The sequence below is a fragment of the Cricetulus griseus genome, chromosome 3, assembly GCF_003668045.3.
Source record: "Cricetulus griseus strain 17A/GY chromosome 3, alternate assembly CriGri-PICRH-1.0, whole genome shotgun sequence".
Taxonomy (NCBI): Eukaryota; Metazoa; Chordata; class Mammalia; order Rodentia; family Cricetidae; genus Cricetulus; species Cricetulus griseus.
In genome coordinates this window covers 212852112-212996290 of record NC_048596.1, presented here as the reverse complement: position 1 = coordinate 212996290, position 144179 = coordinate 212852112, and the positions used below count along the sequence as shown (strand labels likewise).

Here is a 144179-nt window from a genome sequence, read left to right as displayed (position 1 = left end):
GCCTCTGCCTCCCGAGTGCTGGGATTAAAGGTGTGCACCACCAATGCCCCGCGTGAGCTTTTCTATTGTTCGAGTAGTTGTATCTTTTCTAGAATGTCCTGCCTTTAGAGTGAGACTGTTTGGCCCTTTCAGATTGACAGCTTAGTAGTACTCATTGAAGTACCTCCATGTCTTTTTGTGGCCTATAGTTCCTTTCTTTTTAGCATTGAATACTTCCATCATTTAGATTTGTCAGTTTATCCTTTCACCCTCTTAAATGCAACTTGGTTGTTTTCAAGTGTGGGGGTTATGAATAAAGCTGCTGAGAAAAATCTGTGTCTAGGTTTCTTTGAGCAAATTCCAGATAGCAGGACTATGGATTATATGGGAAAGTTTGTTTGTCTGTTTGTTTGTTTTTCAATTCAACTTCTTTGTGGATCCCTTTAAGGGGCTGGGTTAACTCTTACGAGATTTGTTTCTATGTCTGTGTGTACAAGTGTATGCTCATGAATGCGGTTGCCTGCAGAAGCCAGAAAAAGATGTCAGACACCTGGGGCTGAAACTACACTTTTGTGAGTCACTCAGTGTGGTTACAGGGAACCAAATTCAGGTCCTCTGCAAGAGCAGAAAACTCTCTCAACTGCTGAAACACCTCTCCTGCTCTCACTATGGGTTTTTAAATTAACTCTGAGTTTCACAAACATTAGCTCCAGGTATCACTTGTAGTGATTGCTGAGGTATTTGCAGAGACCTTGACCTGTGCCCTAGAGGCTGTACTTTAGTGATTTTATACCATTGCCTTCCCAGATGTCACCCAGGAATGTGAGATACCATTGCTGCCTGCCCCTGGCCACAGAGTCTGAAGAGGGACCATGTCCTGGTTACTTTTCTGCTGTTGCAACAAAATACCATGACCAAAAGCAACTTACACAAGGAAGAGTTTATTTTGGCTTGTGGTTCCAGAGGTAGAGTCCATAATGGCTGAGGGGCACGGCCACAGGGAGCCAGAGAAGAAAACTAAGAGATCATATCTCAACTGCACACAGGAAGCAGAGAGTAACCTGGAAGTGGGCAAGATTATGAATTTTCAGAGCCTACCCTCAGCCACACACTTCCTTCAGCAAAGCTCAACATACTAATTCTAAAAGTTCCATAGCCTCCCCTTATAGCTGGAGACCACAAACTGGGGACCAAGTATTCAAATATAGGAGCCTTTGAGGGGTGGGAATAGCCAAGGCTTTTCATTCAAACTTCAACAGGCTGAGTGGGGAAACCTGTTCTGGCTTACACTTCCATGTGTAGCACAATTTGTCATTCTAGTCCTCAGGCTGTGCTATAAGGAGGCTTGGCACCCCGATGGTGGAGTCTGAACTGGACAGACCTCAAACTCCATGCCTCTCTGGATAAGGGGAAGCCTTCACACATTTGCTTGGAGATGAAACTGCCAAGTTTATAATTATTCAGTGCGAATAAACTTTTGTTTCTATTGCTTCTGTGTATTTCTAGAGTGGGATGAATTTTGAGAGGCTAAGTACAGTCCATTCTGCAAAGGGCTCCTAGCACATGTATTTGGGGAGGAATTGAAAGCAGTAGGACATGCATAAATGCATGTATGTGTATTAACTATATATGCTCATATAGCCATAAATGTAAGCTGTTCTCTGTATTTGCTAGTTCTGAATCCTCTGAGGTAACCATCTACAAACCAGAATTCTTACAGGACTGTTGGTGTAGCTCAGTGGTATAGTAGTTGTCTAGCATGTCCAAGATTGAATCCCAGCCCTAAAATAAAAGCCTTTGAAAAAATAAATTGTATCTCTGCTAACTGTGAACAGGCTTTCTTTTCCTTGTCACCATTGTCTAAATCCTACAATAATTATTTAGATAGATTTTAGGTTCTATTAGTTATTCAGACCAATTTAGAGATGTTTGGAAGTCAGCAGATGTGTGCACATTATGTGCAGATACTATCAGATTATATATAAGGGACTTGAGCATCTCCCGACTGTTGTGTCTCATGAGATCTGGGCTGTTGTCCCCTGTGGATGCAGAGGAACAACTACTGGGATGAAAGATGGGAAATTCTCATTTGAGAGAGCCAGGCACAGCCAGATGATGGCTAAGCCAGGCCCTTCCTAATGCTGAGGATTGGCAAAGCTACAGTTACAAGGAAGAAATATACTCAGTAGCTCTGATTCATTGCACAGCCAGGCTCCAATGTGAAGCCAGGCTTCACTTCCATCAGGTGATGTGTTCCCAACATGCTTCTGCCACTAAGCAAACACTGGCTGAAGGTCCAAACACAACCAAAGCCATTTCTCCTTCACCCTCTTTTTGGTGGAAACAGGATTAAGAGAAAGCCAGTCTCCCCAAATGTGAAAACTGCTTTCCAATAGTTTGGTTTTTGAAATAATTTCCATGAAAAATCACCCCACTGATATTAGGTCTGCAGTCTTAATGATGGAGTAGTGTCCTTATAATCATGGTGCCTGTCTGGAATGCAGCAGTATAAGTAGGGCTGGTGTCTGGCTGCTCCTTAGTTGGCCTTCAGGGAAAGGCTAGCCACAAGATGTCCCTACCCCTCTGTGTGCCCTCAGGAATTTGCAAATGAGACTGTCAAAACAAGAGCAGCAATAGCAACTTCATTCTGAGGCAGCCAGGCTTTGGAAGGTTGACCATACTCCTTAGAGAACAGCCCTGGCTAAGCAGCCCAGCAGAGGTCCTGCCACATCTGTAAACATAGACTGAAAGGGCAAAACAATCTTAAATGGTATAGAAGGTTTTAGGCTGGATGAAGGACCAAGTCCTCCTCTAGGGGATGCATTGTGGAGTTTGTGGCTGTTCTTATACTCCAAAGCATTGACTTTGATGATGATAGCTCCCATGGGGATTTACAGAAAAGTGACCCCTGGCTGTCAGAGCAGGGCATCTGCAAGGCTGGGTGAGAGCGGAGGGTTGAGAATCACCCATCTCCTTTGGTACCATCTTTCGCTTTGTTGCTCACTGTGGCACATACCACACCAGCCTTCAAGCTTCAGGGGACTCTCCTCTGCTTCCTTTCTCCCCAAGAGAGCACTGGAATTATAGATGCATACTATTTACTGCCTGAAGCCTTTACCTGAGTCCTGGGGATTTGAGTTCAGATCTCCGCACTTGTATGGCAAGTGATCACCCCACTGAGCCATCATCTTGGAGCCTAATATATAAAGCATTTTTGACATTTGTTTTCCCAAGTGCTGTTGGTGATTGTCATACAGTGTCTTACTGGGCTGGAGGGATGATGGCTCAGCAGTTAAGAGCACAGACTTCTCTCTTCAGAAGACTAGATTCAGTTCCCAGCATGGAAGGGCACCTGTGTTCTTGTTTGCATACCCTCACACAGAAACATGATTACACTTAATTAATTCTCTTCTTTTTGAATTTTTTATTTGAATTAGAAACAAGATTGTTTTACTTGTCAATTCCAATTCCCCCCCCCCCCGCCCCCCCTTAACTAATACCCTACCTATCCCATACCCTTTCTGCTCCCCAGGGAGGGTGAGGCCTTCCATATGGGATCTTCCAAGTCATATCCTTTGGGATAGGGCCTAGGCCCATCCCATGTGTCTAAGCTTAGGGAGTATACCTCTATGTGGGATGGGCTCCCAAAGTCCATTACTATGCTAGGGATAAGTACTGATCTACTACAAGGGGCCCCATAGATTTCCGAGGTCTCCTCACAGACACCCATATTTGTGGGGTCTGGATCAGTCCCATGCTGGTTTCCCAGCTATCAGTCTGGGGACCAAGAGCTCTCCCTTGTTCAGGTCAGCTGTTTCTGGATTATACTTAATTAAAAATAAAAAAATTTTAAAGAAATGCAATGTTACAAAAAAACAGAAATCTTAAAAAGAGGGTTGTGTGGAGATTGACGGGTTTGATCATTTTAGGGTACTGTTAAAGCAAGTATCAGGGTGTTTCCTACAGCGTCAGGTTCAATGTCCTGGCATGGAGTGAACTTAGTCGGTGGCTATGGTGAAGGTATGAGCCACACACTCCCACCTTCCTAGTGTGTGATTGCTCTGTTACTGCAGCTGGAAAATGGGCCATCGAAGCACCCCAAGCATGCCTGGATCTGAGTGGGAGATAGCTCTAGAAGAGCATACTTTCGTGTTTCATTAGCAGCCCCTGCCAGAGTCCCCATACATGAAGCTGGCATGGTTGGGTCCACGTACAAGGTTGCCATTTTTGTAGCACTGAGGATCTCTTGTGGCCAGGTACTGTGACACTACTGGCAGTTCCTGATAGAATGGCTTTAGAGTAGCACCTGCCTGGGGTGACAGGTTGTTTTGGCAGATTCTGTCGTAGCCTGGTTCTACAGTGAAAAATCCAATTCATTGTTTCTGTAAGCCATTAATACGGCTGTACTGGCCTTAACTAGCGACAGATTCAGTTGTTTGCACTTGAATGCTGACTGATTTTTCTCTATTTACATATTGTGTTGTCATAGCAACGTTGTTGAAGGAAATGTGAAAGTACTGTGAGGTGCAGACTGGTGCCATCTAAAGGCTGGTCTGTGAACTGCAAGTGGACTCTAACAATCTCAGGGACTTGCAGATACTAGTTTCATGAAATGAGCCCATGCTAATTAAAATATAAAGTAAAACAAAAATCATTAAAATAAAGTACAACTCTACACACATCAAGGACACATTAAATAAACTGAGCTATCCACCAAGAAGAAAGGAAAGAGAAGTAAGTTATAGATATGAACAAATTTCCCCTGTAAAACAGCTGTTTTAAATGAACAAAAGCAATAGCAGTGGCTCTTTCACGGCCCTAAATGGGATATCTTTGTCAATCAAAACTTTCCCTTTATGACTCAGGGATCTATGCAGATGAGGAGGCAGCAAGACTGAAAACCAGGCGTGGAGAACAATTCCAAGGAAATAGCATCTTCCAGACACCGTAGAGCTGATGCCCATTTGAACTCAGAGACTGTAGCATTATACACAAGACCTGTATGAGTGCAACCTAGACATAATCCCAGCACAGAGAAAGAGTGGTAGACATAAAGCCCTGCCCTTAACCAAGAATCTATTTGTAATCTGTACCTGCTGGGAAAGGGAAAATTGGTTTTCTCCAAGTGTCACTGGGTATACAAACCACACTCCAGGGCAGGCCCCATGCCCAGGAGAGGTTGGCCAACATAAAATGGACTCTGATTGTGTGTGTGTGTGTGTGTGTGTGTGTGTGTGTGTGTGTGTGTGCTCTTTTTGTTTTGGCTTATTATTATTTTTTTGTTTGTTTCATGTTTTTTTTTGAGAGAGAGAGAGAGAGAGAGAGAGAGAGAGAGAGCATGAAGTTGGGTGACTCTCTAAGCAGGGAGAACCCGGGAGGAGTGCAGTGAGGGGAAAGATTATGATCAAAGATACATCGTATGAAAGAATTTTAAAGAAAACATGTTATGCTGGCTCTTGGTTTCTTTTTTTAATTTGTTTTTATTTTATATGCATAAAATAAGTTCCAGGTCCCCTGGAATTGGAATTACAGACAGTTGTAAGCTGCCATGTGGGTGCTGGGAATTGAACCCAGGTCCTCTGAAAGAGCAGTCAGTACTCTTAACCACTGAGCCATCTCTCCAGCCTGGCTCTTGGTTTCTTGCACTTGATAAAAGGAATACCCTGAGAGGTTTTTATAAACTGAGTCAATCTTTAATAAAGTGTGGATTTGAGGCTGAGACTTCTGACAGGTCTGTTTCAGAATTGCCATGCATAATAATGCAATAGGTTCACCCTGTTTGTGCTTCGTGACTTAGTATTTGTACATATGAGATAACCGAACCACAGAAAAGTTTCTGCAAATTGACCCACTCCCACCCAGTTCAGCTCTAGGCATGTGCAGCCACATGGCATATTTGTTCTTAAACAGTTAGCCTAAACATGGTGACACACACCTTTAACCTAAGTACTTGGAGGGCAGTGGCAGGAGCATCTCTTTTGTGAGTTCCAGACCAGCCATGACCACAGAGTGAGGCTTTGTCTCAAAGAAAATACGGTTAGTTGTCATTAGAAATCTCGTGCTGTTAAAATTCTTAGGTTGACACTCTAGAATCATTTTTTTAGATTTGAAAGCAACTATTCAGTCAACATAGAGCTGATTTGATTCTATGCCTTCTGTAGTTTGAGTGTGCAATATCTCTGCATAAGCTCCTGTGTTTGGCCATGTGATCCTCTGCTGTTAGTGCTAATTGGAAAGTTTACGAAAACTTTGGGTCATGGAGACTGATGGAAAAAGTGGGTCCCTGGGGACATGGCTGAGGCTTCATAGCCCTGCCTCCCCACCACACACACATACACACACACTGCCTCCTGTGTGTGATCCGGTGTGACTAACCAGCTTTCTGCCTCTGCTGCCATGCTTTTTCTGCCATGATGGACTATATCCTCCAGGAACTGTAAACCATGATAAATCCTTTGACCTTAAGTTGTCTTTGTCAGGGTGTGTTATCTCACCCACAGTAAAGAAACCAAGACCATGTCTTTTACCAAGGTCTTCCATGATAGCTTTGTAGGCAGGACATGGTGGGGAGTGCAGTGACAAAGGTAAACAGTTTTGGTTGATGCCAGGGGTGTGAGCCCTCCTTTGGAATGTTGGTGGGCCACAAATGAGGGACATGTTGGTCATGAGTATTGAAAAGGCTCCTGGTGAAGCCTCACGCCATCTGTGTTATTTTTGCCTTTGCAGAAGTGTGTTGGTAAGCCTTGATTGTAGGTCACCATTTTAAAAAGTTTACAGAAAACTTTTCAGTGCTGAAGATGGAGGCATGGGATTGATATAAATGAAAGGTGGCAGATATCCAAAGCTTTTTTTTTGGGGGGGGGGAATCAGTCTTCAGGATGTCAGTGTGAAATAGTCCTTTCTCTGTGTCACAGCCAGGAAGCCCCAATGCCAATCCAGATCCATGCCCATTTTTTTTTTCTAATGTGAAAACAATTCACTTAAAATATAATTCTCAAGTTTCAAAGACAACATGGAAGCTAGCAAGGCAAATTTTTTGTTATTTATGCTTCTATATCCAAAATAGATTTGGCTTGACTTAATCAAAAACAATAAAATTATAAGAACCATTTAAACAAAGCATCTTCTACAAGTAGCAGTTGAACGTAATGTGTGTGCCAGAAAATTAAGATAAGGATAATTGCTGTAACTTTAACTAAGATGAAAAAGCAGACAAAAGGAGAAATGTGGTGAGCTAAATGGATTTCATTATTTCAGAGAAGTTTTAAACCAGTTCATTAGGATAAAAAAATGTTTTAAAGCATTGTGATAAAAGCCATATCTTAATGTTCTTGATATCCCTTTATTTGGTAGTTGTATTTCAATGATTTCTTTGAAAGGTTATTTTTTTAATGAAAGGGCTTTATGCTCAAAACTGAAAATCCAATGATATAATATATCACACTGTCCAAAGGATGTCAGGTGGGAGCTGTAGGTTTCTGGGGATCTTATTTGATTACAGAATAGTCATGCCTCAAATGATTGGTGCTGGGCTATCAGTATGAATTCCTGTATCAGGGAAAGGCTTCAGTTAGAGAATGTCTGGCAGACATGTTCCTGTTGAATTCCTGGGTGTCAAAATGAAGTAGAAAACAGAATACCACCTGTGGTGACAAAATCCCAATGCTTTGTTTTGTTGTGACAGGCTCTCATGTATACGAGGCTGGACCTGAACTCACTAGGTAATCAAGGATAACCTTGAACTCCATATCCTGAGATCACAGGTGTATGCTACCATACATTTTGACTATGTTTTGGGGTCTTTTTTGTTTTTGTTTTTTGTTTTTGGTTTTGGTTTTTAAATGTGTATGCAGGGTGTTTTGCCTGCATGTATATCTGTACCCCACATATGCAAAGTGCCCTAGGAGGTCAGAAGAGAGTGTTGGGTTTAATGGGACAGGAGTTACAGAGGGTTATGAGCCACTGTGTGAGGACTGGGAATTGAAACCCAGTCCTCTGGAAAACCAACCAGTGCTCTTAACTAGTGAGCTATCTCCCCAGCCCCGTTAATGTGTTCTAAGAAACCAACACAAGCCTCAGTTCTCTTCACTGGTGGCATTGGAATTATCTAGATTAAGATGTTATATGAAAGTATGGTGGCACACACCTTTAATCACAGATGGAGTTTATGTTCCGCCTGGTCCCACAGCCGTTTAGTCCCAAATAAACACACAGAGGCTTCTTTTAATTATAAACTGAATTTTCCTCATCTGGTCACCCTGCCTATAGTTCCTGCCTGGCTACAGGCCCATCAGTGTTTTATTCATCAGCCAATAAGAAACATACATCCCCCATCATTACAGCACTCAGGAGGCAGAGGCAGGTGGATCTCTCTGTGAGTTCAAGGCCAGCCTGGTATACAGAACAAGTTCCAGGACAGGCAGCATTATGCAAAGAAACCCTGTCTTGAACCCCCAATCCCCACCCCACCCCCACAAAAAAGATGTACTTTCAGCTATTCTGCAATGGCCTTGTTAGAATAAAAGATGTGAGCAAATGTTCTTGGACTCCCCACAGAGGAAGAATCCCGTTTAGTTCCCTTTGCTTTCTTTCACTGGGGCAGCTCTATTCGAAATCCACTCACCATTTGTAATCTTCGTGAATGCAAGATTAATTATACCTACATTTTTCCATTAAAAAATTAATTTGGTTTGTCTTTGCCAATTTCACACATGTATAGAATGCAATCTGGTAACTCTATCCTCCTACCTCTTTCAGATTCATGACTTTTGATTTGGTTTTGTGAGCCATTTAATTTAAACAGAACCAGGCTGGGTGTACGTACGTATGACTGTCAGATTGAAACTATACATTGGGCCCTGGTGACATCAATAGTGCACATATTTTTTTTCTTTAATGAAAAGTTCCTTTTTAAGCTAATTTGTTTTCTAAATCCAGCTTTCAAATGGGACCTTTTATGTTCTTCTAACTCCATAAGAGTTTCCACATGTATTTTCACACTCGCTTAAAGACCATTTGTTCCATGCAATACTAGAAACAAGGTTGCAGCGCAAACCTGCCTTATGTCACACACCCAAGCATATCCTCCTTGATGCTGTCATCCTGGCAGTGGCATCCAGCAGACTGCCAGGTGACATCAGGAAACAGCTTTTTGGCAGGTTCTCAGATTTCAGGTGGTATGCTAAGAACACAGGAAGACACACGTTCTGCACGGCTGCAGGGTACATGTGTGAGTCTCCATAAGCAAAGGGGCTGCTGATGGCCTCTGGTCTACTTTCCATTCAGATTTCTCCATTGAGCATCTTGATGTGGAATTGAGATGAACCAGGCCTTGGGTCTGGAGCCAAGGTCCTGTCTGGAGATTTTAGAGGGTGAGATTTCCATCTAGCATGCTTTTGAACACAGCAGCAGGTGGGCCTCCAGGCATCACGTGACCCTTTTACTTTCTTGAGACCCTTAGGTGTAATTAATTTCCCACCCACCCCCCTTCCAATTTTGCTTACTTAAGTCCTGTCCCCCAGAACTTCAGAATGTGACTATGTTTAGAGTCAAGATCTATGAAGAGGTGGATAAGTAAGAATGAGGCTATAAAGTTGGATCCTGTTCCAGTGTGACTGGTATCTTCCTAAGAAGAGTGAAATGGGATGCAGATAACTTCAGAGGCAAAATTATATGAAGACAAAGGTAGAAGGCAGCCATCTCTGATCCAAGGAAAAAGGGAGCCAGGGCTATGTTGAGATATGGGAAGATATATTCCTGCAGTTCAAGCCCCACAGTTTGCTGTTCTGAGCAAAAGATAACAGGGGCTCAGGCCAGCCTCTCCTGCCACCCTTCTCTCCTCGACAGCACAGAGTTGACATAAGCAAAGTGTGTATTTCTTCTGGACAGTAAGATGATGTTTGTCCAGCATTCCCTTTGTTTCCAGCCTAGCTTCTATGCTTGCACAGTGCCTCAGGCTGGTGTTTTAATACAGCCCAGAGAAAACTATAAACCGTAGTTAGGCACTCTCTTCCATTGCCACTTTTCTTTGTCAGTTCCCAGGCTCCATTCTCCAGCTCAGACAACAAACACTGGCGTCCACATGATTCAACTGTCTCCCATCAGGGTGAGCCCCTGTTTTCATCCTGTCGGGTTTCGAGTTCTCAATAGTTTGAAAATGTCATTAAAAATTATATTCCCTCCAACTTTTCCATTTTCAGACTTTCCTAAGGTGTTAATTGGCTTTAAGACATCTCTGGCTAAATGTCTTCCAGTAATATAAAGTAATAGTAAAAATACATTTTTTTTTTCTCTCCATGTCCCTCCCAAGTTTTGCCCACTCTGAATTTCCCTCTCAATTCCTGTCTTTTAGATTAAGAGTCTGCTTGCTTTCTGGCTCCATGAAAGGTGCCATGGTGAGTTATTTAAAAATATATATATGAAATCTGGTTCTTGTATTTAAAGAATTTTTGGCATAACTGAAGACACATGTAAGAACTGCCTTTAAAATATACACAGAGCAAAAACTTCACAGATGAAGTTCTGCATAGACTCAGCCATACGTGCCTCCCTGCTGCTCCAGGCATCAGCCCCACTGCAACCTGTCCCTGATACACTCTGCCTGAGGTCTCCCCAACCCCCATTAACAGTGAACCCTTAACTCCCTCAGACCTCCTCCCTCCCTGCTTTAATAATCTCACTCCAGGTAGCTCTCCTGGGAATGTGCTTACAGCACTCATGCCCAAACCTCAGCAGGCCAATTGTGAAAGAGATTTCTGATGGTCTCCTGAATTTCTTTCCATTCTTCCTTTCCTTTCTTTCTTCCTCTTTTCCCCTTCCTTCCTTTTTAAAAATAGTCTTATTGTCCACCTCGGGTGCCTTTAAATTCACAGTCCTCCTGCTTCAGCGTCTCCCCCCCACCCCCCAAGTCATAGTGTGACAAGGGTGTGCCACTGTGATTGGTTCTCCTTAGTTTCCTAGTCAGAGATCTGGTTGGATTTGAGTATTTGTTCCTTGTTTGGTCTAGGGTCCAAGAATGGCTCTAAGGCACTAGCATGCCCTTGTGAAAACTGTTCTTGCTGTTGGTCAGCCCCTATAGAGGGTGAGAAACTGTTATTCTACTTGGGTGAGACAATAATAGCAAGGGCCCCTGTGGAGTCCAGCACATATGGCTAGTGCAGCCCTTGTGAGGCCAAACACTCTGTATTGTGTTAAGAGTTTGGAAGACCTTCTACTTGACTGTCTCTCTGTCTCTCTTTGCTGTGCCTATTTTTGATCCCTGCCTGACCTCTGAACCATCTTTTCTCTGCCACTTTCAGCCTCCTGATCGATGAGACTTAGAAGTGTTCTTAACTCGGCACTACAAGTTCTTTGCACCCTAGGTGGCTGACTTTCTCATAAGACTTCAATACTTTGCATATACCTAATTTACTTAATTTAAGGATTTCCCATGTCAGTATATCTTTGCTCGGCCCCGGAGGGACATTGGCCCAGTTCTGATTGCTTTGCTCTTAGACTGTGATACTATTCCTGGTGTAGGTGAGGCAGAGGACAAGCAGATGAAGTGAGACATCTCTGTAGGTCCCATGCTTTGTCTGGACAACCAATCTCTTACACGATTTCAGTGTTTAATACTTCCTCCTTTCCTGTGCCTCATTAGAGTCACTGAGTGCAGGAGCCACGCCCCCTCCCAAAGGTGGACAGAATCAGAGGAATGAGACAGTCACATTTGATCTCCGGCTTCCACACACATCACAAAATCACACATCCATTACACACGTAAACCCACCCCCACAGACACACACCTGGTCCCTGTGGTATGTACAGTGTTCTGGAGAGGGAGGTAGAGAGGAAATCATATTAAGTTCATACTAATTCTGTAAGGGCTAGGTACCTTTGGCAACACTCAACAAAAGAGCCCAAAACATCTGATTTTCTGAAACTTCTGTTGGATTAAGCAGAGGATTTATAAGTAAATAATAGGTGTGTGGTTCTGTGAAAGACATGTAAGGTGAAGGTTACAGATACTGCTAGAGAGATGGACAGGGAGACATAGTGGAAAGTGATATTTGAACCATAACCTGGACCACATGAAGATACAAGCCACACAGAGATCTGGAGAGGAAATTCCAAGCAGAGGGAAGACGGTGTAGAGTTCCTAAGCAGAAGCATGCTTGGAGCACTCAGTAGGAGGACCATTGTCTGGAGTCTTGCAGTAAAGAGTAGAGAGGTGGGAGTGCAGTAGGAGAAGTAATAGAATGGCCAGCAGCAAAGATGACTATGCTGGCCACACTGGGAGGAGAATGACTGCATCACAGGCTGTGAACACTGGCTTCCCTTTAAGTTTCAAGGTTGTTTTGACCACCAGGATTATAATAGACTAAAGAAGCATGGACACAAGTACTGAGGAGAATAACTGATACAAAATCCGTAAAGTTAGGATAACTTTTAATAGATAAATGACAGCCAACAGCAAGCCAGAGCGTGCCAAAAGCAGCAAGGCAAGAGAGCGCCCATGTGCCTTGTCTGTCCCTTTAAAACCTCTCCAGCATCACCCTGACATCACCTTGACCACACCCTGGTTGGTGTGGTCGGGCACACTTGTAGCTTGTGGTTATAGTGTCTCCCTACACACAAGTTGGGGGAGCAAGGAGTCTTGGAATCCTCTAGAGAGATGAGGGTGTTAGCTGTGGAAATGGAAAGAATGGTTTGAATTATGCATACATTTTGAAGTTTATTCCTGCTATGTAGGACTTCGTGCTGGGACAGAGCATATATGTAAAACACTCTCTAACCCAGGACACGCATGCAGATGGCACCCTCATGGTTGACATATACTTGCCACTAGCTCTGCAGGCAATGTCTAATATGTTCAACAGGAAAGCTAGGATTGCAAGCCAGGTGTCCTGTCTCCATTGTCCATCTCTTGTTTTATTATTGCTTTTACTGTTATCATTACGTTGTTTCTCTATGTGTGTAGCAAGGCATGCACATACCATGGCGCACATGTGGCATTTAGAGAACAGCTGTGAAGTTGATTTCTCCTTCCACCTTCGTGTGGGTTCCAGGGATTGAACCCCGGTTGTCAGGCTTACAGGGCAAGCTTTACATGCTGAGCCATCGGGCCAGCACAAGCCTCACTCATAGAGACTGTCTGAAAAGCACAAAAAGAGAAAGAGGTAAATTCTAGTTTGGACGACTTAGAGAGTTTTAATGAAAAGTAACATGATGTCTGGGTCTTTTAGGTATCTACAGAACCTGACAGTTTGAAAGGGGGTGGAGTGTCTCTTTAGAACAGTAGCTGCACTGAAAAGCTGCCTTAAATAATACATGAATAGCCACCTGCTGATCTGTTGAATGTTCCAAAGCTGAGCTGGACATATACCAGGATATATCTGTCTACAGTAGTTATTCAACCCCATTCTCTGCCATTCTCCCTCGAGGCTATAGCTTGCCTCTCTACCACCCCAACAGAGACTATACAGTGTAAGGCAAACAGACCATGTAATGAATGTCGAAGGCAGCTGATCCAGGTTCCAGCATTTACCTGGTGTGTGACTTTGGGCACTGTGTCCTATCTCTGAGCTTCTCCTATAAAGACTTCGTGAAATAGTTGTAAAGACCAACTGAGCCCCTATTTGTAATAGTCTTAATCTGGGGTAGGTGAGCAGTTTATCTATTAGTAGATGGTTGCTTGATCCTCCAAGTCATTCAAAAGCATACAGCGTCTGTTATGGTAAAGCATGAGGGTGACCGAGATGGGAGACAAACAACGCCAGGCAGACAGAAATTAAGTGAGAAATTTTGTTAGAAAGGGGAGGGAAGGGGGAAGGAAAGAGAAAAAAGGTGAAAAGACAGAGACAGAGAGAGGACAGAAGAAAAGAGAGAGAGAGGAAAAGTCCTGCCCGCCCCAGGGAAACAGTGGGAAGGAGAGTAGGAAAGAAAATGTAAGTGGGCTGTGTCTTTCTTTTAAAGGGGTCCTTTGCACCTGCATGCTGACCAGGGTATTGCCTGAGTGCATTCTGCCAAGTGACAGGGACAGGCCAGCATAATGCCTGTGTCCACTGCATTCTGCTTTCTAAGCTAGGACATTATAAACTCCATTTAGAAACACTTTCCTTACATGATAATAGTTAGGACAGGTCCTGTTTAAGATTTACTTTTTTTTTTAAGATTTTATTTATTTATTTTGTATACAACATTCTGCTTCCATATATATCTGCACATCAGAAGAGGGCACCAGATCTCATAACGGATGGTTGTGAGCCACCATGTGGTTGCTGGGAATTGAACTCAGGACCTCTGGAAGAGCAGTCAGTGCTCTTAACCTCTGAGCCATCTCTCCCAGCCCCGATTTACTTGTTTTTAACTTAACTCCTTTTGCCTTCAAAGTTAAATACAGTACCTTTCTGCCTTCCAAATCCATGGTCTGCCATTTGACTTTCACATTGTACTTGATTTACTAAGTTTTAAGCTGTTTTGTAATAATTCACATTTTTTTTTTTTTTTGCTGTTGTTGTTTTGTTTTGTTTTTGTTTTTCCAGACAGGGTTTCTCTGTATTGTTTTGGAGCCTGTCCTGGAACTCCCTCAGTAGACCAGGCTGGCTTCGAACTCCCAGAGATCCACCTGCCTCTGCCTCCCCAGTGCTGGTATTAAAGGCGTACACCACCAAAATGCCCGGCCAATAATTCATATTTTTATGTTGACTGTTTTTTCAGTCTTCATTTTTATCAGTAGCATGGCCCTAAGCTGTAGGGTATATTGTTTCTGAATTTCTCTGTGTAGGTCATTTGTTCCACCCATGATATTTCTTCTCTCATTCAGTGTTAGACTCCATCTCTAGAATCCAATGTCCACTCCATGTTCTGTTGGTTTCTGGACTCCCCGATCTTTTAATTTCATCAGCTTGAAAAGCATGACTCAGCTATTTCAGCAAGGAGAGAGTTGATGTTAAGTTGAATATAGATGTTGCTTCAGAAAATGCTGAATTATGCTGATAGAGCAGAGTGATCTCAATGTGATATTTAGCAATGTAGTTATACAAATAGTACCTTTGGTTACTACAGACAAGTAGAAATGCAGGATGAAATATAATAAGCAGAAGTTAAAACATACTGGGCTGAAAAGGAAGGAAAGAAAATCTCCATCTCCTAAAAAGTGAAAAAGAATGCCAAGGTGAAAATGACCATTGGATATAAGTATTTCAGAAACAAGTTCCAGACTTCCTGGACAGGACTCTAATACTTACATAGCAATAAGAAAATGAAGAGAAAGATCAACTAAAGTAGCTGGTCATCTAATAAAATGAGATGGGAGTAATGGGAGTAATGGGAGTAATAGTAAAGGGACTAAAAGCTCTCGGTATGCCATGTTCTGCACACCTTCATGGATTGACCTAACTGAAGTGACAAGGGAATGAAGAAAGGCTAGACAGAAAAGCTGGGAGCAGGTGGGCTCTGCTTACTCTCATGGAGGGCTCCAACTGTACCCCAGAACCTCAGTGCATTTATATGATATACAATATGATATACATCTGAATTGAGGAGGCAGGTTTATTGTATACAGCTGAATAAGTACAGCTTTAGCTAATCTCAGTGAGAGGTCCCTGTAGGGGAGCAGTCGCCTTAGGAACAGAGAAAGACCGTGCCATAGTTCCAGTCTCACCACCACGCTCCCCACCAGAGTCCTTGGGAAGGCTTTGCTATTTCCATACGTTTGAGGCTTTGAGGTCCTGCATATGGCTGTCCCCCTTTCAACAATAATGCATTCACTCAGGACTTGGTCTGCTCCCCATGTAGGTAGGGAACACCCAGAGAGATGCAGCCTAAACTCACACTATCCATGTTATGAGGATTCCTGGGCTTTATTAGTCAGGCTAAACTAGGCAATGCTGCAGTAACAACCCACAGACTTCAGTGGCACTTACCATAACTAATGTTTATTTCCTGTTGAAGCTGCATGTGCAAGACAGACTGTCTGGAGTTCTTGCCTGTCATAGCCACTCAGGGCTCTAGGCTGATGACAACTCCATCTCAGTACACCAGGGACTGAAGTTAAAGAACCATAATAAAACTTGCTTAGCTTTTAAACTTTCTGCAGGAGTGGCACTTAGGTTTAAAGAAGTCACAAGGCCACGCTAACTTCAAAGGGATAAAGCCCTAGCATATTTGTGAACAGTTCTAGTGACAGCTACATTAGTGTTATAAATCAACATAAACATTGTCAAGATTATTAATTAGAGAGAAAAACATATTCAAGAAGAATATAACTCTAAGTAGACAACTTACAATCCAAGGAGAAAGAGAAAGAAACTGAAGGAGCAATTAATTCCAAGACAGGATAAAATAATTAAGACCATTTATGTTTAGTAGGAATTCCAGATGGGGCTGGAGAAACTTAGAAAACAATAGTGGAAGAGAGAACATAGATGAGGTTTTTTTTTTTTTTTTAAGAATTGAAGATGAAAAGGGACACAAAGTCACAAGCAAGATTAAAAGAAGAGGAGAGGAAAGGAACTAAAAGAAAAGAAAGAAAAAGAAATCCACTATAGGCTCACTAAGGACAAACCACAGAACATCAGAGATGAGAAAATGAGAGAAATGGTTGGTGCCCACAAAGAAAGGATGTGAAGTCAGAAAGCCATGCAGTAATACCTTAAACAATCACAGGGAAAATGACTACCAGCCAGTTTTGGTTTTGGCTTTTTGTTTCTTTTGAATGGATAAGCATAAGCCATTTTCAGGTAAACAAATGTGGAATATTTACATCCATAGATTTGCTGAAAGAGATAGTAACATGTACTCCACATGAAATCCGTAATGAAAAATTAGCAAGCCAAACACATAAATGCTTAAAACCGGTGACACAGTAAAACCAGATAGAGTTAGTTCAGGTATAAAAGGCTGGTTCAATATTAAATCAATTTGTGTAATTCCCCACTCAACAGGCAAACAAGGAAAATCTTGTGAGTCTACAAATAGCCACATAAAATCCAATAGCTCTCTATGACATAAAAAACATCTTGTTGAGCATATATACAAGGCCATGGTTTGATCTTCAGCACTGAAAACTTGCAAGTAAGCAAACCCTAGCAAAGAAAACTCCCAGCACAGAGGTGAACCCCAGAAAGAGCCATGTAAGCCCCCTGCAGCCAACTGTTAAAATGCCATCCCTGTGAGGGGGACCCACCAACAGTGTCTGGCCTCACTCCTGTACTCAGTGTAACTTTCAATATGCTGTCCAGTGCAGTAGGCATGCCGCTTGGAAAGGAAGAAACAAAACTGTCTCTGGTTTCAGAAAACATTGCCTACCAGAAAATCCCCAAGAATGTAAAAAAGCCAAAGGCAAACCAAACCCTCTGAGGAGTTTCAAGGGAGTTCAACAGGGGCATTGGATGGAAGAGCAGACCCAGAATCCACTGCACTGCTCTGCTGACGACAGATGAACGGGAGGCCAAATGGAAACCACTACTATTTAAGATCTCCCACAGGAAAAGGGAATGCTTAAGGACAGACACTCGAAAGGCATACAGGATCTGTAAGCCTGAAAATATGCCAGTGAAGGAAATCAGACCTAATAATTGATGGAACATATTTTATTCATGAATTGGAAGACTCAGCAAAATAAAGCTGTCAGTTCTTGAACATCAGCCATCCAAGCTTAAAACAGTGACTGTTAAAATCACACTCAGGTTCTCTGTCAATATAAACAAGCCTGAGACTATTGTCACAAAAGAATGAGGTAGAAAGGAGCATCCTATGGGATTTTACAGCTTTCTGCAGAGCTGCAGTGATCAAGCCTAGGTGGTGGTATTGGTCAGGGACATATACAGGTATCGGTGACACAGAGCAGAGAATCTGGCAACACTTACATACCTGCAGACATACACACATGAACACAAACTAATGCATGCAAACACTCATGAACAGGGCAAGAGGATGTTCATTTAATTTTTGACACAGCTGCAAAGGTAATTCAATGAAGCAGGGGAAAAGGCTTTTTCCAATAAATGGCAGGGTAACAATGGTGTTATCCATCGCTCTGAAAGAAAATGTCATCCCAACTTAGATCTCTTGCTTTTTATGTAAATTAACTTTAAAGAAGGTCTTGTACTTAAAAGTTAGAATTATAACATTTTAGATAGAAAAGGAGTAGATAGGGCCTGGAGAGATGTCACGAAATGCTGAGAACTAATTAGAATTCTGATCCTGGCACCAACACAAGAAGCCAGGCCTCTGTCCATGCCTGTAATGTTAGCATTGCCAGGGCCAGAGACAGGAGGAACACTGGAGCTTGCAAAGTTCAAACCTGGCTGAGAAAATGCCTGTTCCAGGGTCAGAGAGAGCCTCTGCCTCAAAGCAACAGGCAGACAAGGACAGAGGAGGAAACCTGATGCTTTCTTCTGGGTTCCATGCTCATGCCAGAAAACATGCACTATACACAGATGCTCATACACTCACAAGGCCACATAGCATATAAATCAATACTCCAAAAGAACCTAAGCTGGATGTTAGCACACCTTTTTGTGCTTTGGATCTGGCCTGTCCTGTCCCCAGGTCACATAACACAGAAATTTATGTGTTAAATGCTTAGCCCCAAACCCATGGGCTGTTGGCAAATCATGGAACTTTGAAGAGTTCGTGCCTATTCATTGATGGTGTACCATTGAAGGGGACTGTGGGACCCTAGACTGCTCTTGCTCTTTCTTGCTTTTGCTCCTATCTGTGGGGTAAAGGGCCTTCATCCAACACATGCTCACATTGTGGTAATGTTCTGCCTCACCATGGGCCCCAAAGTTGTGAGCTACTGACCTATAGGTAGATAGATACCTCCAACACACAGGGCTAAAATAAACATTTCCCTTTTGAAGGTAATTACCTCAGGCATTTTGTTATGCAGACTGAAAGTTAATACACTATGTTGTTATTTTAAGATTTCTTAGGTGTGACACAGTGTGAGCTACAAAAGGAAAACCTGGTGAGGTAAGGCTAACTTTTTAAAATGCCCTCTTAAAAGGATGAGAAAACAAGCTTCAGACCAAGAGACCTTTTGTAAACTACGTATATAACGAAGGACCAGCATTTAGACTATATAAAGAACTCCCAAAACACGCTACTAATGTATGCCTGTGATCCTAGCACTCAGGAGGCTGAGGCAGGAGGATTGTTCTGAGTCTGAGGCCACTCTGGAATATATCATGAGTTCCAGGCTAGTTTAAACTACAGATAAGATCCCATCTCAAAGTAGACAAATAGGCAAGCAAAACACTACTTTTTAAAAAATCCAACTGGATGAAATATAGAGACATTTGACTAAGGAGTAGGTATCCATGATAAATAAGCATGTGATGGTTAGCATCATTAGACTTTAGAAAAATGCAAATTAAGATCCAATGTGTTGTCACAAAGATAAATAAAAAATACTGATACTGGCAAATTATGGTAAAGATTCAGAGAAATAGGACCACTCACCCACTTTGGATAGAAATGTTACACAGTCTGGAGGATAAATTTATAATTCCTTTAACAACTGAAAGTAGACCCATCAATTGTACTCCTTAGCATTTATCTCAGAAAAAGGAAAATTCCATTCACCTAGAAGCATGTGTAGACCAGCTTCACTTGAAGTAGCTGAAAGATAAAAGCTACCTCCATATCCTTCAATGGGTGAATGGATAGAAAATGCTACCACTATACCACACAATACCACTCAGCAATAGAGAGAAATACTGATGTATGTAACACCTTGGGTGATTGCAAATTGTACCATCCCATTTATATGTAACACTCCGGAGACTACTTAGAAGAGCTGGACTTTTCTTTCCATGTTGATGGCAATCATCCAAAAATGGCAACTCTCAATGTTCCTAAAATCCATTGGATTGTCTGCAAGAAGTGTGGCAAGTGCTGATGTCAGTGACCGTGTGGATTAAACTTTATTGTTAACTTGGCTGAATCAACATGTATCTAAATCCACAAAGCATACCTGAGGTGAGCCTGAGAAGAAATTTCCATTAACCATAGTGGAAAACATGCTTGAATGTGGGCATCACCATCCTAAAAGCTGGAGGTTCTGATGCAATACAAGTAGGAGAAAGCCTGCTAACACAGACTCACTGTGATGCCCACCCCTCCCATCCCCATCCCCCGACTCCCTACCCCCCACTCCCCCCCCCCCCCCCCCCGCTGCCATGATGTCAGCACTCCTGTTCTCTGTCATGTCCTCCTCACCATGATGAACTGAAACCTCTGGAATCATAAACCCAAGTCTATCCTCCCTCCCTCCCTGCCTCCCTCCATCTCTCCCTTTTTTTTTTTTTTTCCAACTTTTTAATTTGAATTAGAAACGGGATTGTTTTACATGACAATCCCATTTCCCTTCTCCCACCATCCTCCCCTACCACCCCCCCCCAACTAAAATGCAAATTAAGATCCAATGTGTTGTCACAAAGATAAATAAAAAATACTGATACTGGCAAATAAAAAATACTTATCTGTCACATATCTTTTCTGCTCCCCCTGGATGGTGAGGCCTTACATAGGGTGTCATCAGAGTCTATTGTATCCTTTGGGATAGGACCTAGGCCCACGCCCGTGTGTCTTGGCTCAGGGAGTATTCCTCTATATGGAATGGGCTCCCAAAGTCCACACCTATGCTAGGGATAAATACTGGGCTTCTACAGAAGGTCCCATAGATTTCTGAGGTTTCCTCATAGAAACCCATGTTCCTGGGGTCTGGATCATTCCCATGCTGGTATTCCAGCTATCAGACTGGGGAGCAAGAGTTCCCGGATGTTCAGGTCAGCTGCTTCTGTGTGTTTCACCAGCCTGGTCTGGACCTCTGTGCTCTTCACTGGTCCTTCTCTGCATCTGGGTTCCAGTTCAGATTGGTGATTAGTTATGCATGTCTGCTTCTACTTCCACCAGCTGCTGATTGAAGGCATATAAGTCAGTCATCAATCTCATAATCAGGGGAGGGCATTTAAGGCAGCCTTTCCTCTGTTGCTGGTGTCATCTTTGTAGATCTCCAGACATTTCCCTAGTGCCTGATTTCTCTGTAAACCAAAAATGCCTCCCTCTATTATGGTATCTCCATTCTTGTTATCGTGTATTCTTCCCCTGACTCATACTTTCTGATCCCTCATGTCCTCTGCATCCCTCTTCTTCTCCCCTTCTCATTCTCCTAGTTCCCTCCCCCCTCTTCCCGTGCTCCCAATTTGCTCAGCAGATCTTGAAACTCTCCCCTTCTTCAGGGGACCATGTATGTCTCTCTTGGGGACCTAAAAATATGGAATGCTTCACGAATTTGAGTGTCATCCTTGTGCAGGGGCCATGCTAATCTTCTCTGTATCATTCCAATTTTAGTATATGTGTTGCCGAAGCGAGCACCATCTCTCCCTTCTTTAAGTTTCTTTGCTCAAGTTTTTTTTTTTTTTTTTTTTTTTCACAGCAACAGCAGTCTGACTAATGTGTTGATGAGGGACAGGAAGGTCAAGGATTCTATGTATGCCCAGGGAGAGCAGCTTAGGAAGCCTGGTATGGTGGGCAGACTTTGCCAAGATTCTGGAGAAAGGGTAAAACTCTGATGATGATATATTGGGATTGAATGTGTTGAACCATCCATGGATCTGGAGGTTGCTGGCTGTGAGGAGCTGTAAGCATTTGGGGCTGGGAGGAGAGACAGGAGGGACAGCCAAGAGACCTATGCTGAGCTTCACTGTTAGCTCAGTGAAGATCACACCACATTGAAGTCATCATTTCATTTAAATGTTGTATTTGGTCTTCAGGGGGAGAACTAAAATCATTAACAGCCCCCTTTCCCTTCAAGGAATCATTGTACTTAAAAAGAAAAACCAAAGAGATGAGAAGGGGTTAGGGAGTAGGTCGGGGAGGGGAGTTTGGATTGAAAAGGTGGCATGAAGGGGCCCCATTATGATGGTGCAATTAATTATCTTGATTGTGTCCATTATTACTTATAGCTGCAGGCGTGATAAAACTGCATAGAGCAGCATATGCATTCTGTGTATAAATCTGAATATTCTCTGTGGGTCAAGCCAGAATAGCTTGGTTTGGCTATTGTTCTACATTTGCACAATTGAGGGAACAATGATAAAGAAGACATGGGTCCTCCATGTACCCCCACAACTTTCTTCTTATGAATATTTCAGAATAAAACATTTGAAACAATATTCTCCACTCAGAAGAGTGCTAACTGGAGGGAAGGAGTCGGATGAATGAAGTGATGGAGAGAGAATGAAATGGTCATGATGTTTCTGGAAAAGAGAACGGATGTTAACAAATCATACGCTGAAGTGAAGAGGAAGATAAAAGTATCTGATAGCAACAATAAGAAGTTATAGAGCGGAGCATAATGACATCCTTCCCCTCAGCGTGGTGGCGCACATCTTTAATTCCAGCATTCAATAAGCAAGGGCCAGTGGATCTCTTCAGTTTGAGACCAGCTTTGACTATATACAGAATTCCAGCACAGCCAAGGCTACATAGTGAGAGCCTATTGAGACGTGAACCTGTAGGTTAAGATATCTTTATTCAGATAATACCAGCCAAGCGCAAGCCAGAGCGTGCCCAGCGGCAGCAAGCTAGGGAGGCCAGAGAGAAGGGAGCTCCCATGTGTCTCCCTCACCTTAAGAACCCCCCAGGCATCATCCTGAACATCCCCCTGACCACGCCCTGACAGGCATGGTTAAGCACACCTGTAGCCCGCCCTTAGGAGGCATATCTTTAAAAAACAAACAAACAAACAAACAAACAAAACAAAAGGAAGTCCTTGCATGCTCTTAAAAAACATTGACATCCATACACTACAGCAAATGTTTTATGATATAGAGCAGGAGAACAACTAAAACCAGCCAATACAATTTACTGGGCATTGGTTCAGGTATGGAAACTTCCTGTCATCACAGCTCCTTTATATTTCTTTCAAGACATGGGCTTATCCTTTCTCGTTGATAAGTAGAGGGGATGAATTAGTACAGGTCAGAATCACACGTGGTGAAGTGGGATTGGAGGCCGGGGCTGTCTGACTCCCATGCCCATGTTCTCTAACTCTCACTGTCCAGCCTCCTCTGCCGTTAGGAGGGTGGAGTGATGCCATCACTTACAGAATGCAATGGGAATAGTTTCTTGAGACAGGGTTTCTCTGTGTAAGCGGTTCTGGCTGGCCTGGGACTTGCCTTGTAGACCAGGCTGGCCTCAAACTCACAGAGGTCCACCTCTCTCTACCTCCTTAGTTCTGGCATTAAAGGCGTGCACCACCACACCTAGTTGCAATGGGAATCCTCTGTAAACCACAGGTAGAATCAATAGCACCCACATCTTCCTTTGCATTTAATAAACTTCACTGGCCATGGTGTGAGCACAGCACCTCAAAGCACAGCTTGTATCCCCTGTTTTTGTCAGCTTACACTCTTTTTTTTTTTTTTTTCCGAGACAGGGTTTCTCTGTGTAGCTTTGGAGCCTATCCTGGCACTCGCTCTGGAGACCAGGCTGGCCTCGAACTCACAGAGATCTGCCTGCCTCTGCCTCCCGAGTGCTGGCATTAAAGGCATGCACCACCAACGCCCGGCTAGCTTACACTCTTAACAGCTGTCACAAAGCTGTGTGTCCAGGAGTCCAGCCTTCAGCTACTGTGTTGCCTGGGAAATTGATGGACCTCCACCTGCCATTTAGTGTGTTCGTAATAAAGCTATGGACACAAAATCACATTTAAAAAATCGTATTCTGTATTCTGTGGGAAACTGGAGGTATGATTTTTTTTCAAGATTAGAGAAAACCACCAATTTATTGATTTCCCATTTGTAACCCTTGTTTTTGTTTCTTCTGATGTTTTGATCTTGGACCCTGAATATGCCATGATGCATGCTTAGCATCCTCAAGTACCTTTTAGCCTGAACTGACAGTGTTGGAAAGAGAGGGCTCTTTGTCTTGCCTGCAATATTGTGCGACCAAATTTTCTATTTCCACACTCAGCAAAGGTTGTCTGCTCCATCCATTGTGCGTAAGATGGCTGTAGAGGATGCATTAGGAAAATATTTAGAATGTGTTACTTCCAGAAGTTAGAGTTCTAAATCAAGTGTTCTGTTGAACAGCCTCACTTTCCTGGCTGTGTCCGGGTTTCAGCACCGGCAGGAAGTGCTGAAGTGAGTCCAAACAGTGTTAAACACAGTGCAGCTGTACACTCAGCAACTGCATGCTGCCAGCCTCTGTGGACAGCCTGAAGAGGGAGTGTGCCCAGCTCTTACACAATACTTTCATCTGTTCAAACAACAGAAGCACCTGTTGCAGGGTGAGCTCACAGCCTGCTATAAAAACATCAGGAACGTTCTGATCCTGGCTCTGCCAAGCAGGCCAGAAGCTAGCCAGAGAGCCTGGGTAACTCTCCCATCTCTGCTAAGCTTCAGTTTCCTGCTCCATAAAATCCCCGACCCAGGAGAGTCTGAGAGGAGGAAATCTTGGCATGATGTACATGACAATGAGTTGCAGTGTCTCCCAGCAATATTTTATCGATACTGGTGAGGGCCTGCTTATCCATTTTGTGTCGGGATAAAGTAAAGACGGATGTTCTTTGGCCATAATAAAAACTGAAGAAAGGTATTGGCAAGAAAAGATTCACTAAACCCGAGACAGGTGCCTTCATACTCTGAAATGCTCTTGTCAGGCATTTCTAAAGAATCGCCTACAATAGTGGTTCCCTACCTTCTTAATGTGCAACCCTTTAATACAGTTCCTCATGTGGTGGTGACCCCCAACTATAAAATTATTTCACTGCTACTTCATAACTGTAAATTTGATACTGTTATGAATTGTATGTAAATATCTGATATGCTGGATATCTTATACACCACCCCTGTAAAAGAGTTGTTCAACCCTCCCCAAAGGGGTAGTGACCCATAGGTTGAGAACCACTGGCCTACAGGGTCTGAAGTATTCCCCACAGGTGCCTGTGGGGAACACTGTCTCCATCTGGTGATGCTGTTCTGGGAATTTACAGGACCTTTGGAACATGCAAACTAAGCAAAGTCTGTAGGCCGTTAAGAGCTAAGCTTTGAGGGTTTATACCTCAATTCTGCTTCCTGTTCAGCTGTTTCCTGGGCGAAACTGTCCTGTCACTCCAACTACTTCCTGTTAAGTTCTCTTTTTCCTGTGCAGAGATGTCCTGTCACTCCAACCACTACCCATGGAACTGCCCTACCTGCCGTGTTAGTCCCCACCACAAAGGACTGTGCTCTCTAAACCAGGAGTCAAAGTAAACTTCTAACTTAAGTCGTTTCTGTCAAGTGTTTTTGTCACAGCAGTAGGGAAGTAACACAAGGCTCAACACCTTCAACTCACCACTGGCACAGCCATGTCTGTTGGTTAGATTTTATTGTCAACTTGGCACAACCTAAAGTAACCTGGGAAAAGGACACCTCTATTGAAGCATTGTCTCTGTCAGATTGGCCTGGGGCATGTCTGCAGACTTGTCTTCATTGCTAATTAATGTAAGAGAGCCCAGCTCACTATGGGCCTTACCATCCTGGGTAGGGTGTCCTCGGCTTTATAAGACAGCAAGCCAGTAAGCAGAGTTCCTCCATGGCTTCTGCTTCATTTCCTGCTTGAGTGAGCTCCTGCCCTGTCTTCCCTCATTGATGGATTGTGACCTGGAAGTGGAAGCCAAATAAATCCTCTCCTCCCCAGATTGCCTTTGGTTGTAGTGTTTATTACAGCCACCGAAAGCAAACTAGAACTCTGAGGCTGTGGATATCGGTCATTACGCTATCGAAGCAAACCCATGAAGGTAGCTCCATTGAAAAGTGATAAATTGTATTCATAACAAGAGATAGCGAGGTTGTTTCTGCAAGTTCGTTTGAGGCCGAACATTTTAAATGAACGGTCACCATATGACAGTTTCTCAACTTTAGACTTCCTTGGAACAAAGTGATTATATTCCTTTTACCTGCCCCTCCCTTTCTCCCTCCCTCCCTCCTCTCCTCTCTTCTCCTTCCTCTCCTTTATCCTCCCCCCCGTCAGTTTTTGTCCCTTTTTTGCTGAAAATTTTTTTCAAATAATATATTTTGATCACATGTTTTCCTTTTCCTCAGTTTCATGAGACTATGTCTCCGTCTTTAGCCTAGGCCAGTCTTGGAGTTATGGCTTGGGATTGCAGGTGTACCTCCATGCCTGGCTTACTATTTCCTTCCTATATCAACTTGAAGGAGCCATAAAGTATAGCTACTAAGGTTGGGCTACTGGCACCACATCCCACTTTATCATCTACCACTGCTGCCCGACTGTTATCTAACTATTCTTGCCTCAACTCCTCACAGTGCTACTATGAGAATCAAATTAGTTAATTTATACTGCAGTGAAATGTCTGAACTACAATAAGTGCTACAGGGATGGAGTGGTGTCAATATTGAGAGCCACGGTGGGTGGGTGGCATTAAACTGCATCTAGAAACTGAATAGTTTTCCTTCTCTTCACTCATGTGGCCAAGACTGTTTAGTAATCTACTAGCCCAAGACCTTGCTTCTTATCTTGGTACCAGCAATCCTCAGAAAGAGGCCAAGGTTCTTACTCGAACTCGAGGGTCACTTCCCAGGAATCTTCTGCTCTAAACATAACACGGACCATCATCAGGGCATTACAGCCAAGTCAGGGTACAAGTGCATATTCTACATGGCTTTGTCATCTGACAACACTGCCCCACCCCTCAGCCCCAGCCCTTGACATCTAAGCAGTCCTTTTACCAGCCTGGCTTATTGTTAGCAATCTCGGGGCCTTTGACCTTTGTTTCCTTTGCCTGAGATAGTCTTGGGAACAGTGGTGAGAAGAGTAGCTTTCCCCCATCTGGTCCTTATTCATGTCATTTATCTGAGGGCCTTCTCGGAGCACAATGGGAAATACCCTTTCAGGTAGACTCATCCCTAGCCTGACTCATTTCCCTACCGGGAACACTATCTCGTCATTTATTTATTAACATGATGCCAGTCTGTCTCTGACAAGCAGGGAGAGTCCAGGAGAACAGCCACTTTATTTTATTCACTGTTGTTTTTTTCCGAGATCCTGATGGGGTGCCTACTCAACAAATTGTGTTACACAAACTGATTTTAGAGTGTACGGTAGAGCAGTTTCTACTGGACTTTAGATGCCATATCCTAATTAACCCCAGGGAGTAAGAGTCACAAGAGGACATTTATTTTCTTGCCTCTGTCATCCCCAAGAGGCCAGTTCTCAGATCTACCCAGCCCAATCAACCCCATTTTGCTTTTATACTTGTGTCAGGTGTTTGTTACTGTTCCGTTTGATTAGTAAAGCTCTGTATGATACCCAACTTCATGTACTCATTTTTGATTGATTGATCGGCTTTTTAAAAGGTTTATTTCTTTATTATGTACCCAGTGTTCTGCCTGCATGTATGTCTGCAGGCCAGAAGAGGGCACCAGATTTCATTACAGATGGTTGTGAGCCACCGTGTGGTTGCTGGGAATAGAACTCAGAACCTTTGGAAGAGCAGGCTGTGCGCCATCTCTCTAGCCCCCTGATTGATTGATTTTTAAATAGAGTCTCCCTATGTAGCCCAGACTTGTCTGAAATCTCTGTGTAGAACAGGCTAGCTTCAAACTTACAGTTACCCTCCTGTTTGTCCCTCTTACAGATTACAAATGTGTGTCACCATGCTTATTTACATAATGTATCCTTGTAAAAAAAAGCCTTTTTATGTGTGAGTTTTTATGTCTATGCACCTCATGTGTGCAGCTCCTGTGGAGGCCAGAAGAAGGTGCTGGATTCCCTGGGACTAGAGTTACAGACAGTTTAAGTCACTACCTGGGTTTTCTAGGAGAGCAGCCAATGCTCTTAACAGCTGAGCCTTCTCTCCATCATGAAAACAATAACAACATAGATAAATCTCATGATACTTTTTTTTTCTTTTCTTTGGTTTTTTTTTGAGACAGGGTTTCTCTGTAGACCAGGCTGGCCTTGAAATCAGAGATCTACCTGCTTCTGCCTTCCGAGTGCTGGGATTAAAGGTGTGTACCATCACCACCTGGCATGGAATTATGTTTAATGAAAAAATCCAGACTGGGTGTTTGATTTTGTTTATGTAAATCAAACACCTAATCCCTAGTAACAATAAGCAGACTGATATTTGTTCAGGGAGGTGACAGAAGCATTGCGAAGGGCCTGAGGCACACTTAGGGACAGGGCTGATGACCATCATTTGTGTTTTGGTGATGGTTTTGTGGATTTAGGAATAGTTCCAAACTTCCCAAATTGAAGCCAGATGTGGTGGCACACACCTGTGCTCCTAACACTCAGGAGGCTATGGGGTCAAGGCCAACCTAGGCGACATATTGAGACCTCCTCCTTCCAAACAACAGCAGTGAAATAAACTTGTCAAATCATACTCCTTATGTATATGCCATTTATTATTTATAAATATTATTTTTGCTCAATAAAGCTGTTCTGAACTGGAAAAAAAAAAAGATAACTTGCCCAAGGTCACACTATTTCTGGTGTGACCTTCCGTTTCCTGCACTAGGTAACTAACGAAGGTTGGCTTTTTAACATTAATGACTTCCCATTTCTCTCTCTCTCTCTCTCTCTCTCTCTCTCTCTCTCTCTCTCTCTCTCTCTCTCTGTGTGTGTGTGTGTGTGTGTGTGTGTGTGTGTGTGTGTTTGTTTCAAGTCAGGGTATCTCTGTGTAGCTTTGGAGCCTATTCTGGCACTTGTTCTGTAGACCAGGCTGGCCTCAACCTCACAGAGATCTGCCTGCCTCTGCCTCCTGAGTGCTGGGATTAAAGGCATGAGCCACCATCTCCCGGCATACTTCCCATTTGTGAAGTTTATCCATGTATCCTTGCTGTGGAAGGGAAACTTTGCATTTGTGGTGGGGAGGTGTACTCACACGTTTTCTCTATGTGTTTCCTTGAGTTCAAATCAAAACCAGGTAGACAGAAGTAATTGGGTGGAGTCTGTGGGATGGCGGTGGGATTGCTGGCACACAGAACTTCTAGATGTGCACATGGAGAGAATTAAAAGTCTTGACCAAGGCCGTTGAGAACAGCAGCTTTGGCTCAGGAATCAGAGCTGGACAGCCTGCCTTTTGTCTTTAAGCATGAAAAGGCACAATGTTCTTTCTTTCTCTCTCTCTCTCTTTATCCTGTGCTCGATTCCAGCCCAGGGCCTCCCATACCTTAGTAGACACTCTACCACAAAGTCTGCACACAGCCAATCCCTCCTTCTCCCATTCTTTTCTGTCTAATTATAACTTTCTCTCCCCAATAGTTTCTAAAATATCTCTTTCCCACAGATTATTGTGCATATCTCCCTTTTTCTCTCACGTGAGGGAGGCCTCCTAGATGCTTCCCAGCACATAGGACTCATTGTTAATCTCGTTCCCATTCTCCATGGAAAAGAGGCACCAGCTACTAAAAGCCAGAACAACAGAACTTTGTGTGGCTAAGAAGTCCTAGTAAACTGTACATGTAAGATTAAGGCTAGAACCTCAAATCTTAGTAGGTCACAATTTACTTAATATGTGTTCCTTACAATGAAGCCATTCCTTAGCCAATTGTTTTACCATTAAGTGGCAAGCTTAAAAAAGAGCTCTTGCTATGTGCTACTGAATACCTGTTGAATGGTTATTGATCCAAAGACAATCAGATGAGTCAGTCAATGCATGGATGGACCGAATGAAACAAACAAATGCACCATCAATAAAAACAGACCGTTTCAGAGATACTTGAGGTCACTATTTATTTGTTTGTTTATTATTTAAATTAGAAACAAGTTTGCTTTACATGTCAATCTCAGTTCCCTCTTCCCTCCTCCCCTGCCCCCCACTGACCCCCTGTCCCAACCCCTTTCTGCTTCTGGGAGGGTGAGGCCTTCCATGGGGCATCTTCAAAGTCTGTCATATCATTTGGAGCAGGGCCTAGACCCTCCCCAGTGTGTCTAGGCTGACAGAGTAACCCTCTATGTGGAGAGGGCTCCCAAAGTCCATTTGTGTACTAGGGGTAAATACTGATCCACTACCAGTGGCCCCAGACATTGTCCAGACCTCCAAACTGACCTCCTCATTCAGGGGGTCTGGAACAGTCCTATGATGGTTTTCCAGCTATCAGCCTGGGGTCCATGAACAACCCCAGGTCAGCTGTTTGTGTGGGTTTCTCCAGCCTGGTCTCAACCCGTTTGGTCATCACTCCTCCCTCTCTACAACTGGTTTCCAGGAGTTCAGCTCAGTGTTTAGGTGTGGGTGTCTGCTTCTGCTTCCATCAGCTACTGGATGAAGGCTCTAGGATGGCATATAAGGTAGTCATCAGTCTCATTATCCAAGAAGGACATTTAAGGTAGTCTCTCGACTATTGCTTAGATTGTTAGTTGAGGTCAACCTTGTGGTTCTCTGGACATTTCCCTAGTGCTGGAATTCTCTTTAAACCTATAATGGCTCCTTTTATTATGGCATCTCTTTTCTTGCTCTCCTCTATTCTTCCCCTGACTAGATCTTCCTGCTCCTTTATGTCCTCCCTTCCTCTTCTCCCCTTCTCTTCCTTCTAACTCCTTCTCCCCTCCCACCCCGCCATGCTCCCAATTAGCTTAGGAGATCTTGTCCCTTTCTCCTTCTCCATGGGACCATGTATGGCCTTGAGGTCATTTTTAAATTTTATTTTTGAGATTATAATGTAAACAAATCAGTCCTCTTTCTTCCCTCCAAACCCTCCCATATACCCCTCCTTTTTAATTAAATAGCTCTTTACATACTAGATTTTAATGTATCAATGCATCCTCTCTATTGCAGGTGTATTTCCAAGTCCTTTGGCCACTTCATTCATTACTGGGATTTAAGTGTGCTTTTTGGTGCTAATTGCCATTAAAGGAATACCCTTAGTGCATTCTTTTATAGTATTATTAATCCTAGGTTATCTTTTATGAGAAGTTATATGTGTATGTGCATATTTTTGTGTATGTTTATGTGTTTGTTTGCATTTACAAATCTGTATACCACTGTGTACACGTGCATGCATACATACATACATACATACATACATACATACATACATACATACACACATGACTGTTCCTCCATATCTGTAGGCTTTGCATCTGTGGTTTCAACAAACCACAGGTCAAAAATATTTAGGGAAAAATGGAGTTTGTATTGTGAATGAAAAAAATATTAAAAGGAAGATTGATAGAGGAGGTTTATTGTAGATATAAAGGAGAGTACAGGTAGAGATATCTGGGAGACATGACTGCTCCTAGATATGATGGAAGAGAAGGCTTAATGTAAGTACAAGGAAGAGCATAACCAAGACATCTGGAAGGGTCCAAACTGAGCATCTGACTAAACTGGACCGTGTGAGGAGAGGGCAGAGAGGACTGGGGAAAAGGAGAGGGGAGCCAGAAAGAGTAACCAAGAGAACAAGAGGCTTAAAGGGTAAAGGGGGGCATGTAATCAAAATGGCTGAGTTCTAGAGGGAATCTGGATGACCCAAAGTTGTAGCTTTGGCTCCAAGTGACTTATTACATCTCCCTCCAACTCCTGTGTCATGGTGGCAAGTTGAAAAGTGATGACACTGACTGCAGATCATTTCCTGTGATTTCCCCTTAAATATAGTCACTCAGACTTTCAATGCCACCATTGTCCAGAAGCAGCTCCAGTCAAGGTTATGGGTGAGCTTCATGTGTTACTTGGTGCTCTGACTTAATATCTCTTTACTGGCAAGACTTTCTTACGACATGTGCTTCTCTTAGCTCTGGACACCTCTTGCTTGTCAGTCTCTATGATTTCTCATAGACTTATTCACAGAAAATGGCTTCTTCCCCAAACTCCCTACTAGTGCCATATGGAATCTGATCTAGTTCTTTGGTGCTATGATACCATAGAGCCCTTTCTGGTCTGTATGCCTCCTCAGAGATTCAGATTAGTATTTGAAGACATTTACTTGACTTTCAAACAGGTCCAAAATGAACTTCTGGTTCTCTCCATCAAAATCCATGCCTCTCAGTATGGGATCTTCCCTAAATTAGGTAGACAACTTTATCCTTTGTCAGTTGCTCATACTGAACCTTTACCACTAATCTTGAATCCTCTTTTGATCTTATTTTTATCCAGTCTGGAGGAAGTCCTACTCAATATACCTTCAAAATATAGTCAAGCAGCAGCTTTTTTGTTTTTTTGAGACAAGGGTTTCTTTGTTTAACAAACAGATCTGGCTGTCCTCTAACTTGCTTTGTAGACTAGATTCAAACTCACAGAGACGCCTCCTGAGTCCTGGGATTAAAGGCGTGAACCACCACTCCAGGCTCAGTCAGCATTTTTACTGAACACACAATAGACTCTCCTTGTTGTCACTAATTCCTTAAAAAATTTATTATCACAACTATTTCTATAGCATTGTTACTGTATTATGTATTAACAGTAATCAAGAGATGACTTAAAGTTTACAGGAAGGTATGCATAGGTGATATGCAAATATTGCACTATTTTATAAGGGGCTTGAGCATCTCTATATTTTGGCATCCAGTGGAGTGGTGGTGGCTGGAACTGATTCTCATGACACTACAAGACAACTGGGTAGCTAGAAATGTGACCACTTCTCATCCTCCTTCCTGTTCTTACTCATCCTAATCTCTCTCCGGGTTTTTGCCTTAACTTCTTGTGGCTCTTTTCTGTTAGTCCTCACCCCACTAAGTGAGCATTTACCAAAGCAATTCTAATAAGCAGGCCCATCTTGCCTTGCCTCTCCACACAATCCTGTCAGCCTCCCAGGGCCTACACTTGTTGCTTTTCTGCCCTCACACCAGTGTCATCACCATTTCTCCTCTGCCTCCAAACACTGTAGCTCTCTGCTCTGCCTGGTACTCATCAGGCAAGCTTCTACTTAAGGAACTTTCTGTTCCTTTTGCCTAAACTGTTAGCACTCCAGGTATCTGCAAGCCTGCTCCCACACTTTCCCCAAACATCTTTGTCTCTGCAGGACATCAACTCCTGTGAGTAAAATAGCAATCCACCCACTCCCTCCTGCTGCCCTCCCTCCCCCACACACCCATTTTCCTTTGCCCCATTATTTGACACACTCCACACTTCTTTATGAATTTATTGTCTCTTGTGTGGCAATACATGTTAACAGTTCCAAGCTGACTTTTACCAGTCCCAAGAACACTGTGTAGTGTATGTAGGCACTCAGTCTCCCTAGCATGAATTCAATCCATCTGTGATCACACACTCGGGAAATGGATGCAGTGCCACTCTGTAGATCTGAAGTAGCTCCAAGTTTACCCATAGTTCTCTATTGCTATAGAATTTATTTGAGGATGGCTAAAATCATAGCTCAGTTGGCTCGCCTTTCATTGTTTTCACTCATGTCAGCACACTGTGTAGTTGAGTTATCCTGTTCTGGGGATCACGGACATAGGCTATTATTCTCCCTTTTGTTATGTTACATAAACAGACTATTTCTAAAGGGCCAGCATTCTGCTATTTAAGGCTAGAGGATGCACAGAGCCTGAAAGTGACAAGTTTGGGGTAATCTTGTCAGTCCTGTTTTGCTGGAGCCCAGGGTGGGCAGTCAGCTTGTTGAATGCATGTCATGTTCAGGACAGCACAATACTGTGACTCAGCCTGATAAATTCCTTAGGCAGCAAAACAGCTAGAGGTACCTGTGGGCTGGATCGATCTTTTCTAGTGATTTTATTAAAGTAGGAATGTGCACAAAGGTCATTTAGATCTTGAGGCATTTAGAAGGGACTCGTATTTCTGAACAGTGATTTATGTGGAACCTGGAAGCAAAGGTTGTGGATTTTTCAGACAGTGATAGGAAGGGCTTGGAGACAGAAATCCCAGTAGCTTGGTTGATCTCAGGTCCCTCCTCTCTGCTGCCTCCAGAGCTGCTCCAGTGGGGCCCACATGATCCCACTGCCCTCAGACACTCATTCTTTATTGTGATCCTGTGGGTGACATCAGAAGCTTCTCTTAAAAGGCATTGTGAAACTTCAAAGGGAGATGGGGAGGAGAAATAGTCATGTGTGGGTCTCTTAAATGTGTCTTTAGAAAGGAACAAAGGAGGGAGTAAAATGTAAAAAAAAAAAAAATGACAAAAATCCTTGGGTAGCAGGAAAGGCATGGGTCTTGAGAAATCAGATTGGAAGTGAGATTTGTTGGGCTCAGTCCTAGAGGTTCATGTCACAAGAACAAGCTCCGTCAGGCTGACCTTTCCTTAGAATTCCCATGTGCTAGATGCTGGTCCATTTCAGAGACAGAATGTGTTTCTTACCCCCTTCTCCTGGACCACACTAACAGTGACTCCCTTCCTTCTCGTATGCTCTTAGCAAGAAGGGGTATACACAGGTCTACCTTTCAGAAAGTAGGTAGAATTGTCCCCCAATCTCTTTGTCCCTTCCCTATTAGAACAGTCCACACCAGCTATGAATACTTCACCAAACCTTGTTCTTCCTTCTCATGATCTACCACAGGCTCACACATCCACAGTTAGGCTCTTGGGTACCCATCCCAGGCTTCAGCTAATCCATGAGAGGTGGCTCTCCAAGAGCCACTGGGTTCTGCTGGCCAGGACCAAAAGGACATTCCAGTTCTCCTGCTGGGTCAGGGTGTGGAGAGCAGCAGAGACAGAAGGCTCAGCTGAAGCTGCCAGTAGATCTACTCCCTCTGGTGACTTGAGGACACAGGAGGAGCCCTGCTGGGAGCAGCAGGCACGACCCCAGGGTCGGGAAGTGAGTGGAAAGCCAAGAACAGAATGGACTGTTCTGGAGGCCAGAAACCTGCCACTGCCCACTTCAGGCTGGAGTCTGGCTGGGAGTGCCCCAAGACAGCTTCGAACTTTTATAATAGCCCTAGAAAAGACGGGAAAGCCCAGAGGAATCAGTGAGTGAACAAATGATGAATTGATTACCAGAGAAGAGCGATGGGAAGAATTTGAGATGTAAAATAGTAACAAAGTCAGCAATACTTAAGAGGTGGTATGCTATTAGCTGTTCATCTGGATTCACCTTTGTTTCTAGCATAAAAGCCAAACCTAATCAAATGATCAGTACATGTGCTTTGTTGCCCAGTTTCATCTGGAACACTTAACAAATGAACCATTGATGGCTTAAGTCCACAGCTACATGACAGCCAGAAGTTTAAGACCTTGCCGTTCTTAGCTCTGGCCTTATGAACACCCAAGTCCTAGCACATAACACACAAGTACGCTGCCCTGGGTAGCATACATATACTTGCGTAGCTTTTGTCAGTGTAGCTTTAAAATGATTTTTTTATTTTATTTTATTTTATGTGCATTGGTGTTTTGCCTGCTTGTGTCTGTGTGAGTATGTCAGATCCTGGAGTTACAGTTGTGAGCTGCTATGTGGGTGCTGGGACTTGAACCCAGGTCCTCTGCAAGAGCAGTTGGTACTCTTAACCACTGAGCTATCTCTCCACCCCCATCAGTGTAGTTTTAAAGGTTTAAATCTGGCTAACAAACTACAAGACAAAATCTGTTCCCTCCTCTTGCTTTGACAATTGTAACCTTCACAATGTTCAGATCTGAACATAAAGCCAAGTTTGATTTTAGAGTTCTCTGAATTGTCAAAGCTAGCTCATCTGATTGGGAAGTCCCATCCCTGACATTTCAGCCTGAAGTAATGCTGCCAAGTTTGCCTGCCTTTCTCTGGTTCTGCCTCCAAGGTTTCCCCTCCCTCTGGTTCTGCCTCCAGTCCCATTCTACTTTTACATGGTGGCTGGAAAGGCTACCTTACAACAGCCATGCCATGTCACTCCACAGTTCCAAGAATTTCTTTGTCCATGTTGGCCATTTGGGAATGTAGGCCCCCTTCTAGACACCTGTATCACATAGTATGACCCTTATTTTTCCATCAAGATTAACACACATCAGTCTTGCCCTTCTCTTTGGTAAAATCGCAAGCTTTAGGAAGTGGATCTTTTCTATGAGTGTGGGCATTGAATGCGTTTTGTCTTTTCTGGGCACATGAACAATATGGCAACCGTGTGGGGATTCTTTATTATTGTTGTTGTTTGTTTCTTTTAAGAATGCCAAAATGAAGGCCAGAGAGATATGGATTTCCCCAAACTGCCCACATCCTTTCTCCCCTCTGGCAAGTATTATGAGACTAGCCTTCAACTCCTTAAAGAAGCTGAGAAAGAGCTACCCAGAGAAGAAGAGTTGCTTAGGGATGAGCCACATCCTCCTGGCTGCCTGTCTTTCCAATTTTATTGCTCATCTAGTAAACCTAATAGATCCATGGACCTGAAAAACAATGAGTAACCAATAAATGTCCCTGAATACCTGTCAGTAGCAGCGTATGACAGTGTTGGCTTGATATTGGGACCCTACACTTTAGAGCCCTGTGATAGAGTCATGTGCACCCTAAGGCTTAAGAATGGCAAAGGCCAGCCACTCAAAGATGGATTGTAACTGCTGCCCCTAAATCCTTCCTTGAAGTGCTAGCAGACATGCTTTTGCTAGGACTCATAGATAGTGAGAAGTAGCATCACTGGGACAGGAGATGGAAATTGAAACACCACCAGACAAATGGACCTATGTGTCAAGCCTAGAAAGAATGAAGAAAGAGGTAAGAAGAGATGGTCCCAAAGCACAAGATGCTCTGAGGTCCAAGAAGCCCATATTTGTGTTTTTCTAGATAAACTCGAGCCTTGCATAGTGACACTTGCCTGTTGTTCCAGCTGTAGGAAGTCTGAGAACCCAGAGGTTTAAGGCTTGACTACAGTCATGAAACAACAACAAAAACAACAAAAATTTAAATTCAAAAAGTAAGAGGAGGTTGGGCTGGACAGATGGCTCAGTTGTTAAGAGCACTTTCTGTTCTTGCAGAGCACCTGAGTTCAGTTCCCAGCGCCCACATGTCCACTGACAACTGCCTATAACTCCAGTTCCAGGGCATCTGATGCCTTCTTCTGATCTCCATGGGTCCCTACAAGCATAAGGTGTACATAAATTCACATAGCATACACACACACACACACACACACACACACACACACACACACACACACACACACAAATCAAAATAAAATAATAAGAGGAAGTGAATATAATTGCATTGCATCAAAATTAAAAGTAATTAATACAAATTAAAGTAAGCTTGAAAAAGTAGGGTGTCATTTCTATGGCATAGACTTCCAATGTGCAGCTCTGCTGATAGACATTCCACTGGTAGCATTCATTGTCAGAAAAAGAGCTTTATCTCTTTGCCATTAGCATGATTTGTGGTATATTGAGGCCCCCTGACCCGTTTGCCCTGAAAGCTCCTCCAGAAGTTCTTGTGAGCCCAGTTTTGTTTGTGTTGATATGTGAGCATTTCTCTACTCCAACTTGAGAAACAAGCAAGCTATACATTTCCAGGAAGGCTTCTTTCCCCAACAGTAGAAATTAAAAGAATTCTAAGCAATTCAATTTATGACACTATCCATTGGCAGTTTTTTGTTTTGTTTTGTTTTGTTTTGTTTTGTTTTTAATCTCCATGTGGTGATACAAACCAGTTATCATTGCATAGTGGAAACGTTTCTAAGTATATTTTCGCATGCAATGATTATTGGTTATTACTGTGTAAAATGCTCTTGTTCTACAAAGGAGATTTCAGATAGTTTTTGGGTTCTCACTATTGGACATGATCTTGCTTATATTAATTATTTATCTCATCATTGTGATCAAATACCTTAGAGAAATGGCTTACAGGAGGTTAGATTTCTTTAGTTCAGGGTTTTGTGGCCCCGTGGTTTGATTATGGCCTGGGAATTTTCATGCTGGCATGGGTACATGGTGGAAAATGTTCTTACCTTATGGCAGCCAGGAAACAGAACAGAGAAACTTCCAGTGGGACAGTCATATCCTGTTTCAAACCACACCTCTGGGGTCTGCCTCCTCCGCTTTAGCTTTCAGAAACCACTCTAAGTAGTACCACCAGCTAGGGACCACTTATTCAACACATGAACCTGTGGGGGAACATTCCTATCAAACCATAGCAGTGCCTACATTGGCTGGTCAGTGGGAGTGAAGATATCTCCTAAGGAAGCTTGTGTGCCTTTTCTTAAAAATTATAGCCAGAATCTGATTCTAAGAAAGCATGTTGTTCATTATTTTCGTTTAATCATTGTTGGGTTTCCTCCTCCTCCTCCTTCTCCTCCTCCTCTTCCTCTTCCTCCTCCTCCTTATTCAAAAGATTCTACTTCTTCCTTTCCTTTTGTGACCTTTGCTCTTTACTTGCCATTATGGAATTTCAGTACCTGTTGTTTTATCACTAGCCAAAGAAAATTCCCAGGCTAGAGTCCATCCCACATGGAGGGATACTCCCTGAGCCTAGACACAAGGGGGTGGGCCTAGGCCCTAGCCCAAAGAATTTGACAGACTCTGAAGACCCCCCCCCCATGGAAGGCCTCACCCTTCCTGGGGCGCAGAAAGGGTATGTGATAGGTATAGGTGGTTAGTTGCGGGGGGTGGGTGGGGGGCAGGGGATGAGGGGAGGGAGAGGGACCTGGGATTGACATGTAAAATAATCTTTCTAATTAAAATAAAAAAGATGATAAATCTTAAAAATAAATTAGTAAATAAAAATTCCCAGGCTGTACCCAGGTTTTAATTTCTTGGTCAGATCTGCATGACCTGTGGGATAAAGCTATTAAGAGAGCATTGCCATCATTATTATCAACAGTATCCTGATAATTGCTTATTATTATTATTATTATTATTATTATTGGTTTTATTCTGATTTGAGACCGTGCATCACTACATAGTCCTGTCTGGCCTGTAACTCAGTGTGTAGACCAAACTAGTCTTGACCTAATAGTAATCTACCTGCCTGTACCTCCTCAATACTAAGATTAAAGGTCTGTACCACCATGCCCAGATTGGATTCTTAAATGTTTTCAATTTTATGTATTTTAAAATTCATTTTATTTTTAATTTGTCTACATGTATGTCTATGTACCCTGAGCTTACCTGGGGTTTGGAGGCCAGAAGAGAACTAGAGTTACAGATGGTTGTGAGCTGCCATAATGGTGCTGGGAATGAAACCTGGTACTCACAACCATTGAGCCATCTCTTGAGTCCCATCTTGATAATCCCATTAAAAACGGTCTCTTCTTTGGTATCTTAAATTGGAAAAATATAGAGAACAACTATATAGTAGACATTGCCAAAAATAAACAGATCTGTTTATTGGTAGAGAGACGGCATACCTTGATGGATAAATGATGATAAAGTCACTCAAAGCTTCTCTATGAAATGAGAACAGTGTAAAGATTAAATGAGTTATCACATAACATAATATGTGTTATATATCACATGACAACTGATATATAGCATGTATATAAGTGATGTATAGCATATATTATAATATACTATATATATGTGTGTGTTGTATATCACATAACAAGTGATATATAAGGGTGTATCAATTTTTATGAAGAGTTATTTTTAAAATTGCACCAACTTGATTAACAAACATTTTAAAACAAGTAGCATGGTGTAAAACCACATATCCTTTCATATTCTAGAGCTAACCAGTAGCTAAAGGGTGTAGCTGCCATGCAAATTTGGTGCATCTGCTATGTTTGTGAGTATTCAAAAGCAAAAGTATGATTATGTGGTTGGTGTAGCATTCTACTCAGTGGGATTGTTTGTATTGTTTTCTCAGTGGGGTTGTTTGTATTGTTTTCTAGTCTCCATGGCCACCCAGCTTCATGTTGTTGAGATACACCTCTGGGGACAGACATGATTTCCCTTCATTATAACAGCTGTTTAATATTCCATTGTGTGAATACACCCTTAAGAACAAACACATGCAAATGGAGCTACAGTAGGCTTCCCTGGAACATGTTCATAAGGTTTTGTCTGTGATGGATGGCAAAGACATAGCCAAGAACGGGACACAAATCTTAACTCTCTCCAAAGCAATGGATGAATTTACCCTCTCACTGGCCATTTTCTCATACTCTCACCATCACTCGAGGCCATTAGATTCCCTGGCTTTCCCTGTGTGATGGGATAAAATAGCATGTCAACATTTTCAGTTCAAATTACATCTTCAATTATAGTGAACATTTTAGTGTTTATATGCCCGGGGAGTTTCTTCTTCATCAACTTGTTTGTTTATTTTCATTTTGGATGTCTATTACTATTCATTTTCTATTTTTCTATTTTCATGTTGATTTGTAAATATCTTCTTTCAGAATGTGGTTTGTTTTCTTTGTTTACACTGTCTTCTGTAGTACCAAATACTCATTTTAATATGGGATAATAAAACAATGTCTTCCAGTATATTTTATTTTTTTAAATGCCCGTTATGTCAGTATACTAGAATGCTCCTTCCTGTGTTACTGGCCTTTAAAAATTTCATAGTTTTTCCTCACATATAGCTCTCAACTATAACAGGAATTTTATTCTACTTATGGCATAAGAAAGGGATATATTTTACTTTTGCCATATGGAAAACCAATTTTTCTGGGACTATTTATTGAATCGACATTCCTCCATGAATTTTAGAACCGCTCCTATCATATTTCAAGCCTTCATAAAAACCCGTCTCTCCCTGGGCTCTGCTTCATTCCACAACCTTATTTGTTCTGTGCCAAAGACCACAGTGTTTTAATAGTGTTGATGCAGGGCGGAGTGAGCCCTCCTGCTTATCAGTGTTCCTCAGAATTGCCAGTGTTATTAGAAATGACAAGTTCTATTTAACAATATTTATTCTCTATTTTTCTAGCATCTGGGTTGCTGTTTGTTTTTGAACTGTTCTAGCACCATTCATCCACATTGAGTTCACATGAATTCCTGCAATATGCTGCCATCTTCCTCTTTCTCTCTAGGACTCTCTCCAACCTTCTGCATTCCTTTGGTGCCCCTTTCAGTACCATGTACTTTTTGTTTCTTTCTCTTGCATTAACTGTGCTAGTTGGCTCTTCCAATATAGAAATCACACACACATACAAAATAGCCCAAATTTAGAGATGAGGCTTTTTAACATTTCATCATTGAGCATTAAACTTATTTGGAAAAAATTTTTGGCAGACATAATTAAGAAAATCAACTTAATTTTTTTAAAGATTTATTTATATATTATGTACAGTGTTCTGCATGCATGTGTCCCTGCAGGCCTGAAGAAGGCACCATATCTTATTACAGATGGTTGTGAGTCACCATGTGGTTGCTGTGAATTGAACTCAGGACTTCTGGAAGAACAGCCAGTGCTCTCAACCATGGAGCCATCCCTCCAGCCCTCAACTTAATTCTTAAACCATTTTTAGGTCATACATGTACTGTACTTCTCTTAGCCTTTATATCTATTATTATGATTATGATTAGGGTTATTTTTTTATACTCAAGATTATATAAGAGGAGCTGGCACATGGTAGGAGCTCATCTACTGAATAAAGCTGAATTTTCAGTATCTGTGATGTCCCTCTAAGTACATATTTTTAATAAATTTTTAATGATAAGACGATTCTTAAGGATACTCCTATATTAACTATAATTCAGTCTCACTCATATAAAATTCCAGTCTCTCCTCCATGCTGATGTCATTTTACATTCTCCCAACTCTACTGGGTGATTTCATGTAATCAGACAATCTTGCTGTATCTTTTCTGGCTTAAGAAATGGCCCACTTCCCCCAGTAAGCTAATTAGCTCTCACATTTATCTACCTCCTAAATATTATACAAGGTCCTCATAGTGCCACATGGTGAATCAAGTACACAGGCATTTGGGACAGTTATCCAAACCATAGCACTGCCTTAATAATATTATAGTAAAATTTCAATTATGACAAAATGCTTGGTTCTTAAAATATTCAGACATTCCAAGGACTCATGTGTTCATAGAAAAGCTAGTGAATTGACATGACTAAAGTGGAGATATAAATGTATTCAGGACTGGGGACAAATAGATGTATACATGAGTTGCTAAATAAACTCTTATACGTTGTATTAAAGAACAAAACAAACAAACAAACAAAAAAAAGAAATGGCCCACTTAACCAAGAAGGTGTTATTCTCTTGGCCACTCTCTTTAAATGTAAGCAGGATGCCCCGAAAGATGATTAAACCAAATCTTGTTTTATAAAGGATGTACAGAAGAGTATAAAGGAGTTTGAGTGGAGCCTTCAGGCACTTTTAGTATTTTGGTATGTAGCAATCAAATAGATAAACTTAACAATAACTAATGAGGCTGAACGTTCGCTTTATAGCTAACTTCATGCTCTTATTCTTTTTTATTTTATTTATTTATTATGTATACAGCATTCTGCTTCCATGTATATCTGCATACTAGAAGAGGGCATCAGATCTCATAACAGATGGTTGTGAGCCACCATGTGGTTGCTGGGAATTGAACTCAGGACCTCTGGAAGAGCAGTCAGTGTTCTTAACCTCTGAGCCATCTCTCCAGCCCCAATGCTCTTATTCTTAAAGAGGCCCCTAAATTTTTTCTAAGTTTGAAAGTTAGCACAACTTTAAGGTAATCAAGGTAATTGACGTCTAAATATTTGGTTCCTTTCCATTTTGTTTTATGCTCTGTCACTTAGATATATAATGTTTGCTCATTGCCATATGCTGTTAGAAATTTTGTGAAACATCAGTGCCCCAGTGAGTAGATTGATTTATTGCAATTATTCATCAAATCAATCCTCTGTGGTTGGACATTCTTCCTCATCCATATTGTTCTGATAATCTGAGGTCTCTGGTAAAGACATATTTGTGCCTAAATGTGAAGAGTTGGAATTATTAATTGAAACTGCATAGTTTGGGAATTTTGAATATATGTTTACAAAGAGACTTTCCAAGAGAAGTATGAGAATATCTTTCTAATTTTTCTCAGTACTGCTGATTTTATTGTAAATCCCTTTGCCAATTTTGTAGATGTTTTTAAAAATGATCTTCCTGTTTTTATTTTAATAATTTTCATGATTTGAAAGCATATTTTCCTGTCAAAAATTACTACAGGAGCTCTTCATATATACAAAGACATTGGCCTTTTGCCAGTGGTGATGCATATAATAGTTTGTGATTTGCATAATCTCAAAGTGGATTTGGAGAAACTGGGAAACTTAGATCATTTGGAATTGCTGTATCACCTGCCTGTGGATAATGCCTTCCAGGAGTAATGTGTTGTCATTCCAAGAAGCAAGCACGTATCAGAGGAACACAACCACTTTTTGGGGGAGAATTGAAATCACTTAAAGTAAATATATTTGAGCATCTATAAGTTATTTCACACTGTATTTGATACTTCCATCTGGTGAGAGAAAATGGCTTGTATACAAGCAACTGTAGTGAAAAAGTGAGAGGCATGCCTGCAGTTTTAATGAAACACAATGTAAGTGCGTATGTGAAGAAAGCTAACTACTCAACGCATAATGAAGTTCTGATGGAGGTGTGGTTAGGGGCTGCAATGGTTGGTCTGGAGTGTCAGTTTCCTTAGATGGAAGAGCGCCTGGGAGATTAGTAAAGCATGCTGTGTGTGTGTGGAGTGTTTTCAGAGAGGACTGATGAATGTGGGAAACACTTTTCTGTACATAGGCTGAGGGTCTGGTTGGAATAAAAGGAAGAAAGGGAAAGCCTGCCATCACGCATTCTCTGCTTCCTGACTGTTGTGAGGTAAGCTGTTTGGCTCTGCCATGCTTTCCTTGCTTTGAGGAACTAAAACCTAAATTGTGAATCAAGAGATTTTTCTTCTCTTAAGTTGTTTTTCTCAGGTATTTATCACCATAGCAACAATTCTGATTAGCATCGAGGAAACAAGTTCAAAGGGGGGGGGAGAGAAAAGCAGAAGCAAAGTATGGGCAAGAAAGCCATTATAAGCTGGTAGTCCACTGGACTGAATATGAATGGCAATATGTCCAATATCCTCATAGTGCCTGGAAAGTAGCATGAGTTGAGTTGAGTCTACGTCTATGGGGCTAAGGTTACACTGTGAATGTCATTAGATACTTTATTACAACAAAGAATATATGAGCTGTCCCACATTCTGGGACTAAAACTGAGGTTCATAAGATGGTAAATATATATCTACAATGACATAGGAATGACCTACCAAATGTACTTTGTTTTATCATGACTAAGATTCTTAGATAAATTGCACAACCATTGAGGTAGAAGCAATCTCGGGTTATTGTTACTACTTTTTTTTGAAGGACTCCAAATGTTCTGAGGTTCATTTTAGAACTCTGGTGTGACTTTCTGAGCTCCCCACTTCTCTGTAACCTCTCAGTCCAGCCCTTGGCATGTGGAATTTCCTTCCATGTGCCTGCATTCCCTTCTGTTGGGGAAAAGATGGAAATTTCTTACCTAACTATCCTCAACTTGATCTTCCAGCCACATGGTCATTTGAAAAATGTAAGGCCAGTTCAGATCACTGGATGACAAAGACTGGATAGACAAGACTGAGTGAAGAATTTTAGAAGTGGTATGCTCCAAAGGCTGTGGGATCTTCAAAATGGAATTGTACATGAGTCTCAGTTATTGGCTGTAACTTCAAGGCAAGCCACTTGGATCTTATGAACTTCTATGAATATTTCCATACCATGAAACTGGGTCATAGTAACACTTGGACCAGGATGCTGTCTGATATGATGGAATCCCTGCCCCATGTCTGGCATGCAGTGGATACATCACATAAATGTGTTTCAATTGTTCTCTTCATCATACAAACTGAGATCATGGCTCACAGACACCCTCCATGAACCTGGAGCAGCCATTAACTTGCTGAAGCCATGTGGGTTTTTAGTTTATCACTGTCATATATTAAGAGAATTCCTTCTGAATTTATGAATCTTTAAAAACCTTTCCAGAATCAAGTGTGAAAACACCACTGGCCTCTGTTTGCAAAGGCACCATCCCCATCCTCTCCAGACTGTCACGTTCTATAACTGGACATGTGTACCCAGCTGGCAGCTGCACCAGCCAGACCTGAGGTAACTGGAGTTTAGTCCCAATTTGTTTCCACTCCAGAGTCTTTAAATTCTATTTCAGGCACACACACATACTGAATGCAGATGTGGGGATAAAAACCAGGCCCATTGGGGTGGCAAGGCTGTGATATTGAACGATTGCCAGGCAGTTCCAGAGAAACCTCACCTGGGGATTGTTTCAGGCCCAGCCTTCAGGAATGGTTGTAGCCTTTTCACACGCTATATGCTAACCCATGTGACAGTTACCGTAATTCTCATTTGGAACAAAACTTTCCACAGTCTATGATCAGACAGGCCTGAAAGATTTTCTGACTCTAAGGAATTTGTGAACTTATAGGCACACAGGAAAACTCTCTCCCTGAGGATCTGACATGGGATGGGCAGCAAGGAGTAACAGAACTGCTTATGACTAACACACAAAGATGACTTTGGATAAGGGAACATTCATTTATAATCCAGATCCTACAAGGCTAAGTACATCATCTAGAAAAAAAAATCCCTACCCAAATCCTTTTTACACGACTAATAAATACGTGTTAATTCATACAGTGTATCTTTATTAAGAAGCTGCAATAAAGAGGGCTCAGATGTTGAATATTTAGTGCCCTAGTAGTGAGACAGGGAATCCACAGAGCAAGGTGGCTACTGAGACTAGTCATATCAGTTAGCTCTGGGGTTAAGTCTGAGGCACTGCCTCAGTGAATAAGGTAAAAGAGTGGTCAAGGATGACTCCCCACATCAGTCTTGGGCCCACACATGCATACACAAATGCAAACAAATCTACACACACACACACACACACACACACACACACACACACACACACACCACTCATATGTACACACATGGCAGGTGGAAAAAGAAAAGAACTTATGATACAATAAGTACTTTGATAGATATGAAGAGCAGTGGCAAAAAAAAAAAAAACCTTTAAAAAACCCCTTCTCTTGGGGCTAGTGTGAGGGTTTAGTGGTTAAGAGAACTTGCTGCTTTTCCAGAAGACCCACGTTCAGTTCCCATCACCCATGTGGCTGCTCACAGCCACGGCATCTTCAATTCCAAGTAATTTGTGCCTTCTTTTGACCTCCATGGGTTTCTGCAAGTACATTGTGCATCCATCCAGGCACATAAACTATACATAAAACTATAAAATAAATAAATATCTTTAGAAAATCTCTACCTTCTTAAAACTTTTTCTAGCTAAAAGGCCAAGGGTAAATGCCTTTCCAGAATCAAGTATGAAAGCATCATTTCCCTCTGTTTGCAAAGGCACCATCCCCATCTTCCCCAGACTGTCACATTCTATAACTGGACATGTGTACCCAGCTGGCAGCTGCACCAGCCAGACCTGAGGTCAAGAATTAAGCTATAAATTTGTAGTACATGGTGAGAAAGGTTAAGGGACAGAATAACAAGGATAGGATATAAAATAATAAGGGAAACTACTGGTGTTGGAATTCTACGTGTTGTATCCAGGGGAACCCTCACTGAGAAGACGGCTCTAATAGACCTGGCTGATGATGTGTGGTGTATAAACCTAGATGGGAAATGTATTCACTGGAATTTCTTAAGTACTGCTCTTGTCCTGTGGCTTCTGGTTGATACTAAGAAAGACAGCAACTTTCTGATTCCTGGTCCTTCCTCTGTGACTTTCCCCCACCTCTGGGAGCCTTCAGGGTCTGTTATTTTCCATGTGTCAATGACAAGCCTGAGTATGTTGGGCATTCCATGTTCCCTTTCAGTCTGCATTCTCATGAACCTTTTTGGTAGCGGGAAAAGACAACTTATATTGTATATTTTTTTTGAAACTGTTTTTCCTGCCTCTTTTTTTTCTCCAACCTTTTTTTTTTCTAGGAAGGTGGATGCCTGATAAAAATCTCAAGTGCTTTCTTCTTTCATGTTAAAAGCTTTCGTAAAGTGTGTGAAATGCTTGGAAGTCTGTTAGCCTGGGAGTGGAAGGTACAGTCATTCATTCCTGATGGCAGATGTCCATACACGGTGACTGATGTGGCTCTTTCACAGAATCTGAGGGTCTCTACCTTTGGGCCACTCCGTTTTCTAGTCCAGTTCCTCTGGTTCCTACAGTAGGGTGCTATCCCCCTAGCATTGTCCTGTAATCCTGATAAGCCGTAATCTGGTCTTTTGGCTGAACTCTTTGAACTAATGAAAAGAATACAGCGAGGGGTACATTCCTTGGTTGAATGGTGAGGAAAGGAAATGACAGACACATCTTTCCCATTGGGAGAACACGAAGTTGAGTCAGGCCTCTTCAGCTCTGTATGCCCATGTTCAAAAGGAGCCCAGCATTCAAGCAAGGTTCTCTTTGCTCCTACTCATTTGATAATGCCACCCCCCTTTGAAGATTCCAATTTTAGCTTTCTCTCATCTGTCCCTTACCTTCTCTCCTTTTTTTAATTCTTTGATATGTGCTTTTTCCTACCACCTTGCCATTTCAGTGGAGTTTCTGGAGGATATGTTGGTTAGATGAGATGCCATATTTAACTGGAAGCCATCTGTTTCCTTTTCAGTCTCCTCCCACTAATATTTACCCAGTGGTGCTAGTCTACTCCCCGATGGCTTCTCACAAATACACAAACACCAGGATCCAGGGGAAATCTCAACATCTTTGATTTAACGTTTATCCATGTCCAAATATCGGATGAAGGCAAATATGTTTGGTTTTATTTTCTGTTGCTATGGTAAATAAAATACCCTGACAAAAAACAACTAGAAGGAGAAAGGGTTCATTTTGGCTGACAGTTCAGGAGGGATAGCGTTCAATGTGGTGGAAGAAAACATGGCAACAGGCAAGGGAAGTGTGACAGCAAGATCCTGATGCTGAATGATCACATTTCATCTGCACACAACGAAAGAGAAGAGTAAATGGGGGCAGGCTATCAATCAACCCTCAGAGCCCGCCTCCAGTGATGGACTTCCTCCAGCAAGGTCCATCTCCGAAGAGTTTCATAGCTTAACCAAACAATGCCCCTGGTTTCGGAACAAGTGTTCAAACATATGAACCCATTGGGCACATTTTATATTCAAACCATAGTAGCAAGCATGGTAGCTTGAGATTGTTCCTACAGTCATTTACTGACTAGGACTCTCCATTCACAGCAGCGCTTGGTGGGAACATGTCCTTTCTTTTACATGGCTAGGCAGGTCACCACCAAGATGTTCATCCAGTGTTCCTAGCTGTATGAGGGTACATTGCTGGAGCAGGCAGACGGGGTTCCCATTCTTCTACATTTGACCTCTTTCTGGGGTCAGGTTGGAGTCCTCAAATTTGAGTTCTGTTAGGGAACATTGTCAAACCTCATTCATTAAGAAGACAAATCCAGCGTGCCAGCAAGTGTCAGGTCTTCATTTTGTCCTACATTGGTTAATGTCTCATTGACCCAAACAAGACATATGCCACACCCCTTGAAACTCTGACATTCAGTGACGGTATCTGTGGTAACCAACTTGTCCCATTTTTATTCGGTATGTCAAGGTGCCAGCCTCTTGACGGGAGTTTAATTTGATGTAAACATTCAATAGTTATATTAAAACCGCAGAAATGTACTATTTCCACTTTAAGTGTTTCTGGATGAACTACTAAGACAAGCTCTGGATCTTGTACATTGCTATAATGATTATGTCTCCAGTTAATGAACTACAAGCTAAAAATAACCCTGCAGGGTCAGAGTCCTAAATATACCTTCTGAGGACATTATGTATTGCCTTTTGCTATAGGCAACGAGGTTAGATCCTTGTCCTTTTGATTCTAAAACAGTGGGGAAATGGGCTGTTTAACACCTGCCCCAAGAATAAAACCAGGTACTTACATGATAACCAGATAATGCATTGTGTGGAAGCTCCAAATGAGCATCCCCCATTGCTTGCTTTCCAAGTTTGTTCTGAACATCTGTAACTGCAGTATGCTAGAAGTGGCCTAGCTTCTGTTTCACATCTATGTGGTTCTTGATCTATGGACTGATAACTGTATATTCTTTTGCATGCAGGTGTTCTCTACCTCCAGTATGGAGATGAAACCAAACAGCTGCGGATGCCGAATGAAATCACAAGCGCAGACACCATCCGTGCTCTCTTCGTAAGTGCCTTTCCACAGCAGCTCACCATGAAAATGCTGGAGTCGCCCAGTGTTGCCATCTACATCAAAGACGAAAGCAGAAATGTCTATTACGAGTTAAATGATGTGAGGTAAGTAGTTTAGGGACATTGTTTCAGGCAGTAATTTTGGGTGTTTGCTCATTTCATTTTGAGGGTCTTTGACCACCATATTGGATGTCTAAAGTTTGTGCACAGTCCACATTTGTCCTCATCTTGGTGGAGAAAGCCCAGTCATTACATTTGGCAGGACTGCTGCACACAGATGGGACTCTACCTCTAGCTATACAGTTAAATACAAAGATGTGAGCAGACTTCTTCCATGGAGACCTTTGGATGTGTTACTAGCTCTGCCTATATGATAGCGACAGGAACATAAGAAATGACCCAGCACTGCATTTCACCTGAAAGTTAAGGAAACAAAAGCCCAGAGAGGTGGTAAAGAAATGCCAAGAGTTAAAGGCATACTTAAGACAGAAAACTCAAACTCCCTTACAAAGTGCCCTTTCTCCCATGACAACCTACAGATGTTTTAAGTAATGAGCCTACCAGCTCTTCCCTTAAGTCTCACAAGTTTGAAAGAAAACTAGATGCAGTGCCCATCAAAGACGCTGAGAAGCAGTCTCCCATTCCATCTCTAAAAAAAGTCATCTTTTACCTGAGAGTGTCACTTGCCAAAAGGAAGCCCAGTTGGGCAGATTAACAGGAATCATAATGTCAAGGAGACAAAAGCCTTATCATTAACTACTGTAATGTTGTCTATAGAAGGAAGGGACCCTTCTGATCTATCCCAGCCAAGCAGCTGGGGAAACAGGATTTAAATCCATATAAATAAGCAGTTGCGTGTATAGCCCCTAAATAGTTTAGAAGTAAAATGCTTAATCTAGCCCTTGCATTTTATGGAAGCAGGAACTCAGGTATATCAAAGTTAAAGGTCTTATTCAAGAGCACACAGCCAATTAAGACACACACACACACACACACACACACACACACACACACACACACACACACACATGTACGCACAAACACACTCGAATACACACATCCCAAATCATGAGGGGCACAACTCAGACTTTCTGGTCGCTACCTTGGGGATAGCAGGCTCCCCCTGTTTCTTCATCAGGGAAATAACGAGTAGCACTTGGTAAAAATGTGCCTGTAGAACATGGATGCAAGCTGATCCATATCTAACAGCTATCCCAGATGACATACTGAGACGGGTGCCAAGGTGTAGGAGTAATTTAGGGCTTTCAGAATTTGACACATGCCCCAAGCTGTAGGTGCCACACCTGTTGTACAACTTCCTGCTTTTGGAAAAAAGGTTTAAATATTTATGATAACTAAAAAGTCATGCTTATTTTTTTTAGATAAATTATTAATCGAACTGTCACCACTTTCTAAATTCACAAAACATAAGCCGGAGGTAATTGTGTTATATTTGAAATATATACCTGTAATAATATAAAGCCATGTGGTATTTTTTACATAGACAGATCACTTCATGGCAATTGTCTTATATTTCTGCATTCACAGGTAGAGGCATTGAGGGACTAATGATAGTGACTAAGTATGAAAGTAAGAAGAGACACTTGATTGCAGCCCCTAAGGCTGTAAGGAAGCAGTTGGGAGTGACTGGACTACTCTCACTTTCCTATAGAAACATTAGCATATTGCCACGTTACCATTTTCTAGACCCTTTCCCAGGACCTAACTTATGGCTCCTTGGGCTCGGTTTTGCATTCTTTGGAAATGTCAGGAGGGGACTGGGGAAGAGCCAAGAAGGAAAGGTCATGGTTCTCCTCAATGGAAATCCAGCTGATAAAACAACTGAAAGCCATGCTTGTTGAAAGAGATACTCTTAAACACTGGTAATTGGAGGGTATGTCTCAAGAGAAGACTCTTTGCCTGCCAGAAATAAGGCCTTGGTTTTAGTCCGTGCTTGCCACTCCATGTGCGTACGCGTGCGCACACAGACACACGCACACAACCTAATAATTCTCAAATATATTACTGTGTTGTTTGTTTTTTATTGCAATAATGGTAACTTGTTGGCACTTAGGTTGCCATTCTCTCTCCTTGGGTTGCTTTCGTTTCTTTAACTTAAATGTGAAAAATGAGCGTAAAAGTGTTCAGAATAAAATCTTTTTGTTTGGTGAATATAATGTTTACTTTAAATGATCATGTATACCCTCCCCATAGTACTACTTTAGCTTTTGTACATAAGATGTTTCTATTTAAGTCTAACAATGGAAAAAAATTTTAACCACAAGCATTATATAACACATTAAAAAAAGAATTCAGGTAGGTATTAACTAAAGGCAATAGCTTTAATCTTCCAAAGTCACAAAATTCCATTTTATGTCTTTTCATGTCCTAGATGTCAGAGCCCATTTGCCAACCATTTGACTAGTTCATTATTGTGCTGGCTTTATATATTTTCCTCAGGGAGGTACTGAAGAGAGGTCAGGCCAGGATGCTGTAAGGTAAATGTCATCATAATGCAGTCTGGCCTTTTACTGTTGGCTCATCTCAGATGAATATGTTCCTAAATTAATCATAAACCAAGCTCATATATTTGAAATACATTTACAATCGCAGTGAGCCTCTCTCTCGGTGAGTGAGATTTCCTGTTTCAGTACATGTCACACGTGATGTCTGCTAGCCAGAGGCTGGGTTCCTTTCATGAACCGCCACGTCCTTACTCCCGACTCTCTCCTCTGCATTAACCTAGCCCCTGTTGATGACAACGGCTGCCTGCTCCCCCAAGCTCACTTCTAATGAGCTACTTGAAACATGAAGCAGCCATGCAAGCTAGGACTAGTTGGTGCTTCAAAGCAATGAGTGGCGGAAATTTAGAGAGAAACAAGACTCCTCCTAGAGCCCTCCACTTCATTTAAAACACAAACATAAACCTAAGGATCCCAGGGGTTGTGGTCAACCCACTCAATGTGAGTACACCTACAAGAAAGACACCGTCTGCCTGCCCACTCCCATTCAGCTCCAGCCAGCACTGGATGGAACCGCAGTGTGGATGGGCTAGAGGGACCACAGATCAACCTAAGGAGAGAGAAGGGCCACTCTCATGTGATTTGAAGGTAGGCTTTGAGCAGGATGCAGAACCCCTGTCTTCTTCTGCTGTTGGATTTCTTGGCTCTAACAACTGGGATCAAAAGCGGTGAAGACTCTATGTGCTGCTTTCCCTTTGTGTTTCAATTGTGTGGAGAAAAGTATTTTTAAAAATGCACTGTGGGAGGGCAAAAATGCATTGTTCAATATCCTCAGTTTGATCTTCTGATGTTTTTTCTACATTCTGTATACATTTTGTTTCCCTTGCTGAGCATGTCGGAAAGCAAAAAGAAAATCATTTTTATGTGTACATTAATTAGATAAGGAGAAAACCAGGTGTTTAGGCAAAGTAAACAAATATTTAAATATTAACCAAAGCTCTTTGAAGGTATTGTAAATATTGGCCTTCTGGAGTGTTAGTTTTCCACACTCTGAAGCTTGAGAACAGGTTCTTGTTACCTGATATTTATGGGTTTTTGTTAATACTGCAAGAATAACACATTCCCTAGGAACAAGACGAGGGAAGAAAAGCCAGTCATTTTTCTTCTTCTTTTCCTTATTTATCTTTGCCCATTTCGTGGTGAAAGGACTTTTTGTCTGGTTCATGGTAGACACCCGCCGGAGTGTCTGTCCGTGTCTTTTGCCTAACGCTTAAGGATAGGGAGAGGAAATGGCCAGAATCAGGCTCCTTTCATCTGCCATAGTGATGGATGTGCTTGATTCCAGGAATATCCAGGACAGATCCCTTCTCAAAGTGTACAACAAGGATCCTTCACATGCGTTTAACCACATGGCGAAAGCTGTGAACGGAGACATGAGGGTGAGTACTGCTGTCACTGTTGTTCTGGTTCTGACCGCATTCCCAGCTCACACTGCTCTTCCTTCTCACACCCCACCACCAGCCCACTACCACATTTCCTCAGCTCTTGTTGCTTGTCTCGTCTGCTGACTTGGTATTTGTTCACTGGCAAAGCAATAAGACTTCCTGGTTATTTGGAGCAAAGAGATTAGAATGGGACTGGTTCTACCTTCATTCCCTTAGCATGGATCTCAGTTCTCATTTTTATTCATTTACTTATTTATTTTAGTGGTGCTTAGGGTGGACCACAGAGTCTCCCAAATGCTAGCAAGAGCCTTTTCACTGGACTCTTCTGTATCGTCAACCCCAAGCACAGAGTTTAGATAAATCCTCACTCTGAAGATATCAAAGGTATCCTGAATGCCTTCCATATCAGTATCCTTGGTCTGTAATTCGTGAGCTTATCTAGAGAATCTGTTGCAATGTTTTCACTCAGTAAAAACAAACAAATAAAGTGCCTGAGTTGCATGGAAAAGCAATTGTTGTTCTCACACTAGCTGTTCCAGGTCCCTACATCCTCATATGGTTGCTCACCTGCTAGCTCAGGGCTGTTTGCTCTTAAAAGCAAGTATCATTGAATCTTCTCTGAACCATGTTGAGGACGGAATATAAATACCTACATGATTTGAAGCTGAACTCTCTAGATTTAGGCCATCTTGGAAGATTATCTCAATATTTATAATACTCAGGGATATTTGGAAGGAAAAAGTACAGGAAAACTGTATGAGAAGGGTCTGAAAATCACATTAATGCAAGTGAACTGGGGGGGGGGCAGGCTATATTTAGCTTAAATAAAAGTAGGGAATAAAAAAGTCAATTTCTCAAAGTGCATCCCTTCCCCAACACATATGCAGTGTGCATACAAACACACCTACAAGGTCACTGGAGTTCAACTTTAAAAAATTACACTTTATTGTTAATTAAATCTAGGCATTATTTTCTACTGGACTTTCATTGAGTGAGTTGTACCCTACTTCCTCACGTTGTTCATGTGTTTCTTCTTGCTGCTGTAACAAATGATGGCAAATTTAGTGTATTAAAGCAGCTCATATTTACATTACAGCCTTGTGTATCTAGAGAGTCTTACCGATCTAAATAAGGACTGGCCAGTCAAGCCACAAGCCAAATTCTTTTCTAAAGAGTCCGTGTGTGTGTGTGTGTGTGTGTGTGTGTGTGTGTGTGTGTGTCCTATTTTCTGGAAGTCACCTATATTGATTTGCAACCTTATTTTCAATCCCAGTAAAATGACATCCTTCTGGCCCTACTTCCATTGTCAAATCTCCTGTCTTCTACTGTCCACTTTTAAAGACACTTGTAATTACTGTGGATCTACTAACAGTCTGAGGAAATACCCCTATTTTTATGCAGCCGTAGTGTCCCTTTCCCTTGTAACCTAACATCACGTGTACAGGGCATTAGGATGCAGAATCTATGGAGGGCACTGCTCTACCTTCCACAAGAGGCATGTGAATTAAAAATCAAGGAAGGTGTCAAGAGATCCAGCTGAAGGTTTGAGCCGAATTTTCATGAAATTCTGAATTGTAATGTGAGTCAAAGCACAGTGGGACCAGAGCCCACCATTTTGAAGGCAAAGGCCTATTCTGTTCTCAACTGTTTTTTTTTTTCCTTGTTTCTTCTTTTCCATGTATAAAACACTATGTGATTCTATCTAAAAGGCTGCAGTGCTACTTCAGAAAAATCTAGAATTTTGAGATTTGTTCTTAGTCAGTTGTATTTTAATGCAAGCCAGAGTCGTATAAAGACAATGGGCCATTCCATTCATGGAGCTTAGGTGGACATTAGGAGACCTTGACTTGTATGACTGACTCTGATAGAAGCTTTCTAGGGAAATACGTCAGTTTTTGCCTTTTAAAGGTCTTTAGTTTGGATGTGCCTAGCCTTCCTTCCGCCAGCAGTTCTGTCGTATTCTGTTTCTGCTACACAGAGCCCTTCCTCAGACAGATGCCCAACAACTGTTTCTGAGAGCCCGCGTGTGGCTGAGGAAGACACCTGTTTTGACTCTTAAGCACATGTGACTCCTACACAAGACCTGCGGTGGGAAACAGGAACATCAAATATTAACCATATGCATGTAACCTATTAAGATGCAGAGGCTTTGCTCTGGACTCCAGCAAAGCCCTTCAGCTTTTGCTTGTGGGTAAAACATGAGTTCACAGCCCACTTCAGATAACAGGAGTGTGTGTGTGTGTGTGTGTGTGTGTGTGTGTGTGTGTGAGAGAGAGAGAGAGAGAGAGAGAGAGAGACAGAGACAGAGAGAGAGAGAGAGAGAAAGAGAGACAGACAGACAGACAGAGAGAGAGACAGACAGACAGAGAGACAGACAGACAGACAGAGAGAGAGAGAGAGACTCTTTACCCTCAAATGAGGAACAACAAATGTTCATAATGTAGTTAGCAGAAAAGTCCTTGTATTTTAGTAAAGATTGCTCAGAAATGAAAAAATGCAAAAAGCTCTTTCAGAACCATCTAGGGATGATCATGTCTGAAGTTTGTAACTTAGACATTTTTCCTAGATTCCAAAAACTTAAAGATGTGGAAATCTTTCAGCCTCCTCTTTGGGCTCTGGGAGTTGGAACTGTTTCCTCTCTCCCTGAGAATACAGCTGCATTGCTGGGGAAAGGCTGGGAATTTTGCTAAGCCTTGCCTGTTCACAGTCCAGCTGTAAAACTTCACTGCTGGTGGTGAAGAACAGAGGCAACAGAGCAAATATCAGTTGTTATCGTAGACTTAGACTAAACCACGTTGCATGGTGGTCCAAGGAGCACTGTGTTCTCCTGTGTGTTGGCGCTGAGTGTGGCCAAGAAGGAATGCCATGATACCATTCACATGCATCATTCATAGCGACTCTGCACCTGATGTCCTTAGACTTCACTCACCAGCCTCCAGAGACAGCCTGGGCCAGACCTTCAGGCTGCCCACTCCTTACCAATAAACACGCATATGAAAGAGATATGAATTGGAACCAGCAGAGGAGCCGTAGCAGCAAGGCCTGGATTCTGCAACAACCTCTGAGATTTTCCTTAAACAAGGACTTTAATATCTTGCCTTTGAATCAGAAGAAATGTAAGACTGTGGATTTGCAATTTACAGGCAGTTCTCCCAGCGTGGTTTTATGATAAGAATGGTGTTGCCCAGGAAGCAAGTTAGACCAAAGTATTAACTCTGAAGTTATGGGTCTTTGAGTGTGCTGGAGTTTATGTGGGGAAGCAGGCATCTAGGTTTCCACTTAACATCTAGCCGAGCATTGCTGAAGTCTCTGTGTCTAATGACACTTGTTCTTCTTGGCCAGAACTGAACATACCTAACTGGACTCCTGAGTCTGCAGACTCTTTCCACATGGGTGTAAAGCACCCTAATCTAATTTAGTCATATGGCTTTGTTTCTTACATCAGGTAGGCTTGATAATTCAGTTCCAAGGACATTGGCACTACCATATGGAGCAGGCCCTTCTGAATAAATTATGTATGTTTATTCACAAATTATATGTACCTCAAAGGTCATCCATTTGTGGCTCTTAAAGGGAACTTTTGGCTTCCTACTCACTAAACCTGGTGGTTATCTTATTATTTGAGGCTTCTCTATTTCTCATGTAATTGATGTTATTGCCCAAGAGTCTCTGCTGTCATCGTGAAAAAATCTCAGTCTACTGTAGATCTTACTTATATGTCTTTAATCTTTTACTCAAATGCAGACAACTGCTAGATTTGCATTTAGGAACACTCCCCAGAATTAACCTGGCATCTTAAGTTAACTACCAATACCCTAGTCAGTTGCTGCTTCCCAGTTGTTTTCTATTTGAGCTTTGCATTGGACAGTGAGAAATGGTCTCCTTACAAACCAATGGCTTCCATTCCACATCATAGCTAAATTCTTTGCCAACATGCAACACACTCTAGCCTCTTTTATTCCATAGACCTTTCTATGACTCCCCAATGGCTTCTGTGTGTTCAGTCAGGATTTATCCATTTTGAGATTTTTAGGTTTTCTTTTGTCTTTCTTTCTTTCTTTCTTTCTTTCCTTCTTTCTTTTAGGATTGGCTCTTCTTTTAGTTTGGCCTTGAATTTATCTTATCACTGCTTTCGGTACTGGTTAAAAACTATAATCCCTATGAATGAGCATTGAAATATATGCTTACATCCTCTTTTTGTAATTCCAAACCTAGGTGTATAATCTCTAAGGCAGTGGTTCTCAACCTTCCTAATGCTGGGATCCTTTAATATAGTTCTTCATGTTGTAGTGACCCCTAACCATAAAACTTTTGTGGCTATTTTATAACTGTTGTTTTGCTACTGTTTTGAGTCATAATATAAATATCTGATATGCAACCCACAGGTTGAGAACAGCTCTAAGCTGTTCTCTTCACATTGATTTTTCTTCCAGTATTTCTAATTATACTATTGGAGAAAAAGAAAAAAAAAAACCCTCTTGATTCTCTATCTTTGAAGGATGGGGTGGCCTGTGTTTGTGTGTACTCATATTGCATACTCACCCATTCATGTTCAAGAAATGGGGCAGGAGAGATCTGAAAACATTGAGTTTGTGGCTGGAGAAGTGGCTCAGTGGTCTAGAGCAAGTACTTCTCTCACAGTGGAGTTCAGTTTCTAGCACCCACATCTGGTAGATTACAACCAGATATAACTCCAGCTTCAGACCCCTTCTTCTGGCCTCCTCAGGCATTGCACTCTTGTATACAAACCCACACACAGACATACACACCTACACATAATGAAAATTAAAAACATCTTTAAAATTGAGTCATTAACCTCCATGACGCCTGTCCTCTAAAATATTCAATCATTCACCAGCCCTTTTCCATGTCCTTCACAAAGTCTCTTACAGACAGCTCTTTGGCATCTGTACTAACATTCCCGTAAGTAATAATGCCTGAGCTTTTATTAGGACAAAACTTTGAGTCAGACACTGGTGTAGTCCACATATTTATAGCTGATGAACACTTGTTTGTGTTTAGAAGTTGCCTTGCTATTGCAGGGGCTGCTACTGCATGAGGAGATGGCTTCCTAGTCAAGCTTCCTAATCGCTCACACGCACTGCTTTCCTGTCTAGAGTGCCCCATGTCTCCTCATATGTCTGCTTGCTAGGAACATATGTGTTCCCCAAAGGCTTGTGTGTCAGAAGTGAGGCCACTCACATGCCAAACACCTTCTTCACATGACTGTTTCCCTTTCTGCTCTTTTGCCATGTTGCTGAATAGATTGGTCCTTACCATTCACCTATGCCATGTTATCTGGATTTCCCATCCAACAGAATGGGGTTGGGGGAGCAACAACAACAACAACAAAATGGACTAAGTCTTCTCTTTTTAACCAACCAATGGACTGTCATCTCATCCCTTTCTCCAACAAACTACTAGCCTATAAAACATGGGAGGAAGTGCTAGAGTTTTAAGGCTGTGCTGTAGGTCTGTGTATAGATCTTGAAGAGAATGGACCAACTATAAAAGACATCTGTAAAGCTATTTGGAAGGTTTTAACATGTGTTAGGCATCAGAAGATATTAAGGGATAACTGGCAACTGTATGTGTTAGAATAACAGGTTGGTGGTTTAAAAAAATGAAACATACTAAAGTATTTACATGTTAAACAGCATGATGAATGGAGTTTTCTTTAAAACATTCCAGCAATGAAAAAAAAAAAAAAGCAGTAGAGGAAACAACATTGAAAAACATAAAAAGGTAATACGGGCTCCTTATTTTTTTTTATGTTTTAAAGTTTCCACAGTAAAATGTTTCAAAAGTAATTAAAATTAAAAACTGCTTTTAGGGCCTAAATGAAAGACTGCCTACTGCAGGAAGATCAGTGTAATCCCATCTTCCATCTGAGCAGCACACACACACAGTCTTGTCTTGTCCTAACTCTTTAAGTCATGTTCACCTTATCCTGAAATGAATGGTATGCCTTTTAAAGGTGCAGGCCATACTGTGCTCACTTCCATGTCTCCCTGAAAGCCAGTGTGGCATCTGGAGGGATGGTAGGTGTGTAGTGTGGTCATTTACAGTGCTACAGATGTTGTGATGTTCCTTTCCCATCCTTAGTGAGGACCCGCTGTAAAAATATCCCCAGTCTCATTCCCAAGAATAGTTCCCTTCTCCTGGTTTATTTTTATCATATGGACACTTGGAGTCTTGTACATGATCATTTTCCTTCTTTGTGTTGCTACTCTAAAGCTTAGAATTAAATTTGTGGCCCACCCACAGCAAGAGTGCAGGCACTTGCAGGCTGTAGTTTGTGTGTTGGCTTTGTTCCTGGCCTCCCCCTTTAATTTCACTGCTTTTCTTCTTCCTCTTGTCATATATTCCACTTGGCTTTTATTTTTTTTCTTTCGGGATTATAATAATTCATGTGAGCTGTATTAGTTTCTGTGCAGAGTCTGTCCAGACACAAATAGTATTTTATGTGTGCCATTGTTCCTGATGTCGGATCATAGACCTTCCTGTGTCTGCCGTGTAAGCAGCATGGGAAAGTACTTTATATTTTAACTCGATTTAAAGTCACCAATGCTGCAAAAATAGGTGTGCTGAATCAATGTTTCTTTTCTCAGATGATAAACTGAGGCTCAAGAAGCCTTCCCTTTGCTCACACAGTTGGCAAATATCAGCTACCAGATCTGAGCCCACTTCTTTCAGTGTCTTTGTATTCAGCCCAGCTTTCCTTCCTTGATGCTTACATATAAGTTTTATAAGTTATATAGAGTTATATAAAATAAGTTACTAATCCTTGTAAGATGTCCAAACACATAACATACTTTTTTTTATTTTTGTGTGTTCACTTTATTGTTTGCTTTGTGTCTTGGCACATTTGCATCTATCTACTCCATGGGGTCTTCTTCTTTTACTCTGTCCCTTCCTGTTCTCTGATGATGACACAAAAGATAACAGCAGAAAGAAACCAGGAGGGAAGGGAAGAGAGAGTTACACAAGGAGGAAGAGGAGGGACCAGGCTGCAGAATTCTTGTGTCTCTTGTGTTCTGGTTGAGGTGAAAGATTTGGATTTGAGAGGAACCAAATAATACTGTAGGAATGGAAGAGAAGAGAAGGCCATGGAGATGGAAGTATCAGAAAACACGCCCTAACTTTGTTCATTTGTTTGTGGTCTCTACCCTAATGGCAGTGGTATTAGACACTCAGGTTCATGATTCACTTATTCTGTGTCTGGCACCTTGTTCAGTATTTTGATTGTATTCACTCTTACTCAATTTTCATAACACAACGAGAGAGAAATTCCTGTGATCCCCTCAGAAGGAAGAGCTGAAGCTAAGCAGGGTTAATCAACCCATCTAGTACCACATAGGTAGTTTGAGATGGAGCTGGATGCAGAGCTGGGCAGAAGTCAAGAGCTGCCTTCTTGATCACTTCTGTGATCATTACCATCTTCTTCGTCTCCATCATCAGTGTCCATGGGTCATCTCCACATCTATGTGCAACCATTTCTGTTTGTTTTTGTGTTTTGTTTTGTTTTGTTTTTTCGCTGGAGAACTAGTTTACTTTCTACCACAGGTGAGTGCAGCTCCTGGAACTTACTCTTTCAAGGGGGGCAAAAGGCTGATTTATGTGCATTTCTCACCATCAAGACCTAGCTCAGGAGCCACTGTCTTCATCAAACCTTTCATTCCCCATTCCCTTCTCTTCATTGCTGTCCTTTGTTTTTGAACTTCCATGGATACCCCAACACCCCTAATCTCTTAGCATGCTCTTCTCTCTTACTTACCTTGTAGTTACTGATGCCGTCTTCCGAACCCCATATTCCTTAGAGAGTAGGTCCCCATTCTTCTTCAGACCCCCTGTGGCTCTCTCAGGATCTCATCCTGCATAGATTCTGACTAAATGCCATCATGGAAAATATCACTTAGGTCAGCATCTTCCTGTGGAGCCTTCTGGTAATGCGTTATTTACTAAAGTCAATACAATGGTCTGTAAATGAGGCTGCTGGTGGTTTGCAGCCCATTCCCAATGAGAAACAAGAATGCCTACTTGTCTTCCTGTAGTCTCTATTCCATCGCTATGATATGACAAGTGGTTATTTTCCCTGGAGTTTACAATGAGAATAACAGTGATGCAGAAAGTCTGGCTTTCTCGGATACAGTGATGGTGAGAAATGCACATAAGTCAGCCTTTTTCCCCCCTTGAAAGAGTGAGTTCCAGGAGTTGCACTCACCTGTGGTAGAAAGTAAGCTAGTTCTCCAGCAAAAAACAAAAACAAACAGAAAAAAAAAAAAAAAAACCTATATAAGATACTGTGTTGCTGTGTGCACAATTCTGAGGACAAAAATTGTCTTTAGGTGGAGTGGGTTATTGCCATTTCAAATATCTTCACACTTATAAACTAAGTATTATGATTTTGCAACAGTGAGCATCATCCCACTATTATAAAATGTCACAGAACTCTCCCGGCAGCCTGTGGAGCCAGTTCTAACTACCAGTCATGCTTCCTCCGGATCCTGGAGCTGTAACAGTAAGCAAGACAGATGTTGAAACCCTTGCTTCCAGACCTGGCCAACCAGGAATCAGAATAGCCAATGATCAATGCTGGTATCGACATCTGTCATTTTTTCTCATCAGCTCCAGGCTGTATGAAGCTTTCGCTTCAGTCTATCATTATTTGCATCAGTGAGCACTGTGGGTCTTGGTTATGAGCAGTGAGCTCCAGGGTGCCCCTTTTACCTTAGCCTTTAAGATGACTGTGTCACAGCTGATCAGGAATTACACTTGCTGAGGACGAATCAGCCAGCACATTTTAATGCAGTCTGTCCAGCACTTTCTCCCTCCATGCTATCAGGACTTCATTTTTTTTTTCAGAAGCAAGAGGGTAACATGCACATCACACAGGCAGCTTCCAACTGATGCAAATCTCATTTTTTTTTTTCCTGCTGCGTGGCCGCTTGTTTTTCCTTACACTTTTTTTTTTGTCATTGAGAGGTTATGACAACATGAGCCATATTGTATTTATAAACATCACGTGTTTCCTTGATCTGGCTGCAGTTTCTGCCAGACAGCACACAGGGAAGAAACATTTCTCGTTGGCTCAGCATTGGTTTTCGTTATGCTGATTTCCGGAACAGGAGAAATGCATTCCTGCTCAGCTTTAACTTTCATAGAGTAGAAGCAATACCTCTGAATGTCCGTGAAATAGTTTTAACAAGGGTGGATATTGCTCCTTTGAACCACATGTTTTGACTAAAAGCTTCCTTCTGTAAGAAAGCAAAGCCTAGCATTTAGTCACCAGGAAGAGAGACAGAGCTGGAAGCATTTGACAGATGCATGGGTGGTTCTGGGTCTCTGTAAGTCTAGAAAGTTTCCTCTACAAGAGAATGGACCACGGAAAATGAAAGGTAAGATCTGCCTTTAAAACAGAACGCAGTCCTTCGAGATTCGTCTGTCCGGCTCTGGCACGGATTGTAACCTTCCCTTCCTTGCTTCATGTCTCATATGTTCACTCTAGTGAGGAGCTGGAGTGGGAGGTTTTGTATGAACTTCTCGAATGCTGCTTTGAAAGCAATCTCATTGTTACTGGAATTAATCTGTTTTTAAGAATTTCCCCCTTTAACTCCGTTGGACTGTCTCTGATCTACAGATCCGTGAGCCTGTTTCTGTTTAACCTTGCATTTTTTTTTTAGGAAAGGCTTTAAAGGGTCAGTGCAGTTTGCCTAAACAGGGCTCTTTCACCTATGGCTTTGTGGCAGTCGTCAGTATTGTCATAAAGATATGATTCATTCAGTTCTGAGATCAGTAGAGAAAATTTAAGAGAAATAAGAAGAAACTGTGTGGCTTACAGTGTTTTGAGAAGTTACTGAATTCTTTTTTCCTGTGAAATTCATCTTAAATTGTTAAATTGATTTAGTTTGTAAAAAAAAATTAGGAAGATATCAATTTAAGCTTGAGGAAGGAACAGTGTCCAGTTTTTAAGCAGCCTGTTATGTGGCATTTAATGGTTGCCTGAAAGTCTTTGACAGAAGTCATGTTTATTTGTGACAATGGTTCTGTGTGAAATCACATTATAGAGTACTTTTAAATGAGTTTAATGAGGGACATGCCCTTCTAGGACCATCAGCTTCCTGTTAAAGGAATACATGCATGGATCTGCTTATCCATTGTATAGTGCTTTAATCCCCGTTTATAGATGATTTAAAAATGCAGGACATTATTCAATATGATCATCATTCCAATTTCATTTCATATCGTCATCATGGTAATCCTATGACCCAAGTACTATGGTACCCATTTTAAGATTGGGAAACCAAGGCTGAGAGTGATAAAGTAACAAGATCAAGCACTGGAGTTGAGGTTTAAACTGAGGCTTTCTGTCTGGAGCCTTTGTGTCTGCGCCTTTTACTGCTCAGCCTCGCCAATAGCTGAGAGTTTCAGGTCTGGAGCCAATGCAGTTAGTTTACCTTGGGAATAGTTATAATGTCATATTTACTCAGCATCAAGATATTGTTTTGTACTGTAGTGGGTTTTGTTGTTGTTTGGGGGTCTCTTGTTTATTTGGTTTTTGTAAATTGGGAGCATTCAAAGTCTGAGACTGCATCAGGCGGGTGTTTATGTCACCCCCCTCCCTCCCGCTCCAACCATGTTACAAGTTAAAGTGACATGAAGGCAGTCACCACCAGACAGAGTGGTGATAATAAAAACACCTTGCATGAGCGCCTGCTTCTGTTGCAGGCTTTTACTGTTCCTTTTTCACAAATGCTAAGTTGCTGGGGGCAGACTGGAGGGGGGCACAACAAAAACCAACTATGTTCGTGGGACAGAGCAGGGAGTGTGTGTGTGTGTGTGTGTGTGTGTGTGTGTGTGTGTGTGTGTACCTGATAATGGATTAACAAGAGACTGCTGCAGGTGCCTTCCCACTGCCCTTTCAGGAGGCAGGAGGAATGCAAAAGAGTATTGAAGGGGTGGTTCTGGCTTGCTTAACCTTCCAGGTGCTCTAGCTAGCCCCTCCTGAAGATCCAGGCTTCAGCTCACAGCAGAAAATACCCTGGTGATTTGTTAAGCAAAGTTCTCACCAGGGAAGCAGCTGCTTACATGACGCAGGACTGGATTTCAGGATCAAGGCAGCCTGCCCCAAAACCATTCCAACAAATTATGAAAATGTCAAAGTAAGACTTGTTTTGTAAATTAATAGACACTAATGACTATGTTGCTGTTGTTTTGAAATCTAAGGTGGCCAAACAACCAAACCACCTAAATATCACTTGAAGCAGCTTCGCTCCTCTGATGCTCATCAGCCCCCACCCATCTGAAGCCTCAGCTACCTTGTGCAGGAAACGTTTTGCCACAACCCCTGATTCTCATCTCCAAGCCACGCCCCCTTTCTTTTATGTTAGCAGAAGTGGCCTTTGACTAGGAGCAGGCATCCTAGTCTTCCAGCTCTAAACCTCCTTCTCATGGGTGGTTCTCTGGCTGCACTTTCACTATTCTGTGTTCCTTGTGGGTTTCCATCAGGGCAAGCCAGACTATGCCAAATTGTTCCATGCTGTATTAGCCCAGGCTTTCTAGGACTGGCATCCTGCTCTGAAGCAGACTGACCATTTTCTGTGCCTTTCCCAAAATATCTCAGGTGAGTATGTTGTTTTCATATTCATTGGAGTGTGGAGAGAATAATGTGTTATTAATGTGTTTTTTAAAGTCCATGTCACCTGCAGTGACATTTCTCTCCACTGTACTTTTCCCCACGGGGTATCAGCTTCTTTGCTTATGTGTAATTTGTAGGAGGAAGAAATATTCCATCTGCTTTTGAGGAAACACTCCTTTACATGATTCAGGAAACACACAGGACCTGGATAGTTGATGCTCCTTCCCTCAGTTACTAAGCCTGACTGATTTGAAGTCTTCAAACTCAAGGGCTAGAAAGAGGTGAAAAGTTTCTACACACCTATAAGCCTTTCTGCCAATGCAACAATCCAAATCAGACCAAATCAAACGGAATTAGAAAAAGCCCACGTTTAATGAATACAATGCTCCCAGATGGCCTTTCGGCTCCCCAAAGAGGAGACAGGAAAGGGAGACCAGAAAAACCAGGAGTCTGTTTTCTGGGGCACAGTTTAAATACCCTGTGGGAGTGGTCTTGAGCATCTCTGGGGGAGGGGCCATCATTTGGCAGACTTTGGAGGGAGATAGAGAGGAAGGCTTGGGTGGAGCCATAACATTCCAGACTCTTTGGGTATATGGATGCCAAGGGCTGGGGCAAAGCTTTCACCATAACAAGAGGGTCTTAGCATCACCCTTTGTAAACCATTCACCTGGAAGTTCAGATCCAAGAGCCTTAGCATCGTTGGAGAGATTTGGTCAGGTTTGCAAACCAAAGAAGGGATGAGAAGTGGTGCAGGAGCCCAAACTGCCCTTCCCAGACCAGCCTGTTATTGCCATGCACTGCTATGCCCTCATCCATTGCCACACTGTGCTGAGCTTTGCTATCATTCTCATCCCTCTGGGTTTCATTTGGTGTGTGTGTGAGAGAGAGAGAGGGGGGAGTGGAGGGAGGGAGGGAGGGAGGGAGAGACTCACTGTGTAGTATAAGCTGGCCTTGAAGTTACTATATAGCCAAGGTTGTCCTCAAACTCCCATGTTCTTTCCAGGTCTCCATGAGGACAGTAAGCCTCCATGCCCAGCTTCCCAGCTGTTTTCTTGGCAGGCCTGGGAAGACTATCTACCTCACAGCATCCATGGCTGTAGCTGGTACAGCTTAGCTTCATGTATTCTCCAGAAAGCAGCCCATCTCTCTTTTGATTATCTTGCTAAAAAAGAACCAGAGATCCTGTCAGAGCTAGAGTTCATTAATTGGAAATGCATGGCCAGCACCAAAAATAGATGCTGAACTAACCAAATTTAGATTATCCTGTATTTTTATGTAGGGGGAGTAGGTCATCAAGTCAATTGAGAAACAGCAGCTGCTTCAAATTATGAGATATGTTGAATAAATCAAAAGACATTGGCTTTAACAAAGTTTCGTAGTGTTGCAACAGCATCCTTCATTGTCTGTTTCTCTGTAGCAGCAGGTCTTGCCTGCAAGTCATTTTGTGTGTAGGTTTAATGATCTGTGCCCAAACTACTTGCAAAGTTGGCCTCCCCTTGCGCCTCCAGTTTTTAGGTGACACATGGAAAAGGGGATTTTGCATCCTTTTATTTTCGTGGCTTTGAAATTCGGAGTCTCACTATATATCCCATGCTGGCCTCAATGGCTAGTATTACAACACCTGGCTTAAATTTTAGTCATTGTCTTTAATGATTTTTTTTTTTTAAAGATTTGTAAGATCATGGGCTGAGGAACTAATGAGTGTTGTTGTTTTGGTCACAGTTAACCAGTTAAAGGTCAGTTTAAAACCAACTTAAAGAAAATTATTAAATGAGTGAGACAAGTCAACTAGACTAGGGTTAGAGCTTAAATGATAATCCTGTCTTGCGAATGTAGAGTTAATCCTGTGGATTGAAACTTTAGGATGAAGTCTAAGCTGAGGGCCATGGAAGGTATAATTATTCCGGATTGTATACAACTGAAAAGAATGAATCATTTTGTTGTCAAAATCCCATCTGATCCCACTTGAAGAGTTTTCAAAACTCCAGCACCTATTGTTCCCCGCAAAAGAGGCAGCATTCATGAAGTCATTTTGTGCAGATATATTTCCTTGAGGCCTCTCCTAATAAGAGGTGTGAGCATCCAGGACGTCATTTAAGCAATCATAGCAGCAGCACTGAGTCACGCCACATTCCTAAAGCATGAACACTATGCTTGATTCATTCTCTAGGTCCAGGTCCACACATGCACTTGATTTCGTTCTTTTTTACTTTCCTTCTTCTGTAACATGAAAGGCCATGGTTTGCCTTGTCATTTTCACCCTTTTGAACCCATTACTTCTCATTTGCCCTTATGGAGTAGGAAGGACTACCAAACACAGCCGTAGACAGCAAGAAGTAAAAACACATCCACAATGGAAAAATTCTATAATGAACCTGAACGCCAATGTGTGTTTCTCATGAAACACTCCATCTACCGTGTATCAGAGTTGGATACCCATGAACACGTATGTGTTGTGCTTACTTCCAAGGACAGACATTGATTGCAACATTCTGAAGATGGTTGGCACCATGTGGTTGTGAGTGAAGGAACATTCTAGATGCATCTCCCAAAGCAGATACCATTTTTGCTTTCCTTTAAAAGCGAATCTAAAAATATATTTCCTAGCAGCTGTTTAACAGCAAAACAAGAAGGAAAAAGGACCCTCCCTGCTGCAAAGTAATTTTCTCAACCAGATATCTACAGGGTCAGACCTCATTGCTTCAGAAATCTGCTGAAGATTTCACTGTGTATATTTAGACCAAGGAGCCTATTAGCTTGTGATCTAAGAGAACCTCTGTATTCTCATAAAAATGAGAAATGTGGCAGTATTGGCAACTAAGGCTATAATTATGTTAATGTAGCCATTTTCAGACTGAAATATGTTGTTTTAAAATGTTTCTGTATTTTTATTATTCATAACAATGATCTGAAGAAATTTAGGAAAATGCTAGTAAGTTCCTATTCTGTATCACCTTGAGACTAGGTCATAAAAATAAGTCAAATGCGGAACTTTGGGTCACAATTTTGTATTAAAAGATATGCACTAGCTGGGTGGTGGTGGCACATGCTTTTAATCCCAGCACAGGAGGGAGAGGCAGGCGGATCTCTATGAGTTCAAGGCCAACCTGGTATATAGAGTGAGTTCCAGGACAGCCAGGGATACCCAAAGAAACCCTGTCTCCAATATATATATATATATATATATATATATATATATATATATATATATATATCTTTCATAATATAAAAACTGACTTCATGAAAATTGAGGTTTTTACACTGCTGTGGACTGAACCCCATGCATGTTATATAATCAAGTTTCCACTCAGCTATGTCCTCAGTCCTCTTTTCACATTTGATTTTGAGACTAAGTTACCCTGACTAACCTTTAACTCACTCCATAGAAAGGAAGACCATGAACTTTTCAGTCTTCCTTCCTCAGACTCCTGAGTAGCTGGGATTATAAACTGGTGCTACTAGCCCCAGTCCAAATATATTTTTATGTTTTTAGTATTTGTACAGTGAATATATGTGCAAAGCCAACTAATCACGGATGTCCAGTAACAAAATGTGTCCATTTTCAGTGAATCTATACTTTTTTGCTATACATAAAAAACCCAATAATTAATGTAAAAATGCTAACCCATAGCATATGTACAAAACAGTGGGCCTCATCATGGCATTTTCACATATGTACCAGTAAACTTTGATCACCCTATCCAAAATTTAATTTTGAGCAATAGTAAAAAATAATTTTGGGGGGATCAAGGACTACCAAGATGCTTATTACCAATGTGGATGTATGACAGGCCAAGATGGATTGTGAATAATTGATGAAATTCTGAGAATATACAAATTACCTTGAGCTAATTGGCTCAGCATCCTCCTTACCAACATCAGAACACAGATGGACAATGGTATGTCAGTTCGTTTCACTACTATGACAGATAGCTAGAAAAACAGAAAGGAGGTTTTAACCTGGCTCACATTTTCAGAGTTCTTCATCCGTGGGCTCCATTGTTTCTGTGCACAGGCTGTGGTAGAGGAGAGCTATTCAGTTATGGAAGGAAACCATGAAGCAGACAGCAGCCGAGAAAGGGGTTCAGGGCAATGCATAGCTCTCAAGGACATGCCTTTAAGAAGTGACATACCAAAAACGATGGCAAAAACGATGTAAATATCCACTCCTTCCACTAATGCCATTAGATTTCCAATCCACCAATGGATTAATCCACTGATGCAAGCCAAGCCCTCATATTCCAATCCCATCTCTATGATTCTGTCCAGTGACTGTTGACTATGCCTTCAACACATGAGCCTGTTAGGGGATACCTCCTATCTAACAAACTATAACATGGATTTAAAGATGATTTTCCTGGCTGATAAGATGGGAAGGGAAAGAGAAAGATCCGAAGCAGAAACGTAGATAATTAGTTGTTTGCTAATAACTTACTAGAAATGGTTGAGAGTTGAGGAGTTGAGTTTGCTTGTTGTATCAGTTGGAAATGTATAAGGAGTCTGTGGTGGTTTGAACGAGAAATGCCCCCCCCCCCAGAAGCTCATGTGAATGGTTGGTCCCCAGGTGGTGGCACTGGAGAGGTTTGGGGAGGCTTAGGAGGCATGGACACACTAGAGGAAGCGTTGGGGGTAGTTTATGAGAGTATACAGTCACTCACTACTTTTAGTTCACTCTTTCTGTTTCATGCTTGCTCTTAAGAGATGTGGCCTCTCAACCTCTTGTTCCTGCTGCCACCCTGCTGTGTGCTGTCATGCTTCCCTGCCATCATAGACTCTCATTCTCTGGAACTGGAGCCAAAATAAACTCTCTTCCTTGCATTGTCTTTGGTGCTTTATCACAGGCACAGAAAAGTAACTAGTACAGCCTTCTACTCAGTGTGGCCTAGATTCAGAATGTCCACTGTTAGGGGATTTCCCTCCCTGTTCTGCAGCCACCTTGCCCCAGGTGAACACACAGACGCTATATGAATTATGAAACTGTTGGCTGGTGGCTTGGGCTTCTTATTGGCTAGCTCTGTCTTAATTATCAACCCGTAACTACTAATTTATGTATTTCTACATGGTCTTGACTTATCAGAGAATTCCCCGTGCATCCTCTCTTCCATGTCTCATATGTCGACTCCTCTCTTCCTACACTTCCCAGAATTCTCCTCACCTATCCTTCCTGCCTGGCTACTAGCCAAACAGTGCTTTATTCATCAACCAATAAGACAAACATAAATACTGAAGGACATCTCTCATCAGTCTATTAATTTGAGAATGGGAGTGAAGAAAATATCTTTTTTTTTTTTTTTAGGTAACAAGTTCTCATTGTACATGTGTGCATGTGTGTGCATGTGTGCACACATGCATGAACACACACACACGCGCGCACACACACACACACACACGCACACACACACACACACACACACACACACACACACACGCCATGATGCACATGTGAGGTCAGAAGACAGCTCAAAGGTGTTGGTGTAGTAGTTGTTTGTTTTTTACTCTTTGGGGGCCTGACACCCAGCTCCCAAATAAATATACAGAGTCTTATTTTTTGTTATGAATATATGAATACCCAGCCTTAACTTGGTTTGTTTCTAGCCAGCTTTTCTTAACTTAAGTTTTGCCTCTGTGCTTTCACCTTTCTCCATTTCTGTATATCTTTTCTTTCCTTCTTACTCCATGGCTGACTATGTTCCTGGGTGGCTGACCATTTCTTTTTGTGCTCCTTGATCTTCTCCCAGATTTCTCCTCCTGTTTACTCTCTCTGCCTGTCCTTCCTCCTACCTCACTATTGGCCATTGCTCAGCTCTTTATTCGTCCAATCAGGTGTTTTAGACAGGGAAAGTAACACAGCTTCACAGAGTCAAACAAATGCAACCTAAAAGAATGCAATGCATCTTTGTATCATTAAACAAAAGTTCCACAGCATAAACAAATGTGATACATCTTAAAATAATATTCTACAACAGCTGGTTCTTTTCTTTCCACCACATTGAATTCAGGTTATCAGGCCTGATTGTCTTTACCACTAACTACCTCATAAGTCATCTCACTGACATAACCAAGAATATTTTCTTATATCTTCTTAAGTGTAAGTCCACGCCATCCACTTGGACTTTTCTCCTCAAGGATGAAGGCTTTGAGATATATTACAGCAAAGTATACATTGCCTACATTCAGAATTGCCACTCATTCATAAGTTCTTCTGTTTTACCAAGAGAAGATATTGTTTTCTTCATCCTCCTGTGAATATATTCAAATGAATCTTATCCATTTTATACACTTTGTCTTCCCTTGAAACTCAGTGAGGAGCCCATGAATATTTGTTGGTGATATTAAAAACAATGCAAGATTTTCATGCATTTCTACACCTCGGATAATGTAGCAATGATTCAATTCATTTACTATTCATGGCCTGAGAAGGGTAAGAACAGGAGGCATTCTTGAACAACACAGCTGCAGTTAGAGGCTCAGGGAAACTCACTGCCTGAGCCACCACGAAGTTTGGGAAACCATGATGTTTAAGAGATTCCTAGGAGAAATCAAGTCTCTTTAACCATAATTCAGTATCCTGATTTTAAGAAAACTCTTTGTTGACCTATATCTTCCCATCCTTCCTGGGAGAAATTTTAACCAATGATGTTTTTCCGAAAAGAGAAGACTTTTATGTGACACACACACACACACACACACACACACACACACACACACACACACACACACACACCACCCTGAATAGAGAGAGAGGCTGAATGTTGTGTTGAGCAGTGAGAGAAAGTAAGTTGTTTTAGTTCAAGCTGGAGTTTATCTTTAAAGTGAAGGCCAAAGCTCTTGGTGCTAGTTGGGGACTTTGAAAAGTGCTCCATGGAGCCCATCACTATTTCTTCATGTAACTTACTACATGTGGGACTGAGATTCTCTCCTTTTAGGGGACGGCATTGGCAAGAACAACTAGATAGTATCGCCCTCTTTCCATGATGTAGGCATTTTGTCACATGACGATTCTCTGGGAAGTCTCAGAGCTGCTAACTAACCTTTTGGTTTCTTATGACTTCCTTAGTTTCCAAATTCAGGGCTTCACCTGGGAGTGGGGATGTCCACAATTCTGGGTGTATGTTCTTGGAACTTGGAGAAGCAAATCTAGTGTCTGAGATGGAGACTTTCTATCAGGATCAGCCTGGTGGCAAAGAGATGGTGTTAGCTGGTTCAATTCCTCCATCTGTTGGAACAAGGCAAGGCAGAGCAGGGCAGTGCAAGGCATGGACAGAGAAGCTGCCAAGTTCAGCCTCAGGGCATGCATGACTCCCAAATTGGTTGTCTTTGAGGCTGTTATTTATCCAAATAAGGCAAGGCAGTGGTTTTGCTGACCAGCTCAGATTTCTGAGCCATGCTCACTGGCTGGCTAACTTGATATTTGAACTGCAAACACAAAGGTATTCCTTTGAAATGGAGCACTTTTGTGGGGTTCACGGATATCCTGGAGTCATTGTTTCGAAGACTTTCCCCTGCAGTTTTAGAGAATGTGGATACCTTCGGTTTGTTTGACCCTTCTCTTCTGGAACAAGCAGCAGAGATGCCTTTCTTTAGATATCTCTGCACTTGATTTTGCACCAAAATAATACTCAACCTCAGACACTTCTAAGGTCAAACCTGACCACTGATCTCTAGATACTAAACTGCAAGATTGTCTGGCATCTCAGGTATTCTGGACCTGGCTTTTGTCTTTGGATGAAAAAGTTCTAGGTCAGTTTGTTCATCTGCAAATGGAGGTGATAGTTACATGATAGGAATAATAAGGGATTCAATGGGATAAGTCTGGAAAGCATTGATAAATAAGAAATCTCTAAAAATATTACTTACTTATGTCAAACTTACTCTGGCAAATTGAGTTGAACAAATTTAAGTATTTACTACTGGAGAAGTCATAGGCAATTGTGTGATTGTGACTGCCAACTACAGCTTACTATCAGAACGCTCTCATTCTGTCGATCCTGGGAAGGTTGTCTATTGCATTCATTTAAGTGGTTCTTTCTGGATCCTATTTTGAATATATATAGGCATCCTTAACTTTCTCTTCTAAACCGTGCTCTCCTCAAAGATGATGATTATGTACTTACTGTTGGTTTGCTTTGTTTTGAGTTTTGTTTATTTGTTTTGTTTTGTTTTGTTGTTTGTTGTTTGAGATAGCGTCTCACTATGTAGCTCTGGCTGTCCTGGAACTCACTCTGTAGAGTTTCCTTGAACTCACAGAGATCTACCCAACTCTGCCTCCTGAGTTCTGAAATCAAAGGCTTGTGCCTCTATGCCCACTGAAGACTATGTCTTAACAGACCCCTTCTCCCTCATCAGTTGTAACCCTGGACTTACCATAGACAGTAACTACTCAATAAACATTCCATGAATTTACAGAATCGTATTTTTGAAGTGGGTATTACAGAAAGTCCTATTTAAAGATTAAGAAACTCATGTTAATTCTGTACTAGAATGAAGATTCAGTGATTCATTCAAGAGTGGTGTTGGTTGCCTTCCATCATTCTGCACTGATGTTCTTATTTTTAAAAATCATTATTGATATTATTAATTTTTATTAGGGGTGTATTGTGCACAGGCGCGTGTGTGTGCAACTGCATACAAGCATTCACATTATATTATTATTGATATTATTATATTTTTATTACATACATAAATATATAAAAAATATTATATATTTTTATTACACATGCACACACACATGTGTGTGCATACACCTGCATACAGACATTCACATCAGAGGATAACTTTGGAGAGTTGGTTCTCTCCTTCTACCATGAGCTCCGGGGGCTGAACTCATGGTTATCAGGCTTATGGCCCAGTGTTTCTGCTCACTGAGACATCTTGCCAGCCTGTCTGCACTGATTTTTGAGAGACACACATGGAAGTCTTTCAGGAATAATCATCTGCTCCAAATACTTGCAGGTGTTTTTGTATTCTTTGTCTCAGGCTCCAACTAAAGCCCAGGAACACAGATGGGGTTTCAAGGGCATATTCAATACAAACACAAGGTTGGAATGTCTTTGAAAAAACTGAGAAAGTACCATGTTTTCAGTTGTAACCCAGCATCTATTCTCAGTCTTACCCATAAGCATCCTCCTCCCTTGGATGCCCACAGAATTGTCTGACACTGGAAGCTACTTTTAAGAGCAGAGCAGAAGACCCTTTTGAATCAAAGGTAAATTGCCACAAGGGCTGTTTTGATATGAAACTCCACTGTTGTCTCACATTTATTTGCCAAGCGTTTTTATTTGGTGACTTGTAAATTATTGTCTTCCAGTGTTATCCCCTGGGACTTGTCTCATTTACAATCCTTTCTTCTCCTGACACATTAGCCAGTGTTCAGTTATGGATAAAAATGATGGCTCAGCAAAGCGCCTCTCACCACCCACAGCAGACTGTTTAAAATGGGCTCCGTGATACAGCTTGCCTTGCGTTATGTTTGTTCTGTTAAGCAGTAATGGAACCTGCATTCATCCCCCAAGGATAAGTGACCATTTGGTTTCCAAATTCTGTCATTCATCCAGATATCTACCATCATTTTTCTCTAGTAGGCCCTGAAATTTCTGTCTCTCTAATCTACAGTTGTAGTGATTAAAATTCTATATAAATCATTATGAACTCATTTGGTAAGTTTAGACTTGCTATGTCATCAAGCCAAAATATGCACACGTCTTAATTCTCACATTGTTGCAATCATCCTAAAGCTATTTTCTATGGTATCTCTAAGTTTCTTCAGTCATAACATGGTCAGTTTCTATATTAAAAGGAAGGCTGGCCAGCACTTGGGAGGAGAGGCAGGCAGATCTCTGTGAGTTCAAGACCAGCCTGGTCTACAGAGTGAGTTCCAGGACAGCCTCCAAAGCTACAGAGAAACCCTGTCTCGAACCCCACCCCACCCCCCAAAAAAAAAAGAAAAGAAAGGAAGGCTGGACATAGGGTCAAAAGAAGAGACCTGTGTCTCTGTCAGTGGTTAATGAATTTCTGAGAGATATGAACTAGTTAACTTTAAAAGATATGGTCCCCATTAGCATAACTGGAGTGGCAGATTGTAGCACCATTGGTACAACCGGAGTCATGATACTCAGAGGTTTTAATCAGATAACCCCAAATATTTTAGCATATAAGTTATCTGATATATATATATATATATATATATATATATATATGTATATCCATATATATCCATATATACTATCTTAAATGTATTTTTTAATGTATGTGCATTGGTGTTTTAGCTGCATGTATGTCTGTGTAAGGGTGTCAGATCCACTGGAACTACAGTCAGAGACAGCTGTGGGCCGCCATGTGGGTGCTGGGAATTGAACCTGGGTCCTCTGGAAGATACAGTTAGTGTTCCTAACCTCTGAGCCATCTCTCCAGCCACTCCATGTCTGTGTTCAGTTTCCCTTCCCATGGTTTCAGCTCCCTAAGATCAATATTGGTTTATCTAAAACTAATCAATAAAAATTCAAGAAATAACTAGTTTGTAAGTTCTAGGTAGTTTTTATTACAATTTATTGTCATAATTATCCCAAATTTGCTATTGTCGTTGATCTCTTTGGGGGCATGTTTAAGAAAGGGACAATGTAGTATATATAATGCTGTGTACTATCTACAGTTGCAGGCGTCTAGTTATATGTTGGAACTTATCTCCTAGAGATGAATATGACTAAAGTACTACTAGTTACTACATGTATTTACTTGCTACATGATGTTGGACAAGGTTCTTAACTTCCTACATGTCATTCCCTAGCCATTCAGGACAGTAGTACCTGCCCTATGTATCTTACTGATTTCTAGAGTCCATAAAATAAAATCATAACCGAAAGCACCTTGTAATAGTACAAAACTACTACATGATTATCATATGCATTTGCTCGAGGGCACATTTGAAATTCCTTTCACAAGAAGAAGCATTAGAAGTTGATAATGCAATATCTTATACATTTAAGGTATATGTTAATAATTAAATAGGCATTTCAATAGCTGTTATTCAAAGGAAATAGTGTCAGCCACCAAGTTGAGCACATAGGTAATATACCAGCAGCAGATCTGGGGGTTCTAAAAGGGATCGGAGCACAAAAGAACTGTCTGTGCTGAAGCATAGGTGGATGCGCAGAGCGGAGAAGGAGCTGTTTGTTTCATCTGTTGCAAATGTTTGTAAGAAGATATGATTTTTCTAACTGTGTCCACCACAGTTACTGAAGGAGTTGTCCTTGGCTCATGATAACACAGGGAGTAGCCCTGTAGAAGGTCAAGTATCCATGCGAGAGGGGAGTTTTTCTTTTACCTACCCAGCAGCTCTGCCCTGTCACTGATTTGACTTGGAAGTTAGATGATGTACTTAATGTTATTCCTTTATTCTGCCCCAGCCCAAGCATCTTCAATCATTGTTGGGCACAGGGCTGGCCCACCAGATCTGGTGGTGTAGGACCCAACTAGAGTTCTTCATGTCAAACTATTTCTGGGAATAACACTCATAGTAAATATAGCCATAAGCTAACCGCTGACTGGATCATCTCTTTACTGAGAATCCAATAATTTTGGCAACAACCTGTCTGTCTCATGTCTGGGAGAAGGTCCATTTATGAACAAATGAAACATTAATAGATTAATAAGACCTTACAAACGACCATTCTTGCAGTTTTAGCATTGTAAACAAGATGAGTTTGAAATATTTCCAGCATAATAATCATGTCCTTTTATGATACCTCATTTACGTCTATAGGCACATTGGAGTTTCTTTTTACATGTGTATTCCTTAAATTGACGATGAATGAGAAAGAGGAATTAGGAATAAGTTTTACAGTGCCTTTGGCATCCCCAGAGAGTAAACATTGTGTCCTACTGAGGTAACACTGGATGTTTCCTGGCAAGGCCTTTCTTAAATCTAAATAAATTGCTTCCACTTCACTTGCAGCTTTGATGCAAAAAAAAAAAAAAAAATGGAGAATGAGTAGCAATCTCACAAAGGCTGTTTATGGAAAGGCAGACAAGTCTGAGAACAACCTGATGATCAAACTAGAGTGTGAGATGCCAGTAGCTGGCTGTGCTTGGGCTGGTGGGAAGGAGTTAAGGAGTCCTCTGAAGAGTGCCAGCCACTCGGTGGGCCTGGGTACAACACCAGGACATTTTTTTTTTTTTCAGAGATGGGTGGCTCATTAGCCACTTCTCTTTCAAAGCCTTGGGTAACAAACAAACCCCTCTCTCCTCTCTGGGACCAGCTTCCTGCTTCCTGCACAGCATTTAACTCATCCCGATTCAAATCCCTGAGGGTGAATTACTGTCCCAGTAATGATGAAGCCATGCATGCACTATGCAGAGTGCCCTGGAGTACTTTGAAAGTGAAAGGAGATGGCTCTGAAGTGGCAGGAAGAAAGAGATGGGAGAGGTAGGCCAGACTACATCCCAATGATACCACCCACTCACATGGTAGCAGAGTCAACAGAAGCTTTCACCCTTTAAGGTGGCTGTCATGAAATAAGTTGATCATGGCATGATTCACTCAATCAAAGAGCACCGAGGGAGGGTTCATTGCTTATGTTTTGGGGTGGGAATGGCATGGCCCCATCACTCCCAATGAACAAGCTTTTCTGTACATGAAGATGCAGGGGGGGGAATCACTCAACGATCCATGCCATGCCCTTCCATTAAACAAAGAGGCTGGAGGTGCAGTGGGGCTGGATGTGGCTTCCACAGGCAATGAAGGCCAAACTCTATGCTCCCCTTCCTGGAAAGCCCTGCTGTGACCCAATAGACCCTGCCAAATATATGCCAGATGCCTGGGAGCCCAGAGTGTGTGCTTCCCGTATCCCGGTAAGAAATAACAAATCCTTGCTGATTAGATTAAAAAATCAAAACAAGGGTTTTCAAGTCCCTTCTCCTCTTTCCCAACCTCTTAGGTGGCATCTGTTATAACCACTTCATCAAAATATTGTTTCTAATGGGACATCCTAGGAGGACGGTGGTGGTATGGGCACCACTATCTCCCTCCCTTAATAACCACGAGCGATTTGGTGGTAGTAAACAGTCCCTTTGGTGCGTTCACCATGCTGACTGCACTTGGACTTCAGCAACGTCACAGAATTCTTTTGGTCAGCAAGAACAACCTCTGACAGACAGAAAATGTTTTTAAAAATGCACAGGCAGCCATGAGTGTGGTAGTGGGGTGTGGCTTAAGGCCAGCCCAGTCAGTGTCTGAGGTTCCTTGTTGCTGGATTCCCAGCAGGGTGTTGTGCTGTCCCTGAGGGCTCAGAGGACAGGGAGAGTGGCTAAAAAGAGTGTTTCTGTGAGCCAAGGGAAGCCTTGGCTTTTGCCACACTCACTTTTTGTTAGCCAGGTGTTGACACCTGTCCTTCATCGAGCCACTTCTGGTGGACACACACGCCCCTTCTTGTCCCTGTCTCCCTTGAAGAGCAGGCTGTACAGTGCCTTCCCCCAGGGGACGCCTGCGGAGAACCTCTGGCTTTCTCTTCCTGTTGCCTAGGGTGGGGCTGCCAGGAGCTGCTTGCCTTTCTCAGGGCTCCTCTTTCAGCAGTTGCGGCTTGCCCTCTCTTTTCCCTCCTCGTGTCAGCTTGGTTTTCCAGAACCATAGCCTTTGCTAGCTAGCCCTGTGCTGCAGAAAACAGATAGCTTAGCCTGGTTAGACAGGCTGGTTAATTAGCAAACAACCTTTTTTCCCTCCTTGTTTTCCCTCAGGTATCACAAACCTAGGAAAGATACAGGTTGCCTTTACTTGCCAACAACCAGACTTTAAAAGTCTAGCAGAAGAATGAAGTTTGGGTGCTGGGCCAGATTTTTTTTTTTTTTTTTCAGCACCCATAACAGGAAACTACATGAGAGTTGGTCCCGGAGGATAATTAGCACACCGGTTCTCTGTTGGTTTCGATTCTTGGTGGCTGGCTATTGGTCTGCTTTAAGGATTGTGTTTGCTTTATGTAGATTCTATTTGGTAGTATAGCTTTTATTGTAAACCCATTTACCCAGGGCTCTCATTGTTGAGCGCCTTCCTAGCTCTGTATTTCCCTGTAAGCAATTGTTGAAGGATTGAGTCACCCACGCAGTAGCCTGTGGTTGGATGTGAGCTGAGGTTATTCAGTGACTAATTTCCAAGGGGAGGAGAAATTGGCTTATCATGGGGAGAGCTACTTTTTATCCATGCCTGTGGCAGCTTCGCTCTGAAGACCGGGGAAAACAAACTGGTCTTCATTGGGGAGCATTTTAGTATCTGAGCGCCCTTGCAGTGATTTGGACTCTGAAGAGAAGAAAGTTGTCTGCCTTATCCAAGTGAGGGCCTGGGGATTTGGATGAGGATCTCAAACAAAGGAGTACCATAACCCGGCACAGAGCCAATGGGCCTTTTCACGGCGTCAGTTACACAGGTGGTTCCCTCTGACAAAAAGTAAGTGGCTTTTGTTCTTGGAGGATGAAAAAATTTCTAAGGACGCTTTTCTGTTTTCTCTGGTTACTTATTATGTGGTCTGATGGAGGAGGCCACGTACAGATTCTAGACTTGGAAGGGTGGGGCTTGAAATAGAGTAAGCTGAACATAATATGCCCTCCTCAGAAAGCATATCTCTGTGTTGTAAATGTCTCAGAAAGAGATGAGTGACGTGAACATTTCCAAAAAAGATGGTAAGTGAACTTTTTTTCGTGCTAGATTTTCTTTTCTAGAAACGATTTTAAAATGTTCCATCTTGTCTTACTTTCCAAAAACTTCCAACTGAGTGATACTTGCCTTGTTTTAGAATGCTAGGGGAAAATGAAATACAGCTATATGTATAGCTGCCTAACTCAAACCTAATTTGAACTGACCCTTAGTATTTTCTGGTTGATGGAAGGATGGGGCAGATTATTGAACTGAGTGCTGTGAGTGAGAAGAACAGCATGGCTACCCAGGGCCAGCTCCGTGATGAGATTGTGTAAAACCCCTCTCTGTTTACCAACACCAGGGCTCCAACAACCAGGACAAAGTAGGGATTTGGATAGTAGTGGAAAAAGGAAAAGATAATACCATAAGGAGCAAACAAGTGAGGAAGAATGGCCTGGTCCATACATTGCTGGGTGCTTGGATATTTCTATTTCTGAGCCTAGAAAGACAAATAAATATGTGAATTCCTATAAGGGAGTAGGAAGATATGTGTAGGTCCTCTTTTATTTCTGTAAAAGAAAATTCTGCAGTTTACATACAGATACTAATGGTAAAGTCCCTGCAGAGAAAGCTTCAGTGATGGGCATAGCTACTTTGAACTTGTTAAGAGGAATGGGGTACAGAAGACCTTCAGGGGTGGGTGGGACCTTCGAATGCTCAAATGGTCCGGGCCACACAGTGCAGTCCTGTGTGCACATTTGCCTTGCTTGTCTTACCATGTAAAGTAGTCTAATCTTCTCCTAGACCCAATTGTGGGTATTAGTATAAGAAAAGCCCATTCATATTTAATGTCAGGTCTTTGTCAGCAAGACAGTTAAAAATCACAACAAAATAAGACTGAAAAAATGCCTGAAACAAGGACATTGTAGTCATAAGAAGGATACTAGCTTGAGCACCAAAGGTTGTTCTAAATGACAAACTATAAAACTTGCCTGCCCCACAGCCAGTCAGACAAGTATCTTTCGAAGTCAGTAAAGTCTAGTTTTTAAAAAATTAGCATGAGGTTCCTTCCTCATCTCCCAGTTCTTCTACCAGGTCCTGGGTGAGATGCTATCAAGCAAACTCGGTCATTTTCTGTAAGAACTTGAGTTATCTCGTGTTAAGAGTTTGTTCTCATAGATCTGAAAGCCATGTTTTCCCATGGCTTAATGGGATTATCATGCTGTCCTCTTCTGGAACTCTATTTAGAGCTTTTTAAAGCTGTCTTGGAAAAATCAGACACAGACTGGCAAAGCAACATGAACATTTTGCCAGAGGCTTTGACTATGCCCCTAGTATTGATGGAGACATTCAGCCTCAGATTAACTGTTCTGTCATAATTGAATGTCCAGTGGCTAACTCAGTGGTTCATTCAGTGGCCCCATTGGACCATAGCAAGATTATTTTGAAGTGGAAAGGTTAGGGATGATAGCCAGCAAGGTCAGCAAGTATGTGATACTGATGGCTATAGCTAGGATCCATCCTCACTCATGAACTGATTAGCCCCTGGACCAAGACAGATGTTGGCTATTCAATATTTTGGCTGACACCCACATTCTTCACATGAATGCATAGCACAGTATATCAGAATTATTCTTAATTGATTTGTTCTTTCAGAATGTATCTATTCATGCCACTAGCAATTTACAGATTTTTTTTCTAATGAGTCTTTTGGTATTTCATTTTGAAAGATACTTATAACTCAACTATATCTTTTCATACCACAAAAAAATAAATTCTTATTTAATTTTTGCTGTTTTAAAAGACATGTCTGTATTTTTAGAAATTAAAGTTAATTTTACATTTTGCTTTCATTAATACCATTTATTTATCTTAACAGTTCTCTACTGTTTAGAATCTTGTTCTCTCTTTATACTCTCTTACCAGAAAGATGGATATTTCAACTGTGGCCATTTGGACTGGGATCCCCAAATTCTAGCTGTTACCTAGATAAGAAAGGAAAACAGATGGCCCTGATTAAAGAAGTTGCTGGTCCCTAGTGACTTCTAGACGTTTTTCATCTTGTTTACCTTTTTAATTCCCAACAATAAAGGCAACAGAACTTTCTATGTATTAATTTGTCTTGGGCAATATGTGATGCTCTTCACACAGTAGCCTATTGAATCAATGTGATGTGATGTGATGAGTTTATCTTGAAGGGTTTTTTGTTGTCGGTGTTGATTATTGTATTGCATATTAGGATGATTGTTTGGGGCTTTTGGTCAGATACACACTGCCAGCTGAGCCAGACCCTCTTAGGCTTTATAACCTAGAAAGCCATGTGTGGAGCACACCTTTATTTGTATTGAGCCCTGAACCGTGCAAGGCAGTGGGAAAGATGTTTGTATGGTTTTGCAAACCCTCCATTCTATGGTTGTTCCAACCACTGTGGATAATTAATCAGGTATACTACCCCACAGTGACTTTGGGTGGGGCCCTTCTGGTCTACTGAACTGCACACCTGAGTCACACGTATGTCAGGTGAACAGAGAATGGTCATATGGGCAGATAACATTAAGGCACCTGGAATCCAGGACTAGGTATGGAACATAAAAATAAGGACACAAGAGGGAGTTTCAAGATAGCACAGTCAGATTTGGTATCCTAGGGAAGCATGAACTATGATTGTAAGATTAGCTATGATTCTAAGTCAGGAACCTGTTCTCTCTGAGGTCTCCAGAATCACTCAGGTCCTTGTGGAATCAAGGGGCCAATTTAGTGATTGCTCAGGAAACACCCTCAAAAAGGTTCTATTTAGTTGTTGCCTATTTGTAACTATTTTGCAGTTCTTAAAAGATTTATTTATTAAGTATACAGTGCTCTGACTGCATGTGTTCCTGCAGGCCAGAAGAGGGCACCAGATCTTGTTACAAATGGTGGTGAACCATCATGTGGTTGCTGGGAATCAAACTCAGGACCTCTGGAAGACAGTGCTCTTAACCTCTGAGCCATCTTACCACCCAACTATTGTGCACTTTTAATTGGTCACTTTCTGTGTAAAATCTACTATAATACATAGAAGTAAGTCCCTGATCCTATCAAAGATTCTGCATCATTGGATGCCAGGGACAAGATACGAAGCTGTGGAAGACTGATTGGCTCTTGCTCTGGATTCCCATGGAGAGCATTCAGGAAAGCACTCACTCTCTTCTCAGTGTTAGGAACTAGAATGCTTGTTTGGAGCTGTATCTCATGCCTGGCTCTTCAGAAGGACTTGGTAAAGGTTGTTCACTGAACAAATTCATGTGATGATGCATCAGTTTCTTTTATTCAAGGCATGGGCTCTGTTTCCTATTCATCCTAACTCTTCCCCCCATCATGAGTCCTTCGGGTACACTTTCTGGTTCTTCTCTGTTTGAGCCACCTCCTCTCCCTCATGTCCCTACCACAGCTACCCTCCAGCCACTAACGTCCTTGTGTCATCTCTTAGAGGTTGGGGTAAGGGGCTACTGTTTCATTTTCCTCCTGGGCTTTGACCAAAAAAGCCAGTGTGTCAAATAATCACATCCTGGATTTATTTGCATTTTTGATTCTGTCCTTGCTAAACTCAACAGTGTGTTTGCAAAGCACAAATTCATTTCCCCCCTTTCCTCATTAACTTGGTTCTCCTGTCACTGTTTCATCTGAATGTCAAAGAGCCATGGGCATCCTTACCTCTCCTGGACCACGCAATGCCACAGCCTGGATATGGGAGCTACGTGGCCCAAAGCTCCAGCTGCTACCCCAGTTCCATCACCACTTAACTGATATCACATCAGCCATCACCAGCTCACAGCCCACAGACCATGCCATTAGGACTTTCCACTGGGCCTCCACCAGGCTTCACACTCCTTCTCTTCTCACAATGCGTTTACCTGTCATCTCACCTTACTACCCTAGGCTGTTGTGCCGTCTTCACTTAGGCTCAAATAAAGAGTTGATGAATGAATTAAACTCCTTCTACACTTCTCCCAGGGATCCACTTTGTCTTTCTAGCCATGGTTCTATATAACATCAGCCTGGAAAAGTAGGAAAGTGCTTATTAGTTATTTGCCAGAGCTAACTGCAGGAAAATGTGCCCAACGTAGGTTTTGGGAAACATAGTTTTAGACCCATGTATATATTAGCCATACATTTATTAAGTGGCTGTAAGAAGCTGTAGCCTCAATATTTAGTCCATGCACTGCATTGTTGTCACTGGGTATATGTCAGGTTTTTTTTTTTTTTTTAGGTTGCTATAACAAATTATTAGAGACTTGGAGTTGTGGGGGTGGGTGCAGTGGGAAAGTGTTTGCCTACACTATGAGGCTATAGGTTTGAATTCCAACATTACAAAAACAAACAACATCTTTTAGGCTTTAAATGCCACGAATTTATTCTTGTATAGAGGTTGGATTGGGTCTCTGAAATGAGCCATTATCAGCCTGTAGGCAGGACCACACTTGGGTTGGCACTCTGAAGAGAATCCATTTCCTTGTCTTGTGCAGTTGTAGTCCTTAACTCCTGGCTCCCTCCTTACCTCCAAAGTCAGCAGCATAGCACCTTCTAGCCTTTCTGTCCTTGACTGCTTCTATCATTGCAGCCGCTCCACCCCCCCTCCCAGCCTGATTCCTTATTTTCTTGTTGTTTATATAAAAACCTATGTGATTGCAATGAGCCCACCTGGATAATGTCTGTCACCTCAGGATCCATGACTTGGTTGCATCTGTAAAGTCTCTGTCGTCAATAAGGGAACAAATGCTCGGGTTCCATTCATTGGATATGAGTGTCTGGTAAGGAGAGAGTCATGCCAGATTCCCCTTGTCCCACTGAGATTCCTCCAAAACCCCAATTATCTAAGTATGTTTTTCTGATTCCTTGTTTTATTTCCAGATGCAGAGAGAAATTGTTTATGCAAGAGGAGATGGCCTCGTAGCCCCCAGACCAGGATCCACGGCTCACCCACCCCATGCAATTCCAAATTCCCCACCATCCACTCCAGTGCCCCATTCTTTGCCTCCCTCCCCATCCAGAATTCCTTACGGGGGCAGCCGTCCCATGGCTATTCCTGGCAACGCCACCATCCCCAGGGACAGACTCTCTAGCCTGCCGGTCTCTAGATCCATCTCCCCAAGCCCCAGCGCCATTTTGGAAAGACGAGATGTCAAGCCCGATGAAGACATGGGCAGCAAAAACCTGGTTATGTACAGAAATGAGGGTTTCTACGCCGACCCTTACCTCTATCATGAGGGACGCATGAGCATAGCCTCGTCTCATGGTGGCCACCCGTTGGATGTCCCAGATCATGTCATCGCGTATCACCGCACTGCGATCCGGTCAGCAAGTGCTTACTGTAACCCTTCCTTGCAAGCAGAAATGCATATGGAGCAGTCATTATACAGACAAAAGTCAAGGAAGTACCCAGACAGCCATTTGCCTACCTTGGGCTCCAAAACACCCCCAGCATCTCCGCACCGGGTGGGTGACCTGAGAATGATAGACATGCACCCGCATCTTAATGCACATGGACCCCCTCACACCCTGCAGCCAGACCGGGTCTCACCCAGTCGTCAGTCCTTCAAAAAGGAGCCCGGCACCCTGGTGTATATCGAAAAGCCACGAAACGCTCCAGGATTATCCAGCATTGTAGATCTGGGGCCTCCTCTAGTTGAGAAGCAAGTCTTTGCTTACAGCACCGCTACGATCCCCAAAGACAGAGAAACCAGGTAAGGCATAGGGGATGGTCAAGGGTGGTCTGTACCTGTGTATTGCTGAAAACTACTTTCTGGATCCCAAGAAGGGAACAAGACTCTTGAGTATCAGAGAAGGCGGCCCTTCCCTGCAGAGCTCCTGAATGAGTGGGGTCAGGTCAGTGAGGTACCACAAAGACCGGTAGCGCTTCTTGTCCCCAGACTCTGGGCCTCACAGTGTTGTCATTAAGGTAATTTGGAACTATTAGGAAGAAAATGGTGATTAAGGGACACCATGCAGACAATAGATGAAGGGATCATTGTCCGTTGTAGAAAATAAATAGTAACTCAACTGTTGGTCCCAGCCATTTGTGTTAATCCTATAGAATGCAATTTCATCTTCTTGTCTACTTTTGGAAAATGGAAAAAATGAGCTTGTATGTGCATGGAATGTTTGGGTTTAATACTCATTCAGGAGTGGAGCTGGAATGGGTAGAGTTTTCTAGTGAATCAAATACTATTTTATTTCCTGAATGCATCTTGAAAACTTCCAAAATCTGTAAAGTAATAGTTGGAAAGCAAATTTTCGTAGGAGAAAGTTCCCTAGCCCGAGTTGATTGAACTGAAGAAAAGTGATTATAATCATAAAATTTAGCAGAGAAATTGAAGTAAAAAGGGCAACTTATCCTATTGATGCAGGTTCCAAATGGATAAAATACAAGAATCGGATACTAAGTTGCTCAGAACCTGCTACAAACTACCATTCCTCACTAAAAATGGTTCCATTGCACACTCTTACATAACCGTATAAGAAGTCCAAACTTGTGAATGGAATGTGAACTGTCTTCCTAACTTACTGTTTTCACACTCAAATCAGTCCAAAACCCTGTCGCCTCTAGCAGAATTTTATCATGTGAGGCTGTCCCTATTTGTTCAGTCATAAGGAATCTCGAAGCACAAAGATGACATGAAAATGGAACAGGAATGAGCATGAATGTTTTGGAGTCATTAATTCTCCCTGTTGGCAAAATGGCAACTATCTGACTGGCTTGAGAATGTAGAACTAAGAAAAATGTTGGACTTTGGAGCTAATGCTGAGCCCTCAGCCCTCCCTACCTTTCCACCATGCTACCACTGCTCTATGGATGCCTGGAGGGGAGCAGAGGACCAAAAGCCTGATTTACCACCATCACGAGACATTGTTCCCTTGCTAGGTTCTGGATACATATTGTCAACAGAGGCATCATCCTCTGTATTAGTTATTTTTCTGTTGCTGTGATAAAATACCATGGCCGAAAAGCAACCTATAAAAGAAAGAGCCAATTTTAGTTTATGGTTGTAGAGGGCTAGATGTCCCAAATGTTTGGGAAATGTTGGTAGCAGGATGCTGAAATCACATCTTAGCCACACACAGTATGAGAACTGGAGGTAGGGCAAGTCTTCAAATCCCATTCCCCCCACCCCTCCACCTTGTCCCACCTCCTACAGAATCTCTAACTTGGCCCCGAGCTAGGAACCAACTAACTGTTGAAATATATAGGGACCTTTCTCATTCAAACCACCACATCCTCCTTCCCAGCGCCTAGTGTGAGATCATTGATGCTGATGCTACAAGTGCTCAGCCCACAGAGTCACTTAGCCCTATTTGTCAAGAGGTTTGGTAAGGGGTATGGTGGGCATTCTGTAATCCCAGCACTCAAGACACTGAGGCATGAGGATTGCTGCAAAATCAAAGTCAGCCTATGAAACCCATATTAAAAATTCAGTCAAGGGCCAGGCGTTGGTGGCACACGCCTTTAATCCCAGCACTTGGAAGGCAGAGGCAGGTGGATCTCTGTGAGTTCAAGGCCAGCCTGGTGTACAGACGGAGTTCCAAGACAGGCTTCAAAACAATACAGAAAACCCTGCCTCAAAAAAACAAAATAAATAAATAAAATAAAAATAAAAATCCGGTCAAGCAAACAAACAACAACAAAAACCACAGCTTTTGAAGATGCAAGTATTACATGCGTGGCTTTCTAACATCTTAAAGGATATTCATTATCCATTTGCCATTGTCCTTGTTGGATTTTCGCTCCCTTGTGTAAAAGGATTTGCCAACCTCTTTGACTTCATTTTTTCAAATCTCAAAAAAAGTCTATAGATTTGTTCTTTACATGTTATAAAACATTTTTATAAAATTCACATTATGTTATATCTAGCATAGAAAATATTAGAAAAATTAACTAGAAAAGATAAGTGCACACCTAAAACATGGTGTCATTGTCACCACTGTGTTATGACAGATGACTATGATGCTGTAACTTTACATTTTCATGTTCTTCCCTTTACCAAATGTGAAATAACAAAGGAAGAATTTGACTTCACACATCCTGCCTAGGTGGATTGAATCTTGATTTAATTAACTTATCTCCAGAGATTACAGCTGGAGTGTTTGTGTTTTTTGGGGGCGGGTTAATACTGTACACACACATTCTTCCACAGGTCTTACACTATGCATATATATATATATATATATATATATATATATATATATATATCACATATCAGACATGTAAATATATGTATGCACATACATGCACTCTTATGCACACTACAGACATATATACATATACAACAGAGATAGAAATAAACACAGGCACCCCACAGGGGCACTTGTTCACATATACCGCATAGACATATACAGACACACAAAAGCACCACAGACATATATGTTCTAAACAAATACATTCATGTATACACACACTGTCCTAGTTAGATTTCTATTTCTGTGATAAACACCATGACCAAAAGCAACTTGGGGAGGAAAGGGTTTATTTCATCTTACACTCCCAGGTCATAGTCCATCACTGACGGAAGTCAGAGCAGAAACTCAAGACAGGCAAAGCTAAAGCAGAGACCACGAGGAATGCTGCCCACTGGCTTGCTCATTCTGCTTACTTATGCCACCCACAACTGTCCAGGGGTTTTACTGACTCCAGTGACTGGGCCATCCCACATCAATCACCAATCAAGAAAATGTCCCACAGGCTTGAATACAAGCCACTATAATGGAGATATTTTCTCTTACATTTAATGGCTGAGCCATCTCTCAAGCCTTGGAGACATTTTCTCAATTGAGATTCTCTCTACCCAGATGACCCTGGCTTATGTCAAGTTGAAAAACAACAACAAAAACCCCAAATTAACCAGCATGCACAGAGATACTTCGTAGACATGTACATCCATTGTCATACAAACACACACACCAAAGACCTTAACAGGCACACACACCATCTACATTTTGAGCCTCTGCTAAGGAAAGTCATTGTGCCTGTCCTCTCTGATTCAGACATAAATAGTGATGAACCAGCTGAAATGCAGCACCCGTGCTGAAAGACACACGTATTCACCTGTCATGTGCAGGGGCCTCTTTGAAACAAGCACTGCACTAAGCATCCTTTCTATATCATGGGATAGAACTGTCAGAACAATTGCTAAGATACGTATTTGCTTTATCCCATTTCACAGATACAGAAACTGAGGAACAGGGTTGTTAATTTGGTTCTGCTATAAAATGGTTCAGTCTAGTAAAGGGTCTGTACCTCTTGCCAGGCAGGTTGGCAAACACCTATAATCCCAATACCCGAGAGTCTAAGGCAGGAGGACTCAAGGCCAAGACCAGCCCCAGCTACATAGTGAGACCTTATCTTAAATAATGAGGATACAGCTCAGTAGTAGAGCCCTTGCTTAGCATGTGCAAGGCTCTGTGTTTCCATCCCCATCTCAAGAGGAAGGAAGACTGTATTCGTAGCGCGCATAATCTACTATAGTAGTCATGGGCAATCGACAGCAATGGGCCCACCTTCCCACAGTGGAGGAATAGAGAGAAGTGAGTTCTGAACATTGCAAACAGAATCCTTCAAAAATCATTTTAGGACTGGATGCTAAGTAGCTGCTCCCAAAGGACATTCACAATCATAAACATGGCAGAATTTGCATAATTATACTGCTAAATATATGCATGCCATTTAAAGTATAACTGCCCTAGCTGGTATATTAGCACAATTACATAGAAATGGGAAAAGGAGAGAACATTCTTGGTAGAATTTATTTTTTTAAAAAAGTGCATCTGAATACTATGTCAATGGGAAAATAGATGCCAAAGACAAACACCAGGAACAATTACCAAAGCGCAAAATTATATGCTATAGTCTAACTTAGGTCATGATGTTATTTAAGAAATATTTAATCTGGATAGTATTTTTAAATCGTGTTCAGCCCCCTTAAAGTCTAACTTCAAGAGTATGAGGTATAAAATGCCAAGCCAATTTCTGTTGCCGTTTCATAATATTAAGAGCAAATAAATGAGAGTGCTTTGCGTTTGTGAGTCCCAAAGTGAGATTTTAACATCTAAGTGAGCTGACAAAACACAGGGGCTAGAGCTGCAGGGAGCTGAGCTTTCTGCTGCGCTCTGCAGGAGTCCCTTGTGGTTCCTAAGAGCACTTCAGTGTAATAGCCCAAATAGCTGCAGGACACCAGAAATCGGAGAGAAGAATCCTTTCTTTCACATGTATGCTAGCAGAAGTCCATGACAGCTCCTTTGAAGGATCATGATTCTATAACAGCTCTGTTGACATAGAAATGAAGTGCTAAACCCTGCATCGTTTAATCAGGATTCTTGCACTCATTCATGTGCCTCATTCTCTTGGAGTCAGCATCTCTTTTGTTTTTGAAGACACTTCAGTAAGTCGCTGATGATGGTCAGAATGAATGCTATAACCTGTCTGATGGTGGTGTTCTCCTTCCACGGAGCCCATGGGCGTTTGAGTTGTCTCCTAACAGCCTGCTTGTATCTGAGCTCCTAGAAAGATCACTTTGCCATATTTTGGTGGCTTTGACTAGTCCCTTCTGCTGGGACTCCAAAAAGGAAAAATGGGTTCAAGCATCTATAAGAGACTTGTGAGGAGACTCGGTGGCACAGACGGTTAGAGCATGGGGCTCTGCCTTCCCTTGGTTATAAAATCACTTCATTAAACAGCATCATTACCTCTGACCATGTCACACAAAACAGCCAGAAAGAACTGTAAAACTTGAGGGCATTTCTGTTTTTACTATTTTCTATTTATAGCTTGGATCATATAATCGAAAGCATTTTTTTTTTTTAAGAAGTAACACTCAAAATTCAAAGGTGCTCATTGCAGAGTCACTAATGGCCATCCCTCCAAATGCATAACAGAACCCTTCTAATGGAATATGGCTCTTCATGCTCAATGAATTGGAGCTGAGATCCCATTTTAACATTGTTCTGCAGCCAGAGCAGCTATGTTCGTCAGAGTAGGAAAGAGTCACACTGAGGAGCAAAGTCTAGCCCTGTCTGCACCTGGAGTCTACAGAAAGGGGAGCCACATGGCACCTGGGTAGGATTGCTTAGGCACCCTAGGCTTGCAGAACAAAAGCCCTGGCCTTTGGCCAGGTAGGGAGAAGAGGGAAGAAAACGTATGTGTGTGTGTGTGTGTGCGCGCGCGCGTGCACATGCACACGCGCGCACCCCCCCCCCATGCGCATGTGTGTGCCTGCATGCTAGCTTGATAGCTCGGGTCTGTTTCTCATCATTTGCTCATTTTACAAGGACCAAATGTTAGTGTATTGGTAACTTTGAGGGACAGGATGGATTTTGCCTTAGAAGCTGACAGGATGAAAGTTTAAATCTGGGTTTGTGGCACTTAAAAGTATCCATTTGACTGGCAGCCTTCTGAGGAGCCTCTAAATAGTGCTTTCTTCTGCCAGAGTGCAGTGAACCATGATTTTTTTTTTAAAAAAGTGTAGGATTATTCCTTTCCTTCTCCCTGGGATAGTCAAGGTGAGTCACCCCAAAAACTCTGTACCCTAACACTGACCTATGAGGGCAACCAAACTGTCTCCAAACATTGTCAAGTATCTACCCCACCCCCACGATAGAAGCCTCCATCAGGCAGAACTCACTGGTACTCCCATCGGTTCAAGTTTTTTGCCCACCAGTTGCTTATGGTATTAAATTCTAGACTTCAAAATCTGCCTGGGTTCAAATTAATTCCCAGACTTGTCAGCAGTTGTTTCATTGATACATTAGTGGAATCTTACTCGACCTCCATTTGCTCATTTGTAAAATGAAGAAAATAACTCCATACAGGGTTCATGAGTGTCTAAGAGTTCCTACTTTGAGCAAACCATTCTGCCACAGGTGAGGGGTGTGAAGGAATAGAGGGAGGGAAACAGCTGCCTGAAAGGGCAGGCAGACATATTTTTAAATATAATAGCACAAAATATCACAAGGTAGAATGGGGAGAGGGTGAGAAGATAAAACCAAGTGTGGGCACAGAATGGAATTGACTCAGAATATATAGAGCAGCAAAGTCACTAACAAGGCTGTTTCAGGAAAGTCATCAAGGTTGTGCATCCTGAAGGTCTGGGGACAGAAAGAGAGGGCACGCTGAGGACATCCATTTAAGTCTCCTCTGAACCTGAGCAATGGGCTTAATGGCAGAGCCGACACCCCCCACCTCCCCATCCCCACCCCCACCCCCCCCCCCACCCCACCCCCGTGACTGGATTACCATCTGTTGTGATGCTTGCTGGTGCCTGACTAACTGGGCGCTTGTCTGAGCTGCTTTCCCACAGGGCTCTAATTGTGGATCAATGGTTGTTTATTGAGGCCTTCTTACACACTTGGCTGTGAACAGGATGCTTTGCTGGACACAGAGAGGAGCTTAGATGTGGCTCTCATATACAAAGACCATAAACTTTGAAGACAATCATAAAACATTCAGAGCTTAACATATATATCCAAGCTGTGCTTTGGTTAAGTGCCACAACCCTCTGGCTCCCAAAACTCCATACCCATCTGGGAGGAACACCTGCGGTAGGGTTTACAGGCCTACTTTGGCTTTGGGGATGCTTGGAAGATGTTTTCCTGTCTTCTCCAGAGTAACAGAGTCTCCTAGCAAGTAGGGAGTGGGGAGTATATGCCACGCCCATTGCCTCTCTTCATCTTGAGCTTCATGGGGGAGATGAGATCTCTTTCCAGTGTTTCAGAGTCCAGCTGGGAAGTGAGGACATGTTTTTTTCCTTGAAAACAATGTGGAGCCATAGGACTAATAATATGCTTCAGGGTGAAGAGACTTCTGTGGGCCAGCTGGAAATCCAACCACCACTTATCCCAAGTCCTAAACAATGAAAGTACAAGTAAACTTTTCAATTACAACCCTACCATAATTGGGGGGGGGGTGCTTGTACATAATTAATTCCACAGCACTGATACAGACTGTAATTGCTAAGAATTCAGAAACGGGAGCACTTTCCTAAGTCAGGCCCATCTGTGATAATCCTCAGATGGTCTGGAATTTATGGTCTGCATATAATGAAATAAAAAGAAGGCCAACTGGTCTTTATCCAAAACTGGCTATATTTCTGCCGTTACAGTACCTATAAAATGACATCATGATAGGATGTTTTGCCAGTCTAAGAAATCAAGTAAGTGCCGATACGTTGAATTATTACCTCATTCCCAGGAAGATAAGCTCATGGGTAAGAAATATTTGGTAGCCATGCAATAGAAGGCTGAACTCAAGCATCAGATGTCTAATAAACATGTTTGACCATATAACAGATCTCTGAAGATGGCCCTTCCCATATTTACCCCAAAGATACTCTGTAGAAAATGACTGCTATGAAGTCTGAGCTACTTTAAACAAACCAACTTCTCCAAAGGAAAAGCTGTCACCTGTCACTAATTAGGTCCAATTAAAACATGACTGTATTACTTTTGAATATTCAAAAGGTGCTGTCAATCAGAAGTCTTGAGTCTGACATGTGGAAGAAATCTGGAGTTGCCTAAACAATTTAACAATCAGATAATTCCCTTCCTCACCAACCAGAACCTCTCCAAACAGTCAAGGCTTAGGGGCAGATCCAGCCTCTTTGAAGCTACAGAAGTCAGCATGACTGCCCCCAGTCTGAAAACAGGGCTCTTCTAAGTACCTCAGGCCCTTGTGATGCCCACACCACATCTCAGACAATGTAAGTCATTGTCTCTCCAACTGATGGTCAAGTAGTAGACCCCCACTCAAACTCTAACCTTATTTTTCATGAACGATGTGATTTAAAACTACAGCTAAGTCTAAGCATTCCAACTTTCCAAAAGTGACAGGTCTTAAAAAAAAAATCACTTATTTCCCATTGTACTGCTGTGAGCCAAATCTTTTCCATCCTCAGAGCTAAAGGGAATTTGGAGGTCACTGTCCTGCAGCCTGACAATGTCCAGAGCCATTCCAGTAAAACAGGGTCTCAATGTCACACTGCCTTGATACTGTTTGTCTTATAATGGAGGTAGTAGGGTCCCTGCTCCTCTGTCACCCACAAATAACAAGAAAGTTGACAGTCAATAAGAACTTTAGATAGGGCACAGATAGGAAATGTCTTCCTTCTTTTTCTGTCATCATTTTTGTTTGGTTTGGGTTTTGGAGACAGGTTTTTCAGTGTAGCCCTGGCTGTCTTGGAACTTACTCTGTAGATCAGGCTGACCTCAAACTCAGATATCTGCCTGTGTTTGCCTCTAAGTGCTAAGATTAAAGGCATGCGCCGCCGCCACCACCCAGCCCTGAGTCATTGTATTTCTTTGGAGTCCACACTAGGACTTTGCAGCTAAAGCAGGTAGGAGCTGGGCACAGGAAGCATTCCCATCACCCCAGCAGCTCAGGAGGCTGAGGCATGGAGATCAGGAGTTGAGATCAAGGTAGACAGTTTCAGAAGATCTTGTTAAAGAAAAGGTGGATCTTATTTTCACAACCACCCGAGGACTTCCAACATGGTGCGTCAGTTGAAGACAAGTTAGATAAGTTCATTTCTGTAACAGAAATGAACAGCTATTCTTACCAGTTTGTACCTGTGTTTAAAAAAAACAAAAAAATGAGATGCCACTCCACAGCATGAATACTGAAGAGTACCCTCAGGGAAGAGAAAGAAAAATCCAAAATTGATGATTTCATGTTGGCTTGCTCTGGGGTGTGGTAGCTAGAGTGGCTGACAGAGCCAACAGGAAATGAAATGCTTCACCCCAGGCTGTGTGTCACCATTGCAGGAAAGCCATGGCCACTGTACTCTGCAGGGAAATTAGCCATGTTTCTTGAAGAAATCTTCCCTTGCTGAAACTTGGTATCTGCTGTAATACGGATAGATCACACCCCTCATGGGTTCTGTGCAGTTCTAATGAAAGGTGAAAAACCCTCTTTGTTCTCTGGTCAATTAGACTCTTAAGGGCATAAAAGCTGGAAGCTATGTAGTTATGCTGGCCACCCAGATCCAAGTGACAACTCTGTCTTGTCACTGGCTTGGAGCTATTTTCAGGTCCCAACTAATACAGCCTACACAGAAAGTAAACTGTGAAATAGATTAACTACTGGGCTGCATTTACTGTTCTGGGAAGATCCCATCGGGCTTCAGAAACGGTGTACCTTGGGAGTGCTGGCCTGGGTGTGTCTGAGCTTTGACCCACTTGCCTGACTTGACACCACACCCTCCCTCCCTCCCTCCCTGCCTCCCTCCCTGTCTCCCTCATCTCTCTCTCTCTCTCTCTCTCTCTCTCTCTCTCTCTCTCTCTCTCTGTCAGGATCACTGAACCAGAATGGAGAGAAGAAGAATTATGAGGGCTAAATAAGCTCCTCCTAACTTCGAAACCATTCAATTCTAGGATCCTGACTCCAGCTATAGTTCAGATATGATCTTTTCAGGTAGTGGATGAGACTAAGGGCAACTCTATTAACAATGCCAGAGCCTTAAGGCCCTGTGACCTCTGAGTGTTAGAACTTCAGCTTTGTTTGCCCTTTCCATCACAGTCACAAAATACCCAAAATATATAGCTTACTAAGGAGAAGGGCTCATGAGTCATGGTTCAGAGATTTCAGTCCACATACAATTGGTCCTGTCACCTTGAGCTGTACTTTTATCAAGGTGGGAGTGTGTAGCAGAAGAGCCCTCTACATTTCATGGCAGCCAGGAAGCAAGATGGGCAAAGTCACGTAGCCCCATCATGGGCATTCCCACTATGACCTAGCCTCCATCCATTGGATATGATGTCCTGAAGTTTCCACTCCCCCAGTCATGCCACAGGCTAGGGATGAACCCTTTAACACACCAGCCTTTGGAAGACATTGAAGATCCAAACTCTAACAGACCTCTGTTATCCCCTTCCATGAACTCCACTGCATGTGTGCTGGTCCCCGGGTCTGCACTTGGCAGGGACTTGTCTTCTTTGAAGACTGTTGCATTTGTGGTTGCGCCTGCCTGGTGCTTACTGCCACGGACAGCCGCCTGACTGCCTCCTCTCCAGCCTCAGGACTTGGCCCAAATGCCATCAGCTGAGAGAGGCTGTTCTTGACTATTATGTGGTTTTCTAAGCTGCCTCCCCACTCTGAGGCCATCTACTTCCGGCTGTTCTCAGCAGAGAAGGCATGGGCTCCAGTTAAAATCTAAGTCCATGAATGTCCTCACCTCAGCTACCGATGCATTCACAGTCAGAACCAAAGGCCCTAAAAATGACCCACATCTGGGTAGAACACACTTTTCAGCTAGACTGGGGCCAGTCTAATTTACCCTGCTGTCCTTAGTCAACCAGTGGCTCCCTTTCATTCTGAAAAGTTTAATGGTTTACAAGTAAATGATAAGATTCACCATCCCTGTGGTACCCCAAAAAGACCACCCCCTAATTAGTTCCTATTGCCCTCCCTCCCTTCACTGTAGGCACGGTAGCTCCTTGACTACTCCTTAGTTCCGCCAGGCATCCAGGCATGCTCTGACTCTCCACCTCTATGCCCACCCCCCCACCGTGAGTGTGTGTGTGTGTGTGTGTGTGTGTGTGTGTGTGTGTGTGTGTGTGTATGTGTGTGTGTGTAAAACCTTACTTCTGTGTCTTCTGTGTTAGAACACTGTCCAGCAAAATAAATGTTGATTAAATATGTAGAGGGAAGAAAAGTCCACACCTCTGTAAGTCAAAACACAAATCCAGATCAATTCCCAGTCCATGATTTTGCTGGAATTATTTTAGTTGGCTTCACTACTGCTGCACTTGCTGTAGCACCCACACTAGAACTGGTAGTTTGTGTGCCCCACCCAGTCCTTCCAGTTTCCGTGTTTGGTTCATATGTCAGCCCTTAGGAAGGCTTGCATTTCCAGCTGACTTCTTTCTGGCCATCCAGGAGCTCTTAGTGGACAGTGCCAAGGACATAAGCACACCTAGTTTAGGCGTAACTTCTGGTGTCAACCTTCAGGCCATCTGAAGCCTGAGACTAAGAGAAGAACATTCATGTACCATGATCCCCCATTTCCTATCGTGGTGCCTATACCCCAAATCATTGCCAAGGTGAACTTGAAGTTGATGACCTGCCCTCTTCCACGACCTTGAGGAAAACAACCATCACCAGTTTCTAGTCTGAGAAGGACTAAGACCTAGAGATGTACCACCAACTTTGGCATTTCCTCCTCACATCCCACTGTAGAGTTTCATTTTCTCAGTGCCTCAGAGCATGTATAAACTGCCTTTTACCCTCATCCACAAATGGACTCCAGCCTCACTTTGAAGCCAGACTTATCCACATACGTTTATATTTTTGTGCATCGTGATGTAAGTGCAGGGCTCAGGTGCAGCTTGGTGGTAGAGCATCTGGAGACAACATGCAGGCCCTGGGTTCAAATCCTGAGCACTGTAACAGCAACAATAACAATAATGTCAAATGCAGTGCATCGGAGGTAATGCCTTTGGCTAAGCCACTGTGTTTCATCTGGCTTGGGAAAAGATGGGTGTCTAGTGAGATGATACCTCACCCTGTCTCCTTGAAACCAACAGAAAATGACATTGTAAGATGTCATTGTAAGACTGTAAGATGACATTGTAAGATTAAGTGTCACAGGAACCATTTCTTCTCATTTGTTGCCCTCCTCAGACAGTCAGGAAGCAAAGCCACCCTAACATGGGGTCTGGAAGGCTGGAAAAGAGACTCTGGACAGGATTGGTGCCGGGTAAAGGGGGGGGCATTGTAATACTTACTCTAGGCACTATTGTAGCTTTTCTAAAAAATAATTTGTTTAACTTTATTTTATGTGCATTGGTATAAAGGCATTAGATCCCCTAGAACGAGAGTTACAGACAGTTATAAGCTGCCATTTGAGCACGGGTCCTCTAGAAGAGCTGTCAGTGCTCTTAACCACTGTGCCATCTCTCCAGCCCCACTATTGTAGTTTGAATCTGAACAGTTCCCTGAAGACAATTGTTGAAGACTTCCTTGTAGTGTTGTTGAAAGCGATGGAACCTTAAGGAGTTGGGGCCAAGAAGTTAGGTGAAGTTAGGTTATTTAGGGCATACCATACCCTTGAAAGGGATATCAGGATCCTTGCCCCATCCCTTCTTCTCCACCTATCTTCCTGGTCTTCATGCCACTGAAGAGCTCTCCAACACATATTCCCCATTATGGTGTTTTGTCTCACCATAGGACATAGCAACAGGGCCAGTGTATTATTCCTGAACTTCAGGAAACATATGGAACAAGAAACCTCCCAAGGACTGTCCAGACAGTGGTGATGGCTGACAGCAAGAAGGAAAATCCAGGATACAGAGATGGGGCTATTCTTTATGAACAAGGGAACCAAAGACAATGAAAGACCATTTGGCTTAAGGAGGATTTTAGAGTTTCAGGTCTAGACAGTAAAAACATTCTAGGTTGGAACTAGTCAGAGTATAACAGGAAACATGTTTAAGAATTTGTAATGTCAGGCTTCTACAAGGGTTGTTAGGATGGATCTTAAAGCTACAAAAGATGGCCGGTTGGAATAAGGCTTTGATTTGAGCCCTTGGTCCCCAGCTGGTGGCACTGTTTTGGAAGCTGTTAACCTTTAGGAAATGGGTTGCTATCGATGAAGGCTTGTATCCCAGCCTGGCTTGTTGGCCACCTGTCTGTCCCACTATATCAAGAGGTGTGGAGTCCCAAAGTGTTCCTCCCACCATGAACTCTGTAGATCTTTCTCACACCAGGGACTGTACTTTGTCAAACCATGAAACACAATAAATCACCTCTCTTTTAAATTGCTTCTTGTCAGGTATTTAGTCACAGCAATGTGAAAACTAACACAGATATGTGACAGAAAGGCATCTCCCTGTGCTGGAATACCCACAAACATAGGGGTGGTTCCTGACTTTGGAAGACAACTTAAGACAAGTAATTCTTTTGCTTTTGATTTTTTCTTTTTAACATTTTAAAATTAAATTAAAAATAGCTTTTTCGTATACTATGTTCTAATTATGGTTGCCCCTCCCCCTAGTGCCTCCCAGATCCTCCCAAATAATTCTAAATTCAGAAGCAGGGGATAGGTTGAAAGGGTCGAAGCCACAGTAGGGAGGACAAAGCACACCTAGTCTTACTGCTCTCTCCAGGAGCAGAGGGCAGATGGATAATAGACTCCAACTGCCAGCTCCATCCATATCTCCTCAACAAGTCCAGATGCCTCAGTGAGAAGTTAAATTATTCCGAGAGTTGAGAATGGTGTCTTGGTTATTTAGATTGCCCCTAATAGGATAACTTAGACCAGAAATGGAAAACTCATTGATTACTTCCCCAATGATAACAATGAGGAACAGCAACAAATCATAGAAGATTATAATCAGAAGTGAATTTAGGGATCACTTAGTACTCTTAGAATAGAGGTCTCATTCTGTAGTTGTTACTTACTGCCTTATGCAGCTGCTTGTAATGATGGGAAACTGGCTAGGGAGGGCTGAATTTCTGATGCACATTAGCTTGCTTGACTGGCTCCAGCCAGTTCCTTGGTATCTTCCTTGTATCTTTGGAAACATATTCTTTGGGAGATAGCTCATTTGCCACACAGACGTGCAGCCCTGTATTCAGATCCCCAGCACACAAATAAGAACAGGCAGGGTGCCTGTGTAATCCCATCACTGGGGATGTGGAGACAGGCTGGTCCTTGATGCTCATTAGCCACCAGCCTAACTGAATGAAGGAGCCCATAAGTCATTGAGAGACTCCAAAAATAAGGTGGAGAGTGACTCTAGAAGATACTCAGCATCAGCCTCTGGCTTGCATATACATGCTCACATATGTGTGTGTGCACAGGCTCACGCATGCTTGCACGTACCCTTTGGGATTCACCATAAAAAATTTCTGGTCTTCACTTAGTATTGTGTTATCTAGATTCCTAAGGGGTATTAATTTTCTTAACTATACAAAGATAAGAAGGCCTCCTTCAGAACAAAGACATGTCCATAATCAAAAGAGATTAAAGGTGAAACTTGAATCAAATGTCACATAAATGAACTCACTGGCTAAAAATATTTCCTCAGACATAAAAGGTTTTCTTCCCTCTGCTCCAAAGGCAGCGAGGGTGGCCCTCTAGCAGTATGGGTGTCACTTCCCCTGCACACACAGACCCAGGGCAGGGAAGAATGCTGGCAAAATTAGGGGCTGATTGATGCCAGGAATAGCGCCTTCCCTTATACTCCCTGAATTTGCCTTATATTTTTTATTCATGTTATATTTGGGATTCAAAAAAGACTTGTGCAGCCAAGCTGACTTACAGCACTAAATGACTAGTTAACCGTCCCTACTAATCACATAAATATGGTTTATGGAATGATATAAAATGGTTTATGAAATCATTTTTGAGCCATCTTTCTGACAGTAATTATACCACCCCATAATACCTTAAACCAAGCAAAGTTGGCAAGAATTAGCCTAAGCATCCTTAATATTCTGATGGTTATCACACAGAATTGACACTGCGGTAAAATGACAGGCTTGTGTTTAATTTCTCTTCTTCCACTGAATTTCTCTTATTTTTTTCCCCTTTTCACATTAAGCATCCTTCATAACACTTCATCACAGGAGAAGGCTGCATACGTTTCCAGTTGCTGTAATTTAGTTAAACCATAAAATTGTTTCCAGATTACCAACCATGAAATGGAAAGACAATCTTATTTATGAATTTATAAATCAGATAATCTCCCTCAAATGAATGCTGAAACCAGAAACACTTTGATGATTAACGTATAAAGGGGAAAGTTTTTCTCATTACCATGTGTCAAAAGAATTGTATTTTCATGAAGTGGTTTTGGCTGAGACACTGGCACCCACATTTGTGGTCAGTATGCTGTTCATCACAGTGCTGTCCATTACTGCCTCCACCACAGTGAACCCACCTGGGAATGGGAGAGAAATGTGGCCCTTCTATGGTCAGGTTCAAGTGTCTATCAACTATAGGGAGGGTGTAAAACAGCTGCCGGCAGTATCCGACTTGGTGTCTTCTCCCTGGTGGCCCTGATGATGATGTTGGAAGAGGCCACCCAGGGAGTATTCATGCCCTAACTCATGGTTGCTAAGTACAGAACCAAGCATGTAGATACCTGGATCACACGTTAGGCTTTAGCTCCAAGCATCCCAGACTATTCTACACTTGTGTTGGTATGAACTCTGGAAAACTAGGCAGTGGAGAGCAAGTGAAGAATTGTCACTCTCTATCTGCATCCTAAAACTGCTATGGAGGGGAAGCTTAGTGGAGAAGCCTACCTCCCCTGATGCAAAGAAAGTGCCTGGAAGCCCTGTGGGCCCTCATGGCTCCAACCCAGACTCTGCTGTGATGCTCTGTACTTCTGTCCACAGTGATGATCCAGTTAAAGATGGTCCTATATCCAGGTTGTTTGATTTGATTTTTAATGCTGCTGCCACCCCCTCTTGTAAGACAGCATAATGAACACCTTCAACGAATAAGAGACCAGATAGAACATTGACTTAACAATAAGTGCACTGTCAGTCTAAACTGAAGAAAGTGCATGGAATCGTCAAGTGGGAAGCTGGTAATTGCAGAGTTAAACTTAGTAATTGTTAAAGCATTCGAGATACTAGTCCAAAGTCAAGACCCAATGTTTCAAAGCCCCAGAATGCTCTTGATTGCCACAAGGTTCAAGATACAGATGTCCTGTCTCTCCAAGACCCAACCTCACCAGTGGTGTTTCTGTAGTGAAAGGATGTATTGGTACTCTGTAGAGGAACAGATAAAGAAGTTGGCTTGCACTGAAGAGCCACAGTGTGCGTATGACAGTGCTGTTTGTAGAATAGGAATCACTATTGCATGGTCCTGTGATATACCCACTGTCTAAGATGCAGAAAGGTGAGCCTGTTTGAAATACCTGACTATAGTATCACAGAGCCCTGAAAAGGTACAGTACCTGTCCATAGGCAGTAACTAGGGGGATTTTTATTAGTGTGTTCGTGACTGAGTTGTTAAATACATTTTTTTTCCTTGATCCTGTAAAATCCTCCAGGCTAAGGCCTCTACACCACTAAACCGAGCATCGTCTACTCCCAAACTCATTGATTTCAATTGTATTTTCCATGGTGTTTACAAGAGGCACTTGTTTGTCTGCCCTTGGGCTATGAAACAAGGATAACTACACATACAACAAATATCTCCATCATTCACACCAAAACCAGTCTGCAGCTTCCAAGCTGTGAAGAGGCCTACAGGCATGTATGAATGCAGAGCCTGCCTGGCCCAGGGTATAACCAGTCCCACTGAGGTCTGCTCTCATGGAATGTAAACAACAAAACAGGGCAAGTAGGCTGAAAAATACATGCTGTGTGAACATCTGAGGGAAATGCTGTTTTCTCGGAGGCCTCTGCTGGCCTGTGAATTGTCTTCTTTTGTGAGGTCACGGTCTCCTTTCTCCATTCTTATCAATAAATCTTGGCCTCAGCCAAGGATCTTCAGTCTTCTGGCTATGGGTAGACTTTGGCAGCCTGTTGGGTGGGCCCGTTTATAGCCCTCAGGTGGATCATTCACCTAGAAGAACCCCTCTGAAAGTCAAAAGAGCTTTAACAAATAATTCTCTTGTTTTACAGAGAGAGGATGCAAGCCATGGAGAAGCAGATTGCCAGTCTAACTGGCCTTGTTCAGTCTGCACTTTCTAAAGGGCCCATTACAAGTAGTAGCAAAGAGTCATCTAGGTAAAAAGAAGCAAGGCATGCAGGGGAAAAAATAATTCAACTTGCTTCTCCATAATCACTACAGCCATTTATTCACTGAAATTCATTTCTTCGTGATCATTTTAGGGCTGACATGTTTTGATCTTTATTAATCATGGTGTGAGGGTTGTTCTTTTGGTTTTGTTTATCTTATGGTAATTCTTGGGCAAAGGTAACGCTTTGGCCCAAGAAGGCTCAGAGGGCTTCCCAGTGCATGTGGCTTATTGGACCACTTGCCACGCAGTGCCTGTTACTACCATCCATGTGTGTCCACATCCGCCACCATCTGAAAATCACTGTGTGCCCAGCCGCATCTGCCTGTGTCAGCACACACCTGGGAAGCCTTTTCCATCTCGGGCAATCATGGCGCTGATGTCCAATACTTTCATTGCTTAGTCCATCACCGCTAATTCTTAAGAATAGAAGGGTCAGGGAAAGATGGTGGCACTTTGAAAATTGTAAAGTTGACTCTCTTTTTCTTTTATTCAGTGAGAAAATGACGAAAGCCACAGCCAGCAGGAACCAAACAGATGGTGCAGGTGAGTGTTCCCAGGAGCTCTGGAGGACCGTGAGTTTCAGTCAGCTCTGGCTGGCTTCACAAGTACTCAGTGTTTCTCCAAGTCATTTGGTATGATGCTGAGGCGTCCTAAGGAACTCTGTTGCTACTGCAGCTTCCTACAGTGCAGAAATTACTACCCTCATTGTTCATCCACTCACTTATATGACCTTCATTAGTTCCAGGCACTGGTGTGCAGAGAGGCTATGGTAAATGTGGAACATGGTGCTGGCTGCCTAGAACTTCAAATCCACAGAAAAGTTGAAATACATAAGTATTGAGTATCAAGAGTCATGGGATAAACTCTACCCAACAGGGCTTGCCTGGATTGAAAGCATCCCCTGGGAAGGTGATGGAGGAGTACATAGAGAACTTAGAACTTAGGGAAGCGAAAAGGAGAGGATCCTTCCAGGTGGAGGCAACTAGGGGGTCCCTGAAGTGTAAAGTGAAGCCACTGGGCAATTCCACTCTGAGGAAGGACATTAGCCTGGATGTGATAGGGGAATGGAAAACAGTGACTGGGAAGCAGTAACCACTTCATACATCTAGACTGGGAATGAGAATGAACGTGACTCAGGGCTTTCTTTTTAAATACTAACATCCCCCTGAAGGAGGACTGACTCTGTCACCAGCATAACCTCCTGGTGTCACCACATCTGTGTGGTGACAGCCTGCTCCTGCAGTCCCCAGGTAGGCCACCTTGCAGAAGATGCTGTCTTTCTGCCTGCTGGGGTAGAAACAGGCCGTGGAAGGAGCATGCTCACTCACATGCTGAGGTTCTGCAGAAGCAAACAGCCAGTTGTATGAAACCCCTAATCTGGGGAAAACCACATCTAGTTTCCTGCAGCACAGGAATGTGGATAGGGTTAGGGATATAGGCTCCCAGCCCTGGCTTGACTTGGGCTGAGCAAAGCCTAGCACTCAGTTCTAAGGGATGCTTCTCCAGCATTCAACTTAGAAATCCGTCAGTGGCCTGGGCTGAACCCAGACAGTTTTTCCATGGAAATCTCTAAACTTGACTTCAGAGAAATTGCTAGTTTGCTTTGGGGATATTTATTCACTCATTTTCTTATTTATTATGACCTTAAGGGATAAAATTAAACTACTGACACTAAAGCCTTCATTGACTCAGGAATCCATTCTGGAAATGATGAGTGTCCCATGCATGATTCTGCTCAATAAGCACATGCTGGTTTGTAGGCTTTGATGCTTTCTTGATTTCTGTAGGGTAATGATAAGGAAACATTCGGGGAGTGTTTCCTGTGTGCCTGGCACTGTTCATGCATTAACCCATTAATGTCGATCCCCAAGGAGTAGGTATCATTTTATTTCCTTGTTCCAGGTAAGGACGTGGACCACATATCTACACACATGTGACACACAGTCACATTCCCCTCATCCTTTCATGTTATGATTCACAAGTCCCTTGAAAAATACACAGGATGTTTTATTTCTTCACTCTGAGATTTTTTGTAAATGTCTCTGTTGTGCAAGAAACAAGTGTAATTTCTTTGGCCATGTTTCCAATTGTGATCAGTAATTGTGGGGGACAGACAATGTTTTCTGAAAAGCATAGGCCATGCCATTGGCAATGTGAGTGATTTTTCCCTCCTGTGTCTCTGCCCATTTGGTCTTTCTCTTTCTAATGAATGTACCAAGGCTAGATACTATCCATAGGGGTTTAGTTGCCATAGCAGCCAGTACAGTGCACAAAATATATTAATTCTTCCATAAGCCTAGGAAGTAAACAATAAGAAAAGCAGTGTTATCCCTGTGTATAGACAAATGACAGACTTATATAGAAGGAACTCATTTGGCCAAAGGTCAACACAAATGAAGTCCAGACTTCCTGGTTATGTTAGAAATATGTAATTTACCGTAGACATAAGGGAACAGAAGGCATCTCCCACTACTGAGGCATACCGTGTGTGTTATGTTGTTTGTTGTCTCAGCACACCTAACCCTATGAGAAAGATGTTTCCATCTGTATCTTATGGAGAGAAACACCCAGTAAGTTAAGATGCTCAGAGTCCCCGGCTAATGACAGTCAATCTCCCTAACGCTCACACCAGTATTAGTTCTGTTCAACAAGACATATTAAGGTCACATCACATGTACACTTGTTAAGATTCATGTTAAGATCTAACTAACCAAGGACCAGTGAGATGTGCAAGTCTGGCAACCTCAATCCCCAGAATCTACAGAACAATAGAAGGAGAGAACAAACTCCAGAGTTGTACTCTGACCTGCAACTGTTTGCTATGTCATGAGCAACACACACACACACACACACACACACACACACACACACACACACACACACACGCACTACTACTACTACTACTACTACTACTACTACTACTACTACTATAATGAGGATTTTAAGATGTAAACTAACCAAGATCAATTACCTGGGGTAGGCTCAGTACACAGGATGGAATAAGATTCCGGAGACAAACTATATGTTGTCTCTTCTTACTAGACTGAATGTGACTACCCATCTTTGGGTGTGGTATACCATCTCCAGGTCTTGTGACTCCAGTGTGAGTGAGGACCTCCTCGGAGTCCCTATCCAGAGTCTGCATTTCAGAGCCCTTGCTGTAGATCCTCTATAGCTGTTGGGTTACCCCCGGTGCCCTGTACTTGGTGGAGACTCTAGATGGATGTAGGGAAGATGGTCCTTTCTACCATTCTGCTCAGAGAGTTCACCCAAGGTCAGTAAGGTTCACTCTTTGCCAGACATCTGGCTAAGCAGCTACAGGTGTTGACTTCCTTAGCCCACAGGGTAGCACCAATACCCATGTAAGCAAGTACAGAGAGAAGTACACCATTAAGCACTTGCTTGCTCAAGGTCATGCATGGAAAAATGGATAATGAGAATGACTTCCAGGGTCTGGCCTAAATATTTAGCAGTGGCTAAAATCAAATAGATAGGCAGAAAGCAGTTTGTGAGGAAGTGAGAGGAGATACTGAATTGGATCTACTTATAGGAAAGGCTGAGGTGACTTGAGGTCATTGGTATGTGGCTCTGAAGATAAATTGTATCTTGATTTTAGTCACTGTGCAAGGATCCCAAGGTTTGTAGAAGGAATGGGCCTTCATTTTGCTGAGGAGCTGACAGGACAGACTGACTCTCACAGTGTCATTTTTACCAGAGAGGTGACATGGTGGTTCCCTTTGCTATACAGATGACATGTGATGCACCTGGGGAGTGTTCACATGCCTGTACACATGCATCTTTGCCTACACACAAGGCATAAGCTGTCGGATTCAAAAGCGACAACTTGGAACTGGTAGTTGTTCCCTGTCAGAATACCTGACCTTGGAAGACACTAAGTTAATTATGACATGCTCCTGTAGCAGGAGATCTCACTGGATGTTCTTTTCCTTTGTACCTCACAGTGGGAAACTGTCTTTTCAACAGCTGCACAGATGGCAATATTGACTTTTCTGAGGGTGATTTTGTTCTGGGCGTAAGGGATAGAGACATGTGAAAATTTCTCGAGCCCTGATTGGTGATGGTGTGAATAACCACTAAGGTTCATGAGAATAGCCCAATATGCTGTGTGTGTGTGTGTGTGTGTGTGTGTGTGTGTGTGTGTGTGTGTGTGTGTGTGTATGCATATGTGGGTGATACAGATTTAGCGTTTACTCTGCGGGCCTGTTCTATAAGAATAGCTAGAAATGCTGTGTGTGTGTGTGTGTGTGTGTGAGAGAGAGAGAGAGAGAGAGAGAGAGAGAGAGAGAGAGAGAGACTGACTCTGGGAGTCTGTTCCATATCTTTGTACTCTCTTTAAAAGGCCAAACCATCTAGTAAAGATTCTTTAAACCTAGCTGGCCCTGTAAGTCATACTTCATCTTAGGACCCTCTCCATTGGGCTCACAAAATGTAAGAATCTTATGTAAGTTGAACCAAAGATAGAAGCTGTGGCAGCAGGGAATAACTGAGGATTTCTCCTTCTACCTTAGCCCCTTTACTGCTAGAGGGAGAGCCCAGGGCCTCAGAGCACTCCACCGCTGAGCTATGTTTCTGGCCTAGATGTTTCTTTCCATTGCCTTTTGGTTTTAATTTCTTTTTCCTAAGGAATTTTTAAGTGAAGTCATGTTTTCTTACTAAGGGTGATAATACACAGAAATCTTGCTTCTTTTGGTTGTAGAAACCCGTGAGGACTTAGCCAAGTATACCCTCTTTAATTAGTTCCCTGTGTCCATCTCCAGCATGTCCCATGTCTACCTACCAGCAGGGGATGGTCACACAGAAACAGAATGCTCTATGAAGGCCCAGAGATTAAATCTTCTCCTCCTCCAGATGACAGATACATACGTGTGTGTGCGTGTGTGTGTGTGTGTGTGTGTGTGTGTGTGTGTGTGTGTGTGTGTGTGTGTATGTGATATAAATATATATCACAGATTTTAAAAATCTAAAATTTATAAGATTTAAAATTATTGGAATACCAAGAGCCAGAAATGCTGTTAATATTTTGTCCTATATACTTTTCAACTTTTGTCTATGAAACCCTGTGCATTTAAAGAAAAAGAAAAAGGAAGGTGGAAGAATCACAGCATAGGAGGATAGGGAGGGAGGGAGGCAGGGAGGGAGGGAGGGAGGCAGGGAGGGAGGGAGGGAGGGAGGGAGCATGGATGGATACAGAGGGGCTGGCAGTGGCATAGACACTTAGCCTCCTTGACATGGCATCCTGATGTAAATACTGCTCTGCCATCCCATGACAGAACATGATGGTTGACACACTGCAACTATTAGCATTCTGTGACCTATTGTTTTCCTGATGTTTTTCCTAATTAGTTTTTTAGTCATCTGTGTGGAGACAGGCCTCACAGCTCAGGTGCTGTCTGCATTCAAAGGCCTCTGCTGTTTTTTTGATTCTGTTATTTTTTCCCTCACAGGAACGGTCCATGTTTCTGCTGGGAAGAGCCTGGGCACTTTGGAGTCACCACTGCCTGCTGGTACCTCAGCCATCCACATGAGCCTGCTTGACATGAGGCGTAATGTGGCCGAACTCAGGCTCCAGCTCCAGCAAATGAGGCAGCTCCAGGTACTTCTCCCAGATATGTCCCTTATCTCAGTTGCTCTCCATCTGACTTTTCTGTCCCCTCCCCATTAGCCCCAGCCCTGCTGGAACTTCCCTGGGCTCCTTGACCTACTCTCCCTAGGAGCTAATTAAAGGTCCCACACATAGTATCATAATAGCACAGCTCCTTATTTGTGTGTAAGCTTGGTCTAGAACCTTCCACTATGACTATAGCCAGTAAATGACAACTTCGCTTGACAGTAAGTGGAGAGAGAAAACCTTTCAATGCCTGATTTTTTAGAGGAGAGCTGCTTCATGGAGCATACTACCAGCCAAGGCTACCAGTTCTCAATATGGTGGAGGTCCATCAAGAACAGATTCCCTTCCTCCTCTTTAAAACTATGAGTTCAGCATAGAAGACAAATTCGTAAGGGTAAAAAGAAGCTACTGGGATGATTTGTTGAGAACAAACGATCTGCATTTTATTTAAGTGGTATGTTCCAGGTTTCCTTTGTCCTTTCCACCCCCGAGGAGTACATGAGCTATCGGGAATCAAAGGGAAGGCAAAAATAACTCTTCACATTCCAGATCTTGGTCAGAAAACACTGTGAATCTGACAAAGTGGGATATTCCGTCTCCTGGCTTGAGTCCTAAGGAGCTGGGAGGCACAACAATGCATGAGGTCACATGTTTGCCTGCAGTGCAGCCTCGCCCTCCCTGCCTTTGGCAAAGGCTTGGACATTGAGGGCATAGTCCTAGCTTGGGCTTTATGGAGACATCTCTTTGACCTCTTTTAAGAAGCTCATAATCCAAATATTGTTAAAAGTTGAACACACCCAGGATCTGGGGGCAGCCACTTGGGTGGGGCTCCCCTGTGGTGACTGGAAGCAATGCCCAAGCAGTGAGGTACATGAGCCACAGCTCCTTTCTGCACCCAAGTGGCATAAACCCAACACATTTCCCGCCTTTAAAGCTAAGAAGTGCTTTCCCACTACCTGTGTCCAGCAGTGGAAAAGGGGGAGGGACAGCCAGAGCCAGGCATGAAGTCATGCTCAGGCCTCTAATCCCAGTGCTGGGAGGCTGAGGCAGGACAGTCATGAGTTTGAGGCCCACCTATCCTGCATAATAGATCCTGTCCCCAAATCACTTCTTCTAACTTTAATTAAAATTAAATGTAAAATAAGGGCAGCTGCTTCGGAGGACCTCCCCTGAGAGCCTGGAGTACATGGCGAGGGTTGACAAAATAGCCCACATTGCTCAGTGCTCAGACACACACCATTCACTCACTCTATCCCTCTGTCCTAGACACCTGGGACATGTTTATTTCAATCACCTCTGAAGCATGGCATCTGTGAAAGTCCATCTTGGATGGACTTCTCCTTGCTTTGAAAAAAATTTGTTTTTCATGTTTGTGGTGGGCGGCATATATGTATGTATGTACTGTATGCCTGTGAGTGTGCAAGTGTGTACCTAGGTACCTGTGCATGCAGAGGTCAGAAGAGGATCTCGGGGCTCTTCCTCTATTGCTCTTCACTTTATTGCTTTGAGGCAGGGTCTCTCTCTGAGCCAGAAGCTTGCTGTTTCAACTAGGCAGGTTGCCACTGAGCTCTCAGGATCCACCTGTCTGTCCCTGTCCTCCAATGCAGAGAACACAGGCCTGTGTAGCCATGCCCTGTTTTTCATATGAGTGCTAGAGGTTCAAACTCAGGTCCTCATGCATGTACTCTTATTCCTTGAGCCAGCTCTCTGCGAAGAAGGGAAAGGAGTATAGGAAGGGAGGGGTGACAGACAGACAGACAGATAGATAGACAGAGCATGAGAATAAGAATGAATTGATCCATATCAACCTGGTATGAATCCACAGCCTCTCATTTTCTTTGGAAATAAAAGCATATCCTCTTCCCCAAAGTAATATATCTTTTGATTTCTATTTTGAGGTCAGACATTTTTAAAAATCTATAGGTTGGTTTAATCTAGTAGTTTTCATAATCCAATATCTATTGGCTTTTTTTCTTTATATTACTGTATCCTTTCTTTTAAGACTTTATTATTTAAACTATTTTTATTTTGTGACTGTATATACCATTCCTCTTTTCCCAAGCCTATGTATATTTTTAAACTCATTGTAACCTGTTTAGAGGGGTTTTTCCCCATCCGAATCTGTCTTTTCTGAATATCTGTATTGTTCTTTGATCACATGAGATGAATCTTAAATGCTATATTAGTAGCTGGTGCTGCTCAGCTTGGCACATGTGTTGATACACGGAGGTTCTGGCAGAAGCCACATTTACCGCCTAGCTCTGGGAAGTTGTTGGGTCCACGCTGCCACTGGTACACCCATTGCTCATAAGCCCCATTTAAGTGTTGGGTAGCAGGTCCTCTTACAAGACCTGTACCTATCTTTGCCACTATCAATGAGCCAGGATCTCACCTCTTTAAAAGAGCCATGCCTCTGTTTGCTGCTAATAAACAGAGCTTACCTGGGAGAAGGCAGTCACCAAGAAGTTACATTTAACTCCATTTTTGTGTGTTTGGAACCTTTTAAGAAAACTTTCTCAGGTTTTATGTGGATCTAAGTTGCATGACAGTGAGTCTGTGTCCTGATAATTGCTCCCAAATAATCATAAGAGACTAAATATTAATTATAAATGCTCAGCCAGTAGCTTAGGCTTGTCTCCAGGCAGCTCTTACAACATAACTAACCCATTTCTACTCATCTATGTGCTGACCCGAGGCTCATTTACCTCATCTATGAATGTCCCATCTTGCTTCTTCTGTGTCTAGCCCTCAACTCCTCAGACCGCCCTTCTCCATCCCAGCATTTTCTCTGCCCCCAAAATCCTGCCTAGCTATCAGCCAATCAGCTTTTTATTAACAATGAGAGCAACACATTTCCATCGTGTACAGAAGGATTATTCCACAGCATGCCCCCTCTTCACACTGCAACTGCCTTTTAGTACCACCAGGTAGCTGTTTGGAAATTGTGTTTCTCACTGGATATCCTCTGTCCAGTCCCATGTTGTGGTGCCCCTGACCCTCCATGCAAATTTAATCTACCATTTCTATAGTAAACCCTAACTCTTCTCCAAAGTGAGCAGCTGTGGGTTTGGGGACATGGGTGCCATTGCTTTATCATGAGCACAAACCATTGCCTCAGCCATTTCATAAGCATTTGAGACACATTTGGTACTTTGGGTATGTTAGCTATGGTGCCACCTTAAGTGGCACATGGCATTGTTTGGTTCTGGAATGATTGGGAGAGATCTCCTATCACCTGCCACCTCTGTCAACTCTCAAACCTACCCTATGTCAGCACAGTGTAACACAGTCAATTTCTTAACAAGAATGTTTTTGACCAAGGTTTAACAATACTATCCTAGCCCTATATAACTTCAATTTCCTTGGTTCTCTCTGGGAGTAAATGGAAATGAGCAATGTGCCATTGGTTTAGAGGTGTTAGCAGTTTCCAGAGCAGACCCAAGGGGAAAGTAAGTGCTTTGTTTCTTAACACGGTTGCCATCGTCACCTCATCTCCACACTAATCTTTGTATTTTTTGTGTCCCAGGCTTCCATTCCCCATGAACTTCTGTCTTGTCAGCCAAAGGAGTCTATTTAACACAGGAACAATTGAGGATAATTAAGCCGTGGCAGCACCAATTCTCCTTCAGTACCTGTACTATCCTACACCTAATCTGAAATGCAGCCCCAGAGTGATTATGAGTCCAGTAATAGAGTTATCATTAGAGACATGCAGAACTCGCTAGAACAAAAATTGAATTAGAAATTCCAATGTTCTTTGAGCTGTGTTATAAAATAGTGAAACTGAATGAACTCTTTTGTGTTTGGCAGCCTGCTCCAGTAATTAGATAATTAAATCATTGGAAAGCCCTAGAGTGTAGCAGATCATCATACGTGAACATTTCATTTCCAGAAGTGATAGATCCTTTTCGGGAATAAAATATGAAGCAGACACAAGGGGTGGTTAGATGGGGAAAATGATTGTCAATGAGGCTATTGAGACAACCATGTCCCTCTACATGTGACTCACTGTCTTCCATTTCATTGAGTTATCAGTAGACAAGACATGCTCCACACATGCTGCCCATTAGAGTCACCTCTGATCCCTCACAAAAGAACATATACTGAGTCACCCTGACAGAGTCTGACTTCATTGGTATAGACTGGTAGGTAGGTTAGTGGTTCTAGAATATTCCAGGGTAAGAATTACTGCTTTCGGGGATTCTGAATGCTCAATCCAGTGACATGCCTCATAGACATGCCAGGATCAGTCAGCTCTCTCTATTGCTAAAGTGGATGTGAATGTGTACTACTTGGTAAGCCCAGAAGGAGATGGTAACTTAAACTACTCCAAACTGTGCTCATCAGCTATGCCTCCTCTGCTACATCTGACTTGCTACAAGCCACAAGCTGATGGAATATTTACACTACTGTCTTCTCACTCCCAAGTAACCACTGGGTCCACAAAGATGGCAACAAATAAAGAACACTGTAACTCAACAAATGTTCTCTTCAACAGATGATGACCTTTATCCATTTCTTTTCCTGATATATTTATAAGTAAAAATCTACTTTTTTCTAATGGTGAATAATTCCTTCCTGCAGAATGTCCCAGTGCATAGAATTTTTTCTTTCCAAAAGAATTCCAGACCCACAGAGGTGACTTCATTTCTGTCCCTCTCTAGGTTGAGGAGAGAAATGTATTTCTGGAAGAAAACAAGTTCTGTGGAGACCACAGTTGGAATTTCACCCAAATCAAAAGAATGTAAACATTCTACTGTTCCAATTCACACATTATTTTTTTTCCTTAGCCCCCTATCTCTTTATCTAGCTTCCTGTTCATAAAAAATATCAGGTTATTCTGAACTTAGTGTTGCATTTTTAGGGTTCTTGGAATCTGCTGGGTTCTCCCCCCGCCCCCTGGTGAGGGAGGATCAACATTAAAGAGAAGACTGCAGTTCACAGAGCCCAAGGATCTGGCCTAACATAATTCAACATTTATCTTAATGTATCTTTCTTGCTAGAGTCTTTTATTTTCTGATGTCCAAAATTATAGTCAGGAGAATGTGTATGCCAGAGGAAAGCACACCAAAAATTGGCCCTTGTAGAACAGACCATTTTTCCACCAAAACAGAAATGATAAATGGAACTGATACAGAAGTTGACAGTTAAGTTACTGAACAATTTACCAAGCCCCAGTCAGATCTACAGACAAGAGACTATCTAAGATGCTGAGACAACATCCAGATAGCATGTGTCCATGACCAGGCATTGTTTGTTTTGTTCCCTGAAGCCTTGGGGGATGTTATGTGGGTGGTTAGGAGTCATTCTGGGGTCTGGTTTTCAATCCCAAACTCCCTTGTTTGTGGTATAACCACTGCTCAGTGTTACGGGTAGACTGTAACATCTGGCCCATTTTGCCAGCTGGCCATGTTGTCAAGGCTGGTTTCACCCACCACATCAGGGATGAGATAAGGAAGTACAGGGCTATTTTGAGGTAGATAGATTTAAACAGTTTCCTACACTATTCATGAAGTTGACATGGATAACTCACTTGGCCCAATTAAGATTTAATGGCCAAGAACATTCTAAGTATGCTTATAAAACTGTCAAAGGCATTTTCAATAAATTGTGTTTCTGGTTATGCAGGAGTAGTTGCAGCTCCACTCACCATCCCATTGTTGACAGCTAGAGAACTGGGAACTATTGAACATGACTTGCAGACACTGGACAACAGAGAACTTGAGTAGCTTAGAAGGATGGAGACAAGGGAGATGAATCCCTCGGTTGACCCATGCATTTGCCTGGAGGTACTTTCAAGATGAAATGCAGAAACTCAAGCAGTTCTAGGATCATCTTGCTGTGCTAAGGAGATAAAATCAAAGTTCAGAGAGCTGAAGTGGCTAGCATTTATGGAATGGAGTGCCAAATAGAAGAAGTCTCTATCTAGAAAAGACTGTGTTAATCTGTGGGCCAGCTATTGGGTAATTAACCAAGTATGTGTAGAATGAACAGACCTCTGGGCCAAGTAAAGACCATGTGGGTAAACCAGTGAGCCAGAATTTTCCTAGAGACCACCCAGGCCTGGAGCAGTTCAAGTTTTCGAAAGCAAGAATGTTGGATACCTTGACATTAAGTACAGACTAGAAAAGGCCTAGATCCCAGTCTTTGGACTAAAGTAGCCCTAGTGTAAACATTATACTAGATTCTCCCTACAAAAGGTTAAAAATAATCCTCTCAGTAACAATGACTAGCCTGTCAGAGAATACCCAAAATCTGTAAGGAAAACAATAAAAGTTAATACACCATGCCTAATGTCCAATCAAAAACTACTAGACAATGAATGATGGCCAAAAAAATATGCAAAAACTTCAAAAAGCTATTCAAATTATTCTTAAGGATTTAGAAGAAAACCTGAACCAATGCTATAAGAGATTAAGAGCAGAGTTTTGATAGTTAAAAAAAAAAAGTATCTATATAGATGTAAAAGATGAAACACTTGCCAGTGAAAGCAATAGAAAATAGCAACAGAAACCATCCAAAAGTTAAGAAGACATTACACTAAAATCCAGTGACCAATGGAGCAGTATCAAAGGGTCAATGCGGGAAAGAAAACTATCACAAGAGAGTGTGGGTGCAATCTTTCCAAATTTGATGAAGGTTATAAATCCACAGACCAAGAGCCCAGTAAACATCCAGACTGGTAACGAAAAAGGAAACCACAGCAGTAGAAGTTGTAAACAGATTGATTTAGAAAACAAGGATTAAATAGAAAAGGCAGACAGAAGGGGGAGAAGCATTTCATACAAGGAAATATAAATTGGGATTAATATTCACTTCTCATCAGAGACAAGACAAGACAGAAAACAGTTTAATGACATCGTCAAAGGCCCACAAGGAAAAAACAAATCTGTAAGGGAGGATACTTACTGCCCAACTCTTTTTATGAAGTCAGTGTTACCCTGTCCTAGTTAGCTTTTTATTATTGTGATAAACACAGTGACCAAAAGCAAGTGGGAGAGGAGAGGGCTTATTTGACTTACAAATCCCAATCACAGTCCATCATGAAGGAAAGTCAAAGTAGCAACTGAGGCAGTGGCAGTGGACAGGTGCTGCTTACTGGCTTGCTCTCCATGGCTTGCTCAGCCTGCTTTCTTATACAAACCAAGGGCCATCAGCTCGGTGGTGACACTATTCACAGTGAGCTGGGCCCTCCCACATCAATCATTAATCAAGAAAATGCCCCATAGACATGCCCACAGGCCAATTTGATGGAGACAATTCTTCTTCAATTGAATTTCACTCTTCCCAGATGACTCTAGTTTGTGTCAAGTTGACAAAAAACTAACCAGACATACCCTAAGAACAAAAGCCAAGGTCAGAAAATCACAGACCAGTAAGCAGTCCTTGCAAAAATAAAGCAGGCAAACCCTTAAAATAATAACAAAGTCCAGCACTGTATTAAAAAATAATGATCTCAAGTATACCAGAGTCCTTTAACATAGAAATATAAGCTGGCATGTTGGGCCCTATCAACAGAATAAAAAAGGCATGTCCTCTCAGTAAATACAAGAGGAGCATGCTGGAACTCACCATCAGTGACTCCAACACTCAGCAGTCTCCAGAGAGAAAGAACCTTCTTCGGCCCAAAGGAAATGGTATTGCTAGTGAAACTCCACACATTCCCCTGTTAAAGCAAGAACCAAGTGGAAGGAAACCCAACTTTCACTTCTATTTAGCACTGTACTGAATATCTTAAAGCTAGCAAACAAAATGCAAGTATATGACAAGAAAATACAAAGTGTGCTTGTCTCTCCTCACAATTATGATTGTGTGTGAAATTGAAAGGGATCTAAAGGAGTGTCATTAGAAATAAGTGACTTTAGCAATATCACCAGAATCAAGTCAAAACTTAAAATGTTTAGTATGTCCATACAAGGGAATGTCACTCGGCCATAAAAAGAACAAACTGCTGAAATAACATTGTTGGAATCTCAGAAACCCCGGGCTGGGCTGGGAGTATAGCCCAGGGGTAGAGCAGTTACCTAGTACATGTGAGGCCTTGAATTCCAACTCAGCACTGGGGCTGGGAGAACTGAATGAAAGAAGTCAAATACATATAGACAGTGTGTGATTCCATTCGCATGATACTCTAGGACAGGAGGAACTGTTCTGTGATAGCAGAAGTATGGGTGATTCCATGGATTTAGGATTGCAACCTTGAGGAGTTATGAAGGAAACTTTCATGAGGTTTCCTAGTGGATACATCTGTGGACTTGCAGAACTGTGTCTTAGTGTGAGCACACACTTCTTACTGTTTGTATACTGTCCCTTCACATAGTTGATGTTCTTTCATCAACTGAATGACAAACCTACAAACCTTACTGATACTCTGTGATACAGAGAACGACCAAGGACATATCTCTAGATCAAAATCTTTCCCTCTGCTTTTCTTTTTGCACTCTGCTAGGATGAAGCAGGGCATTTTCATGGCCAGGAGATAATGGCAGTAACAGAGCAGGATAGATGAGGAGAGAGTAGACTAAGAAACTAGCTAGTTCGGCATTTCTCCCTTCAGGAATTGCTCCTCACAGTGCCATAAGAAGTTCCTCTCTGTACCATCAGCTGAATCCCAGGAAGCCTGGCAAGGAGACTAATAAAGCCTAACACTTAGGAACAGCCATTTCTCTTCTACTCTGGTAGCACAGTAACTCACTTAATTATTACATGAAATTGTCACCTTCCAGGATATCCATAGCTGTGACAGAAATGTTTTATGTGCCAGAAAGTATGCCTAAAGCAAGACTCTTGTCTGGATAGAAGAGCCATTTGGGAGTCAGGATAAAATGACCTGTTTCTAACCTTGATTGAGCCTACAACTGCCAATGAGCCTGAACAAGTCACATGACCTCTGGAGGGGTCTATTTCCTACCTTCTAATTGCAGGGTGAAGGCCCTCCCAGCAATAATTCCTATTTTGATAGCCATTTTAATGTCTATTGCTAATGGGATTGCAGTGTTCCTAGAACTTGTTTCTTTGTGGGTGTGGCCAGGAGGGTTATGGTAGAGGGCTGTGCCCTAGGTCATGACACAGTGATATGGTCTCTCCTTTCATGAGCCCCTTTCTAAGACCATGACACTGTCCTTGATGGCAAAACACAGTCACTCAGGAAGTCAAAAGTTCCTGATGCTCAGTTTGCATCCCAGTTAAATTAGACACTTCTCTCGCAAACACCAGGCATCCATAACCTTTACAACTATTTCATTGTGTAATTCTTTGTGACTTACATATTCATCTCCATTCATTGTACCTCCCCATCCCAGGCAGAGCTCTGTGGAACTTACTTCACAGCCCTGAATTTGAGCACAGCTTTTCTTAGAAGACAGTGTTACTGTTTATGTTTCATTGACCTATACAGTGTTGACTCCAGACCTGCTGCAGCCTCTGCAGCATAGGCTGAGTCCGGGCTCATCTGAGCCAAGGGGGAGTCACTCCCTAATTCAACTACTTAGAGAACAATTCTGGCTTTTCCACTGTTCTTTGTTGTCAAGATGGCTGCTTAAGTTCATTTATTCAGAAGATGTTATCAGATCCTCTTTTTAGAGCAGAAATTAGCAAGAAGACAGGAAGACCATTTCAGGAGGTGGAAACAGCAGGTTCAAGGCCAGCGTGGCAGAAAAGAGTTCAGTAAGTCAGAAAGACCAAAGGATGTTGGTGTGGGCACAGGGAGTGTAGGAGGCATACCTGGAAGAAGCTAGACACTCAGGAAGGGCTGTCTCAAGGAAGGGCAGGGTAAAGCTATAGACAAAGGACATTAGCAAAGCTGTGGGAACATGACTGTGAGTCATAGAGGTCACCAAGAGTGGCACACTTTTATTTGGCTCCCTCCCAGATACAACCACAGGCTCCACCCCAGGTTTCTGCTCTCTGATAACAATAGCTGATATGTACTCAGAGTTAGGTTTGTATCAGACTCTATCCTAAACATTTTTTAATTGTCTCCCTAAATCCCCACAACCAGCCAAAAGCACTGTCCTGTTACCACACTTCCTTATTAATAGTGATGAAAGCTAGTGACATTTACGGCCATAGTCTTTTAGTCTTTTTAGTCTGTAACCATTGTGCAGAATCTTGCACTGACATTGGGACCCAATGGTGCCTTTGCATGTGACCTAGTTTACTCCTTACTTGGGTAATGGAGATCTCAGTGAGGCTTTGAACAAGTGATACCATGGTCAAACTGTACTTCCCTTCAGTGTGAAGATGGGATGGGAAAGACGATAACAGCGTCCTCACTCCTGTGTGAGGTGATAGCTTGTAGTGGAGAAGGGTCCAGAAAACAATTCAGGTAACTGAAGGTCTCTCTGGTGCTTCTGGGGGACTTGGGGATAATGTAATGAGTATAATGCAATCACTGCTACTGAGACTGATGGATATATGAAAGCCCATCATTGCCCTGCCCCAAGGATGCAAGTGTTGACAAGTGTCTTATGAAACCTCACTGCAAAGTTGCATACTGTGTGCTCCATGAGATGAAAAACCAGTGAGTTCTGGAAACCGTGTGGAAATTATGGGCTTAGATGCACATGCAGTCTCTGTCAAATCCAGTGAAACTGGTAGATTCCCAAGAGCCTTGCTCTCCTCTGGACTCAGTATCATTGTCACCACCAATAGCAAGTGCTATGATTCCATGGTATTGAGACATGGAGCCAAATGAACCTGAGGGGACAGATTCACTTTAAAAAGACATTCTGAAAAATTCCTGTCAACCAGTGATTGTTGAGTATTCATGAGAGCCTGCAAGGAAAGCAGATCTCACATCATCAGACAAACGTGAAATGGAGAGCATGAAAATCTAAGTGGTATGCCCCATGTCTCTAGTGGGCCGAGGATTGAGGGTTGATTGATTTACAGGGCTTCCAACACTAGTGTTTTGGCTCCTCTATAAAATTATGTCTATCTGAATCTGTGTCTTGAGTCTATGAAACAGTAGCCAAGGGGTAGAAAAGAGTCTACCTTTTTTTTCCCCAAAAAACTGAGGTTCAGCTGTCAGTTCCCTGCTAAAGCCCAGCTGTTCCTTAGGAAGCGATATTATAGACAGTCCTTGCTTTCTCCTCTTTCTTACCAAAATAACGATTCAGCTGTGGTTTTTCTCTGAGCCCGCTTCGAAAGACTGCAGGGCATTCAGTCTTCACGATGGCAGAGAGGCAGAGCCAATGGAAGCTGATTTCTTTTGTTCCACAGCTGCAGAACCAGGAGATTCTGAGGGCCATGATGAAGAAGGCTGAGCTGGAAATCAGTAGCAAAGTGAAAGAGACCATGAAGAGACTGGAGGATCCCGTGCAACGCCAGCGCACCCTGGTGGAGCAAGAGAGACAGAAGTACCTTCACGAAGAGGAGAGGATTGTCAAAAAGTTACGGTGAGTGCTGGTTACCTGAGAAGAAAAACTATATACAGTTCACAGGGTCCTCTTCTTAGTTGGTATTTTTCTCCCTCTCTTTATTGAGCCCCTACTGTGTACGCCAGAGATCTGCTGTCCCCGGTGTCTGTAGTTCCAAGTGTCTCTCCATCAAGGCCTGGGACATTCTACAGTCCCCATAGCAACATGTCTCTTGACCAGGAAAGTGTGGGACATCCCTAGGGAAGGGGGCAGGTGCATTGGCAGGAGAATTGGGTACAGGGTGCTAATGACGTCTCGTGTTTGAATTGTCCCATTCCTATCTGCATGGCACAGTCTACAGACCATACTCCTGCTTTGGAGACTTGCTGGATGCCTGTCCGGGCTGTGCATGCAGAGACTGGAAGATCATGGGAACTCACACAGAACAAGAGAACTAACTCCAGAAAAGTGTCCTCCGACCTCTACCCATGTGCCCTTGCATGTACAGTCACACACCATCTACACACAGCACTCATTTAAAATTTATGAAATATGTCCTTTTGATGATATCACGAATGTCCCTTGTGTCTCAGACACACATTAGGATAACTTGGTGGGTCTGTATGGCAGAACAGAGGTTAGGAAAGATGAGAGGAAACTCTGACCCATGAGGCTTAGAACGTGAAAGCGTGAGGACAGAGAGGTGAAACTGGGGTTTAAAAGAACAGAGAGCAATTGAGTCAAGATCTTCCATGCTTTGCTACATGGATATAATGTACTTCTGTTGTGAGAGGATTGTTTGTACTGCCACTCCACTGCCAGTAAAGCCACCTTGAATCAGAGGATGGAGTCAGGCATTGGCTGACCGGGATTAGCCATAGAGATGTTGGAAGACTGAGAAGGTCTAATAGAGAGGGACAGGAAGGAAGAAGAGGGGATTTCTGGGGATAGGAAAACATGGAGAGAGGGTCAGCCAACAGACTTCTAATAAGAGTCAGGTTAGGTTCATTTGAATAAACAATATGCTTCTTTTTAACAAAGGCAGAATCAAAAACAAATTGAGTCAATGCTGTAATCCGTAGCACCCATGGATATCTGATGTTTTGTTGAGCAAAGCCAACATTTCAGAAGCCCATTGATGACTTTCAAAAGATGGCCTGCATTCATTTTTAGATGCATTGTCTCTTTTACAATCTGAATTAACACAAGTGACCTTCAGTGCTATACATGGGAATCACAAGCACACGAACGACAGAACACTAGTCAGAAGTTCCCTGCTGCACAGCAAAGGGAAGCCGAGTTTGGGGATCTTCCCATCACAGTGTTATGGCGCACAAGGGGAAGACTGTGTAAGAGAAAGTTGAGTGGGATTTCATTTTGTTGGAATGGATTCAGGTTAAGTAACATCTCCTTGGAGGAGTGTCTGCATACTGACCAGCATATGTGTGGTTGATGGAACAGGAATAGCACGAGGGTCTTATCACAGCCTGAAGGGAGTGGATGCAGTTCAGAGTCACACGTGCAGTAGACTGTGCTGAGCCCATGAGTGAATTTCCCTCACAAAGGGCATCGTATTCAGAGGTCTCACGAGGGCTGACCCAGTTCCCTCCTCAGGGAGCAGCAGCTTTATGTGTCCTGTGGATATGCTCACATAATGCCAGGTGTGTTTCACAAATGCAGACACTGAGGAGCCAAGGTGTCCTCCTTTGGCCCTAACGATCATTTCTGACATTTCTGTATCAGAATGGTTGATATCACCAACCACTCCATCTTCCTGCTCAAAGAGTCATTTGTTGTGTGTGACTTCGTCCTTATTGAATGGATACTCTGTCCTGCTGGATTCCCTCTTACAGCTGCCCTCCCTCCCTCCCCCTCCCTCCCTCCCTCCCTCCCTCCCTCCCTCCCTCACTTACCTAGAGGAAAAGGGCCATGTCACCTCCGCAATGGCCATCCACTAGGAATGGCTCCAGGAGGAACAGTCGCCATTCACTTGCTGCCACCTAGTGGCCCTGTGTTTCTCTGCATGCTAGCCTCACTAATCTTTAAGAAAAGCTTTCTCTTGAAGTTGTAGGCAAATTGAAAGGATACAAACACATGGGGTGGGCAGATTGTTTTTGTTGTTTCAAGTGGAAGAATGTAACTTAGCTCTGCTGGAGTTAGTATTCTGTGTACAAAAGTTTATACACACACACACACACACACACACACACACACACACACACACACACACAGACACCAGAAATCAGATCGCTAAGTGCTTAGCCATAAGAAGAGAAGCAATCATTATTGGTGGGACAATCAGATATACTAGAGGTTATCTCTTAGGGAATTTTGAGGATAGTTTTGCTCTCTCCCAAGGACATTTGGCCATGTCAAAGGATATTCACATGTGTCACAAATTACTGGAATGTGGAGTGGCTTGCTATTGGCACTCAACAGGTAGAAGCCAGAGATGTAGCTAAAGATCCTTCAGTGCACAAGACAGTCCTGCACTAAACAAGAAATTATGCTGGGTAGTGGTGGCGTACGCCTTTAATCTGAGCACTCAGGAGGCAGAGGCAGATGAATCACTGTGAGTTCAAGACCAGTCTGGTCTACAAGAGCTAGTTCCAGGACAGCCTCCAAAGCCACAGAGAAACCCTGTCTCAGAGAAAAACAAAAAAAAACAAGAAATTACTTTGTCCAAAATGTCAGATACCGAAGTTGAGAACCCCTCCACTGTGGTACTAGAGGGACTACACCTCATATTACTCTTCACACCTCCTACCTCCATCTCTAGTCTATCACTACTTTCTTCCCTCTGCTTTTCTCTCCTTCCATTCTGGTCACCAAGTGTGTACATATTGCTCCCTTGGCTGGCATGAATACCTCTGAAAATTCAAGCAAGCCACAAGCACACACACACACACACACACACACACACACACACACACACCCCTTGCCAGCCACGGCTTCAAATGACAGGCACAAGAGAACATTCCTTAGCTGCCTTATACCTCTATGCAATGTTCCAAAGCAAACTACCATCTAGTGTGCTTCCACCGCTTCCATGGAAGCCTAACGAGGGGCTGGGACACAGCAGAAAATGGGGAGTGCCCTGATCCTGTCCTTTCTGAGATGCTCCATGCTCAGCTCCCCTGGTATCTACTCTCCTCACAGTGAGCTGGAGGACTTTGTTGAGGATTTGAAGAAGGACTCGTCATCCGCTGGCCGAGTGGTGACTCTGAAAGATGTGGAGGATGGAGCTTTCCTCCTGCGACAAGTGGGGGAAGCTGTGGCCACTCTCAAAGGTGAGTTTTCTGCTGGAAGGGAGCAGCGGGAAGTGTGTTTCTTGGGATGTTTAAGAATCTTTCAAATACGCACCTGTCATCCCAGCAACTCTGGAGGCTGAGGTGCAAGGATCCCTTGAACTTAATGGAGAACAGCCCAGGGAAACAGTGAAATCCGTTTTAAATAAATAATCTTTCAGATAGTGAAAGAATCATTCAGGACTTCTTAGAGAGGACCCTTACAGAGGGTGCAGAAAATGGAAATTGAATGATAGGATTAAAACTGTCTGTTTAATTGTATTACTGCGCCTTATAGACGTACCAAACTCTTGAAAACAATGCTAACTTCCAGTGGACCTTATCCATAATACACAGGGAATGGATCTATTGGGGCTGTGACCTTGTCCCGGGTCCCTTGGTCTGACCATCTGTGTTCTTAAGCCACTGCCTCCTCACCTGTGTAGGCATGGTACTTCCCTGTGCTACTCTAGGTCCTAGGAGTGGGCTGGGTGTGATTATTCTGCCTTCCTATTCCATAACTCACCACTGGTTTGGCCTGTAGGAGAGTTTCCAACCTTGCAGAATAAGATGCGTGCTGTCCTGCGCATAGAAGTTGAGGCAGTGAGGTTCCTGAAGGAAGAACCACACAAGCTGGACAGCCTCCTGAAGCGAGTGAGGAGCATGACGGATGTCCTGACCATGTTGCGGAGGTGACTGTTGTGGCCCGGGTTGGGTGGCTGGCTAAGGAGGGGGGCTCAAAGGCTGCTGTGCAGGTCATGGGCTCTATGTTCCTGCCCCTTTCCAAGAACCTATTTCTAGTAACATCATGACTTATCACCCCTTATTTATGGCACCCACAACTCCTTCAGCTCCGAAACATTTGCTGCAGTGTGGCTTGAGGATATAATTCTACAGAGTAGACTTTCACACTGGACCTGTCATAGGCTTTTAAATTATTAGTCATGGGCTGAGCTTAGTGATAGTGTGTATACCTGGGTTTGATCCTCACTGCTATAAAAGTAATGAATTGAAGAATAAAATTAGATAAGTAAATAGTTTAAAAAAATAAATGTAACATTTTGTAGGTGAAGAACAAATTAAAATATTCTGGTTTTTGCCTCCTTCACCTTGGGGGCGTAGGAGACTTCAGCTAAAAACAAAAACTTTGTCAAATGTTTATCAACTGAAAGAATATCTGAGAACATGCTGGTACCACCCAGGAAAGAAGCTTGGCATGCATAAGTGGACTTGCTCATCAAAGATCATTACTGTGAAGAAAGATCCAGAGAAATCACTGCCTGATCTGTAACTTTCAATGAAAAAATTCTAGAATCTTCATACCCATGTTTACAAAGGCTGAGGTGTAGCTCACTTGTCTAGGATGTGTTCAGCTGTGAACGATACCACCACAAAAAAAAAAAAAAGAAAAAAGAAAAAAGGAAGGAAAGAAGGGAGAAAAGAGAGAAAGAGTAGTTCCCAGGCAGAAGTAGTATGTCAGAAACTTTGTAAGAATTTTGTTTCCTGGCTAATCTCTCTATCAGATTTAGAAGAGAATTATATTGGGTATGCAGTTAACTTTAAGATGGATAACTAGTCATAAGCAGATTTGATTTGTCTAACAATCACCAACCTCAACAAGATAACTCTTCCAAAGCAGGTGTATAGTCCACTGCAGAAATACCAGATGCTAAAGGAATTCTAAGTCCACATAGACCATCCAGGAAGGAGCTGTATTGTGTTACATCGTTCATTTTCTCTCACCAAGTGAACTCTTCCCTCCAGTATAATAAAGATCAGTTCAAGTACTTTTTCAGTAAGCTATTGGCCAAATTCGAGAGCCCATGAAGTCTAAACTAAGCCAACGTCATTAAATGAAAACAGTGGGCTGGCAGGAAGCAATGTCCCTTCTCTCTTCTCTCTGGAAACCAGTTAAGAGATGTTCTTATACCCAGTGCTGGGTGATTAAGCTCAGTATTTGTTGTAGAACCAGTGAATACAGGGTCTTGAATAAGATGGGATCGTGTGATATCAATCATCAGTGACTTGGAGATTTAAGTAGCCTTTAGTAGGTAAAGTAAAAAGCAAAAGAGACACCGATGTGAGTAGCAGAGGAAAGTAATAGAATGTAGGGCCTTTTGTTCAAATCAGAAGGAAAATGTATTCTAATGAAAAGAGAACAAAAAACTAATTAAAATGTGGGGATCAAGTCCCCTGTTTGACATTTCTTGATACATAACTTTACAGTGTTATCCCAAACACACACTCCCTGTAGAAGGCACTAACTTTGCTTGTTTGTTTTTCAAGCCGGGGTTTTTCTATGTAGCTGTGGCTGCCCTGGAACTCACTCTGTGGACCAGGCTAGCTTCAAACTCAGATCTGCCTGCCTCTGCCTCCTGAGTGATGGGATTAAAGTCATGTGCCATTTCTGCCCAGCTGTAAGAAGGCACCATCTTTATTGCCATTGTTACATTCTACAGAAGTACTGGAGACTCAAAGTGGCAATGTCCCTGGCATTCTAGAGCATGTTAGAACTAATACTCAAATACAGGGGTGTGTACTTCCAAAGACCACTGTCTTTTCCACTGTAGTCTGTATGAAAATGGACACATAATTTTGAATGACTCCCAAAGAACCAAGCATATGCTTATAATCCCAAGTTCAAAGTCAGTATGAGCTACACAGACTTTGTCTCAGAACCCAAGCACATGGACATAGAGCATGTTCAAAAGGATGGGGAATAAAACACACCTCAATTTGGAGTCACAGTTGGCCTTAAATTCGAAAGACTTGGTTGATTCCACATGAAGGGAAAGAAAGCAATAAGGTGAGATACAGGCTGAAATGGCTCATAGTCCAAGAAGATTTTGGAGACTTCTAGAAGCTTCTGAGTGAGAATTCAGTGTATTTGAGGGCTTCACAGGCCAGGATCAGGCAGAGGAGTGATTATTGGTAAACATGTGTTCAATTACATTTACCACCACCAGTGAGGGACTAGTCTTAGTCTGGGCACAATAGTGTTACCGTAAAAGAAAGAGACTATCTCCTGGGGCTCATGGCATGACTAAGTGGGTAAGGGCACATGCCACAAAGCATGAGGACCTGAGTTCAAATCCCTAGAATCCATGTAGTACCAGGCACAGGAGCATGAGTATACCTATGACCAGATGGAAGGCAGAGACAGGAAAGTCTCCACAAGCTCACAGGCCATGCTGACATCAATAGCAGCAATGAGATCCAGCCTCAGCAAGGTAGAAAGTGAGGACTGAGACTCCACACATTATCCTCTGATCTCCACGTGGACCATGGCAGATGTGTTTCTGAGTTCCCACCCAAACAAGACCATCTTTTGAAGAAAGAACTACAAAAGCCCATGTGGCTTTGGAACTTTGCCAGGCTAACCCTCACCCCTAAACCATCCTGAGTTCTTTAATATTTTCACCTAAACGGGTACTGATACATAGCGTTCAGATACACCACAGAGAGAGCATGGAGGAACACGCTTCATCATTTAACACTGCTGTGTATGGTTTCTCCTAGGCATGTCACTGATGGGCTCCTGAAAGGCACAGATGCAGCCCAAGCTGCACAGTATGTCGCCATGGAGAAGGCCACAGCTGCAGAGATCCTGAAGCATCAGGAGGAGTCAGTCCATGGGCCCGGGCAGCCCCTCCACAGCAGCACCGGAGGCCCTGGTGATGTGAAGTCAGAAGTGGTACCTCTGTCCACCATGACGGTTCACCATGTACAGAGCTCCCCTGTGGTCATGCAGCCCTCCCAGCACTCCTCAGCCTTGCTGAACCCCGCCCAGAACTTGCCTGGAGGGACTGGTTCCCATACAGCCAGCCCTACAGCGGTCACACAGGAAGTAACCTCTGCACCACAGTCTGCTCCAGCCCCCCAATCCCCTCAAACTCCAATGAATGGTTCTTCCATGCAGAGCTTGTTCATTGAGGAAATCCACAGTGTGAGTGCCAAGAACAGGGCAGTGTCCATTGAGGTACAGTCCTATTTCCATTTCTCACAACCCCATGCCCTTTCCTACCGGGAGTGTATATTCTGGTTGTTATATATTTAGATATCGATGTGTGAATATGTATTGTTCACATATGAATAGGACTGTATCCACATGAATACAATATGAATCAAAGGTATATGGTGACTAAAGGTAGCTTTTTATGGATATTTAGGAGTTTTATTGTTGTTTGCTTTCAGATTTTTCTAGAAACAGAATACAGGGGTAGGTCATTAGGTGTAAGAATGACCCCTAACCTGGAGGAAGATGGGTCAGGGGTATGCTGGTAAATGTTGAGCAACTGGCTCTCATGGGGAAATACCTGATAGGAAGCATCTGCCGGCTCCTATGTGCGCTGATCTGGGTCTGGTATGCCCACCTGAGGTGGCTGAATGTAAGCTTGCAGAGAAATGTGGCAGTGAGTTTTCTGAGCCAGTACACACAGAGCCACCATGCTAAGATGAGCTTGGAGAGGGTTTGTCTCCCATCATGAAGTCACTAGAATCTGGGTAAGCAGAGAAGATAACGTCTTAGTTTGCTTTCTGTTGCTGTGATAAACACCATGACCAAAAGCAACTTGGGGAGGGAAGGGTTTATTTGGCTTACATATCCTGGGCCTCAGTCCACCGAGGGAAGCTAAGAAAGGAACCCAAAGCAAAAACTGAAGCAGAGACCATAGAGGAGCACTGCTTACTGGCTTGTTCTCCGTGTTTTGCTCAACATGCATTCTTATATACCCCAGGACCACCATGCTGGGGATGGCACATATCAATTACTCATCAAGAAAATGCCCTACAGGTTTGCCTACAGGCGATCTTATGGAGGCATTTTCTCAACTGAGGGTCCTCTTCCCAGATAACTCTAGCTTGTGTCAAGTTGGCAAAATAATTTATTATTTAGTATTTAGGAGAGCATTCTGGAATAGAGCAATGCTGGAGAAGAAGGAAGGCTGTGAGGGAACCAGGTTATCTGGTAGTATGCTGATGTGGGAGCACTTGGAAGCCAGTGCAAGGTCCCTAGGGTGTGACTTAGAGATGTTCAAGAACATGGAAGGTCTGACCAGTGAGTGAGTTTTCAAAATGGTGTCTCCAGGAAATCCAGAGACAATACGAAGAGTCAGTTGAGGTGATGGGTCTGGAACTGAGGGAGCTGACTGGGAAGTTACTGCAGTAGTCTGAGAATGGAAACAGAGCAGTGGCTGTGGTGGGGAACACCCGTATTGTAGCAGTTGAAAGGTTCAAGCAGGAATGTTGTGAGTTAGAGGGCATCCTGGGTTACACAGGAAGATGCTGGGGTGGGAATAGGTCAGCAAAGCACTGGCTCAGCGTGTGCTTCTTCCCGGGTTCCCCATTACTGAAAAATAAACAAGTCAAATGACATTTAAAATAAAACATTATTTTAAGTATATTAGTATATTTCACTTCCCCAGCTCTGACTTTCCCCTAGTCCCAGGGCCTTTTCTCCTGTCCCTAGAAACCTGGTCATACCCCCCTTCACCTGTCTTACATGGCAGACAACTCCAGGTCTGTTAAGATGACCTACTAAAACTGCCATGGTCGTGCAGTCTCTAGACAAGAGGTAGTTTCTATTCCATATGCAATGTCTGTACCTTGATCTGTGTCACTTAAAAATTGCTTATTGAGGGAGAGACAGAAGGTGATTGGTGGAGTATGACTCTATCCCCAGCACTGGGGGTGGAGGTAGGGTGTGCCTTTCCTTACTTAAAGGATGTCAGTGTGACAACACTTTATTATTATTATTATTATTATTATTATTATTATTATTATTATTTGAATTAGAAACAAGATTGATTTACATGACAATCCCAGTTTCCTTCTCCCTCCCGTCGTGACAACACTTTTATTTTATAAACATCTACTAAAAACCTGGCAGGCAACATTATTAATAAGATGTATATATTTCAAGTTGTGTAAGGACACTTAGGACTGTCTCCAAAAATGTCCTGTGCATGGGTAGAGACAGAGGCCCAGGGCCTTTCTGTCACCCCGGCCATTGACAAATCAGGTATGCTTTATTCACTCACTGATCCTTACTACCTCTCAGAGACTCTGGGTCAGCAGTGAGCCAGGCTTTCCTGTTTGTGGCTCACCAAGTATGAGCCATGTGGTCAGTGCTAGGGAGGGAAAACACAGAAGACTGATGATGGTGGAAGTGGGGCTTCTGTTGGTTTTTGAAATGCTTGAATGTGTCTCTATCATGAAATTGATCACATTGTAGATAATCTGAAACGATACCCCTTCCCATTTTATAAGTAAGAAAGGATGACCCAGAGGTCACATAGTCTTGAGTGGAATTAGAATTGAGGCAAAGGATTTTTTTAACCTTAATTTATTTTTGCAACTGGTGCATAAAAATCTTAAAATTATACATATTAATAGAGTACCACATGGTAGTTCACTACATGAGTGCATTGTAAAATGAGGACATAGGTTCTTATTGTGGTTCATAGTGAGTGTTTGGGTTTGTATTGCTGTTTGTTTAAACATTTGTTTTGCAATGCAAACTGAATTTAGAAAACAGAGTTTAGTAGTTGAAAACACCTTTGAAAGCAACATCCATACCCCTTTTAATCTAGCGTTGGCAGAAGTCTATGGTAAGTGCTGAGTGATTGTCAAGGGGCAGGTTGAGCTTCTGAGATAGCTGATCTGTGGATGAGTGTCGCCAGCGCTGAAGCAGTTTGATGGGTCTGGGCAGAGCGGCAGATGTAAGTTGGCAGGCAGCCTCAGATGGACCAGGGCATATCTCATCAACACTTTAACTGTGTTACACTCCTTCCTCACTTCGGTATGAAATCTCTAACCCAAAACTTCTCTCTGGTTTTTAAACTATCTGCAATTGTCATTTTCCTGCAGAAAGCAGAAAGGAAATGGGAAGAAAAAAGGCAAAATCTGGAACACTATAATGGGAAAGAGTTTGAGAAGCTGCTGGAAGAAGCTCAGGCCAACATCATGAAGTCAATTCCAAACCTGGAGATGCCGCCAGCTTCCGGCCCAGTGCCAAAGGCTGAAACCACAGTGGACAAGCTGGAGCTGTCAGGTAAGGGCCAGCCCACAGCAGGCCTTGCAGAGATCTGCAAGCTCACTGGCCTCGAATCAGAGTTTGTCACACACATAAGCTCCTGTGAGGCAACAGGACCATGTCTTGCTTTCTGAAGAATCTCAGTGGCTCAGCAGGAAAAGCCACTTGCCACCAAGCCTGACAACCTGAGTTCACCCCCAAAGTTGATGTAGTAGAAGGGGAGAACCAACTCCTGAAGGTCGTCTTCTGACCTCTATGTGTAGGCCAGATAATACTTCCACACCATACAGTCTTTCTACAAAAGAAATTTCCTGAGGTGGTTGAGACACTGGAGGGGTCATTATTCTCCAAAGCTGGCTTTTCTCCTCTGGTCATACCTCATCACATTTCTACCTTGAATGACTGCCTTCCTTGTTGTTAATCTTTCCACAGTCTGTTGGTGTTTCATATAATTCTCATCTTTCCTTATTTATGCACCACAAATATAGCACATATTTTGTAAAGATGTCTCATTTTCATTTTTTACCTTCAGATTAAAATATTCCCAATGGGCAGTGGTAGTGCACGCCTTTAATCCCAGCACTTGGGAGGTTGAGGCAGGTGGGTCTCTGATTTTGAGGATATCCAGGGCTACACAGAGAAACCCTGTCTCAAGAAACCAGAAGTAAATTAAAAAAAAATCCTGCATAAATTCTTCAGTTACCAACATGAATGTTTTTATTCAGTATATTACCATTTCCTACTTAACAAAAAATAAACAACAACAACATTATCAGAAATAGTTCACTAATGCACAGGCCACCCACAATGTGTAGCAGTTACCTGTAGCTGTAAATGTTGGTTTCTATCAGGTGTGTGTGTGTGTGACAAATGTCATTTTTTTTAATGCATTCTTACTAGTGAAACGATAGTCTACATACAACGTCTTATTGTTAAACTACACAGGTAATGAGTAAATAGGAATAGCTTAATGGAAAATTTGAACACCACAGCCTAGGTCATTGTTAAATACAAATTATTCAGTAGATATTTCTTTAAATATCAGAGAAAGATTTGTTCAAGAGTCTTACAGTAAATGAGAGAGAAGTATCAGGGCTGGAGAGATCCTCACTAAGCTGACAGCAGGATTGTCTGCTAAAACTAGGCTCAGTAGCCAGGTCAGGGTGTAGCCAACGAGACTGAAGGACTTGATGAAGCTCACAGAGCACTGAGAAGACAGGCCTCTACTGTCAGCCTTGGCAATCCCTGGGTGGATGCTCAAAGTCAAGGCAACCCTCCCAGTTGGGTAGGGTCCACCTACCACCTACATCATGGGCAGCCTTGAAGGGAGCCTTTGGGAAAAACCACTTGCTTTTCGTCCCAGTGACTTACCTAGGTCTTCATTACAACTCAAAGTAGAAACTGAAGAACCTCCTCAAAACAAGTCTCAGTTTCCCATAAAAGTAAAATATAACCCTAGGAGTCCAGGCAAAGTCCAGAGAGAGAATGAAAGAAAACTCCAGAAACCAGTTGTGGGCTTTGGTTTGGCGAGCCTGTGGGTCTCAGGTTGAGGAGGGGCAGAAACCAGGCTGTTGGGTTAAACTTTGAGTGAGAAATGGCTTTACCGAATATGAGGTAGGGCCAAGAAATACCCATGTCCCCTAACATTGCTGTTAACTCTAATTTATAATAGTGTCCTCCATATTGCCAGCAAGACACCTTTCCTAACCCTTCACCATGTCTCTTCTCCCCAGAGTCCCATTTCTTCCTTGCTTTATTCTCTGTCCTCATTTCCTGTCTACATCTCCCCTCTTTAGCTAGAGTCTATCCCCATAGCTATGTAAATTCTTATAGATAATACTGTTTCAGGCTGCAATTGGAGACTTTGGAAGCCTGGCAAAGCATTTGGAACTTAACTTCAGTTTCCCAATTTTTTTTTTCACTTTTCTAGTGCCCCTCAGTTTTTGTACATACCAAGAAATTCATTTAATAATAAATCTAATAGTCTGCATTGCATTCACAATATGCCAATGTTTGTATATATGTCTTTTAGTCCCCAGAACATCCCAATGGAAAGTCTGTTGTTCTAATATGTTGTATGTAGTATGTAAGAGATGAGAGAACTGAGTTAGCAAGAAGGGAGGTCACATATGCAGGGGCTTTCTGTGAGTTAAGTTCAGTTTGCTGTCAAGGCTGTCCCCTTATCACTGGTCCGTAGAGAGAATAGAGTTTGTAAGTCTAATTGCAATACGTTTGTACACACCAGATGTATCTTGAAAAGAGATTATCTTAGAAATGCCATACTCTTTTCCAGAAGATTCTCCAAATTCTGAGCAGGAATTGGACAAGCTAGGGGGAAAGTCACCTCCTCCTCCGCCCCCACCCCCTCGGCGAAGCTACCTGCCTGGGTCAGGACTTACCACCACGAGGTCTGGAGATGTCATCTACACAGGCAGAAAGGAGAGCATGTCTAAGGTCTGGCGGGTTGTATCCTGGCAAATGGTTTCTGGGTGCCAACAGTTCTGTCTTAAACATTAAAAAATATTAAAAAACAAACAAACAAAAAAACCCAAAGCAAACAAACAAAAAGAATAGCGATTAAATTCACCTAGGTCCCCACAAAGTGCCTCAGATGGAGAATGTCGGCCAGTGCCATTGGACTAGCCCGGGCTAGCCTTATTTGACTTTTAATGGGATATTATGAAATGCAGATCACCAGCTATCTTCCCTGAAAAGGGAGAGGGTAGAAAGAAAGACAGTTTTACCAAGGTAATAGATCAGCAGACATAGCTGTGGGTGTTTGTATAAAAAGCTGTTAAGTGAGCTTAGCTTACACTTGGAAATCCTTGTCCCTTGTGTTAAATGAAAAAGTACAATTTCCAATTGGAAATGCACTGTGGGGAGGGCCTTTTGTAAATGTGGAGGGATTTACAATTTTATAATTCTTCAAACCATTCACCAATGTGACAATTTATGTAAGCAAACCCAAACCAAATTCAAGAAAATAAAACAGCTTTTTGGCCAGAAGAGCCAGAGCCAAAGAGGTAATGAGAATCTATGTAGTCTGACCTAAGGGTCTTACACCAGTATCTATGGTCTGAATCCCTTATAGGTGAGCAGTGAAGACCCTGGGCCAACCCCACAGACAAGAGCTACAAAATGTCCCACAGAGGAGCCTGCCTCAGCCTGGGCCCCATCCCCACCACCAGTCCCTACTTCTTCCTCCAAGGATGAGGAGGAAGAAGAAGAAGGAGACAAAATCATGGCAGAACTCCAGGTATGTAGCTGAGGTGACCCCTGGCCAATGGCTTTTTGCCTTCTCATCTCCGTTTCTCAGTTTCTCAGGCCATGGAGCCTACAGTTTTGTTAACTGAACAATGCTAGTCAAGGGCACTAAAGCTAGTGTACGTTAGTTGTGTCCTTTAATCCTGGCCTGTTTTTCCAAGATGTGAGCCAACCATCTCTCTGGGCACCTGGAAGATGTGTGGATAGAGACCATTTTTAAAACAGTTCTGTAAAGGTTACATAGAAAAATCAGTTGTAGACCTCCCTAGATCTAGGTGATAGGAATAATCTATTCTTTTCCATTTTCCTTGGCCTATTAGAGAGTATTTTATTGGGTTCTTTTTAAAAAAAAAATATTTAATGACATAGCTCTCTGTTAGGACTGAGAATGGATGGTAGGATGTAACCAAGGCCATCCCATGTTCCTGTCATGAATGTGACTCTTCCCTGCAAGCATGTCCTGAGAACTCACCTCATTAGATAACATACATAATTCCTAGACCAAACTCAGGATCTTTTTGATTCCCCCTTTTTATGGGATATTTTTCCTTCTCAGAGACTGTACCCTTTGTGGGACTCCAAAACATGCTATCTATTTACCATTGTCTATGTGGTTTGGTGCAGCCCGGTGAATCTAATTTCTTTGTGTGGAATGGAGAAACCGTTAAGCCATGCCTATTTTGTGATGCTGAGTCTATTCTGGTTTTCATGGTCTCCATGGTGATAGCTGCCAAAATGAACTCCTTGTATATCATAAGGAAAATGGACTGCTGAGTGTTGCATTGGTCGGTGAACCCTTTGAATACTCGCACAAGTTCACAGAGTGTCCTGGGTCAAGCCCTCCACCAAGTAGACTCCATGTGTTCTTAGAATGGTCAGGAGCTTACTGATAGGAAACAGATTTATAATTTGTGACCATTAAGTTTTTGAATGTTCCAATCTCAGTCCTCCAAAAGGAACCATATACTTGTCATAGCCACCATTTGAGATGACCTCTCCCACATTTAGAGTCCTTTGTCTGCAGTGTCTTCTGTGATAATCCCTTTTCAGGGAGTGGGGAGTCTGGTATCTGGCTTCTTGTCCTGTAAGTGGCTATTTATAATAGAGACTGAAATTCTCTAGCTCTGTAGGTCCAGCTAGTTTGCCTATGTGTGCTCTTGAGTCAGACCCCAAGCACAACAAGGAGACTCTTCAGTTCCCTCTAAGGGTAGTTTCCATTAAATAGTGTCCTGTGTTCAGGTGACCAGGCATCTGAAAAAACAGCTCAGAGGACATAGCAGGTGGTTTCAGTAGGCAGGCCTGTAAATAAGTCAAGCCAGGATTCACTTTCTAAGGAATAGAGAACATGGAGGGCAGAGATGGCCAAAACAGAGAGACAAGTGTTGAAGGCAGAAGAGAGTCCCTGTTGCCAGCTATGTCCAGATGTGAGGACAGATGCTAGAATGTTCACTTGGCAAAGTTACAAATTCTTCTTTCTGCCTACTGAGGTGTTTCCAGATGTCAACATTTGATACAGACAATTACGCAATTGTTTAAGATTATTCATTTCAGTAAGTTCTTTTTAATGCTAACTGCACATTAGAATTACTGGAGCATTTGTGTGGAAAATGCCCCACATCACAGAGATTCTCATTTACTAGTCCTCTTGAGTGAGGCCTATAGCACTGGTGGTGGGTTATTGCATAGCCATGAGGACTGCTGATGCTAAGCAGCTTTGGACACAGTTATCAGTGGTCCTCCACAATGTCAGTGTCAATAGACTCTCCTGTTGTCCCCAACCCTGCCATCTGATAAACAGAAGCAGCACTTCTGCTCTTTATCTACGAACTAGTCTCCCTGGCCCTTCTCATATGAGCCAGCTGCTAACCCCACTGTTATGTCTGGAGTTCGGCAGCTCCTTGGCCATCCATGCCCACATGGTGCTAAAAAGCATGCATTGCTTGGAAAGAAGCAGCCAAGCAGCATGGGGGCTGTGACTGTTTCAGAGAATGAACAGGTGTGCACTATTTCTTTTTAAGTTTAAAACGTCTTGTGAGTTTTCTTCCTATAATCTCAATAAAGCTGATAAGAAATGAAGAACATAAAGATGTTTTTTCATCTTGATTTGTTTATATATTTGCCAACATGAAAAGGTCAAGAAGAAAAGCAACACTAAGTCAAATCAAGTTAACTTGAAAGCTACTGAGCCCATGCTTTCATACCTGCCAAGCATGTACCTGTGACCAAGCCACACCTCAGTCCAAGGGTATTAATAGTTTTCAGGGCTCTGTTCATTTCATGTTTATAAGGGGCCAGCTTGAGGCCCTGTGAGATACAGGATTTCAGAATGTTGCCTCCTAGCAGGAGCCTGCATGCAGGATGAGGGCTAGGGACCCCATGTCTTTGGACTCCTGCCTCTTTTCTGCTCCATCCATTTGGACCCCTGTTAACCTCAGTATTTTAATTCCTTAGGCATTCCAGAAGTGTTCCTTTACGGATGTAAATCCAAACAGTCATGCTGAGCAGTCCCGAGCTGACCTTAAAGACACTAGGCCAGGCGCCACAGTCCCACCCAAGGAGAAGAAGGTAACATGTGGTAGCTATACGTTTACCACACAGTCAGACGGCCCTGCCCTGCTCCGCTACTAACACAGCACTCCTGCACTTGACATCTTGCACTTGGCCTTCCTGTTTTGCTCTCTCCCTTTTCTTTTTAAACTAATAGAGATACAGGTTTAGAGTGAGATTAGAAAAATCTGGCTCAGGGTTCCAAACTGAGCATTGTTCGCTGTGAGTACCACACAATAGCATCTGCAAAAGCAAGACAATAGCTTCCCAAAATATAGAATGTTTACTGTCCAAGAGTTTTAGATCAACTCATTGGAAACAACAACCACAAAAAAAAAACCAAACAAACAAATAATAAGTAAGTAGATGGAAGTTTTTCTCATTTTCAACATATCTCATGGAAGTTTAGAATTACAGAAACATACCTGTATACACATTGAAGTATGCCCAAACGGGATCTTTGCAAACTACTGCCAATTTTTGAGGTATATTTTTTTTAAACGAGTAAGTATAGCTTTAATGCTAAAATAATATACTTGTAACTTCAAAGAGGAGTCAAGACTGTTTAGCAAAGCATCCATCCATGCTGAGGAGAAAGCTGTCGTCACCAGTGTCAGATCTACAGTGTGACTCTGAATCGGAAGCATTTGGGATTTGGGGATTCAGAGCCATCTAACCTTAATTAAGGACCAAAAGTTTAACTAACTCAAGTCCTAACATTTCCCAACAGAAAACTTACATTTCAGAACTGAGGGATGCTACTTTATTTTTTTTGTTTCCATTTTTAAAAGTTTTTTTTTTAATTTCATTAATTTGTTTTAAATAAAGAGAAAGAATAGTAACAAAAAAGCTGCAAGGTGGCATACTATCTACTGCACCTGAATCCCTTGGCTTTTATATAAGCAAACTCAGTGAGGTAGATCTATCAGACCACAAAGGGCAAATCTAACAACCTTCAAGTGACCTACTCAGCTCTGGCACACTGCCATCACTGAGCCCTAGTGTGAAGTGATCTGCCCGCAGTGGACAGATGAGACTGTCAGCAGACAGAGGGTGTCTTTACACACCAGAAGGTTATGAGACAATGACAGACAAAGCTGTCTCACACAGAAAACTATACCCATAAAGTCACTCCAAAAATAGGTTGCCTGTTCACTGTGTGAAATTTCCCTATATGACTTTATTACTACTAATTTGTAGAAGGCCGCTGGCAGGGCCTAGGATGTCGTATTTGGACCAATGAGACTGTTCTAGAACACTAAGTGGAAAAGCTCATACCTCCCAAAGGTCCCCTCTGAAGACCACGGTCACATTGCAGACTTTTTCTAGTTGGTTCTAATGTTGCATGGGGTTCTTGTCTCACAGTTTGGAGTCTATACCTGTTGCACTGATTGGAAGCAAGTTGCCATGGGAATGCCAGTGGGTCATTGTTGAGTACCCAGCACTGGGTTTGTTTGCAGGTTAGGTATTCATTTTGGATCATTACGCTGAGTAGATAAATCACTTCGAAATACACAGAACTGTCAAATTTACCCTGAGTTTTGTCATTACTAACCTCTTTGTGGCCTACTCATCTACCTTCCATAACTTAAATATTTTCTCCATTGTTTTTCCTCCTATCCTCATGAAACTCCAGCCTGGTACTTCACATTTACAGTTTCCTCATGACCGGGTCTCTATTCTCTTTATTATTCATGCAAATGGAGCATGCTTCCCCAGCCATTTATATCATTTAATCATGGGGCTCATAAGCATATATTAAAGATGATGGTTGGTTGCCTTTCATGAAAAAATGTGACCATTCATGGCTAAGAAATCACTGTCAATTTCCCTGAAGTTCATACACTTGCTTTGATGCATTTATTCCCTTTTTTCCCTAGCCCATTGATAAAATACAATTGTCCATGTGGCATTCAAACTAGTCTTCAACTCAGTTACTTTCTGCTGGAGTAGTCCCACTACTAAATTGTATTCAAATACCCATATTACAGAATGAGACTGGAAACATTTAACAGTGGACATGGTGTGGCCCTTACCAACCAGTATGGGATGCCAGTCCTACCCATTCCCCCTCCCCTACCCCTAGTTAATGAGCCTGGCAGGGGACTTGAGTTTATACATATCCAATCCTTTCTTTAATTCAGAGAGTAAACTTTTACCTGGGTCCTAGTGAAATATACGAACTTCATGTTTGGAACTGAAATGTTGGGCTGGATCCTCACTTGATATTCTTCTTAAAATCTTTCTTGTGCTACATTAGTTGCTCTATAATCTGAATTTAAAATCCCACAGAAAAACTTACATTCTATTGCAGCAGCCGTGCTGTCCCTGTCTGGGGAAACCCCATGGGGAACAGACAAGTTAACAGGCGGTGACTGGCGGCGAGTGCACTACGTTCTTTGTCATTAATGGTGTTCCATGTGGTTAATGCTGACCTGTTGTCTGTGTTATTCCTTGACTGTGTGTGACTATTCCTTTCACTCTAAATTGGGGCAGTAGTGTTAACTTTGGCACAGCCTGGGTTACTGTGCTTTGTGATATTGTCATTGCTTTAACCAAACAGCCATTGTTGGGATTGTATTTCACCTTGTAACTGACATCACTTCCTCTTGGTGTTCTACAGCTAGAAGGGCCAGCAGCAATACCCTGAGAGGAGAAGGTATCCTAATATTAGGGATAGGCAGGGCCCAGGGCTACTCATCCAGCCAGGCTAGAACATAGTGCCCTTAGATGAAATGCTCTGATTACCTGGATCCTCACTGCTCTTGGGGCCTTCAATCCTGAATCTTAGTGAGACCCTCCCCCCCACGACCATCTTTACATCTTAAAATATAGAGAATAAAAGTTACATCATAAAATGCTGAAAATAAAAACCAACTATGACATCACAGCCACCATCTCGGCCTCAGATGCCTGCTTTTTATTTATTTACTTTTTTAGATTACAGTCATGTACCATGTAACATAATATTTTGGTGAGCAATGGACCATGTCTACAATAGTAATCCAGTGAGGTCCTAACTGATGTCAATCATCCCCATCACACAGTTGTGCTGGGGTGGTTTGTGCAGGACTAAACACGTCTACTTGATGCTGATGTATGAAAGAGACAGTTGCCTCTCCTGCCTGATGGGATAAGGATAATAAAAGCTGTCACTGGTTCATGTAATTTTCTATACTTTTCATCAGTGTCTTACAGTATACTTCTAGTTATGTCAAAACCAAAAGTCACTATAACACAGTGACTACCCAGGCAGCAACTTTGTGTGCTAGTTTGTTGGATCTATCCAGAGCATCCTGAGGTCACACACAATGGTAGCCTAGCCATCTGCTGAGTGAGAGCACACAGTAAGATGTTTGCACAACAGAATCCCTCCATGACTCATCTGTCAGGACATGTCCCTGTTGTTGAGGACGACATGGCTACAAACTGTGGAGTATTAGCACTACAAATTTAGATGTAGTCATCGTGGCTGTTATTCACTTGAAGGTTATTTGAACACACTGATGACCTGCAAAGACATTTTCAATCTGTCACTGGACCACGGAAGAAAAATGTTTTTTTGTCCCAGTGTGTGGCAACCAACCCAAAGAGAACTCCTTATGGGCTGATTTCCATAAACGCGTTAGAAGGGACATTTTCAAACTCTGCTCTTGTTCCTTGGTTTATAAGCAAAACAAAGCCAAAACCTGAGGTATGGAGATGTAAAATAAAGGATGTGTCCAAAGCCGCATCATTAAGAAGCAGATGTGTGCCAGAATCCTAATCTCTGCTTGCCCTGCCCCCAGTGTGCTTCCTACAGTGCTGGTTTTAGATGCCACTAAGACCATAGACAGTCAAGCATTGAAAAGAGAGTTGTTAATGGCCTACTCATTCTCTTACCTGCTCCCCCACAAAATCAGAAATACTTGAAATATTCCACTAATGGAGACTTTCGTCTTGTGCAAACACAGGGCAGTTTTGGAGGCTGGAGAACAAAGCAGTCCCAGGTAAACAGAGCTGTAGAGTTCGGGTTGGTGTGTAACACATATGCTTGGGCCACATGCATGTTTGGAAGTGTAATTAAACGATAGTTATAGTCCACTTGGGGGAGCATGTGGTTTTGTGGAGTAACATGTCCTACACTATTCTACCAGAATTTGGAATTTTTCCATGAAGATGTACGAAAATCTGATGTTGAATGTGAAAATGGCCCCCAAGTGGAATCTCAAAAGGTGAGTTTGCCACATCTGGGGTCCAACCAATGCCATGCAGTTTAGTTATCTCCCCCTTGCAGATCCTTTTCTGATTAATGTGTGTGGTTTCCTTTTTCCGCTTTGCCTCTCAGGTTACTACAGGGGCTCTGAGACCTAGTGGCCCTCCCATGTGGGAAAGAGCAATGGTGACTAGTATGCCCGACACAGCAAGAACACCAGAATGTAGAGCTGACAACTTCATGGAGGAAAATTCCACACCCAATAAGAATATATTTAGAGACAGTAGAAATTATTCCCAGAAAAATGTGCCTAAGGTCAATTTTAATTTCTCTGGCATGAATTCATTAGAAGGTGACATCAACAAAGGGGCTAAGGTCTTGGGACTACAATGCCCTATTCCTGACAGCGAGAATCAGAAGTTGAACTCTGGAAAGACAAGAGAGACAGGCCAACAAGGACAAGAAAACACAGATAAGAGCCACATTCCTCCCCCAACTAGATCAGCAGAATTAAGTGTTCATGATGCCAAAACACAAGATCATGATGCTCTCATGACAGATCTCGGCCAAGTTGTCCTAAGATCCAAGGTGGGTAGACACACTAATATGAACACTAACGGGAACGGAGAATCAACTCCAAGTTCTCCCAGTGAGGAACACACAGCCACCGATAACATCGCCTTCATGATCACCAAAACGGCTGTCCAGGTGCTGTCCAGCGGGGAGGTCCATGACATTGTGAGTCAAAAGGGAGAAGACGTACAGACAGTCAATATTGATGCAAGGAAAGAGACAACCTCTCAGCAAGAAGGGAGTGATGGTGACGAGCCAGTTGTGTGCCTAGACAAGAAGCCAGTTATCATCATTTTTGACGAACCCATGGACATCCGATCTGCGTATAAGAGACTTTCAACCATCTTTGAGGAATGTGATGAGGAGTTAGAGAGAATGATGACAGAGGAAAAGATAGAGGAGGAGGAAGAGGATGAAAATGGGGACGCTGGAGTCCAGACCTCTTCCCAAATGTCTCTTAAGCAGGTTGACTCAGGAAGTGGTAGGAGGGGACAAAAGGCAGAGACACAGTCACAGCCCCAATCCCTGTCCGCAGAGATGCAGACTCTGGGAGGGCAGGAAGTTCATAAAGCCGAGCAGAGAAAGCTTAGCTCAGGAGAGTCTCCAAACTGGGGAAACAAGTGTGACATGGCTGATGAGTTCGAGAGCCCCAAGAAAAAGTTTAAGTTCAAATTCCCTAAAAAGCAGCTTGCTGCTCTTACACAGGCAATCCGCACAGGAACCAAGACGGGAAAGAAAACACTGCAGGTGGTGGTCTATGAGGAAGAGGAAGAGGATGGCACTTTAAAACAGCACAAAGAGGCCAAGAGGTTTGAAATCACCAGGTCACAGCCTGAAGATGCCCTGAAAACCATGGCTAGGAGGCAAGAGCAGCGCAGTCTTGAAGTCACAGCTCCAGCTTCAAGGACCGATGAAATTAGGAAAAATACTTACAGAACGCTGGACAGCCTGGAGCAGACCATAAAGCAACTTGAAAATACAATCAGTGAAATGAGCCCCAGAGCCCTAGTTGATACCCCGTGTTCTTCCAACAGAGATTGTGGTGCAAGCTCGCCCCACATAGCCCAAGAGGTCTCTCCCCGGTCCTTGATAGTTCTGGATGAAGTGTCCCCTGCCCCAGAGCCCCCCACGTCCATATCTTCAGCTTCACGTAAGGTATCTTGGTCTGTGGAAAATGAAAAAACCCAGCTGCTTCTTAAGCCTGTCATAATCACAGTAGCAAAAGGTGTCTTGTGGTTTAATCGCTTCCTTTCAGGTGGCTCGCGTTATTTTTGTCTATTCGTCATGTACCCGTCTCTCCTCCCTTCTCCGTCGCCTTCCAAAAACAACTGGCAACTAGGTGTCTAACAGCTAATCAATTCTGTTTGTGCCTCTGTTGCTGATTGGTGTTGGGTCCATATCAGGAAGCTGGGTCAGCCGTGTGCTGTTGGTACTCACATTAAAATCCAATCGATCGGTAGTGAGCTATTGATTCTGTTTGATTCTTCTGATTAACCCAGTCGGTGTCTCCTGGGTCTGTCCTGCATGTAGGGCGCTAGCTTCTCATTTGGCTTTCTCTGCACACAGTGGGGCAGTGTCAGTAACTATCCACTCACCTTCTTCTCTTGGTCTCTCCTCTCTCGCTGGTCCTTCCACAGGGTTCCAGTACCACACCACAGACAAGCCGGATGCCAGTCCCCATGAGTTCTAAGAACAGACCCGGAAGCCTGGATAAGCCAAGCAAACAATCCAAACTGCAGGATCCCCGCCAATACCGTCAGGTAGTTTTACCTTAAACCAAATTTTGGATGGACACATTGCAATTAAGAAGCCAGTTGCTGACTTAGTTTATACCAAATACTGTGTTTTCTTTGTGCGATATCATTTACGTAGACATCCTGGATCTGGGGGCATGAAGAAAGTCTAAAAAGAACCTGTGTTAAACTTTTCACCACTCTCTTGCATGCTTACAATAAAACATCTTTTCCTTTGTGACTTCAGACCTTAACTGTTAACACATGGTGCCAGGCCAGTGGCGGTTTCTTTGCTGAATGTAGTTCTTCATCAAAACCTCTTGGGAAACAGAGACAAACCAACCTGTCGTTGAACTGCTCTTAAGTCACCACTACTAACATCTGTGTTGACTGCATTGCTTTAAAGTCACACTAACTGTCCCACATTCACACTCCCCCACCCCAGCAACAATCCCCATGCATGGCTGACTGGCACCGTGGATGCCTGTGGAATGTGTGATGTGTGGTCGTCCTCTCTGTCACCTCCGTACCTCCTTTGCTATGTGCATGGGTGGTTTGAGCCGGGTCCAGATAAGCACAAAACTTAGCTCAGGCCGCGGACTGTATGTTGTTTTTCTTTTTCTGAATGATTCTCAAAAGGGCTGTGTTGCCAGGCCCTGTGTGTTGATCGTGTTACCAGCTTTCTGACAGAGTGTCTCCCGCCATCTTTGTTTGCAGGCTAATGGAAGTGCTAAGAAAGCTGGTGGGGATTGTAAGCCTACTTCCCCCTCCTTACCTGCTTCTAAGATTCCAGCCCTTTCTCCCAGCTCTGGCAAAAGCAGTTCTCTACCCTCTGCTAGTGGTGACAGCTCTAACCTCCCCAATGCATCTGCTACTAAACCACCGATTGCTTCTACCCCTCTCAGCCCCCAAGCAGGACGGTCCACTCACTCCACTTCCCTCATCCCCTCTGTCTCTAATGGCTCCTTAAAGTTTCAGAGCCCGCCTCATGCAGGTAAAGGCCATCACCTTTCGTTTGCACTGCAGACTCAAAATGGCCGAGCTGCCCCTACTTCCTCCTCCTCCTCATCCCCTCCCTCTCCTGCCTCCCCCACCTCCCTGAATCAAGGTGCCAGGGGCGTCAGGACCATCCACACTCCTAGCCTCGCCAGCTACAAAGCACAGAATGGAAGTTCAAGCAAAGTCACCCCATCCACAGCAAAGGAAACTTCTTAAAGGCCAGATCCTATTAGGCACAAGGTGGAATCACATTCTTGTTTTTAATTTTCAGCATCTGGAACAACTGTTTTCACAAGAGAATGTACCATAGTGCTGTACTGTTCAAGGCTTCATGCAAAGTATGTGCTAAATACCGAGTTGATAGATTGCAGTCAAGCTTGTTTTTTTCTGCTCTGTTGCTGTTGTAATTACATAGTGTTTACTGTCTAGATTCAATACCTATTAAATGAAGAAAGCATGTGTTATAAAAAAGAGAGAGAGTATGGTGAGAGTGGGGAGACGTGTGAGATGAGCTGTACTACGCATGTAAAACATGTATGATTCCAGAATTTTAGTATGTTTTGTATAAAAATATTTTTCATTACGGAGACTAGAGGTGAACAGAGAGATACACGAGTGTGACTATATAAATTGTAAAGCATATATTATGATATTTTCTTTTATTTTAGTGTTATTTAGCTTTATTACAGATTTCTATTTTTGTCAAAAACGTCATGGTTCCTTTCCAGATCTTTTTTGCCAAAACATTTTGATACTACAGCATTGTACATTTGAAAGTAGCATGCTAGACTCTAAGCCAATGAGCTTCTACACAGCCCGTAGGAAGAAATTCAGCAAAACTCTTGCTCTGCCACCAAAAGTATGGATGATAATTTGCTAGCCCAAGCAGGTTTGTTTTCTTTTTCTTAGCTTTCATTTTGTTTTCTTCTTCCTTTTTTTTTCTTAAAAGAAAAACCATATTAGTATTCTATAGCAGTTTTCTTTGAAGAATGTAAACCCCTTTTTATGTTTTCTTAGACCTGGTAACCCACACGATTACATTGTGGATTTTAAAATGTACACTTCTGTACGGTTCTGTACACTGAGGAACTTTTGTAAATATATAAATATAAATAGACATCAAAATACTGTATGTGACCGCACACAGAGTAGTTTTCCCACACCAAAGTTACTTTTTATGCATGCTCTAAGCGTCTATTGGGATGGGCACAAATGGGATTATCCATACATTTTTAAGAAGCTACAAGTTTGCACAGCTAGAGTGGTTTTGTAAATAACTGTATTTGTATAACACAGCCATGTAACATACAGGACTGTAAGCGGAGACTTGGCAAAACTAAATAAAGGGCTGCATGCTTATTATTTTTTGTACCTTGTCATTGTAACTAACTACTTCCTAGTCAGAGAGCATGTAAGTATTGCCCAGGGTCTCAGCTCTGAGGGCATTCTGAGTAACATGTAGCCATGTCCACTTATACGGCGGTGCGTCTCCGAAAGCTTGAAGTAGCAAAGGATGAGTTCCTAATAAACTAATTGACAGTGTGGTTGTCTGAACTTAATTTCCCGCCTGACTCCTCACTAGGGCTTCTTGGGGTTTGGCTAACAGAAAATAAACCTGTGTACAAGTTTGCATACTCATTCATCAAAGGGGCATTTGCTACTTTCTTGATTTTT

The 144179-nt window shown here is 42.6% G+C and overlaps 1 protein-coding gene and 1 non-coding gene across 6 annotated transcripts; one reads left to right on the top strand and one right to left on the bottom strand.

Moving 5' to 3' along the window:
• Positions 1-21238: 21238 nt before the first annotated feature.
• LOC113834659 lies at positions 21239-21345 on the bottom strand. The gene has a single exon (XR_003483361.1). It is a non-coding gene; the product is annotated as a U6 spliceosomal RNA (small nuclear RNA).
• Positions 21346-78086: 56741 nt separating this feature from the next.
• Kiaa1217 (KIAA1217 ortholog) lies at positions 78087-143867 on the top strand. Of its 5 annotated transcripts, XM_035442800.1 has the most exons (17): positions 78087-78974; positions 84054-84886; positions 101767-101871; positions 102379-102428; positions 107351-107499; positions 118738-118913; positions 122034-122164; positions 122706-122853; positions 125681-126140; positions 129029-129212; positions 131488-131648; positions 132286-132450; positions 134910-135023; positions 139142-139219; positions 139333-140928; positions 141411-141533; positions 142224-143867. In XM_035442800.1, the coding sequence occupies exons 2-17, from the start codon at positions 84054-84056 to the stop codon at positions 142719-142721; spliced, it is 4971 nt and encodes a 1656-aa protein (XP_035298691.1). In that variant the 5' UTR covers positions 78087-78974; the 3' UTR covers positions 142722-143867. The 5 variants fall into 5 exon arrangements, with proteins under 5 accessions (XP_035298691.1, XP_035298689.1, XP_035298687.1 ...); XM_035442798.1 differs by lacking the exon at positions 101767-101871 and having other exon boundaries at positions 78088-78974; positions 131491-131648; XM_035442796.1 differs by lacking the exon at positions 101767-101871 and having other exon boundaries at positions 78089-78974; positions 142224-142721.
• Positions 143868-144179: the final 312 nt, after the last annotated feature.

Bases quoted from the DNA above. Each gene is read 5' to 3' on its own strand.
- Kiaa1217 (XM_035442800.1), top strand. From the start codon at position 84,054: ATGCAGAGAGAAATTGTTTATGCAAGAGGAGATGGCCTCGTAGCCCCC. The intron at 102,429-107,350 runs GTGAGTGTTCCC...TTTCCCTCACAG, and splicing joins GAACCAAACAGATGGTGCAG to GAACGGTCCATGTTTCTGCT. The intron at 140,929-141,410 runs GTATCTTGGTCT...GTCCTTCCACAG, and splicing joins TATCTTCAGCTTCACGTAAG to GGTTCCAGTACCACACCACA.